At 49.1% G+C, this 122,625-nt stretch overlaps 2 protein-coding genes across 2 annotated transcripts in view; both read left to right on the top strand.

The window, feature by feature from the left end:
- The window catches only part of LOC144509462 (SH3 and multiple ankyrin repeat domains protein 1-like), a 114,323-nt gene extending 105,535 nt beyond the window's left edge, over window positions 1-8,788 (top strand). Inside the window, exon 11 of the mRNA XM_078238372.1 lies at window positions 8,717-8,788. Within this exon, the coding sequence (XP_078094498.1) occupies window positions 8,717-8,788 (72 nt within the window). The remainder of the gene's footprint in view (window positions 1-8,716) is intronic.
- A 20,248-nt stretch (window positions 8,789-29,036) lies between these two features.
- Window positions 29,037-92,991, top strand: syt3 (synaptotagmin III). Its single transcript, XM_078238371.1, has 7 exons — window positions 29,037-29,190; window positions 59,756-60,134; window positions 62,958-63,507; window positions 73,740-73,860; window positions 75,624-75,795; window positions 90,762-90,891; window positions 92,893-92,991. Exons 1-7 carry the CDS (start codon window positions 29,037-29,039, stop codon window positions 92,989-92,991), a joined length of 1,605 nt encoding a protein of 534 aa, XP_078094497.1.
- The last annotated feature ends 29,634 nt before the right edge of the window (window positions 92,992-122,625 follow it).

Below are 122,625 nucleotides of genomic sequence, written 5' to 3'. Positions count from 1 at the left end.
TGCTCGTCTCTATGCTCACTCCGTCCTTCAGCTATCTCCCTTTTCTTCTTACTCTTTCCTTTTCTCTCTCATTTCCCATCCATCCTCTTCTTGCCACCTCTTCCCCCCCCCATCTCTCCCCCGTCTCCATTCTCTATCTCCTCTTCCTTCTCCATTTTCTCCCCCCTCTTTCTTTTCTCTCTTTCTCCAGGATCCCCCCTCTCTCCTGGCTTTATCCCTCTCTCCCCCATTTTGTATCTATCTTCCCTCTTTTCTTCTTCCTTCTCGCTGTTCATTCTCCCCCCGTCCCGCCGTTGGTTTTACCCTCACTATCTCTGTGTCCTACCCTCTGCCTCTCATTATCTCTGTTCTCTCTCCCCCAGCTCTCTCTCCATCATTCTTTCCTCTCCCTCCATCAATTTTCTTGTCATCTTACTGGAGTTTCTCACACCTGTCCAACCACCCTGCTTTGTGCATTCTTGCTCTTTTTAACCCTATCTTGGCTTCGAACCCTTTCCTAATGACTCTGATTCGAAAGCCGGGTCAGGAATAAAAGTGGAGTGAGGTTTGCGATAGGTTCAGGGCAAAGAAAGAAAATTAAATGATAAATATTGAACTCAGCGTTTAGGTCTCTTGCTTTGGGGTTTCCTCATCCTAATTCGCTTTGGGATTCAGTGCCAGGGTCGAACTGAGTAGTTCCTGGATTTCTGCTGGAAGTGATGTCAGGGCGATCCCTGCCCAGAAAGCCACTGAGATCCCAACTGAGCAGAAGGAGGCCATTTGGCCCATTGGTTCTGCACTGACTCTTTTAAAGGGCATCTTACTCATGCCCTCCACTACCCCTTCTGTCTCCTCACCCTCCCTCCCGCCACTTCCCCTCCTTATCCCTCCTCCACCCCTTCCCCTCCCTTCCCCCTCCCTCTCCCTCTCCCTTTCTCTCTCCCTCCTCCCCTCCAACCCTTCCCTCCCTTCCACCCCTCCTCCCCCTCCCCTCTCCCTTTCTCCCTCCTCCCCTCCACCCCTTCCCCTCCCTTTCCCCTCCCTCTCCCCTCTCCCTTTCTCTCTCCCTCCTCCCCTCCAACCCTTCCCTCCCTTCCACCCCTCCTCCCCCTCCCCTCTCCCTTTCTCCCTCCTCCCCTCCACCTCTCCCCCTCCCTCTCCCCTCTCCCTTTCCCTCCTCCCTTCCCACTTTCCCTCCTCCCCTCCCCCTCTCCCTCCTCCCCTCCTCCTCCCTCTCTCCCTCCCTCCTCCCCTCCTCCTCACCCCCTCCCTCTCCCTCCTCCCCCTCCTCTATCCTTCTTCCCTCCCCTCCCCTTTCTCCTCCCCCTCCCCTTCTCCCCTCCCCTTTCTCCCTCCCCCTCCCCTTTCTCCCTCCCCCTCCCCTTTCTCCCTCCCCCTCCCCTTTCTCCCTCCCCCCTCCCCTTTCTCCCTCCCCCCTCCCCCTCCCCTTTTTCCCTCCCCCTCCCCTTTTTCCCTCCCCCTCCCTTTTTCCCTCCCCTCCCCTTTTTCCCTCCCCTTCCCCTTCTCCCCCCTCCTCCCCCCTTTCTCCCTCCCCCTGTCCTCCTCCCCCTGTCCTCCTCCCCTGCCCTCCTCCCCCTGCCCTCTCCCCTGCCCTCCTCCCCCTGCCCTCCTCCCCTGCCCTCCTCCCCCTGCCCTCCTCCCCCTGCCCTCCTCCCCCTGCCCTCCTCCCCCTGCCCTCCTCCCCCTGCCCTCCTCCCCCTGCCCTCCTCCCCCTGCCCTCCTCCCCCTGCCCTCCTCCCCCTGCCCTCCTCCCCCTGCCCTCCTCCCCCTGCCCTCCTCCCCCTGCCCTCCTCCCCCTGCCCTCCTCCCCCTGCCTCCTCCCTGCCCTCCTCCCCTGCCCTCCTCCCCCTGCCCTCCTCCCCCTGCCCTCCTCCCCCTCCCCTCCTCCCCCTGCCCTCCTCCCCCTGCCCTCCTCCCCCTCCCCTCCTCCCCCTCCCTTCTCCAGTACATTACCCTGCATTACTAGCCCAGTAATACAATTGCCTCCCTCCATAATTAAACCAGGGCAACTTCCTTCACTCATCAAACACTCCCACCTCCACCCAGTAACCTGGTCAACCTACTCCTGCCTCTAGTTTCGAAGTTTCTAAAGGAATCAAGGGATATGGGGGGAAGGGGGGGATCAGGATATTGAATTTGATGATCAGCCATGATCAAAATGAATGGCGGAGCAGGCTCGAAGGGCCGAATGGCCTCCTCCTGCTTCTAGTTTCGATGTCAACCCGACCTATCAGTTACCCCACCATTACCCATTAAACCAGCTCAGTGCCTGCCTCTCCCTCTCGCTCAAAGACTCCGTGGCTAAAGAATGCGCTTGAGAAGACTTGCGAGGTGTGGGGAGGGGGGTTGGGGTAGTGGGGGGGAGGGGGGTTTGCAGGTTGTTGGGAGGGGGAGGCAAGCTTCTATTGATGTGTTCCTTAGATGTATGGTCTTCAGGTGAGGAGATGGAATAAAGAGGAGGCTGCTCGGGGCGGCACAGTGGTGAGCACTGCTGCCTCAAAGCGCCAGGACCCGGGTTCAATTCCGGCATTGGGTCTCCGTCTGTGTGGAGTGTGCACATTCTCCCTGTGTCTATATGGATTTCCTGCAGGTGCTCCAGTTTCCTCCCACAGTCTGAAGATGTGTGAGTTAGATGGATTGGCCAGGCTAAATTGCCCCTTAGTGTCCAAAGATATGCAGGAAAGGTGGATTGGCCATGCTAAATTGTCCCTTAGGATCCCAAGGTGTGTAGGTTAGGTGCATTGACCATGCTAAATTGTCCGTTAGTGTCCACAGACGTGTAGGTTAGATGGATTGGCTATGCTAAATTGTCCCTTAGTGTCCAAAGATATGCAGGAAAGGTGGATTGGCCATGCTAAATTGTCCCTTAGGATCCCAAGGTGTGTAGGTTAGGTGCATTGACCATGCTAAATTGTCCGTTAGTGTCCACAGACGTGTAGGTTAGATGGATTGGCTATGCTAAATTGTCCCTTAGTGTCCAAAGATGTGCAGGTTAGGTGGATTGGCCATGCTAAATTGTCCCTTAGTGTCCAAAGATGTGCAGGTTAGGGGGATTGGCCATGCTAAATTGCCCCTTAGTGTCCAAGGATGTACGGGTTAGGTGAATTAGCCATGGTAAATGTCTGGGGTTATGGGGATAGGCCCTGGGTAAGACATTCTGTCAGAGAATTGGTGCAGATGCAATGGGCCGAATGGCCTTTTCTGCACTGTAGGGATTCTATGATCCTACAAAGGCCTAATCCGAGCTTCCCTTCCTCCCGCCTTGGCAGTATCAAGCCAAACATTCTCTCCACCTGGGCAAGCCAGTACGGGGGTGACCGAGAGGGAGAGGGAAGGTCAGCTTGGCTATTCCTGTCAGCTCACTGCCCTTAAATAAAACGGGAGGCTCGAGAAGAGGGGGCAATCAAAAATAAAGAGAATAAAAACCAGCGCGGGGCTGGGAGAGCACCAATCCATTAGTAATCGGTCGCTTCGGGGCATTAAATTTCCCGCTTGAAGAAAACTTTTACACCGGCTCCGAATAACATCCTGCAGACGACGGCTTTTATTGGGGAACTCGGCGAGTGCACTGCATTTCAATTCACTGCTCCAAGCAGAGTGAGCAGGTCATCAGTATTCCACAGGACTGGCCAAGACGCAGAGAGACGAGATGAAGAGACATGAGGACAACGGGAAAGTGATCTCACTGAACCAGCTGAAAATTCTGACAGGATTGGACAGGGGTGATGCTGGGAATATGTGTCCTCCCCCCCCCCCCCCCCCCCCTCCACCCCCCTCCCCCCCCCCCCTCTCTCCCTCCCTCCCGTTTCCAGGCTGGGGGATCCAGAACCACAGCAGTCGCAGTCCCAGGTTATACACCTTCAAAATGGTCAGCCATTTTGAAGTTTATTTATTAGTCACAAGTAAGGCTGACATTAACGCCGCAATGAAGTTTCAGTGAAAATCCCCGCGGCGCCGCTGTCCATTCGGGTCAATGCACCCTGACCAGCGCGTCTTTCGGACTGCGGGAGAAAACCGGAGCACCCGGAGGAAACCCACGCAGACGCGGGGAGAACGTGCAAACTCCACACAGACAGTGACCCAAGCCGGGAATCGAACCCGGGTCCCTGGCGCTGTGCAGTGCTAACCACTGTGTCACCGTGCAGCCCATTTTGGACAGGGATGAGGAGATACTCCCTCTCTCAGATGTCTGTGTAGCTTTGGAGAGGGAGGTTAATGGACCCAGGCTCTGGTAAGCGACGGCAGGAGGGGGTTTTGGGGTCGGGGGTGGAGGGGGGGGGGTAGGTGTCAGGGGGGAGGATGGGCTGGGGTCAGCGGCAAGGGCAGGGGTTTGGCTTACAGCGGGCACCCCCTATGCCCACCCCCCCCCTCCCCTCACTTGGCCTTAGATGTGGTTTACTTTTCAAGCTTTCCTACATGGTGATGTTCCCCACACCCAAACCCCCTCCCCAACCTGCAGCGGCGCAATGAGCTCCTTCAGTGGCAATAATTTTTTAAAAAGTTTATTTATCTGTCACAAGTAAGGCTTACATTAACACTGCAATGAAGTTACTGTGAAATTCCCCTAGTCGCCACGCTCCGGCGCCTGTTCGGGTCACTGCACCCTAACCAGCACGTCTTTCAGAATTGACCAATGAAGGGCTCCAATTGGCATTGGAACCGGGGAATCTTTACCCAAGGATCCGGGTTCAAATCTGGCCTTGGGTCACTGTCTGTGTGGAGTCTGCACGTTCTCCCTGTGTCTGCGTGGGTTTCCTCCAGGTGCTCCGGGTTTCCTCCCATAGTCCAAAGATGTGCAGGTTAGGTGGATTGGCCATGGGAAATGTGTGGGGTCACGGGGATAGGGGCCTGGGTAAGATGCTCAATTGGACAGTCAGTGCAGACCCAATGGGCTGAATGGCCTTCTCCTGTAGGGATTCTATGATTCGATACCCGCAACTCTGCCGTCCCATTAAATGCCCCCTGCTGCCAAACTTGCTGTAGGGGAAGCCATTAAATTTCACCCATAAAATGAAGCTTTTTCCCAAGTGTTTCAATTATGGCCCAGTGGTATTATCGCCAGACTATTCATCCAGAAACTCAGCTAATGTTCTGGGGGGACCTGGGTTCGAATCCCGCCACAGCAGCTGGTGGATTTTGAATTCAATAAAAGTTATCTGGAATTAAGAATCTACTAATGACCACGAAACCATTGTTGATTGTTGGAAAAACCCATCTGGTTCACTAATGTCCCTTTAGGGAAGGAAATCTGCCGTCCTTACCCGGTCTGGCCTACATGTGACTCCAGAGCCACAGCAATGTGGTTGACTCTCAACTGTCCTCAGACAACTAGGGATGGGCAATAAAAGCTGGTCAGCCAGCGACGCCCATATCCCACGAAAAAAAGAAATAACACAGGTATGGGAGTTCCTGCCACTCTCAATCAGGGTGGCGCGGTGGCGCAGTGGTTAGCACTGCTGCCTCACAGCACCAGGGACCCGGGTTCAATTCCCGGTTTGGGTCACTGCCTGTGTGGAGTTTGCACGTTCTCCCTGTGTCTCCAGTTTTCTTCCACAGTCCAAAGATGTGCGGGTTAGGTGGATTGGACAAACTAAATTAAAAATTTATTTATTAGTCACAAGTCAGCTTACATTAACACTGCAATGAAGTTATTGTGAAAATCCCCTAGTCGTCACACTCCGGCGCCTGTTCGGGTACACTGAGGGAGAATTTAGCACGGCCAATAACCAGCACGACTGTGGGAGCACCCGGAGGAAACCCACGCAGACACGGGGGGAATGTGCAAACTCCGCACAGACAGTGACCCAAGTCGGGAATACGAACCCGGGTCCCTGGCGCTGTGAGGCAGCAGTGCCAACCACTGTGCCACCGTGCCGCCCCCTTAGTGTCAGGCAGACTGGCTAGGGTAAATGCATGAGGGGATCAGTCCTGGGTGGGATTGTGGTCGGTGCAGACTCGATGGGCCGAATGGCCTCCTTCTGCACTGTAGGATTCTATGATTCTAACGGCTTCTGGGGAAAGCCAACTTGAGGAGGTGGTGGTGGGTGGGAGGGGTGGGAGGGAAGGCCTCCATAGGCCGAGGTAGAGAGCGGAGGTGGCAGTGAGAGTTGTAGGGGGAGGTTGGCATTGTGCCAATACTTGGAGATGTTACCTGCTCAGGGGAAGCAGGGGTAGGGGGACAGACCATAAATGCGGACATATCCAGCGACACCCACATCAATGAGGAAATAAATTTAAGAAAAGAATATCTAATAACCCAGAGGGCCTGGACTTGAATATTAAATTCTCTGATAGGCACAGTGCTGATCCCGGGTTAGTAAATGTGTCCTCAATTATGAAGGATTCCGGAAACCTCTCTTGGAAAGACTAAATGCAAGCAGCACCTGATCCCACAATATGGCTTGGTGTGAAAAAGACTATAACTGACTTCAGGATGATGCTGAGCAGTCAGTTCATTGATGACGGGTGACGATTAATATACAGGAAATGATACACTTTGCGGGGAGAAAATGAGAAAACTGACATTAGGACGTCAGCAGAAGAAAAGGAACAAATCGATAGTTATAGGGTGGTTGTGGTACGTGAGTGACCATGTTATTGGACCAATCCTCTAACCAATCAGAATTCAAATGCCACTCTCCGAACTTTCATTCAAAATTTCGGCAATGCATTGTTCTTGTTAGTAACTGTGAAAGGACGCAATCCCACCTGCTTCCCTTTAGGGAAGGAAATCTGCCATCCTGACCCGATCTGGCCTCCATGTGATTCTTGGCTGTCTTCAGATGTAGTATCAAATCGCTCACTGGGGTTCGAAAGCAAGGTACATCTCTGACATTACATTGTAAGGAATCGCATTCTCTCTCTGCTGTCTGTATCTAACCCCGTGCTGTACCTGTCCTGGGAGTGTTTGATGGGGGACAGTGTAGAGGGAGCTTTACTCTGTATCTAACCCCGTGCTGTACCTGTCCTGGGAGTGTTTGATGGGGGACAGTGTAGAGGGAGGTTTACTCTGTATCTAACCCCGTGCTGTACCTGTCCTGGGAGTGTTTGATGGGGGACAGTGTCGAGGGAGCTTTACTCTGTATTTAACCCCGTGCTGTACCTGTCCTGGGAGTGTTTGATGGGGGACAGTGTAGAGGGAGCTTTACTCTGTATCTAACCCCGTGCTGTACCTGTTCTGGGAGAGTTTGCTGGGGACAGTGTAGAGGGAGCTTTACTCTGTATCTAACCCCGTGCTGTACCTGTCCTGGGAGTGTTTGATGGGGGACAGTGTCGAGGGAGCTTTACTCTGTATTTAACCCCGTGCTGTACCTGTCCTGGGAGTGTTTGATGGGGGACAGTGTAGAGGGAGCTTTACTCTGTATCTAACCCCGTGCTGTACCTGTTCTGGGAGAGTTTGCTGGGGACAGTGTAGAGGGAGCTTTACTCTGTATCTAACCCCGTGCTGTACCTGTCCTGGGAGTGTTTGATGGGGGACAGTGTAGAGGGAGCTTTACTCTGTATCTAACCCCGTGCTGTACCTGTTCTGGGAGAGTTTGCTGGGGACAGTGTAGAGGGAGCTTTACTCTGTATCTAACCCCGTGCTGTACCTGTCCTGGGAGTGTTTGATGGGGGACAGTGTAGAATCATAGAATCATAGAATCCCTACAGTACAATTGGAGGCCATCAAGTCTGTACTAACCACAATCCCATCCAGGCCCTATTCCCTGAATCCCCCTGATACTAAGGGTCAATTTAGCACGGCCAATCAACCTAACCCGCACATCTTTGGACTGTGGGAGGAAACCGGAGCACCCGGAGGAAACCCACGCAGACACAGGGAGAAAATGCAGGCTCCACACAGACAGTGACCCAAGGCTGGCATTGAACCCAGGTCCCTGGCGCCGTGAGGCAGCAGTGCTAACCACCGTGCCACCGTGGAAGGAAATCTGCCATCCTTACCCGGTCTGGCCTACATGTGATCCTTAGCTGTCTTCAGATATTGTGTCAAATCTCTCTCTGGGATTTGAAAACAAGTGTCACTCACGCATAACTTTAATTGGTTGTTAGCGTAGTTATTAGCGCACTGCTGTGATTGTCTGAAATTTGTCACTCTTGGTGACTGTCCTGACGAGTGCAAGACACAAAACTTCGACAGTGCGTCTCTCTTTTCCGCAACACTTCACCTTAGCGATCTGAGATGGTTTTTCCGCAAGGAATTTGATTGGTGGCCGCTCGACATTGGGAGAGGACGTGTCTGGCGCAATGGATATGATTATTCCTTCATGGTCCATGGACTCTGTGGGAAATAATAGTCATGATGTGGAGATGCCAGCGTTGGACTGGGGTAAACACAGTAAGAAGTTTAACAACACCAGGTTAAAGCCCAACAGGTTTATTTGGTAGCAAAAGCCACACAAGCTTTCGGAGCTCCAAGCCCCTTCTTCAGCTCACCTGAAGAAGGGGCTTGGAGCTCCGAAAGCTTGTGTGGCTTTTGCTACCAAATAAACCTGTTGGACTTTAACCTGGTGTTGTTAAACTTCTTACTGGAAATAATAGTCCCAGGAACCTGCACAGAGTGAGGGGGCGTAATTTGTCCTGTTAGGGTCAGAAGACAAAGAGGCTTGGGAAAATAATTTGATCCCCTTGGATCTGTACGCTGGGATAGGAAGGGAAGGGATTTAATCCATTGGGATACACTGTAATCAATAAATTCAAATTTCCGTTGTAATCCCAGAAGACATTAGGCAGAATTCCCAATATTCCGGAGGAAGTGGCCCTGGAGCTGGTCTGGCCTGCCGTTTACTGACATCAGGTCAGGGCACCGCGTTTTTCCAGCATTTGGAATTTTGTGAGCAATTTTGGGCCCCGTATCTAAGGAAGGATGTGCTGGCCCTTGGAGAGGGTCCAGAGGAGGTTCACAAGAATGATCCCTGGAATGAAAAGCTTGACGTATGAGGAATGTTTGAGGACTCTGGGTGTGTACTCGATGGAGTTTAGAAGGATGAGGGGGAGGGCAGGGGGATCTCATTGAAACTTACAAAAGACTGAGAGGCCTGGATAGAGTGGACGTGGGGAAGATGTTTCCATTAGTGGGAGAGACTGGGATCCGAGGGATCAGGGTAAAGGGACCACCCTTTAGAACCGAGATGAGGAGGAATTTCTTCAGCCAGAGGGTGGTGAATCTGTGAAATTCATTGTCACCAAGGAGTCATTGAGTGTCTTTAAGACAGAGATAGATAGGTTCTTGATTAATAAGAGGATCAGGGGTTATGGGGTAAAGGTGGGAGAATGGGGTTGAGAAACTTATGAGCCATGATTGAATGGCCGAGCAGACTCGATGGGCCGGATGACCTGATTCTGTTCCTATATCTTCTGGTCTTCTGTTCCCATCTCTGGGCTATTTCAGGCTGGGGGATGGCTATCTGTCCATATGAGGCAGGGAGCCAATAAGACTCTCAAGAAGCCTATCACTGATTTGTGTTTTCCAACTGGCTTTCAGACCCTGTAGTGACCGGAATCCGGCATGGGGTGGGGGTGCCGGGAGACAGGGAGGGATAGGGGAACCGAATGCTCCAGGTAGCTTTAGACACAGGGGAGAACATGGACCCAGGTTCGATTGCCGTCTTCAATCACTGCCTGTGTGGAGTGTGCACATTCTCCCTGTGTCTACGTGGGTTTCCTCCGGGTGCTCCGGTTTCCTCACACAGCCCTGGTTAGGGTGCATTGGCCGTGCTAAATTCTCCCTCAGTGTAACCCGAACAGGTGCCGGAGTGTGGCGACTAGGGGATTTTCACAGTAACTTCATTGCAGTGTTAATGTAAGCCGACTTGCGACACTAACAAACTTTAAATGTAGGTTCCTGCCGCGGTCATTTTACAGGCGTTAAGAGAAGAATTTCTGTTCTAACCCAGGCAAATGGCAGAGGGCTGAATAGCCCCAATCTGTTCCTGTTTCTTATGGTTTCATGGTGGCCAGACCCACATCGGGGAGTGGGTGACGGACAGAGAGAGCTAACCCCTACCCTTGCTGCCACTCTCCCTCCTTGCCGACCCCTACTGCCATCAGCCTGGCCTTGAATCCAATGATGGCGCTTGTCCTTGGGTGGATCTCACCCCAGTAGTCGCCTCCCTGGTGAGTCTACTGTTCTATATGGCCGCCAGTCTCTGGGATTGGTAGCCCACTCTTGGTGGGGAGGAGCTCCGCCTATGGCGGCGGGTCCTCGATCATGTCCACAGTTGTCCTGCTGAGTGCCTGAGCGACGTTTGATTCAGGCGAAAATCAGTGAAAATCCAAAAATCAGGCGACGGCGGGGAAGGGGAGGGGGGGTGTGGCTGGGGGGGTGGGGGGTGGTGCTCCATCTGGCTCCCAAATTGACTCCATTAAATTCCATCCTCTGAGTCTATAATTCCGAATGAGTGACTTATTCAGATAAAGAAAGGTTTGTCAAGGTAGCTTACACCAATGGGAATTAATCCCATTGAAAGAGTCAGGCACCACCATTTGATAAAAAATGGTTCTCTGTCACTGTTTGATATCCTTTTGCAGAATGGGTTTAATCAGGCAAATTATACTTTTTTGTTTGCCTGATTGCTTGGTTTGGATGATGTTACCTCAGGCAACGGGAGAAACATACACATTAAAGAAAGATTTACATCCACGTAGATCCGAAAGCAACCAGTCAGGCACTTCTCGAAGCCTAGCCGCTGTCATAGAATCCCTACAGTGCAGAAGGAGGCCATTCGGCCCATCAAGGCTGCACCGACCACAATCCCACACAGGCCCCATCCCCACAACCCCATGCATTTACCCTACTAGCCCCCCTGACATTAAGATGCAATTTAGCATGGCCAATCCACCCAACCCATGTATCTTTTGTTACCAAGGGACAATTTAGCATAGCTTACCCTTGGACACTGAGGGCAATTTAGCATGGCCAATCCACCTAACCTGCATATCTTTGGACACTTAGGGGCAATTTAGCATGGCCAATCCACCTAACCCGCACATCTTTTGGACTGTGTGAGGAAACCAGAGCACCTGGAGGAAACCCACGCAGACACAGGGAGAACATGCAAACTCCACACAGACAGTGACCCAAACCAGGAATGGAACCCAGGTTCTTGGCGCTGTGAGATAGCAGTGCTAACCAGTGTGCACCATGCCACTGCCGTAAAGTAGGAAACCGGGTGGCCATCGCGTGCACAGCAAGATCTCGCAAACGGCAATGAGATGTTGGCGGAGGGGGTGAATGTTGGCTGGGACACCGTGGCAAACACCTTCTTCAAAGCAGTTGCCATGGGGTGGGGGGTGCGGGGGTGGGGGAGTGGTTTGGTTGCCATGGGGGTTGGGATCTGGGACCTCAGCTCTATGTTTCCTCTGACAGCACATCCAATAGCAGCACTCCTTCACCATGGCACTGAAGTGTTGCAACCTCTCATCGAAGGAAGCACAATTTTTTTTATTCATTCATAGGACGTGGGCATCGCTGGCTGGCCCGCATTTATTGCCCATCCTTAGTTGCTCTTGGAGGGCAGTTGAGAGTCAACCACATTGCATCTGGAGTCACATGTCGGCCAGACCAGGTAAGGATGGCAGATTTCCTTCCCTAAAGGGACATTAGTGAACCAGATGGGTTTTCCCGACAATCGACAAAGGTTTCATGGTCATCAGTAGATGCTTAATTCCAGATATTTTTTATTGAATTCAAATTCCACCAGCTGCCGTGGCGGGATTCGAACCCGGGTCCCCAGAACATTAGCTGAGTTTCTAGATTAATAGTCTAGCGATAATACCACTAGGCCATCGCATGGCATGATTTCAGCCAGGGTTCCTGCTGCTTATCTCTGGGTAAATGTACAAGGATGAGAGATGATCCTATTGGAATGCATAAGATTCTGAAGGGGGCCTTGACAGGATGGACAGGATATTTTCCTCTCATGGAGAAAATCTAGAACATAAGAACATAAGAAATAGGAGCAGGAGTAGGCCATCTATCCCCTCGAGCCTGCCCCGCCATTCAATAAGATCATGGCTGATCTGATAGTGGTTTAGTTCCACTTACCCGCCAGCTCCCCATAACCCTTAATTCCCTTATTGATCAGAAATCTATCTACCTGTGACTTAAACATATTTAACGAGGGAGCCTCCACTGCTTCAATGGGCAGAGAATTCCAGAGATTCATTACCCTCTGAGAGACGAAGTTTCTCCTCAACTCTGTCCTAAACTGACTCGCCCTTATTTTGAGGCTGTGTCCTCTAGTTCTTGTTTCCTTTCTAAGTGGAAAGAATCTCTCTGCCTCTACCCTGTCTAGCCCCTTCATTATCTTATATGTCTCTATAAGATCTCCCCTCAGCCTTCTAAACTCCAACGAGTACAGGCCCAATCTACTCAATCTCTCCTCATAAGCTAACCTCCTCATCTCCGGTATCAACCTGGCGAACCTTCTCTGTACTCCCTCCAAGGCCAATACATCCTTCCGCAAATAAGGGGACCAATATTGCACACAGTACTCCAGTTGCGGCCTCACTAGTACCTTGTACAATTGCAGCAAGACCTCCCTGCTTTTATACTCCATCCCCTTCACGATAAAGGCCAACATTCCATTTGCCTTCTTGATCACCTGCTGCACCTGCAGACTGAGTTTTTGCGATTCATGCACAAGGACCCCCAGGTCCCTCTGCACAGTAGCATTCGGTGAACATTTGTAGAACTCGGTGGCACAGTTTAAAATTAAGCGCTGGAAACCTCGCTCGCGGCTGGGATTCTCCAGTCCCACTGCAGTCAACTGGGGCTCTGGCTGAATGCCAAATTCTCCATTCTCGCTGGCACCGGGGGAGGCGGGGAGCGAATGAGATTGGATAATCCTGACCCAAGAGGTTGGAGAAATCTGCTTTGTTCTCACTGGAACGAGAAAGGTTGAGTAGGCGACCCAATAGAAGTCTACAGGATTATGAGGGGCTTGGACATTGCCACTCCTGTTTGTGAATCTGGGACGCAAGAGACAGAGGGCTTTACTCGTTGAGACAACTCATTGGCACGGAGCAAAAGGGAAGGAGGGATTGGCAGAGAGATAATTAAGACAAATTAATATGTTTCTCCCGGGGTTGTGACAGCAAAGCAGAGCTTCCGCGCTAGACACGGAGCGATGGCAAGAGGTTCACTCTCAAATTCCCCAGGGCCTACTGGGGTGGGGATGATGCAATAATTGCAGGGCGGAGGGTGGGGGGGGGAGGGGTTTCCTGGGAATGAACCAATAATTACAGTGGAGGGGGGGTCATAGGAATGAGCCAATAATTACAGCAGCGGCAGGGGGTCCTTGGAATTGACCAATAATTACGGTTGGGGGGGAGGGATTCTAGGAATTAGCCAATAATTACAGAGAAGTCCTAAAAATGAGCAAATAATTACAGGGAGTGAGTATGAAGAAAATCACTAATTTAATTCGAGTGTCATTGAAGAGGCAAAAATATATATCGCTGAAAAGAGACGGGTTGCTGAAGTTTTTCATCTTGCACTCATCAGGACAAACTCCAGAATGCCAAATTTCAAACAATCACTTGTACCACAGGAGGAAGGATGCTGATTGGCTCTTAGGTTGACTCTGATTGGCTGAGGTGTCGTGACGAAGAAAACAGCTGGGAACTATAGGCTCCCCAAGCTCCCCTGGGTATTTCAAACAAAGGTGCAAGCTTTGGACATGTCCCTTTTGTTTGCAGAAAATGGGTCCCTGCGCCTGAACACGTGTCACTTCGAGCAAGTGCAAATGAACTGCATTACGAGAAGGGCTGATTATCTTAAATTGGCTTTTGGCGTAGCCGTTAGCACACTCAGGAGTGTTCAGTAAGTGCTGCCCAATCACAGAATCACATCTAACACTAGTTGGAGTATTCCAGTTGTGCATTGGTAACATTCAATGTGTGACTGGGAGGGAAGGGTGGTGTGTGTGTGTGGGTGAGGCACCCATGGGTGCTGCTATCCATGGGCATCTCCCGCTCCGACTGACTCGGCATGCTTACGATTGGTGCCCTGCGCGCGGGTCCTCTTGTCTAGAGACCTGGAGAAGCTCAAACAGCTGGTGCGTTGCTGGATGAATTGGCGCCACTGCACACATTAAACAGAAGTTGCCCGGGGAGATTACCAGCTGATTCCTGATGGCGTTTCCCGCTTACAGCAACCTCCATCTAACCGACTAACGTTGCTAAGCAACAGTCCTAACAAAGATTTGCGGAATGCCAGTCTTCATAAACATATTTCATCGTTGAATGATTTTTTTTTCTCTGTCTTAACATTTCTCTCAAATGGCCCGACACACTCGCTTTCCCATGAAGCAGTTCTCGTCACCCCCACCACCTCCCCCCATGCGCTTTGCAATCAATGCGGTACTTCCAAAACTGATACTCTGGGGACCCGGGTTCGAATCCCACCACGGCAGATGGTGGAATTTGAATTCAATAAAAAATATCTGCCGACAACACTATCTAATCCACCTAACCTACACATCTTGGGAAACAAAGGGGCAATTTAGCATGGCCAATCCACCTAACCTGCACATCTTTGGACACGACGGGGCAATTTAGCATGGCCAATCCACCTAACCTGCACATCTTTGGACACGACGGGGCAATTTAGCATGGCCAATCCACCTAACCTACATATCTTTGGATACTAAGGGACAATTTAGCATGGCCAATCCACCTAACCCGCACATCTTTGGACATTAAGGGACAATTTAGCATAGCCAATCCACCTAACCCGCACACCTTTGGATACTAAAGGACAATTTAGCATGGCCAATCCACCTAACCCGCACATCTTTAGATACTAAGGGATAAGTTAGCATGGCCAATCCATCTAACCCGCACATCTTTGGACACTAAGGGGGCAATTTAGCATGGCCAATCCATCTAACCCGCACACCTTTGGATACTAAAGGGCAATTTAGCATGGCCAATCCACCTAACCCACACATTCTTTAGATACTAAGGGATAATTTAGCATGGCCAATCCATCTAACCCGCACATCTTTGGACACTAAGGGGCAATTTAGCATGGCCAATCCACCTAACCTCCACATCTCTGGACTCTAATGCGTAATTTGGTATGATGCGAAGATGCTGGCCTTGGACACAGTAAGAAGTCTCACAACACCAGGTTAAAGTCCAACAGGTTTATTTGGTAGCACGAGCTTTCGGAGCGCTGCCCCTTCATCAGATGAGTTCAAGGGCAATGAAAAAAATCTGGAATTAAGAATCTACTGATGATCCATTGTCGATTGTCGGAAAAGCCCATCTGGTTCACTCACCTGATGAAGGGGCAGCGCTCTGAAAGCTCGTGCTACCAGATAAACCTGTTGGACTTTAACTTGGTGTTGTAATTTAGTATGGCCAATCCATCTAACATGCACATCTTTGGAGGGGCAAGGCAGCATGGCCAAAGGCGGAGGCGATGGCCTAGTGATGTTATCACTAAACTACTAATCCAGAAACTCAGCTAATGTTCTGGGGACGCGGATTCAAATCCCGCTACGGTAGATAGTGGAATTTGAATTCAATAAAAAAACATCTGGAATTAAGAGTCTACTGATGACCCATTGTTGGAAAAACCCATCTGGTAAACTAATTATTTTTTAATTAATTTAAATGAGATTTATTAAAAAAAACTAATTATTTCACTAATTTAGGGAAGGAAATCTGCCGTCCTTACCCGGTCTGGCCTACATGTGACTCCATATCCACAGCAATGTGGTTGACTCTCAACTGCCCTCCAAGGGCAACAAATGATGGGCAATAAATGCTGGCCAACCAGCGACACCCGTGTCCCAAGAATGAATTTTTAAAAAGCACCACCGTAATGCAGGGAACATGGCAGCCGCATTGTGCACAGCAAGATCCCACAAACAGCGACGTGATCGACATGTTCTCGTGATGGTTCTGTTTGAGGGGTGAATGTTAGTCCAGGACAGTGGGGAGAATCTCCCCTCCTCTTCCTTGGGCCTCTGCAGCCACTGCCATTCTGCCCCCACCCTCCGGATTTCCATCGCCCCCAGTCCCCCCAGCCCCCCGCCCCCCTCCCCACCTCCAACTGCCTGAGCGCCAAATTCTGGAATTTCGTGCCCAACCTCCTCCCTCCACCCTGAAGGCCTTCCTCCTTCAAGCCTACCTCTGGTCACTTGGCTTAATGCCACCTTACTTGGCTCATCAGTGTCAGATTTGAGCTCCAGGGCACCCCTGTCAGAGCACCATGGGTATTCCCACTATGTTCAAGGTGCTACATCAGTGCACTGTTTGTTTTGAGTTGTTACTGTCACATGTATCGGAATGCAGTGAAAGGTATTGTTTCTTGCGCGCTATGCAAAGCATACCGTTCATCGAGTACACCAGGGAGAAGGGAAGGAGAGGGTGCAGAATGTAATGTTACAGTCATAGCTAGGGTGTAGAGAAAGATCAACTTAGTGCGAGGTAGGTCCATTCAAAGGTCTGACAGCAGCAGGGAAGAAGCTGTTCTTGAGTCGGTTGGTACGTGACCTCAGACTTTTGTATCTTTTTCCCAACGGAAGAAGATGGAAGAGAGAATGTCCGGGGTGCGTGGGGGTCCTTGATTATGCTGGCTGCTTTGCCGAGGCAGCGGGAAGTGTAGGCAGAGTCAATGGATGGGAGGCTGGTTTGCGTGATGGATTGGGCTACATTCACGACCTTTTGTAGTTTCTTGTGGTCTTGGGCAGAGCAGGAGCCATACCAAGCTGTGATACAACCAGAAAGAATGCTTTCTATGGTGCACCTGTAAAAGTTGGTGAGAATCCAGGGTGTAGAGAAAGATCAGCTGAATACAAGGTAGGTCCACCCTCTGGGTGAAGAAATTTCTCCTCATCTCAGTTCTAAAAGGTTTACCCCTTAAAGGTGAAAGTTAAAGTTTATTTATTCGTGTCACAAGTAGGCTTACATTAACACTGCAATGAAGTTACTGTGAAAATCCCCTAGTCGCCACACTCCGGCGCCTGTTCGGGTACACTGAGGGAGAATTTAGCACCTAACCAGCACGTCTTTCAGACTGTGGGAGGAAACCGGAACACCCGGAGGAAACCCACACAGACACGGGGAGAATGTGCAGACTCCACACAGACAGTGACCCAAGCAGGAAATAGAACCCGGGTCGCTGGCGCTGTGAGCAGCACTGTTAACTACTGTGCCACCATGATGCGATATCTTCGGCGTATAAGGTTGGTCCATTCAAAAGTCTGATGGCAGCAGGGAAGAAACTATTTTTTGATTTGATTTGATTTATTATTGTCACATGTATTAACATACGGTGAAAAGTATTGTTTCTTGCGCGCTGTACAGACAAAGCATACCGTTCATAGAGAAGGAAAGGAGAGACTGCAGAATGTAGTGTTACAGTCATAGCTCGGGTGTAAAGAAAGATCATCTTAATATAGGGTAGGTCCATTCAAAGTCTGATGGCAGCAGGGACAAAGCTGTTCTTGAGTCGGTTGGTACGTGACCTCAGACTTTTGTATCTTCTTTCCCGACGGAAGAAGGTGGAAGAGAGAATGTCCGGGGTGCGTGGGGCTCCTTGATTACGCTGGCTGCTTTGCCGAGGCAGCGGGAAGTGTAGACAGAGTCAGTGGACGGGAGGTTAGTTTGCGTGATGGGACTGGGCTGCATTCACGACCCTGCGGTCGTGGGTCGGTTGGAGGGGGCGAGAGGTGGTGGGGGTGGAGGGAATGGGGGGTGGGGGTGGAGGGAATGGGGGGGGGGCGGTTAACGTATCGGGCAGGGGGAGAAAATACCCTCAGCTCTTTTTCGGAGCGGTGGGGCGCACGTCCACTCCAGAGTGGTGGGGGGTCGCGGGGGGAGAGAGCTTGGGCTTAAACAGAAAGGTTCTTTCAGAAAGACGGCACACTGACAGTGCGGCACTCCTTCAGCATGGCACTGTGGGGGGGGGGGGGGGGGGAATGCCTAGGTAACGGCGCCCTCCCCCACCTCCCCCAGCCCTCGATCGGAGATCAAGAGGGGGAACTGGGAGGGGGGGGAGAACAGAGGAGGTGGTGGTTGCGCAGACCTCTTTTCAGGAACTGAGGGAATAATTCCTCCTCTGCACCTATGGCCAGCTTTAAAAATAGATTGCGCTGTGTTGTAAATACTCCCTGCTCCGCTGAGCTGGGGCACATTGGCTGAGCCAAGAAGAAAAGAGCTTAAGGTGTCTGTATAGAGAGGGGGGAGGATCCTCGGGAAATTGAACAGAATCCGAGCATACACTGCGACCAACAGAATCACCCTGCTCGAGTGACTTAAGCCGAAATGGGTTTCTTTTTTTTGAAGAACTGTTCTCTGACGATTGAGGGACATCTGAGCTTAAAGATACTTAAAAGAGAGAGAGAGAGAAAGGCAGCAGCATCATTAAGAGAAATTAGATACTTGCTGCTTCGCTGCTCTGCTGGAAAACAGCTCTCAGTTAAGATTCTGCCCGAGTACGCAATCATTCGGACTGGGAGGCTGCGGGAGATCCTTTAATTGGAAATAAAAACGTCTCCCAGATAAATCACCGTGACGACGTAGGGGCGGGGAGCGAGAGAGAGGGAATAAAGGAATGCTACAGTGCAGCCAGCACCTTTCCCCCAAGCGTATTATAGACTATTAAGCACTTCCACACACACACACACACACGGTGGTTAGCGCCGCTGCCTCACAGCGCCAGGGACCCGGGTTCGATTCCCGGCTTGGGTCACTGTCTGTGCAGAGTCTGCACGTTCTCCCCGTGTCTGCGTGGGTTTCCTCCCACAGTCCCAAAGATGTGCTAGTCAGGTGGATTGGCCGTGCTAGATTCTCCCAATGGACCCGAACAGAATGTGGCGACCAGGGGATTTTCACAGTAATTTCATTGCAGTGTTAATGTAAGCCGACTTGTGACACTCATAAATAAACTAACTTTTTTTAAAAAAAACCTCCTCAAGTGCGGTCACTTTGTGCAGGATACCCAGCGGCCAATTTGTGCACAGCAAGATCCCACAGACAGCGCTGTGTTAATCTGATCATCTTTGCCAGCGATGCCAGTTAGAACATAGAACATAGAAAGCCACAGCACAAACAGGCCCTTCGGCCCACAAGTTGCGCTGATCATATCCCTACCTCTAGGCCTATCTATAGCCCTCAATCCCATTAAATCCCATGTACTCATCCAGAAGTCTCTTAAAAGACCCCAACGAGTTTGCCTCCACCACCACCGACGTCAGCCGATTCCACTCACCCACCACCCTCTGAGTGAAAAACTTACCCCTGACATCTCCTCTGTACCTACCCCCCAGCACCTTAAACCTGTGTCCTCTCGTAGCAACCATTTCAGCCCTTGGAAATAGCCTCTGAGAGTCTACCCTATCCAGACCTCTCAACATCTTGTAAACCTCTATCAGGTCACCTCTCATCCTTCGTCTCTCCAGGGAGAAGAGACCAAGCTCCCTCAAACTATCCTCATAAGGCATGCCCCCCAATCCAGGCAACATCCTTGTAAATCTCCTCTGCACCCTTTCAATGGCTTCAACATCTTTCCTGTAATGAGGTTACCAGAACTGCGCGCAGTACTCCAAGTGGGGTCTAACCAGGGTCCTATAAAGCTGCAGCATTATCTCCCGACTCCTAAACTCAATCCCTCGATTAATGAAGGCTAGTACGCCGTACGCCTTCTTGACCGCATCCTCCACCTGCGAGGCCGATTTAAGAGTCCTATGGACCCGGACCCCAAGGTCCTTCTGATCCTCTACACTGCTAAGAATGGTACCCTTCATATTATACTGCTGCTTCATCCCATTGGATCTGCCAAAATGGATCACTACACACTTATCCGGGTTGAAGTCCATCTGCCACTTCTCCGCCCAGTCTTGCATTCTATCTATGTCTCGCTGCAACTTCTGACATCCCTCCAAACTATCCACAACACCACCTACCTTGGTGTCGTCAGTAAACTTACCAACCCATCCCTCCACTTCCTCATCCAGGTCATTTATGAAAATGACAAACAGCAAGGGTCCCAGAACAGATCCCTGGGGCACTCCACTGGTCACTGACTTCCATGCAGAGAAAGACCCCTCCACAGCCACTCTCTGCCTTCTGCAGGCAAGCCAGTTCTGGATCCACAAGGCAACAGCCCCTTGGATCCCATGCCCTCTCACTTTCTCAAGAAGTCTTGCATGGGGGACCTTATCGAACGCCTTGCTGAAGTCCATATAGACCACATCCACCGCTCTTCCTTCGTCAATGTGTTTGGTCACATTTTCAAAGAACTCAACCAGGCTCGTAAGGCACGACCTGCCCTTGACAAAGCCGTGCTGACTACTTTTGATCATACTAAACTTCTCTAGATGATCATAAATCCTGTCTCTCAGGATCCTCTCCATCAACTTACCAACCACTGAGGTTAGACTCACCGGTCGGTAATTTCCCGGGCTGTCCCTGTTCCCTTTCTTGAATATAGGGACCACATCTGCAATCCTCCAATCCTCCGGAACCTCTCCCATCTCCATCGACGATGCAAAGATCATCGCCAAAGGCTCCGCAATCTCCTCCCTCGCCTCCCACAGTAACCTGGGGTACATCCCATCCGGTCCCGGCGACTTACCAACCTTGATGCCATTCAATAGTTCCAACACATCCTCTTTCTTTATGTCCACATGCTCGATCCTTTCTGTCCACCGCAAACCAGCAGTACAACCACCCAGATCCCTTTCCACCGTGAATACCGAGGTAAAGTATTCATTAAGCACCTCCGCCATTTCTAACGGTTCCGCACAAACTTTTCCCCCTTCATCTTTTAAGGGTCCTATGCCTTCACATCTCATCCTTTTACTCTTGACATATTTGTAGAAAGCCTTGGGATTCTCCTTAATCTTACCCGCCAAGGTCTTCTCATGACCCCTTCTCGCTCTCCTAATTTCCTTCTTAAGCTGGCCAGGACACCAGGGTGTGGGCAAGGATTCTTCTTCTGAACCGTGAAGAGTCATTTTTTTTCTTTATTCCTTCAGGGGATGTGGGCGTCGCTGGCTGGGCCTGCGTTTGTTGCCATCACTAATTGCCCTTTGAACTGAGTGTCTCGCTCGGCCATTTCAGAGGGGCATTTAAGCGTTAACCACATTGCTGTGGGTCTGGAATCACATATAGGCCAGACCGGGTAAGGACGGCAGATTTCCTTCCCTGAAGGGACATTAGTGACCCAGATGGGTTTTTCCGACAATCGACAATGGTTTCATGGTCATCTACTTCTAAATTTTTTTATTGAATTCAAATTCAGCTCCGCCCCCCTCATTCCCTCCACCCCCACCACCATCCGCCGTGGTGGGATTCGAACCCGGGTCCCCAGAGCATCACCCTGGGTCTCTGCATTACAAGTCCAGCAACAATACCACTGTACCACCTCCTCCCCTCATTGAGATATACAGCACAGAAACAGGCCCTTCGGCCCAACTCGTTCACAGAATCATAGAATCATAGAAACCCTACAGTGCAGAAGGAGGCCATTCGGCCCATCGAGTCTGCACCGACCACAATCCCACCCAGGCCCTACCCCCGCTAATCCCTCTAACCTACACATCTCAGGATTCTAAGGGGCAATTTTTAACCTGGCCAATCAACCTAACCAGCACATCTTTGGACTGTGGGAGGAAACCGGAGCACCCGGAGGAAACCCACGCAGACACGAGGAGAATATGCAAACTCCACACAGACAGTGACCCGAGCCGGGAATCGAACCCGGGACCCTGGAGCTGTGAAGCAGCAGTGCTAACCACTGTGCTACCGTGCCGCCCCTGGGAGAGTCCCCCTCCCCACCCCATACCGACCAGGTTTCCGAAACTGAACTAGCCCCATTTGCCTGCGTTTGGCCCATATCCCTCTAAACCTTTCCCTCCATGTTCCTGTCCAAATGTCTTTTAAATGTTGTTATTGTACCCGCCTCTACCACCTCCTCTGCCAGCTCATTCCAAACCCTCTGTGTGAAAAAGTTGCCCCTCAGGTCCCTTTTAAATCTTTCCCCTCTCACCTTAAACTTCTGCCCTCCAGTTTTGGACTCCCCTACCGAGGGAAAAGACCTTGGCTATTCGCTTTATCTACGCTCCTCATGATTTTATAAACCTCTATAAGGTCACCCCTCATCCTCCTATGCTGCAGGGATAAAAGTCTATCCAACCTCTCCTTATGATTCAAACCTCCCAGTCCCGGTAACATCCTTGTAAATCCTTTTTTGCATCCTTTCCAGTTTAATAACATCCTTCCTGCAGCAAGGCGACCAGGATTGTACGCAGTACTCCAAATGTGGCCTGACCAATGCCTTGTTCAGTTGTAACATAAAACCCCAACTCCTTTTTTAACTTTATGAAGTAGGCTGACGTTAACACTGCAATGAAGTTACTGTGAAAGTCCCCTAGTTGCCACACTCCGGCGCCTGTTCGGGTAACACTGAGGGAGAATTTAGCACGGCCAATGCACCCTAACCAGCACATCTTTCAGACTGTGGGAGGAAACCGGAGCACCCGGAGGAAATCCACGCAGACACGGGGAGAACGTGCAGACTCCACACAGACAGTGACCCGAGCCGGGAATCGAACCCGGGTCCCTGGTGCTGTGAGGCAGCAGTGCTAACCACTGTGCCAGCCAATGATAATCGTGGTTCAATAATAAAGCTCAGCATTCCGATTCCTTTCTTGACTACATCTCCATAATGGGTGGGGAATTGGGGATTTGATAGAGATGTTCAAAATTGTGAGCGATCTGCTTGATATGGGATGACCCTGATTCAAAACGTTGGCTCGATTCTCTCTCCACAGATGCTGTCAGACCTGCTGACATTTTCCAGCACTTTCTGTACTTGTGCACAGCAAGATCCCACAGACGGCACTGTGATAATCTGATCTTCCTTGACAGGGATGTCCATTGGGCAATTAATGTTGGCCAGGACTACCGGGGTTGGGGGCTGGGGGAGGGGCGGACTGGTGTGGGGGGGTTAGTGCAGGGGTGAGGTGGTTGGTGCAGGGGGCAGGGGTTGGTGCAGGGGGGTGGGGAGGGGGACTCTCCCAGGGTACTTTTTCCTGAATCCTGCCAGTGGAATCCTTTACCCCCACCCCAAGAGGGCCTTGGTATGAGGTCTTGCCCGATAGACGGCTCCACTGACAACTCAGCTGTCCGCCGGTATGGCGCTCGGAGTGGGGACTGGATTCTGTGGTCAGTTTAGGTTGAAACCATGCCCTGCAGACCCCAACAGAGACCCACCTGAAATTTATCCAAAATTTCTGACAGGGTACTAGGCCACATGTGTCCCTGAGAAACAGGGAGGGAAGGGGTTAATGACTTTCTATGTCCCGTTGGCTGTTCTGCATATCTGGATTCATAGAATCCCTACAGTGCAGAAGGAGGCCATTTGGCCCATCAAGCCTGCACCGACAATGATCCAGGCCCTATTCCCGTAACTCCATGTATTTACCCTGCTAGTCCCCTGACATTAATGGAAAATTTAGCATGGCCAATCATAGAAACCTTACAGTATAGAAGGAGGCCATTCAGCCCATCAATCTGCACCAACAACAATCCCACCCAGGCCCTATCCCCGTCACCCCACATATTTACCCCGCTAATCCCTCTAACCTATGCATCCCGGGACACTAAGGGGCAATTTAACATGGCCAATCCACCTAACCTGCACATCTTTGGACTCTGGAAGGAAACTGGAGCACCCGGAGGAAACCCACGCAGACACGGGGAGAACGTGCAAACTCCAGTCAGTCACCCAAGGCCAGAATTGAACCCAGGTCCCTGGCGCTGTGAGGCAGCAGTGCCAACCACTGTGCCACCATGCTGCCCTTGATGGGTATATGATGGGGATGGGGATATAAGGGTCATGGCACAACGTCTCAGGTCTTTCAATGCCTGAAGGACTAGGCAGGAAGTATGGGCTGGCTATTTGACTTGGGAAGCATCACAGAAGAACATAATCTTGCCTGGTTCAACTCACATTCTTGCCAATACAAGCACAACCTACGATCAGAAGAAATATAGGAAGGGGTAACAAGGTCAGCCCTTCAACATTGCACCTCATTCAATCGGAATACGGCTGATTTGATCCTGGCACCCACTCAGGTTTCCTGCCTGTCCCTGTCCCCCCTCTCCCTCGCTGGCCAACACCGTAACATCTCTCAGCCAAAAGTACCTTGGCATCCATTACGTTTGTTTAGACGGTTGCACCCCAGGGAACACACTATTTGATTGACTTCCAGGCTGTCTGATTTCTGCTGTCAATTTCACAATGCTCATTTACACAAGGTTAAGTGGTTTCAAGGGTTTGTGGATTTTGTTGGCGATACTTCAAAGGTTCTGTATGGTTGACACTTTTGTGGTGAAATGACTATTTTTCAACATAGAAAGTTATGAATGAATTACTTTTTAAAAGGGTTTTCTTGCGACCCTCCCTACGGATGATATTGATTCTAAACAGCGTATCGTGGGTCAATGGACAAGGAAGTTTGGCATAGGGGGCATGAGAGACTATGGGGGTGGGGAAAGGGCAGAGTTTGGCATGGTGAGCATGAGGCCCATCGATGATAGGTGGAAGGACAGAGAGTGGCATTGGGGGAATAAGGGGCATGGCGGGAATGAGGACCATCACGGTAGGGTGTAAGGAAGGAGTTTGCCATAGGGGGAATGAGAAGCTATAGGGGTTAAAGTTTAAGTTTATTTATTCGTGTCACAAGTAGGCTTACATTAACATTGCAATGAAGTTACTGTAAAAATCCCCTTGCTTTCTCCCACAGGGAGTGGGGAGAATGTGGGACTCACTCCCGCGGTGAGTGGGGAGAATGTGTGACTCGCTCCCAAGGGGAGTGGGGAGAATGTGAGACTCGCTCCCAAGGGGAGTGGGGAGAATGTGAGACTCGCTCCCACAGGGAGTGGGGAGAATGTGGGACTCGCTCCCAAGGGGAGTGGGGAGAATGTGAGACTCGCTCCCACAGGGAGTGGGGGAGAATGTGGGACTCGCTCCCAAGGGGAGTGGGGAGAATGTGGGACTCGCTCCCAAGGGGAGTGGGGAGAATGTGGGACTCGCTCCCAAGGGGAGTGGGGGAGAATGTGAGACTCACTCCCGCAGGGAGTGGGGAGAATGTCGGACTCGCTCCCACAGGGAATAGGGAGAATGTGAGACTCACTCCCACAGGGAGTGGGGAGAATGTGGGACTCGCTTCCACAGGGAGTGGGGAGAATATGGGACTCGTTCCCACAGGGAGTGGGGAGAATGTGAGACTCGCTCCCACAGGGAGTGGGGAGAATGTGGGACTCGTTCCCACAGGGAGTGGGGGAGAATGTGAGACTCGCTCCCACAGGGAGTGGGGAGAATGTGGGACTCGCTCCCACAGGGAGTGGGGAGAATGTGGGACTCGTTCCCACAGGGAGTGGGGAGAATGTGGGACTCGCTCCCACAGGGAGTGGGGGAGAATGTGGGACTCGTTCCCACAGGGAGTGGGGAGAATGTGGGACTCGCTCCCACAGGGAGTGGGGAGAATGTGGGACTCGCCCCCACTGGGTGTGGGGAGAATGTGGGACTCGCTCCCACTGGGTGTGGGGAGAATGTGGGACTCGTTCCCACTGGGTGTGGGGAGAATGTGGGACTCGTTCCCACAGGGAGTGGCGAGAATGTTGAACTCACTCCCTAGGGGAGTGGGGAGAATGTGGGATTTGCTCCCTTGGAGAGTGGGGAGAATGTGGGACTCGCTCCCTCAGGAAATGGGGAGAATGTAGAACTTGCTCCCACTGGGAGTGAGGATGGGACTCGCTCCCACAGGGAGTGGCGAGAATGTTGAACTCGCTCCCACAGGGAGTGGGGGGAATGTGGGACTCGCTCCCAAGGGGAGTGGGGAGAATGTGGGACTCACTCTCACAAGGAGTGGGGAGAGTGTGGAACTCGCTCCTACATGGAGTGGGGAAAATGTGGATCTCGCTCCCACAGGGAGTGGGGAGAGTGTGGAACCCGCTCCCACATGGAGTGGGGAAAATGTGGAACTCGCTCCCACAGGGAGTGGAGCGGATGTGGGACTCGCTCCCACAGGAAGTGGGGAGAATGTGGGACTTGTTCCCATAGGGAGTGGGGAGAATTCATAGAATTCATAGAAACCCTACAGTGCAGAAAGAGGCCATTTGGCCCATCGAGTCTGCACCGACCACAATCCCACCCAGGCCCTACCCCCATATCCCTACATATTTACCCACTAATCCCTCTAACCTACACATCATCTCAGGACTCTAAGGGGCAATTTTTAGCATGGCCAATCAACCTAACCTGCACATCTTTGGACTGTGGGAGGAAACCGGAGCACCCGGAGGAAACCCACGCAGACACGAGGAGAATGTGCAGACTCCACACAGACAGTGACCCAAGCCGGGAATCGAACCCAGGTCCCTGGAGCTGTGAAGCAGCAGTGCTAACCACTGTGCTACCGTGCCGCCCCCATGTGGGACTCACTCCCATGGGGAGTGGGAAGAATGTGGGACTCGCTCCCATGGGGAGTCGTCGAAGCGAGTAGCTTAGCTGTGTTTAATGGAAGCTGGAAAACAGGAAGGAGAAAGGAATGGACAGGAATTACGCTGGATTGGGACAATAGAGATGGGTGGAGGCTTGTAGGAATACATGGATAATTTGGGCCGAATGGCCTGTGTCTGTACTGTAAATTCAATAAAATTCTGCGCATTCCCATGTTATATTGGAACAGGAGGCAATCGATGTGGGGAAAGGGTGAATGGGAGAGAGTGAAAGGATTAATTATTCTATAGAGGGATACGGATAAGGGAGCGGGGAGAGATGAAACTGCTTCTCATTCGGTTTTCACCATATCTCTCGGGCGAATTGCCATCCCAGTGCGTCAGGGTCTCGAGAATGTTCGTTATTCATATTGACGGAGGAGTTTTTCCTTCATTCCAAGAGGAAATAAATTAAAATGAGATTAAAGATTCATTAATTTAAATGAATGCGCTTGAAACTCTTGACGCAGAGAGAATGGATTAATCACAAAAAAACTGTCCTCGCCACAGAGTTAAACAAAGGGTTAATAGTGCGCGCGTGAGGAGAATTAGGGGAAAAGTTAATGTGTAAACAGCATGAAGTGAGAGGGTTGCAGGGAAACAATGCAGGAAAGGAATTAAGATGGAGAAGCTGACAGGGAGACAGAGAGAGGAGGAGGGGATGGGAAAGTCTGGGGGGGGGCTGGGATTTTCCAGCCACGCCCACCCCAAAACTGGAAAAACCCATCTGAGGTCAATGGACCCCTCCTTGCCCACTACGATTCCCATGACAGGCGGGACAGGAAAATTCCCCCCAGAGTGTGAGAGAAAGAGGAGGGGAAAGTTAAGGATGTGAGAGGGAAGATAGATAGATAGAGGGATAGAAAGAGAGAGAGAGCAGGAGAGGAGAGATAAAGCAGAGAGTGAGGGAAAGAAGGGAGAGAAAAGGCAATGTGGGAAAGGGAGAGAAGGCGGGGAAGACAGAGAGGGGGAGAGGAAAAATAAAAGGACAGAGAGGGGAAGAGTGTGTGTGAGAGAGAGAAAGAGAGAGGGAAAGGAGGAAAGACAGAGAGAGGAGGGAAAGGCAGAGTGGGAGAGAGAGAAAAAGGGGGAAAAAGAGAGAGGAGGGAAGACAGACAGAGAGAGACGAGGGAAGGGAGAGAGGAGGGGGAGAAGCAGAGAGGGAGCGAAGATAGAGAGAGTGTGAGGACAGGAAAGCAAAGATGAAGCAGAGGAAGATTCGGAGCAGGTGTAGGCCATTCAGCCCCTCATCCTGATCCTCACTCGGATGCAGTCACAGCCAATGCCAGGCACAATTTCCCCGTTCACATTGAGGCTTGGAGTTTGCCTTTTGCCCACGCTCTCCCAGGGTTCACCTGTACGTAGCCGGGGAGGGGGTGGGTGGGGGCGATGTGGGTCCCCGTGGGTAGCTAATTACACTCAGCGCACCCGCTGTGATTCCTGGCCCTTGATGCTGAATCTACCTTTCACCGTCCCACATCAAGGCTGTGTGTAGGTGGGCGCAGTTATATTTGGGAGCAGAGTGTTGTGTGATAATGAGGGAAGCAATGAGAAGGAACGCATTCTCCTTTCTCTTTGTGTGCGCCGTTCATTACCAAATGCATTTTCCTTTCGCAGGCCGGGCTCGCTTCACCATGACCAACAACTGCCTTCCAGCATCTTGAACGTTCTTCCCCGGGACCGGGATTTAATGGCCATCTCGCTCTGAGGAATCGTCACCGTGTTTCGCCCGAGTGGGGCCGGGGCGGGATTCGGTTCCGCCATTTTGAACTCCGACAGTCCAAGAGGCCTTCCAAGCCCCCTCAGTGAGAGGGGGGGGGAACGCGGACCGCGAGAGATGGACCTCTGCCGGGCCTGTGCTGAGGTAAAGCGGGCCAGGGGGGAGGTAACCGGGGAGTCCCGGTCTCCGCAATAAAGCCTCACCGTCCACCAAGACACGGGAAGACCCCGCGACCTCTGATCCAGGAAGTAGTAAGGGTCGGCTGCTTCCCCCACCCCCCCCTCAGCCCAGCGGTGAAGCAGGAAGTTGAGGCTTGTTTCCCCACCCCCGGCAACCAAGGCCTCAATTCAGACCATGCACAACTGGGGCCTGTATTTTGAACGATTTCAGACAATTTGTTCTTCCTCGCCACTGAGAATGGAGTTGGCTTTCCTCGCACTGTGACCCACGGACTTCACTTGAGGATTGAAATATTCAAGAAGCTTCCACCCCCCACCTCCCCTTGCACCCCCCCCCCCCCCCCCCCCCCCCCCACCACCACCCCACCACTACTCAGTCAAACCCCTTTCCAAGAAGGGCCATAGATTGTTCTAGATTTCCCCTCCCACAGGATCTGGGAGAGTTACCCAGCTGAAACCCGACTCAAGATCTTCCCCACCCGACCGACCAACTCCCCATCGCTCAGGGCGCCGCCATCCAGGTCGGGAAGTTAGGGGCGTGGTTTCTTTTTGTCGTTTATTTATTTCCCCCCTCCTCCCCTTCTTCCTCGCGCCGAAGGCAATGCTGTGGCGAGATGTCGGGCGACGGGGAGGAAGAGCTTTGCCGTAGCGCCTTGGCGTTGGTCAGCGAGCTGTGCCTCAGTGTCCGGGAGAATCGCATCAAGGAGAAATGCATCGAGTTCTCTTACCTCATGCGTGACCGGGACCGCACACGCCACATCGAGACAGGTAACCAACGGGGTTGGTGGCGGGGGGGGGGGGGGGGGGGGGGGGGGGGCGTGGGGAGGGCTCTTCCGGTCTCCAACCAGATGGAATCGCGAATCCGACAGCCCAAAAGGAGGCCATTTGGCCCATTGTGACTGTACTAACTTAGTTCCACTCCCCACAACCCACATTTGTTGCCCGTCCCTAATTGCCCCTTTGGAGTGTCTCGCTCGGCCATTTCAGAGGGCAGTTGAGAGTCAACCACATTGCTGTGGCTCTGGAGTCACACGTAGGCCAGACCAGGGTAAGGACGGCGGATTTCCTTCCCTCAGGGGCATGACTGAACCAGATGGGTTTTTTACGACAATCGACAATGGTTTCACGGTCATCACAGTGGTTTAGCACTGCTGCCTCTCGGCGTCAGGGATCCGGGTTCGATTCCCGGCTCGGGTCACTGTCTGTGCGGAGTCTGCACGTTATCCCCGTGTCTGCATGGGTTTCCTCCGGGTGCTCCGGTTTCCTCCCACACTCCGAAATACGTGCTGGTTAGGGTGCATTGGTTAAATTCTCCCGCCAGTGTACCCGAACAGGCACGGGAATGTGGCGGGTAGGGGGATTTTCACAGTAACTTATTGCGGTGTTAATGTAAGCCTTGCTTGTGACTAATAAATTAATTAATTAATCCCACTCTACACAATCTGGAATATTGTCCCCATTTTGGTCTGTACATACTCGTTTTATCCTTTCCTGGGATGTGGGCATCGCTGGTTGGCCAGTAATTATTGCCCATCCCTAATTGCCCTTGGGGTGTCCCGCTCGGCCATTTCACAGGGCAGTTAAGAGTCAACCACATTGCTGTGGGACTGGAGTCACATGTAGGCCAGACCGGGTAAAGTTGGCAGATTTCCTTCCCTAAAGGGAACCAGTTGGGTTTGGTGAAAGTTGTCATGGTTACCATCATTGAGAAAAGCTTTCAATTCCAAATTTTATTCATTAATTGCACTGGAATCCCTCTGGCTGCTGTGGTTTGCTAATGCTTTAGGTGTATATAATATAATATTTATATATACGTGCATACATATATATACATGGGTGTGTATGTATATCTTTGTGCATATGTGTCATATATACGGTGGCACAGTGGTTAGCACTACTGTCTCACAGCGCCAGGGACCCAGGTTTGATTCTAGGCTTGGGTCACTGTCTGTGTGGAGTCTGCACATTCTCCCCATGTCTGGGTGGGTTTCCTCCGTGTGCTCCGGTTTCCCCCCACAGTCCAAAAATGTGTGGGTTAGGTGGGTTGGCCATGCTAAATTGTCCCTTTGGGCTAGGGTAAATGCACGGGGTGATGGGAAGAGGGCCTGGGTGGAATTGTGGCCGGTGCAGACTCGATGGGCCGAAAATATATACATTGTTAGTTTCATATATATTTTTTATTTATTCATCCATGCGACATGGGCGTCATTGGCTGGGCCAGCATTTATTGCCCATCCCTAGTTGCCCGAGGGTAGTTAAGAGTCAACCACATTGCTGTGGCTCTGGAGTCACATGTAGGCCAGACCGGGTAAGGACGGCAGATTTCCTTCCCTAAAGGACATTAGTGACCCAGATGGGTTTTTCCAACAATCAACAATGGTTTCATGGTCATCAGTTGGTTCTTAATTCCAGATTTTCTTTTTATTGAATTCAAATCCCACCATCTGGCGTGCCGGGATTCGAACCCGGGTCCCCAGAACATTAGCTGAGTTTCTGGATTAATAGTCTGGCAATAATACCATGAGGCCATCACCTCCCCCTCAGTGTCCAAAGATGTGCAGGTTAGGTGGGTTGGCCATGCTAAATTGCCCCTTAGTGTCAGGGGAATTAACAGGGTAAAAATGTGGGGTTATAGGGATAGGGCCTGGGTGGGATTGTTGCCGGTGAAGGCACGATGGGCCGAGTGGCCTCTTCCTGCACTGTAAGAATCCTACGATTCTATGATATTCTATGTGTGTGAGAGTGTGTGAGAGTGTGTGAGAGTGTGTGAGAGTGTGTGAGAGTGTGTGAGTGTGTGAGCGTATGTGTGACGTGTGTGTGAGCGTGAGTGTGCGTGAGTGTGTGAGTGTGTGAGTGTGTGAGTGTGTGAGTGTGTGAGTATGTGAGTGTGTGAGTGTGAGTGTGTGAGTATGTGAGTGTGTGAGTGTGAGTGTGTGTGTGTGTGTGTGTGTTTGAGTGTGTGTGTGAGTGTGTGTGTTTGAGTGCGTGAGTGTGTGTGTTTGAGTGTATGTGTGAGTGTATGTGTGTGTGTGTGTGCGCGTGTGTGTGTGTCTTTTGTATATATTATATGTTTATTTTAGATATATATAAAACATATTTATTCACACTGGTGACAGTGTGACCAGTTCTGGGTCATCTCCCATCTCCCCTGAAAGTTGCTATCGATTTTGCATCTGCCATGCTTTCAGCAAGATTATTCAGGATACTCTGGTTCAGTTGGCTATTTTTAATTCATTCCCGGATACGGAAGGTGCTGGCAAGTCCGGCATGCTTAATCCTGTTGTCCCTGGTGAAATATGGAGGATCTGTGGCTTATGAATCATATCAGCGTTGATTGAATGGCGGAGCAGACGCAATGGGCCGAATGGCCTAATTCTGCTCCTATATCTGATGGTCTATTGGATCAGCCAGGAGGTTGAACAGCTCCTGGTTCCCCACCAGTAAGTCATTCTTGCCCGTCTCATCCCTCCTCACAGCCGCGTTGAAAAGGGTGAAATACGGCAAGTTCCTCGGGTCCACCCCCCGGTGTCAGTTGGCAGCTCGCTTACCTCGGAGTCCAAGGTTCCGTATTCGAGCCCCAACTCCCTGAACGTGAGCGACAAAAAAAAAAAAAAGTTTCTTTTCATTCATTCGTGGGACACGGGCGTCGCTGGCTGGGCCAGCATTTATTGCCCATCCCTAGTTGTCCTTGGAGGGCAGTTGATAGTCAACCACATTGCTGTGGCTCTGGAGTCACATGTAGACACATAGGGGGCGCTTCTCCCACCCTGCCACACTAATGTTCTCACACAGCAAGGTGGGAGAATCTCGCGGTTGGTCAGATTTGCGCTGGAAACAGGCGGGAATACAGTTAAGTTTTTCACACATTTATTTAAATGCCATTAGCGGGCACAAGACTGATGTCTCTCACCTCGACAGAGTGTCTCAGTCCAGTGGGGTTTACAGTAGGTCCCCACTTTCAGGCAACTAATGGGATGATTCTGCTGGAGTGAAGGGAGGGCAATCAGGCCCCCCTGCAGGGGGTCAGGCGGCGGGGGGATTGGTGCCCCCTGAGCATGGACCCGCTGGCTGTGCCAGCCTGTGCCCCCGGCACTGCCCAAGGGGCAACGTGCCAAAGCCCAGGGAGCACCTTGCCACTGCCCAATGGGCATGGGGCAGTGCCAAGGGGGCAGGGCCTGATGGGGGCAGGGCCTATGGGCGATCAGTGGGGGGGGCTCCTGCTGCCACTCTGCCATTTCATAATCGGTGGGGGAAACAGGGAGGCCAGCGATCGGGGCAGGCTGAGGGGGGCGCGGGGGATCTGCAGGGGGGAGGGGGCCTGTACTGTCGGGGAAGGATCAGCACTGCTGAGGAGGGGGGTAAATATCGGTAGGGGGTTAGAGATCAGGGTGAGCTGGAACTGAGGGGTGGGGATCTCGGGGTTGGCCCCAGAATGGTCAGGGGGGAGGGCCACGAACAAGCCGTGGGGGGGCTCGGATGTGGCCTCTGCATTGCACAGAGTACGGGACATTCTCGTCTGAGCTCCCACTGAAAAAAACAGCGTGAATTACTCCAGCTTTCCTGTGAATTCAACACTTAGAATTCCACCCATACAGTCAAAAAATGTGCAGATTAGGTGGATTGGCCACGTGGAATTGCCCCTTAGTGTCCAAAGATGTGCAGGTTAGATGGATTGGCTGTGCTAAATTGTCCCTTAGTATCAGGGAGATTGGCAGGGTAAATATGCGGAGGTACAAGGATAGGGCCTGGTTGGGACTGTTGTCAGTGTGGGCTCAATGGGTCGAATGGCACGATAGTGATTCTATGAGGCCAGATCGGGTAAGGATGGCAGATTTCCTCCCCTAAAGGATATTAGTGAACCAGATGGGTTTTTCCGACAATGGTTTCATGGTCATCAGTAGATTCTTCATTCCAGATATTTTTTATTGAATTTAAACCATCTGCTGTGGCGGGATTCGAACCCAGATCCCCAGAGCATTAGTTGAGTTTCTGGATTAATAGTCCAGCGATAATGCCACTAGGCCATCGCCTAGTGTAGTACTGAAAGGATGCAGCACTGTCAGAGGTGATGTCCATTGGCTGAGATGCTAAACCAACGTCCCATCTGCCTGTTTGGGGGGATGTGAAGGATCAAATGGCACAATTTCGAAGAGGGGCAGTGTCCTGGCCAACATTTATCCCTCATTCAACATCACAACAGGAGTGGCACAGTGGTTAGCACTGCTGCCTCACAGTGCCAGGAACCCGGGTTCGATTCCCGTCTTGGGTCAGTGTCTGTGTGGAGTCTGCACGTTCTCCCCGTGTCTGCGTGGATTTCCTCCAGGTGCTCCGGTTTCCTCCCACAGTCTGAAAGATGTGCTGGTTAGGGTGCATTGACCTGAACAGGCGCCGGACTGTGGCGACTAGGGGAATTTCATAGTTACTTCATTGCAGTGTTAATGTAAGCCTTACTTGTGACTAATAAATAAATAATAAATACAATCATAGCTAGCTAAGGTGTAGAGAAACTTAATGCAAGGTAGGTCCATTCAAAAGTCTGATGGCAGCAGGGAAGAAGCTGTTCTTGCGTCGGTTGGTACGTGATCTCACACTTTTGCCCACAGTTCTAGTCTCCTTAGCCCAAGGACTGATACACTTGCTGTCGAGGGAGTGCAACGAAGGGTCATCAGAATGATTCCTGGGATGACGAAATCAAAACATAGGAAATTGGAGCAGGAGGAGGCCATTCGGCCCTTCAAGCCTGCTCTGCCATTCATTATGATCATGGCTGATCATCAAATTCAATAGCACGATTCCGCCTTCTCTTCCATATCCTTTGATCCCCTTTGCCCCAAGTGCTATATCTAAATGCCTCTTGAAACATGCAGTGTTTTGGCTTCAACAAATTTCTGTGGTGGCGAATTCCATAGGGTGACCACTCTCTGGACAGCCTATGGAAAGCGCAGCATAAGCAGCATACCGCAAGACTCAAGAACAGCTTCTTCCCTGCAGCCATCAGACTTTTGAATGGACCTACTTTATATTAAGTTGATCTTTCTCTACACCCTGGCTATGACTGTAGATAAATGCGAGGTGATGCATTTTGGCAGATTGAACCAGGGCAGGACTTACTCAGTTAATGGTAGGGCGTTGGGGAGAGTTACAGAACAAAGAGATCGAGAGGTACAGGTTCATAGCTCCTTGAAAGTGGAGTCACAGGTGGACAGAGTGGTGAAGAAGTCATTCGGCATGCTTGGTTTCATTGGTCAGAACATTGAATACAGGAATTGGGATGTCTTGTTGAAGTTGTACAAGACATTGGTAAGGCCACACTTGGAATACTGTGTACAGTTCTGGTCACCCTATTATAGAAAGGATATTATTAAACTAGAAAGAATGCAGAAGAGATTTACTAGGATGCTACCAGGACTTGATGGATTGAGTTACAAAGAGAGGCTGGATAGACTAGGACTTTTTCCTCTGGAGCGTAGAAGACTGAGGGGTGATCTTATAGAGGTCTATAAAATAATGAGGGGCATAGATCAGATAGATAGTCAATATCTTTTCCCAAAGGTAGGGAAGTCTAAAACTAGAGGGCATAGGTTTAAGGTGAGAGGGGAGAGATACAAAAGTGTCCAGAGGGGCAATTTTTTCACACAGAGGGTGGTGAGTGTCTGGAACGAGCTGCCAGAGGTAGTAGTAGAGGCGGGTACAATTTTGTCTTCTAAAAAGCACTTAGACAGTTACATGGGTACGATGGGTATAGAGGGATCTGGGCTAAACGTGGGCAATTGGGACTAGCTTAGGGGCTTAAAAAAAGGGTGGCATGGACAAGTTGGGCCGAAGGGCCTATTTCCATGCTTTAAACCTCTATGACTCTGTGACTACAGTTGCGAAGTTGAGTTGATGAGGTGCTGTCCCTTTAAAAGCTGGTTTTGTGTCAGTGCGTGGACGTTTAATACACAGGGTACACAGATCGCAACATTTTTAATGAAGACCAAGCATCAGGTTTGCCTTGGTAACAGGCTTTGCAGGCTTTTGCATTTTGATAGCCTATCAGTTTAAAGAAGAAACCTATCAAATTTCAATTTGCTGTTGTTAGCAACAGCAGACCAATCTTGGGGTCGGAAAATTGATAGGTCATCAGAGATATAAAAGTGGGACCTAAACTGCCTGCCTTCAGTTCAGTTCGTCAGTTCAGTTGAGTGGAACTGAAAAGCTGCCACCTCTCAACACATAGAGAGGACAAGAGTGGCTCTCCACCAGTTTAAAATCTCTCTTTAGAGAACTCTCCATCTATCGACGAGAAAGCGACCAAATTAGAAAGAGTTTATCGACAGCGACATTGACAAACAAACTCCAAAGGTTTTTTTTCCAAAGCCGCAACATCTGTTTGTATGCATTTTTTTTTAGAGTGTTTCAGTTAGTGTAATTTTTTGCTAATGAATGGTCCTTATCTTTATTTGAACAGCATTCCAGTTGAATCTTACTTTAATTGATATGTGACTTGTTTAGCTAAAGTTGCCGGTTGGATAAATAAACAACTTGTTAATTATTCACTTAAAGTGAGTGTCAGATCTTTATGTTAATGACCCTCAAAACATTGTTGAAAAACAGTTAAAGCCTTCACAAACAAATTGAACAGATTACGAACCGAGGTAAAGGGGATTAACTTTGTGCCATAACAATGCTGCACTCTCTCCTCTCCTTCTCTATGAACGGTATGCTTTGTCTGTATAACGCGCAAGAAACAATACTTTTCACTGTATGTTAATACATGTGACAATAATAAATCAAATCAAATTGAGTTAGAGGATGTGTCCACTTACCTCCTGGGCAATTAGAGATGGGGAATAAAAATGGTGGCCCAGCCCATCGAAGGGTACAAAATCACCAATAGAGAATTCCGGAAACATTTGTGCTAAAAATAGGCTATTTCTTTGATTTGATTTGATTTATTATTGTCCCATGTATTAGCATACAGTGAAAAGCATTGATTCTTGCGCGCTATACAGACAAAGCATACCGTACATAGAGAAGGAAAGGAGAGAGTGCAGAATGTAGTGTTACAGTCATAGCTAGGGTGTAGAGAAAGATCAACTTAATGCAGGGTAGGTCCAGTCAAAAGTCTGACAGCCCAGCAGGGAAGAAGCTGTTCTTGAGTCGGTCGGTACGTGACCTCAGACTTTTGTATCTTTTTCCCGACGGAAGAAGGTGGAAGAGAGAATGTCCGGGGTGCGTGGGGTCCTTAATTATGCTGGCTGCTTTGCCGAGGCAGCGGGAAGTGTAGACAGAGTCAATGGGTGGGAGGCTGGTTTGCGTGATGGATTGGGCTGCATTCACGGCCTATTGCAGTTCCTTGCAGTCTTGGGCAGAGCAGGAACCATGCCAAGCTGTGATACAACCAGAAAGAATGCTTTCTATGGTGCATCTGTAAAAGTTGATGAGAGTCGTAGCTGACATGCCAAATTTCCTCAGTCTTCTGAGAAAGTAGAGGCGTTGATGGGCTTTCTTAACTATAGTGTCGACATGGGGGAACCAGGACAGGTTGTTGGTGATCTTGGACACCTAAAAACCTGAAGCTCTTGGCCCTTTTAACTTCCTCCCCATTGATGTAGACAGGGGCATGTTCTCCTTTACGCTTCCTGAAGTCAATGACAGTCTCCTTCGTTTTGTTGACATTGAGGGAGAGATTATTGTTGCCGCACCAGTTCACCAGATTCTCTATCTCCTTCCTGTACTCTGTCTCGTCATTGTTTGAGATCCGACCTTCTACGGTGGTGTCGTCAGCAAACTTGAAAATCGAATTGGAGTGATGCAGAGAGTCACTCGAGGTCTTATGAGCCCTTATGAGGGAGGGTTGGCTGATGATTTGATTGGGAAATGCATTGGAGTTGGAACCATCAATATCCAAAAGCGAGTGCATTTGTCCCGCTTAATGTGAGCCAGACATTGGGAATTGGGAGCAAGGAGAAAGCCATTCAGCCCATCGGGTTCATACTAGCTCTCTGTAGAGCAACACCATTCCCCTGCTCTATCATTAAAAAAAAGTGTATTTATTCGTCACAAGTAAGGCTTACATTAACACTGCAATGAAGTTACTGTCAATGCCTCAGCTATCCATCCTTTTGAAAGGCATTTTGTCCACTTCCAGCACCCAGACAGGGACCGAGTTTCAGCTCATCACCACTTGCTGCGTCCCCCCGTCTCCCCACCCTCTGTCTCTTGCTTTAGATTTGTGTCCATTAGTTGGGTCAGCACGGTGGCACAGTGCTTAGCACTGCTGCGTCACAGTACCAGGGACCTGGGTTCGATTCCAGCTCGGGTGACTGTCCTTGTAGAGTCTGCACGTTCTCCCTGTGTCTGTGTGGGTTTCCTCAAGGTGCTCCAGTTTCCTGCCACAGTCCAGGTTAGGTGGATTGGCCATGCTAAATTGGCCCTGAGTGTCCCAAATGTGCAGGTTAGATGGTTAAGTGGGATAAATTCATGGGATTACGTGGCAAGGGCCTGGGTGGAATACTTTGTTTAAGTTTACAGTTTATTTATTAGTGTCACAAGTATGGCTTACATTAACACTGCAATGAAGTTACTGTGAAAATCCCCTAGCCGCCACACTCCGGCGCCTGTTCGGGTACACTGAGGGAGAATTTAGCACGGCCAATGCACCCTAACCAGCACGTCTTTCGGACTGTGGGAGGAAACCGGAGCACCCGGAGGAAACCCACGCTGACACGGGGAGAACACGCAGACTCCGTACAGACAGTGACCCAAACTGGGAATCGAACCCGGGTCTCTGACGCTGTGAGGCAGCAGTGCTGACCACTGTGCCAGCTGGTACGTGATGTCAGACTTTTGTACCTTTTTGTTTCTGATTCCAGCCTCCGCATGTGGAGTTTTTTCAAGGAGCAGCTACTGCGAGTCTGTGATAGGTATGTCCCTGTCAGGCAAGGAGGAATTGGTAGGGCTAGGGAACCGTGGTGCACCAAAAAAGTTTCTTTGTTGGTTAAAAAGAAAAAGGAGGCTTATGTTCGGATGAGACGTGAGCACTCGGGTAGTGCACTAGAAAGCTTTAGATTGGCTAAGAGGGAGTTGAAGAGCGAGCTTAGAAGGGCTAAAAGGGGACATGAGAAGACTTTGGCGGATAGGGTTAAAGAGAATCCTAAGGCGTTCTATAGGTATGTCAAGAACAGAAGGTTGGTTAGGGCAAGTTTAGGGCCAGTTATAGATGGCAGAGGGAAGTTATGTGTGGAACCGGAGGAGATTGGTGAAGCATTGAACCAATATTTCTCTTCGGTGTTCACGCAAGGGGACATGAATATAGCTGAGGAGGACACTGGGTTGCAGGGGAGTAGAATAGACAGTATTACAGTTGATAAGGAGGATGTGCAGGATATTCTGGAGGGTCTGAAAATAGATAAATCCCCTGGTCCGGATGGGGTTTATCCAAGGATTCTCTGGGAGGCAAGAGAAGTGATTGCAGAGCCTCTGGCTCTGATCTTCAGGTCGTCGTTGGCCTCTGGTATAGTACCAGAAGATTGGAGGTTAGCGAATGTTGTCCCATTGTTTAAGAAGGGGAACAGAGACTTCCCCGGGAATTATAGACCGGTGAGTCTCACTTCTGTTGTCGGCAAGATGTTGGAAAAAATTATAAGGGATAGGATTTATAGTTATTTGGAGAGTAATGAATTGATAGGTGATAGTCAGCATGGTTTTGTGGCAGGTAGGTCGTGCCTTACTAACCTTATTGAGTTTTTTGAGAAAGTGACCAAGGAGGTGGATGGGGGCAAGGCAGTGGACGTGGTATATATGGATTTTAGTAAGGCGTTTGATAAGGTTCACCATGGTAGGCTTCTGCAGAAAATGCAGATGTATGGGATTGGGGGTGATCTAGGAAATTGGATCAGGAATTGGCTAGCGGATAGGAAACAGAGGGTGGTGGTTGATAGTAAATATTCATCATGGAGTGCGGTTACAAGTGGTGTACCTCAGGGATCTGTTTTGGGGCCACTGCTGTTTGTAATATTTATTAATGATCTGGATGAGGGTATAGTTGGGTGGATTAGCAAATTTGCTGATGACACCAAAGTCGGTGGTGTGGTAGACAGTGAGGAAGGGTGTCGTAGTTTGCAGGAAGACTTAGACAGGTTGCAAAGTTGGGCCGAGAGGTGGCGGATGGAGTTTAATGCGGAGAAGTGTGAGGTAATTCACTTTGGTAGGAATAACAGATGTGTTGAGTATAGGGCTAACGGGAGGACTTTGAATAGTGTGGAGGAGCAGAGGGATCTAGGTGTATGTGTGCATAGATCCCTGAAAGTTGGGAATCAAGTAGATAAGGTTGTTAAGAAGGCATATGGTGTCTTGGCGTTTATTGGTAGGGGGATTGAATTTAGGAGTCGTAGCGTTATGTTGCAACTGTACACAACTCTGGTGCGGCCGCACTTGGAGTACTGTGTGCAGTTCTGGTCCCCACATTACAGGAAGGATGTGGAGGCTTTGGAGAGGGTGCAGAGGAGGTTTACCAGGATGTTGCCTGGTATGGAGGGGAGATCCTATGAGGAGAGGCTGAGGGATTTGGGATTGTTTTCGCTGGAAAGGCGGCGGCTAAGAGGGGATCTTATTGAAACATATAAGATGATTAGAGGTTTAGATAGGGTGGATAGTGATAGCCTTTTTCCTCTGATGGAGAAATCCAGCACGAGGGGGCATGGCTTTAAATTGAGGGGGGGTAGTTATAGAACCGATGTCAGGGGTAGGTTCTTTACCCAGAGGGTGGTGAGGGATTGGAATGCCCTGCCAGCATCAGTTGTAAATGCGCCTAGTTTGGGGGCGTTTAAGAGATCCGTAGATAGGTTCATGGACGAAAAGAAATTGGTTTAGGTTGGAGGGTCACAGTTTTTTTTTTTAACTGGTCGGTGCAACATCGTGGGCCGAAGGGCCTGTTCTGCGCTGTAATGTTCTATGTTCTATGTTCCGCAGGATATTGCTTTTGTCGAAACAGACAGTTTGGATTTTGTTCGTGAATCCGGCTGGTTAAGTTTAAAGTTCATGAATTTTATTTATCTATTGGTATCACAAGTAGGCTTAATTAACACGGCAATGACGTTACTGTGAAAATCCCCCCAGTTGTCACACTCCGGCGCCTGTTCGGGTACACTGAGGGAGAATTTAGCACGGCCAATGCACCCTAACCAGCACATCTTTTGGACTGTGGGAGGAAAGTTAGCCTTAGGGAGGGAGGGGTCATGGTTCTCTGCTGGGCACCCAGTGCATACTTATCCAGTAATAATGTGTGTTTGATAATGCATTTAAATATCCACCTAATCCTTCATTAAACAGTATTCTACAGGGTAATCAATTGAGTGAGACAGTGCAGCCTTTTAATTGTTATTCTGTCGTTTGGCAGAGACTTAATTAAAGGAAAAAGTTATCTAGATAAATCCAGGTGTTAAAAAGAGAGGTTTTCACGTCGGATTGTTAGTCTCCCACTTGTTTAAACGCCTCGCAGAGATTTACAGCACAGAAAGACGCCCTTCAGTCCATTGTGTCTGTCCTGGCATCTATCGCCCACTCACCTGATGAAGGAGCAGCGCTCAGAAAGCTCATGATACCAAATGAACCTGTTGGACTTTAACCTTGGACTTTACGGGCGGCACGGTGGTTAGCACTGCTGCCTCACAGCGCCAGGGACCCGGGTTCGATTCCAGCCTTGGGTCACTGTCTGTGCGGAGTTTGCACTTTCTCCCCGTGTCTGCGTGGGTTTCCTCCGGTTTCCTCCCACAGTCCGAAAGATGTTCTGATTAGGTGCATTGGCCGTGCTAAATTCTCTCTCAGTGTTACCCGAACAGGCGCCGGGGTGTGGCAAGCAGGGGATTTTCACAGTAACTTCATTGCAGTGTTAATGTAAGCCTTACTTGTGACAATAAATAAACCTTTAAACTTTGGTGCTGTGAGACTTCTTACTGTGCCCGCCCCGGTCCAATGCCGGCATTGCCGTATCATCATCTATTGCCTACCATCTGTGAATGCCAGAAGCGGCCCCACTGTCTCCCCAGGCCGCGGTTTCCACAGCGTTGGCGATTACCCCTCTGCAAGTCCGCTCCGTGATCAAGTCATGTGATGGAGCCTCGACAGGCCAACGCTTTTCGATTGGCTATTCTCTGCGATGTGCAGCGTCCACCCCCTACCCTCCCACCCCTTGCAATTCACCATGAACTCACAGGAATTCTGGTGAGAGAGGCAGTGACCTGGTGGCATTTTCACTGGACTAGTAATCCAGAGACTCAGAGTAAATTCTCTGGGGGATCCGGGTTCGAATCCCACCATGCCAGATGGTGAAATCCGAATTCAATAAAAATCTGGAATTAAATTGACCAATTGGGCCAGTGGGCTGACGAATGGCAGGTGGAGTTTAATTTAGACAAATGCGAGGTGATGCATTTTGGTAGATTGAACCAGGGCAGGACTTACTCAGTTAACGGTAGGACGTAGGGGAGAGTTACAGAACAAAGAGATCTAGGGGTACAGGTTCACAGCTCCTTGAAAGTGGAGTCACAGGTGGACAGAGTGGTGAAGGAGGCATTCGGCATGCTTGGTTTCATTGGTCAGAACATTGAATACAGGAGTTGGGACGTCTTGTTGAAATTGTACAAGACATTGGTAAGGCCACACTTGGAATACTGTGTACAGTCCTGGTCACCCTATTATAGAAAGGATATTATTAAACTAGAAAGAGTGCAGAAGAGATTTACTGGGATGCTACCGGGACTTGATGGTTTGAGTTATAAGGAGAGGCTGGATATACTGGGAATTTTTTCTCTGGCGTGTAGAAGGCTGAGGGGTGATCTTTTAGATGTCTATAAAATAATGAGGGGTATAGACAAGGTAGATAGTCAATATCTTTTCCCAAAGGTAGGGGAGTCTAAAACTAGAGAGCTTAGGTTTAAGGTGAGAGGGGAGAGATACAAAAGTGTCCAGAGGGGCAATTTTTTCACACAGAGGGTGGTGAGTGTCTGGAACAAGCTGCCAGAGGTAGTAGTAGAGGCGGGTTCAATTTTGTCTTTTAAAAAGCGTTTAGACAGTTACATGGGTAAGATGGGTATAGAGGGATCTGGGCTAAACGTGGGCAATTGGGACTAGCTTAGGGGTTTTAAAAAAAAGGGCAGCATGGACAAGTTGGGCCAAAGGGCCTGTTTCCATGCTGTAAACCTCTATGACTCTGTGACTCAGCCTAATGGTGATCGCGAAACCATTGTCAAAACCTAAGGATCTTGGCGTACTGGTACACAGTCCCCTGAAAGTGGCACCACACATGGATAAGGTGGTCAAGAAGGCGTATGGAATGCTTGCCTCCATCAGTTGGGGGCGTAGATTATAAAAATTGGCACGTCTTGTTTCAACTGCCTAGGACTTTAGTTAGGCCATGTTTGGAATACTGTGTACAGTTCTGGTCACCACACTACCAGAAGGATGTGGAGGCTTTGGAGAGGGTACAGAAAAGGTTTACCGGGATGTTGCCTGGTTTGGAGGGTATTAGCTATGAGGAGAGATTGGAGAAACTTGGTTTGTTTTCACTTGAACGACGGAGGCTGAGGGGAGACCTGATGGAAGTTTATAAAATGATGGGAGTCACGGATAGGATGGACAGTTGGAGACCTTTTCCCTGGATAGAAATGTCTGTTACTAGGGGACAGAGGCTGAAGGTAAAAGGGGGAAAGTTTAAAGGAGATGTGAGAGGCAGGGTTTTTGCACAAAGGGTGGTAAGTGCCTGGAATGCGCTGTCAGAGGGGGTGGTAGAAACAGATACAACAGCAACGTTTAAGAGGCATCTTGACAGATACATGGATAGGCAGGGAGTAGAAGATTGTGAATGTAGCCCAGTCCATCACACAAACCAACCTCCTATCCATTGACTCTGTCTACACTTCCCGCTGCCTCGGCAAAGCAGCCAGTATAATCAAGGACCCCACGCATCCCGGACATTCTCTCTTCCAACCAATACTGCTCACTGAATGCTAATACATGTGACAATAATAAATCAGATCAAATCAAAAAGGGATACAGACTTCGTAGAGGCAAAGGGTCCATAGTTTAGAAAGGTGTCATGTGTTGGCGCAGGCTTGATGGGCCGAAGGGCCTGTTCCTGTGCTGTACCATTCTTTGTTCTTCTTCATTCTATTCTATTTCAATTTTTCAGCACTTGGTCTGTATCCTTGTGTGCTCAAGCACTCATCTAAATGCTTCTTAAACATTGCGAGGGTTCCCGTCTTCACCACCCTTTCAGGCGGTGAACAGTTTCATTAATCCTTGCCTCTCCATCTGAATACTGAAACAGCACTGGGCAGCATCAGACACTCCTCTCCACCCAGCCTGCCACCCACACAACTTGTAATTGCTTCAACAACACCTTCCAAACCCACCACCTCGACCATCTAGAAAGATAAGAGCAGCAGACACAGGGGAACATCACCACCTGGACGGTCCCCTTCCAAGCCAATCGCCATCCTGATTCGGAAACATATTAGTCGTTCCTTCACTGCCAGTGAGTGACGGGGTGGCACGGTGGCACAGTGGTTAGCATGGCGCCAGGGATCCGGGTTCAATTCCCATCTTGGTGACTGTCTGTGTGGAGTTTGCACATTCTCTCCATATCTTCGTGGGTTTCCTCCCACCCTCCAAAGATGTGCAAGTTAGGTGGATTGGCCATGCTAAATTGTCCCTTAGTGTCCAATGATGTGCAGGTTAGGTGGATTGGCCATGCTAAATTGCCCCTTAGTATCCAAAGATGTGCAAGTTAGATGGCTTGGCCATGCTAAACTGCCCCGAGTGTCCAAAGGTGTGCAGGTTAGGTGAATTGGCCATGCTAAATTGCCCCTCAATGTCCAAAGATGTGCAGGTTAGGTGGATTGGCCATGCTAAATTGCCCCTTAGTGTGCAAAAATGTGCAGATTAGGTGGATTGGCCAAGCTAAATTGGCTAATGTCCAAAGATATATATGTAGATTAGTGGGATAAATGCACAAGATTACGGGGATAGGGCCTGAGTGGGATTGTTGTCGGTAGCGTTGGTGCAGGCTTGGTGGACCGAATGGCTTCCTTCTGCACTCTAACCTGCAAAAAAAAAATTAAAGGGCGTGTCTCACAATGCCACACTGGCGGGACAGGCTATAATTGAGCGAGGGCAGTGCCAGAGAGCAGTGTCATGGGGGGCTGCTGGGGGGACAGAGCCAAGGTGCAGGGTCAGCGCCAGGGGTCAGTACCTGGGGCAGTCTTGGGGGGGAAGTGCCGGGGGGGCAGTGTGGGGATACTTGTCTGGGCATGACCCTGAAACCCCCTCTTCCCCTCAGGGGCTATGTACAGCTGTGTTCCCCGCTGGTCTGTATAGCCCCTGGGGAGGAGGTGGGTGGGGGGGGGGGTGGGGGGGGGGGCGATGTGAAAACAGGATCATGCCCAGACAAATCCTGACGGCGTAGAAGTAGTCTTGGACAGGTCTCCAGCGGGATTCTCTGCCTCCGCCCCCCCCCCCCGAAAACCCTCCTCCCCATCCTCCACCCTCGAAACCAGGAGCAGGAAATCCCTCCCTCCCTCCCGGTGGAAACCCATGCCAATGTGGGAAGGTTTTCTGTTCTGCCCTCAGCCCAGGGACTCACTCCAGCCCCCACCCCTTGCCCCATGTGATCCCCTTCCCACCAGAAGGAGCAAACTTGCTCAGCTCTCCCCTCGCCCAGTGTCTCTGGGCCAATATTTAACACCCCCCTCCCTCCCGACTCCGGCAGGGAACTGGTCACATCGCTGTTTGTGGGATCTTGCTGTGCGTGACCGGGCTGCCGCCCCCCCGCCGGTTCAGACAGCGGGGGGGGGGGGTGGGGGTGGGGGGGGGGGGGGGGGTGGGGGGGGGGGGGGGGGTGGGGGGGGGGGGTGGGGTGGGGGGGTGGGGGGGGGGTGGGGGGGGGGTGGGGGGGGGGTGGGGGGGGGGTGGTGGGGGGGGGGGGTGGTGATGCCTCAGAGAGCGTTCAGTGGCTGGGAGGCATCCGGGAACGGTGCTATCGAAATGCAGAGTCTCTCTCTCTCTCTCCATCTTCTTATCAGCATTAACTAGATGGGCTGAATTTCACGGCCTGGCTCATCCCGCAACCGTAACATCCCGCCTGAGGTCAGCGGGCCTTCCCATGCTCCGGCCCTCGCCCGCTCCGATTTCCGTGGCGGGCGGGGCGGTAAAATTCCAGCGGGATGTGTCCCTCCGGCACTCTCGGAGACTGACATCCATCATCCTGAATCCCAGTCTCCGTACCGACCGACAGTAACCCTGGTTTATTTTTAGCACGGCATGATTGTATTGGCAAATAGATTTAGCAGAATATCGATGCTGTGTAATGCAGTGTGGAGCTTGCACACACTCAGCCTCACATCGATATGGAGCCAGCTCGCTCTGCCACTGACAGCCAAAACACTCCGTTGCCTCGCGGTTCTCAAGGTCCCCCAAGGCAGTCAGCTAATCCCTCTCGGAAACCGCATGTGAGCGCCAGGCTGTCAAATCGATGAGGCTGGGAGGTCCCCTGTGGCTTCCTCCGCTGTTAATCAAGGCGCCATTACACCCTGTGCAAACAAGCAGGTTATGCCTGCATGGACCACTCACTGTAATTACGACACAAGACATTTCCATAAGATATCGGAACAGAATGAGGCCACTCGGCCCATCGAGTCTGCTCCGCCATTCAATCATAGCTGATATTTTTAGAACCATAGAACCATAGAAAATTACAGCTCAGAAACAGGCCTTTTGGCCCTTCTTGTCTGTGCCGAACCATTTTATGCCTAGTCCCACTGACCTGCACTTGGACCATATCCCTCCACACCCCTCTCATCCATGAACCCGTCCAAGTTTTTCTTAAATGTTAAAAGTGACCCCGCATTTACCACTTTATCCGGCAGCTCATTCCACACTCCCACCACTCTCTGCGTGAAGAAGCCCCCCCTAATATTCCCTTTAAACTTTTCTCCTTTCACCCTTAACCCATGCCCTCTGGTTTTTTTCTCCCCTAGCCTCAGCGGAAAAAGCCTGCTTGCATTCACTCTATCTATACCCATCAAAATCTTATACACCTCTATCAAATCTCCCCTCAATCTTCTACGCTCCAGGGAATAAAGTCCCAACCTATTCAATCTCTCTCTGTAACTCAGCTTCTCAAGTCCCGGCAACATCCTTGTGAACCTTCTCTGCACGCTTTCAATCTTATTTACGTCCTTCCTGTAACTAGGTGACCAAAACTGTACACAGTACTCCAAATTCGACCTCACCAATGCCTTATATAACCTTACCATAACACTCCAACTTTTATACTCGATACTCCGATTTATAAAGGCCAATGTACCAAAGGCACTCTTTACGACCCTATCCACCTGTGACGTCACTTTTAGGGAACTCTGTACCTGTATTCCCAGATCCCTCTGTTCAACTGCACTCTTCAGAGTCCTACCATTTACCCTGTACGTTCTTCTTTGGTTTGTCCTTCCAAAGTGCAATATCTCACACTTGTCTGCGTTAAATTCCATTTGCTATTTTTCAGCCCATTATTCTAGTTGGTCCAAATCCCTCTGCAAGCTTTGAAAACCTTCCTCACTGTCCACTACACCTCCAATCTTTGTATCATCAGCAAACTTGCTGATCCAATTGACCACATTATCATCCAGATCATTGATATAGATGACAAACAACAATGGACCCAACACCGATCCCTGCGGCACACCACTAGTCACAGGCCTCCACTCAGAGAAGCAATCCTCCACAACCACTCTCTGGCTTCTTCCATTGAGCCAGTGTCTTATCCAATTTACTACCTCCCCATGTATACCCAGCGACTGAACCTTCCTAACTAACCTCCCATGAGGGACCTTGTCAAAGGCCTTGCTGAAATCCAGGTAGACAACATCCACCGCCTTCCCTTCATCCACTTTCCTGGTAACCTCCTCGAAAAACTCTAATAGATTGGTCAAACATGACCTACCACGCACAAAGCCATGTTGACTCTCCCTAATAAGTCCCTGTCTATCCAAATATTTGTAGATCCTATCCCCATTGTCCTGCCTTTTCCCCATAACCCCATATCCCCTTATTAATCAAGAACCTATCTATCTCTGTCTTAAAGACACTCAATGACCCGGCCTCCACAGCCTTCTGCGGCAAAGAGTTCCACAGATTCACCACTCTCTGGCTGAAGAAATTCCTCCTCATCTCTGTTTTAAAGGATCGTCCCTTTAACCTGAGGTTGTGCCCTCTCGTTCTAGTTTTTCCGACCAGTGGAAACATCCTCTCCACGTCCACTCTATCCAGACCTCGCAGTATCCTCTAAGTTTCAATAAGATCCCACCTCATCCTTCTAAACTCCAACGAGTACACACCCAGAATCCTCAACCGTTCGTCATGTGGACAATTTCCCCTCGACCTGAGCCTCTTAACCTCTCGGCCCGGGTACAGAGACGGTCAGTCACCGTTCACTGTCTCCAGTTCCACCTCAGTGAGCTCAGGAATAAAAAAAGACCCGGGGAAAACCATCTCCACTTCCCCCAACCCACCAACTCCCACCCGCACCCCCCTCAACCCCCGCACATCCCAATGCCTGATTTTCTCCACCCCGGAACCTGTTTCCTTTGGGTGTTCTGGATTTCTCCCACAGTGTGAAAGACGTGCTGGTTAGATGCATTGGCCGTGCTAAATTCTCCCTCAGTGTACCCGAACAGGTGCCGGAGTGTGGCGACTAGGGGAATTTCACAGTGACTTCATTGCAGTGTTAATGTAAGCCTACTTGTGACATTAGTAAATAAACTTTAACTTTAAAACTGAACAGGAACTTGTGCTCAATGGGTGCTGGGAAGGGGAATCAAACCTCGCTCGGAGGCAAGTTCACTGCCTATTAACTTTAAACATTGACGCCGTCTCCGGTCTCGAGACGAAGAGTTTGGGGCTTGGGATGGTAAGGGTTAAGAGCAGGAACAGGCCATTCAGCCCCTCCACCATTTGATAATGTCATGGCTGATCTGATTGTCACTTAACACTGGGCAGCACAGTGGCACAGTGGTTAGCATTGCTGTCTCACAGCGCTAGGGCCCCAGGTTCGATCCCCGGCTTGAGTCACTGTCTGTGTGGAGTTTGCAAATTCTCCCCAGGTCTGCGTGGGTTTCCTTCCAAAGTCCAAAGATGTGTGAGTTACGTTGATTGGCCATGCTATATTGCCCCTTAGTGTTAGGGGGACTAGCTAGGGTAAATACGTGGCAAAGAGGGTTGGGTAGGGTTGTGGCCGGTGCAGACTCGATGGGCCGAATGGCCTCCTTCTGCACTGTCGGGATTCTGGCGATAATACCACTCGGCCATCCCCTCTTATGGTAAGGGGATCAAAGGTTATGGGGAAAAGGCGGGAGAATGGGGTTGAGAAATGTATCAGCCGTGATAGAATGGCGGAGCAGACTCGATGGGCTGAATGGCCTAATTCTGCTCCTATATCTTATGGTCTTATGATACAATTCTTGGGTTTACTGACCACCAGCTCCTATATTGGACAGTACTAACCACAGCAACAACTCAGATTGCTGCTGCACTGAAGGTGTGTGCTCCAATGTATTATTCATTAGCTCAATCGCGATGCAAATGCATTATTTAGCAGCGAGCCTGCTCAGGAAACCAAACGAACGTTTCAATTACTGAATTAGGCTTCATTACACGGCCTAGCAGCTTATGAAGATTATTTATCAGTTTATAGGTTATTTATTATTGAGCAAATACTGTAACCACTTTGCAAACAGAAGGCCTCCCCGCCACTTGTAGTGGCCAATCGCTCAGCGACTCTGTCTGAGTCTGTACAACATAAAGGGCTACATAAAGTCCAGAACTAGCTGGTTCCGAGCAGTAAGTTACTGATTGTGGTGGACCTCAGTTGTGCCTTTGTCCTATATGGACCACCGTTGTGTGTGTTTGTCATACCTGGACACATCCCCTTCCAGTTTGGTTCCTCCCCTCAGCACCTAGTATAAAGGTGGCTGTCTCCTCCCCCTTGTTCAGTCCAGGTCGGTTAATTGTTGGGATCTGCTCCTGATTCTGTTGTGAATAAAAGCCTACACTTATATTGGCATATCGGTAGTCTTTCGCCTTATTGATAGCGCATCACTGATGCCTGTCTTATTTGCTTGGGGAAGGATTAGAGAAAGTTGGAAGGGCCTTCAAAGGCTCGGATTGGACCCATTGACTCTGTCTACACTTCTCGCAATTTAGCATGGCCAATCCTCCTAACCTACACATCTTGGGACATTAAGGGGCAATTTAGCATGGCCAATCCTCCTAACCTACACATCTTGGGACATTAAGGGGCAATTTAGCATGGCCAATCCACCTACCTGCACATCTTTGGACACCACCCATTGACCCTGTCTACACTTTCCACACCAACTCTTCAACAGGGCATTCCACTATGATGACTTCAGCCAGGCCAATGAGGTTGGCTTGCCAGAGTATGAACTACCTGATGAGTCCTCCCTAAGTTAATTTGAGTTAGTTTATTTGGTTGGTATGCAAAAGAGATACCTGATAAGTCCTAAGTTAATTTGAGTTAGTTTAATTTGTTGCTACCTTAAAAGAGATACCTGATGAGTCCTATTTGATGGTTAAATCAGGGAGCCTCATGCTCCCTATTTAAAGCAGGTGTGTCAGACTCTCAGCCTGCATTCAGCAGGGAGAAACTGGAGAGCTGGCTGTGTACAGATGTATGGTGTAAATAAAGTAACTTGGTGACGGGACTTTCGCCTCCGTGGAGTTATTACACTCACCCAGGCCCTATCCCCGTAACCTCACATATTCACCCTGCTAGTCCTCCTAATCTACACATCTTCGGACATTAAGAGGCAATTAAGCATGGCCAATCCACCTACACATCTACACATCTTTGGACGCCACCCTTTGGTGCTGTCTACACTTCCTGCTGTCTCAGGAAAAGCACAGTAAGGAGTCTAACAACACCAGGTTAAAGTCCAACAGGTTTATTTGGTAGCAAACGCCACTAGCTTTTGGAACGCTGCTCCTTCGTCAGATGGATCCTCTTGGAGATCCTCTCCACTTGCAGCCGGCAGTTTGCAGTGTCGATGGTAGTCATGTTGTGGAGATGCCGGCGTTGGACTGGGGTAAACACAGTAAGAAGTTTAACAACACCAGGTTAAAGTCTAACAGGTTTATTTGGTAGCTTTAACCTGGTGTTGTTAGACTCCTTACTGTGTTTACCCCAGTCCAACGCTGGCATTCCCACATCAGGAAAAGCAGCCAGCATAGTTCAAGACCCCGCGCACCCTAGACATTCTCTCTTCCACCTTCTTCCGTTGGGAAAAAGATACAAAAGAGGACTGGGTGGTTAAAAAATAATAATTACCGAGCAATTGAACAAATCTATCTGAAGCGACGCAACCCTCTTGAACTTGTTTGTTTGTTTATTTATTAGTCACAAGTAGTCTTACATTAACACTGCAATGAATTTACTGTGAAAATCCCCTTGCTTCTCAAGTGTGAGTGTCACCGTAACACTACATATGGAACCTGACAGCCCTGAAGAAGGTGACCTACCTCACAGAGTTCAGGATACGGGTTCTGAGCAGGCAAACATGACTCCCTCTCTGTGCCTGGTTCCTGTACTGTAGCCGAGAGCCTGAGAATCCACCTCTGTTACTGGTCGAGCTTCAGAAGTGCAGAATGAGTCGTTGACTCTGCCTACACTTCCCGCTGCCTCGGCAAAGCAGCCAGCATAATCAAGGACCCCACGCACCCCGGACATTCTCTCTTCCACCTTCTTCCATCAGGAAAAAGATACAAAAGTCTGAGATCACATATCAACCAACTCAAGGACAGCTTCTTCCCTGCTGCTGTCAGACTTTTGAATGGACTTACCTTGCACTAAGTTGATCTTTCTCTACACCCTAGCTATGACTGTAACGCTACATTCTGCACCCTCTCCTTTCCTTCTCTATGAACGGTATGCTTTGCCTGTATAGCTCGCAAGAAACAATACTTTGCATCGTAAACTAATATATGTGACAATAATAACTCAAATCAAATTATTCTGAGTGCTACCCAGCAATGGAAGATCTCGGCCACGTGTGAAGGAGCTGGGATCGTTCTGGAATGGTTGTAGCACAGGAGGAGGCTCTTCGGCCCATCACATCTGTGATGGCTCCCCGCAAGAGCAACTCGCCTCTTCTCACTCCCCCCCAAGCCTTTTTGCCCAGAGCCCTGCGGTCTTCAGATAATGCTCTTGTGAAAACTCGAATTGGACCGTACTCCCAGGGGCACTGTCTGAATACCAGCCGCTGCACTGTGTGAAGGACAAGGTGGGGAACAAGCCTCACATCAAACATCTCAATCAGACCACCATCAGCTTCCTAAAGGCAAGGGGAGGCATCTTGGCTCGGTACAATAACAACAGAAAGTGCTGCAAGACCTCAGCAGGTTTGACTGAATCTGTGGAGAGAGAAATAAAATGCGAAGAGGATTAGACAGGGTGGATTCAGAAAGAATGTGTGGGGAGTCCAGAACTAGGGGTCATAGTTTGAGGATAAGGGGTAAAACTCTTAGAACTGAGGTGAGGAGAAATTTCTTCACCCAGAGAGTGGGAATTCACTACCACAGAAAGTAGTTGAGGCCAAAACATTTTGTGATTTCGAGAAGGAATTAGATATAGCTCTTGGGGCAAAAGGGATCAAGGGATATGGGGGGGAAGGGGGGGATCAGGATAATGAAATTGATGATCAGCCATGATCAAAATGAATGGTTGAGCAGGCTCGAAGGGCCGAATGGCCTACTCCTGCTTCTAGTTTCTATGTTTCTAAACAGAGTTAACAGCCAGAATTTTGCTGGCACGCCCGTCCCGATTCCGGGGGCGGGCGAGGCTCGGAGAACGCCATTATTTGTTGGTCTTGGGCAGGATCGTACAAACCTCAGGCGAATGTGCCGGTAAAATTCCACCCAACCTTTCATAAAATCATAGAATCTATGGCACGGAGATAGGTCTTTCAGCCCAAGCTGGTCCATGACGACCAATCTAAAACTAGAGGGCATAGGTTTAAGGTGAGAGGGGAGAGACACAAAAGGGTCCAGAGGAGCAATTTTTTCACACAGAGGGTGGCGAGTGTCTGGAACAAGCTGCCAGAGGTAGTAGTAGAGGCGGGTACAATTTTGTCTTTTCAAAAGCGTTTAGACAGTTACCTGGGTACGATGGGTATAGAGGGATATGGGCCAAAGGCGGGCAATTGGGACTAGCTTAGCGGTTTGAAAAAAAGGGCCGGCATGGACAAGTTGGGCCGAAGAGCCTGTTTCCATGCTGTAAACCTCTATTTGCCTGCATTTGTCCCATATCCCTCGAAACCTTCCCATCCATGAATCTGTCCAAATGCCTTTTAAATCGGGGCGGCACGGTGGTTAGCACTGCTGCCTCACAGCATCAGGGACCTGGATTCAATTCTTGGCTTGGGTCACTGTCTGTGTGGAGTCTGCATGTTCTCCTCATGTCTGCATGGGTTTCCTCCGGGTGCTCCGGTTTCCTCCTACCATCCAAAGATGTGCAGGTTAGGTGGATTGGCCATGCTAAATTGCCCCTTGGTGTCCAAAGATGTGCAGGTTAGGTGGATTGGGGCTAAATTGCCTCTTGGTGTCCAAAGATGTGCAGGTTAGATGGATTGGCCATGCTAAATTGCCCCTTAGTGTCAGGGGGACTAGCTAGGGTAAATGCATGGGGTCACAGGGATAGGGCCCGCGTGGGATTGTTGTCGGTGCAGATTCGATGGGCTGAATGGCCTCCTTCTGCACTGTACTGATCCTAAGGCGTCTATGAGATACAGTCCGTCTGATTCTTCTTCAAAACTGAAGAGAGGTGAAATGTGATGCTTTTCATTGTTTGAAAAATAGTGGGCCGGTAGAAAGAAAAGGAAGAGTTAAGGGTAGGGTAGAGGGTGAGAAAGATTAAACAACAAAGATGTCATGGAACTGAAAGCAAAGGGAGTGGGAATGGTTGTCGAAGGTGGTTGGGCCTGGAACACCACTCTGAGGATCACTGCAGGAGTCCCTCAGGGTAGTGTCCGAGGCCTAGCCATCTTCAGCTGCTTTTGTCAAGCACCTCCCTTCCACCATTGGGTCAGAAGGTTAGGTTGGCCATGTTAAATTTCCCCTTAGTGTCGGGGGATTAGCGGGGTAAATACAGGGTTTATGGGGATAGGGCCTGGGTGGGATTGTTGTGAGAATCATTGAATCATAGAATCCCTACAGTGCAGAAGGAGGCCATTCAGCCCATCGAGTCAGCACTGACAATAATCCCACCCCAGCCCTATCCTTGTAACCCCGCGTAATCCCCTTGACACTGAGGGGAAATCACACCCAGACCTGTTCCCCGTAACCCCAAGTATTTACTCCACTAATCCCCCCAGCCTACACATCTTGGAGCACAAAAGGGCAATTTTGCACGGCCAATGCACCCTAACCAGCACGTCTTTCAGAATGTGGGAGGAAACCCACGCGGACACGGGGAGAATGTGCAGACTCCACACAGACAGTGACCCAAGCCGGGAATCGAACCCGGGTCCCTGACGCTGTGAGGCAGCAGTGCTAACCCACTGTGGAGGCTCGATGGGCCGGATGGCCTCCTCCTGCACTGTAGGGATTCCATGATTCTAAGTGTTCGCTGATGATTGCACAAAGTTCAGCACCGTTGGTGACTCCTCAGACACTGAAGTGTCCAAATGCAGCAGGACCTGTAAGAAGTCTCACAACACCAGGTTAAAGTCCCAACAGTCCTTCAGGAGCAGCGCTCCGAAAGCTCGTGCTACCAAATAAACCTGTTGGACTTTAATCTGGTGTTGTGAAACTCCTTACTGTGCCCACCCCAGTCCAACGCCGGCATCTCCACAGCAGGACCTGGACAATGTCCAAGCTCACTGTCGAATCCAGGAGGTTTTGAAAGTGCCAAATTGGAAGGTGAGATTGCTGTACCTCCTTGGAGCTGGGCTTCACTGCAGCTGTGCGAAAGGCTGAGATCAGAAATACGAGCTCTCCGTTATTCTGCCGAGTATTCCCAACACTTTCCGATGTTATTTGAGATTTCCAATGGGCGCAGTACGTTTGCTGTTATCTGAGTTTTTCCCATCTCCCCTCATAATTAGCCCCTCGGATGCCAGTTACCATTCCAGTTAATCTGCAGACCCTCACCCACACCCCAAGTCCAATATAAGGTTCCTCAGTAGCAGCAGTGTATACTATCTACAAGATTCACTGCAGCAATTCACCAAAGATCCTTAGACAGCACCTTCCAAACCCACGGTCACTTCCATCTAGAAGGACAAGGAGCAGCAGATACATGGGAACACCACCACTTGCAAGTTCCCCTCCAAGCCACTCACCATCCTGACCCAGCTGTTCCTTTGCAGTCGCTGGGTCAAAATCCTGGAATACCCTCCCTAACGGCATTGTGGGTCAACCCACAGAACATGGACTGCAGCGATTCAAGATGGCAGCTCACCACCACCTTCTCAAGGGGCAACTAGGGATGGGCAATAAATGCAGGGCAGCCATGTTGAATTTGAATTCAAACAAAATGTGGAATTAAGAATCTACTGATGACCATTGATTTGTTTTATTATTGTCACATGTATTAACATACAGTGAAAAGTATTGTTTCTTGCGCGCTATACAGACAGAGCATACCGTTCATAGAGAAGGAAACAAGAGAATGCAGAATGTAGTGTTACTGTCATAGCGAGGGTGTAGAGAAAGATCAACTTAAAGTGAGGGAGGTCCATTCAAAAGGCAGCAGGGAAGAAGTTGTTCTTGATTCGGTTGGTACGTGACCTCAGACTTTTGTATCATTTTCCCGATGGAAGAAGGTGGAAGAGAGAATGTCCGGGGTGCGTGGGGTCTTTAATTATGCTGGCTGCTTTGCCGAGGCAACAGGAAGTGTAGACAGAGTCGACGGATGGGAGGCTGGTTTGCGTGATGGACTGGGCTACATTCATGATCTTTTGTAGTTTCTTGAGGTCTTGGACAGAGCAGGAGCCATACCAAGCTGTGATACAACCAGAAAGAATGCTTTCTATGGTGCATCTGTAAAGGTTGGTGAGAGTCGTAGCTAACATGCCGAATTTCCTTAGTCTTCTGAGCAAATAGAGGCGTTGATGGGCTTTCTTAACTATAATGTCGGCATGGGGAGGATCAGGACAGGTTGTAGGTGATCTGGACACCTAAAAACTTGAAGCTCTCGACCCTTTCCACTTCGTCCCCGTTGATGTAGACAGGGGAATGTTCTCCTTTATTCTTCCTGAAGTCGATGACAATCTCTTTCGTTTTGTTGACATTGAGGGAGAGATTATTGTAAACTGTCAGAAAAACCCATCTGGTTCACCTTACCTGGTCTGGCCTACATGTGACTCCAAACCCACAGAGATGTGGATGACTCTTAAATGACCTCTGAAATCGGGATTCTCAGTTCAGGGGGTAACTAGGGATAGGCAGCAAATGCTGGCCTTTCCAGCAACATCCCATGAAAAAATTTTTTTTTAAATCCCTCTGCCTTAAAAATATTCAAAGATTTCCATCACCTTTTGAGGAAGAGAGTTCCAGTGATTCACCACCCTCTGAGAGAAACTAATCTCCGTCTCTGGGGTGGCACGGTGGCACAGTGGTTAGCACTGCTGCCTCACAGCCCCAGAAACCCGGGTTCAATTCCTGGCTCGGGTCAATGTCTGTGTGGAGTCTGCACATTCTCCCCGTGTCTGCATGGGTTTCCTCTGGGTGCTCCGGTTTCCTCCCACAGTCCGAAACACATGCCGGTTAGGATGCATTGGCCGTGCTAAATTCTCCCTTAATGTACCCGAACAGGCGCCGGAGTGTGGTGACTAGGAGATTTTCACAGTAACTTCATTGCGGTGTTAATGTAAGCCTTACTTGTGACACTAATAAATAAACTTAAATTATTGGCAAACCCCCTATTTTTAAATCGTGACTCCTAGTTTTAGATATCTACAAACAACGGGTTTTGACAAAGGGTCATCTGGGACTCGAAACGTCAGCTCTTTTCTCTCTCAACAGATGCTGCCAGACCTGCTGAGATTTTCCAGCATTTTCTGTTTTGGTTTCAGATTCCAGCACCCGCAGTAATTTGCTTTCATCTTATGTAGATATCTCCTTATGCGCCTCCGTTTTTTTCTCAACCCCATTCCTGTGAAGTACCTTGCGAAGCTTTATTACATTATTGATGCTATATAAATGCAAATTTCTTTTGGTTTTGTTGCTGTTAAGCTGGTTGGAAAAGTCCCAAGGAGGTAGTTGAGGAGAATGTTTTTCAGTTTTGATGATCTGGAATGACTCGGAAGTGCAGTGGAAGCAGATTTAATCATAACCTTCAAAATGATGCTCAACTTATCAAATGAAAACATTACAGCGCTGTGGGGAAAGATCAAGGAGTCATGGAACAATTTGGATAGAATTTCAAAGGGCCAGCACAGCAAGATAGCCTGAATGGACTCTGTTGTTATTTTCACTATCCCAGGGCAATCCCAGAGATCGCTCGACTAAGCGTTCAACAGGTTTCTTTGCAAGAGTTTTAAAATATCTCTGTTGTCACAAAAGGTTGGCACCCATGTTTACAGCTCAGCTCCCAGTAACTTCAATAGTCTTGCTATATTTTGCTCTGAATCCACACCTAGGCCTAACCAATCAAGCACAGTGAGCATAGATCAGTTGCCAGACTCTCATAATCAAACACAGAGGTGTTGAACCCTCACCTCCTTCGATGATGGATCAAAAGCTGGTTCGCAGATAGGAAGCAAATACTTTTTAAAATTCATTTCTGGGACATAGGCGTCTCTGGCTGGGCCAGAATTTATTGCCCATTCCTAGTTACCGGATGGAGTCGAGAGTCAACCACATTGCTGTGGCTCTGGAGTCACATGTAGGCCAGATCGGGTAAGGACGGCAGATTTCCTTCCCTAAAGGGAGATTAGTGAACCAGATGGGTTTTTATGACAATCAACAATGGTTTCATGGTCATCAGTAGATTCTTAATTCCAGATTTTTTTATTATTGAATTCAAATTCCACCAGCAGTCGTGGTGGGATTCGAACCCGGGTCCCCAGAACATTCGCTGAGATTCTGGATTAATAGTCTAGGTGATAAAACCACTAGGCCAGTGCATTCCCAAGAGTTGGCATAAATGGGTATTGGCAGGCAGGCAGTGACTAGTGGGGTACCGCAAGGATCCGTGCTAGGATCGGGCGGCACGCTGGCAGACGGTGCTGCCTCACAGCTCCACGGACCTGGGTTCGATTCCCGGCTCGGGTCACTGTCTGTGTGGAGTTTGCACATTCTCCCCGTGTCTGCGTGGGTTTCCTCCGGGTGCTCCGGTTTCCTCCCACAGTCCGAAAGATCTGCGGGTTAGGTTGATTGGCCGTGCTAAATTGACCCTTAGTATCCTGGGATGTGTAGGTTAGAGGGATTAGTGGGGTAAATGTGTGGGGTAGTGGGAGTAGGATTGTTGTCGGTACAGACTCGATGGGCTGAATGGCCTCCTTCTGCACTGTAGACCCCAACTGTTCATATTATATATTAATGATTTGCAAGAGAGAACTAAATTTTCAAATCTGCAGATGATACAAAGTTGGGTGGGAGGGTGTGTGAGGAGGATGCAGAGATGATTCAGCGTGATTTGGACAGGCTGAGTGTGTGGGCATCTGCATGGCAGATGCAGAATAATGTGGATAAATGTGAGGTTATCCACTTTGGTAGCAAAAATAGGAAGGTGGATTATTATTTGCATGGATGTAAATTGAGAGAGGTGGATACTCAGCGAGACCTTGGTATCCTCGTGCATCAGTCGCTGAAAGTAAGCGCGCAGGTACAGCAGGCAGTAAAGAAGGTGAATGGTATGTTGGCCTTCATAGCGAGAGGATTTGAGAAACAGGGATGTTTTATTGCAATTGTACAGGGTGTTGGTAAGGCCACATATTGTGTGCAGTTTTGGTGTCCTTATCTGAGGAAGGATGTCCTTGCCATAGAGGGAGTGCAGCGAAGGTTTACCAGGCTGATTCCTGGGATGGCAGGTCTGTCATATGAGGAGAGATTAAGTCGGTTAGGATTATATTCACTGGAGTTTAGAAGAGAGAGAGGGGATCTCATAGAAATGTATAAAATTCTAACAGGATTAGACAGGGTAGATTCAGAATGAATGTTCCCGATGGTGGGGGGAGTCCAGAACTAGGGGTCACAGTTTGAGGATAAGGGGTAAACCTTTTAGGACTGAGGAGAAATTTCTTCACCCAGAGGGTGGTGAATGTGTGGAATTCACTACCACAGAAAGTAGTTGAGGCCAAAATATTGTGTGATTTCAAGAAGATATAGCTCTTGGGGCTAAAGATATTCAGGGATATGGGTAAGATGGGACCAGAATATTGAATTTGATGATCAGCCATGATCAGAATGAATGGCGGAGCAGGCTCGAAGGGCCGAATGGCCTCCTCCTGCTTCTAGTTTCCAAGTTTCAATGATCATTGAATCTCTCCAGTGCAGAAGGAGGCCATTCAGCCCATCGACTCTGCACCGACTCTCTGACAGAGCATTTCACCCAGGCCCACATACCCCACTTTATCCCCATAATCCTCACTCATTTACCCCGCTAATCCCCCTCGCCTACGACACTTGGGATACTAAGGTGCAATTTAGCATGGCCAATCCACCACTTGGGACACTAAGGGGCAACTTAGCATGGCCAATCCATGAAACCTGCACATCTTTGGACTGTGGGAGGAAACCGGAGCACCCGGAGAAAACCCACGCAGACACGGGGAGAACGTGCAGACTCCACACAGACAGTGACCCGAGCCGGGAGTCGAACACTGGGTCCCTGGCGCTGTGAGGCAGCAGTGTTAACCACTGTGCTGTCCTCTGGGCTTTTGGTTGGGCTGCTGACTCTCCCAGGAAAGGCCGTGTAGCCTACTCCTGTGTCTATTTTCTCTCTCTTTCGCTGATTCCATTATCTTTCTTTTGGTCGGAATTCTCCGGTCTCGCCCGCCGTGCCAGCGAGGATGGAGAATTTGGCCGCCCGGACACATCTCCGGTCACTGCGGCGGGACTGGAGAATCCCAGTCCAGGATGAGGTTGGAGAATTCTGGCCACAAAGTCTGGTGATTCTGTACGCATAATGATGCACTGATTGAATTGGCTGATTGCTGCAGTATTGATTGCCGTGGTCAGTGCTTTCGAGTTTAGTGCTTTGACAAAGTCGCGGCGTCCTTCAAGGGGGTTTGATGTTTGTAGCTAACAGCTGTTTCCTCCTGTTGTCTCCCCGCCGCAGATATATCGGTCAGCCTGCTCTCGGTCATCGTGACGTTCTGCGGCATCGTCCTCCTGGGCGTCTCGCTATTCGTCTCGTGGAAGCTGTGCTGGATCCCATGGAGGGACAAAGGTCTGACCCCCCAGCGCAAGGACTCGCATCACCTACACCACCTGCACCACCACTCGCACTTCACCGACCTGGCCGTCGAGCGGGTCGACTGCGGCCTCGAGATGCCGGAGCGCTCGTACCTGGACCTGGAGTCGTACCCCGAGACCAGCATCAAGCTGAGCCAGACCTCCCCCGACATCCCCGTCGACACAAGCTCCGGGAGTAAAGAAAACAGCATCCCGAATGCGCACTCCCACCAACAGGTCTCTGCCCCACCACCAGCCACAAGGTGGGAAATGTAACGGGGTGTTATGGGAGAGGGGAGGGTGGGGTTAATATTGGTGTTACTTACTCCTTTAAGGCCATGGAATCCCAACAGTGCATTTGGCCCATCAAGTCCGCACCGACTCTCTGACAGAGCATTTCACCCAGGCCCTCTCCCCATCATCCCATGTATTTACCCTACTAATCCCCCTACTCGACACATCTTTGGACACTAAGGGGCAATTTAGCATGGCCAATCCACCTAACCTGCACGTCTTTGGACACTAAGGGGCAATTTAGCATGGCCAATCCACCTAACCTGCACATCTTTGGACAATAAGGGGCAATTTAGCATGGCCAATCCACCTAACCTGCACGTCTTTGGACACTAAGGGGCAATTTAGCATGGCCAATCCACCTAACCTGCACGTCTTTGGACACTAAGGGGCAATTTAGCATGGCCAATCCACCTAACCTGCACGTCTTTGGACACTAAGGGGCAATTTAGCATGGCCAATCCACCTAACCTGCACATCTTTGGACACTAAGGGGCAATTTAGCATGGCCAATCCACCTAACCTGCACATGTTTTGACACCATGGGCTAATTCAGCATGGCCAATCCACCTAACCTGCACACCTTGGGACACTAAGGGGCAACTTAGCATGGCCAATCCACCTAACCTACACATCTTTGGACACTAAGGGGCAATTTAGCATGGCCAATCCACCTAACCTACACATCTTTGGACATTAAGGGGCAATTTAGCATGGCCAATCCACCTAACCTACACATCTTTGGACATTAAGGGGCAATTTAGCATGGCCAATCCACCTAACCTACACATCTTTGGACACTAAGGGGCAATTTAGCATGGCCAATCCACCTAACCCGCACATCTTTGGACTGTGGGAGGAAACCGGAGCACCCGGAGGAAACCCACACAGACACGGGGAGAATGTGCAGACTCCACACAGAGGCTGGAATTGAATTCCACCCAAGGCTGGAATTGAACCAGGTCCCTAGCACTGTGAGGCAGCAGTGCTAACCACTGTGCTGCCCAACAGGTGGTGGGAATCTTGAATGCGCTGCCTGGGAAGGTAGCAGAGGCGGATAGCTTACAACCTTTAAAAATAATTGGATGAGCACTTGAAATATCATAACATTCAAGGATATGGGACAAGCGCAGGAAAATGGGATTAGCGCGACTTCAGTGGTAGAAATTGTCAGTGTAGATTCAATGGACCGAAGGGCCTTTGCTGGGCTGAATGATTCTATGACTATGACTCTTGAGGGGAGGGGGGGATGGTCTTTGATAAGGGGCTGTGCAATTTGGGCCAATATTGTCTGGCGTTTCAAAGAACAATGGGCAATCTCATTGAAATGTACAAGATTCTGAAGGGGGTTTGTGAGAGTAGACACTACCTCCACCATCACCCCAAGCAACGTGTTCCAGACACCTACTACTCTCTGTGTAAGAAAACGTGCCCCTCACATCTCCTTTGAACTTTCCCCCTTTCACCTTAAGTGCTTGCCCCCTAGTATTAGACATTTCAACTCTGGGGAAATAGATTCTGAACCTTTGCAGTCTGTCTGGCAGTAGGTACACCTGCAGTGCTGTTAGGGAGGGACTTCTGGCAGTTTGACCCAATGACAATAAAAGGAACAGCGATATTGTTCTGTAATTCCCCCGTGACTGGGGCTTCCTCGTTTCTGCTTAGAAGCCCCCACTGTGGGAGTTACTAAAAGTGAATCAAATACTGGGGAAACACGATTGGAAGGATGTGGTTGCACTGGAGGGGGTGCAGAGGAGATTCACCAGGATGTGCCTGGGATGGAACATTTAAGTTACGAATAGAGGTTGGGTAGGCTTGGGTTGTTTCCATTGGAGCAGAGAAGATTGAGGGGCGACCTCATTGAGGTGTTCAAGATTATGAAGGGCATGGAGAGGGTGGATAGGGATCAGCTGTTCCCCTCAGTTGAAGGGTCAGTCACAAGGGGACATACTTGATTTGATTTATTATTAACATACAGTGAAAAGTATTGTTTCTCGCGTGATATACGGACAAAACATACCGTTCATAGAGAAGGAAACGAGAGACTGCAGAATGTAGTGTTACAGTCATAGCTAGGGTGCAGAGAAAGATCAACTTAATGCAAGGTAGGTCCATTCAAAAGTCTGACAGCAGCAGGGAAGAAGCTGTTCTTGAGTCGGTTGGTACGTGACCTCAGACTTTTGTATCTTTTTCCTGAAGGAAGAAGGTGGAAGAGAGAATGTCCGGGGTGCGTGGGGTCTTTAATTATGCTGGCTGCTTTGCCGGGGCAACGGGAAGTGTAGACAGAGTCAATGGATGGGAGGCTGATTTGTGTGATTGATTGGGCTACATTCACGACGTTTTGTAGTTCCTTGCGGTCTTGGGCAGAGCAGGAGCCATACCAAGCTGTGATACAACCAGAAAGAATGCTTTCTCTGGTGCATCTGTAGAAGTTGGTGAGAGTCATAGCTGACATGCCAAATTTCCTTCCTCTTCTGAGAAAGTAAGGTTCAAGGTGAGGGGTGGGAGAGGTTTAAGGGGGTATGTGAGGAAAAGCTTTTTTACCCAGAGGGTGGTGAGGGTCTGGAATGCGCTGCCTGGGAGGGTGGTGGGGGCGGGATGCCTCACATCCTTTAAAAAGTACCTGGATGAGCACTTGGCACGTCATAACATTCAGGGCTATGGGCCAAGTAAAGGAGATTATGTAGGAGGTCAGGGGTATTTCTAATGTGGCGGTGCAGACTCGATGGGCTGAAGGGCCTCTTCTGCGCTGTTTGGTTCTATGATTCTAAGAAGTCTCAATTACCTTCCAGGTTCAACTCACTCCCGAGGCCAATCCCGCAGCAGTTGTCCAGTCCGGACTTTGGGAGCCAAAGCGATGAGAAGGTGGAGCAAGTAACCAGCATTGGCCAGATCAAACCGGAACTCTACAAACAGCGCTCCATCGACGCTGAGGCAAAGAAGCACCAGAAAGTGAACTGTGGGCGGATAAACTTCCTGCTGAGGTACACATACGCCACAGAGCAACTGGTGGTCAAAATCCTGAAGGCCCTCGACCTGCCGGCTAAAGACGCCAACGGGTTCTCCGACCCTTACGTGAAGATTTACCTCCTCCCCGACCGCAAGAAGAAGTTCCAGACCAAGGTTCATCGCAAGACGCTGAACCCGGTCTTTAACGAGACCTTCCAGTTCAACGTGCCCTTCAATGAGCTTCAGAACCGCAAGCTCCATTTCAGCATCTATGACTTTGATCGCTTCTCCCGCCACGACCTGATCGGGCAGGTGGTGCTGGACAACCTGCTGGAATTCTCCGACCTGTCCGAGGGCACGCCCATGTGGCGAGACATCTTGGAAGCGACATCGGTACGTTGTGTTGATTCTTCCCCCAACAACACCGAGCGAGTCCGGTCGGACCCATCGGAACAAATCTCCCCACCCCCACCTCATACCCAACATACAATCGCTACGGTGCAGGAGGCCATTCGGCCTTCTGAGCCTACACTGACAACAATCTATCCCCGTAACACCACGTATTCACCCTGCTAATCCTAAGGGGCAATTTAGCATGGCCAATCCACCTAACCCACACATCTCTGGACTGTGGGAGGAAACCGGAGCATCCAGAGGAAACCCACGCAGACACGGGGAGAACGTGCAGACTCCACACAGACAGTGACCCAAGCCGGGAATCAAACCCGGATCCCTGGAGCTGTGAGGCAGCAGTGCTAACCCACTGTGCCGCAGTGCCACCCCAATGTTTCAGGCACAGGAATGGAGGGGATGGGGATGGCAGAATTGGGGGGATGGGGGAATGTGGGGCCAGGTCAGGGTGTATAGGGAGAGCGGGAGGGAGGGGGGGTGGGGAGGGGGTGGTTTAGCAACAAAGCCAGTGTTCAGTGGGGCTCCCCATCTCAATGCTGGATGCCCTGATCAGTGAGATGCTGAGGTGGGGTGCATCGCGAGGGAGGGGAAATTATGGACATTGACTGGGCAAGTACCTGACTGTGGAATCGTAAGGTGCGGGCGTCTCAGCAGGAAGGGCATCTTTCAGTGAACTCACCCCTCCGGATGGGCGGCACGGTGGCACAGTGCTGAGCACTGCTGCCTCACAGCGCCAGGGACCCGGCTTCAATTCCAGTCTCGGGTCACTGTCTGTGTGGAATTTGCAAATTCTCCCCGTGTCTGCGTGGGTTTCCTCCGGGTGGTCCAGTTCCCTCCCACAGTCTGAAAGACGTGCTGATTAGGTGCATTTGCCGTGATAAATTGCCCTTTAGATTTGACTTATTATTGTCACATGTATTGGGATACAATGAAAAGTATTGTTTCTTGCGCTATGCAAACAAAGCATACTGTTCATAGAGTACATAGGAAAGAAAGAAAGGAGAGAGTGCAGAATATAGTATTACAGTCATAGCTAGGGTGTAGAGAATGATCAGCTTAATATAAGGTTGGTCTATTCAAAAGTCTGACAGCAGCAGGGAAGAAGCTGTTCTTGAGTCGGTTGGTGCGTGATCTTCGACTTTTGTATCGTTTTCCCAACGGCAGAAGGTGGAAGAGAGAATGGCCGGGGTGCGTGGGGTCCTTGATTATGCTGCCTGCTTTGCCGAGGCAGTAAAATGGTCAATGGTGGTGTCCAAAGATGTGCAGGTTAGGTGGGTTGGCCATGCTAAATTGCCCCTTAATGTCCAAAGATGTGTAGGTTAGGAGGATTAGAGGGGTAAATATGTAGGGTTAAGTGGATAGGGCCTGGGTGGGATGCTCTGTTGGAGAGTCAGTGCAGACCCGATGGGCCGAATGGACTCCTTCAGCACTGTAGGGATTCTATGGCGCTGCGTCCCCCAATCAGACTTAATGTGATCACAAAACCCACCCCGTAGGAGGGCACAACTCTCTGCCGCATGACTTGTGGACACTGGAGAGCTTCCAGTGCACAGGGCTTTTGCCGCGAATGTACTTATTTCACTGAAATCAAATCCCGCAGAGGCTGTGGTGGGATTTGAACTTGGATCTCACTCAGCCCAGCCTTGGATTAGCAGTCCAATAGTGCCTTGGGGCTGGATTCCCCCCCCCCACCGCCGTGGTACCCTGCTCAATGCATCGAATTGGTAACCTCGGTGATTGTCACGTGAGCGATCTGTAGAAGCCATTAGTCATCGTGATTGTGAAGTTGACAAAAGGAGTGGGAGTCGGTGACTCAACAATAAATCTGCTCTCCTCCTCTCAGGTATCTCTCGATCCCATTTTCCGTATCCTGCGCCGCCTCGGCTAACTGCTCGGCCTGCAGGAATACACATTGTAAGAAGTCTCACAACACCAGGTTAAAGTCCAACAGGTTTATTTGGCAGCACGAGCTTTTGGAGTCTCGCTCCTTCATCAGGTGAGTGGGAGTTGTGTTCATAAACAGGGCATACATAGACACAGACTCAATTTACAAGATAATGGTTAGAATGCGAGTTTTTACAAGTAATCAAGTCTTAAAGGTACAGACAATGTGAGTGGAGAGAGCATTAAGCACAGGTTAAAGAGATGTGTATTGTCTCCAGCCAGGACAGTTAGTGAGATTTTGCAAGCCCAGGCAAGTTGTGAGGGTTACAGATAGTGTGACATGAACCCAAGATCCCGGTTGGGGCCATCCTCATGTGTGCGGAACCTGGCTATTAGTCTCTGCAAAGCGATTCTGTGTTGTCGTACGTCGTGAAGGCGCCTTGGAGAACGCTTACCCGAAGATCAGAGGCTGAATGCCCGTGACTGCTGAAGTGTTCCCCGACAGGAAGGGAAAACCTGTCTACCTGATACGCTGCAGGAAAGGATGTCCTGAGGCATGGTACATTGGCAAAACCATGCAGACGCTCCGACAATGGATGAATGAACACCACTCGACAATCACCAGGCAGGAGTGTTCCCTTCCTGTCGGGGAACACTTCAGCAGTCACGGGCATTCAGCCTCTGATCTTCGGGTAAGCATTCTCCAAGGTGGCCTTCACGACACACGACAACGCAGAATCGCTGAGCAGAGACTGATAGCCAAGTTCCGCACACATGAGGACGGCCTCAACCGGGATCTTGGGTTCATGTCACACTATCTGTAACCCCCACGACTTGCCTGGGCTTGCAAAATCTCACTAACTGTCCAGGCTGGAGACAATACACATCTCTTTAACCTGTGCTTAACCCTCTCTCCACTCACATTGTCTGTACCTTTAAGACTTGATTACCTGTAAAGACTCGCATTCCAACCATTATCTTGTAAATTGAGTTTGTGTCTATGTATGCCCTGTTTGTGAACCCAAGTCTTCACTCACCTGATGAAGGAGCAGTGCTCCGAAAGCTTGTGCTACCAAATAAACCTGTTGGACTTTAACCTGGTGTTGTGAGACTTCTGACTGTGCCCACCCCAGTCCAACGCCGGCGTCTCCACATCAGGAATACACATTACCACAGCCTGTGCGGTGGGAAGCTGCTGAGAATACATGAGGGAGGGTCGGGAGGGGAGAACAGAGACTGAGGGGGTTAAAGATTGCTGCTCGCAACATCGTGGAGAAGAAAAACCTCCCAAGCTATTTAGCAGTGCTCAAATTAAGAAGGAAAGTTTATCAAAGTCAACTGGAATTCTCCAAGGCAGAACGGCGTTGAGTAGGCCTCAATTTAAGAAGTGGTCTCGCATCATATCACACAGGCCTTTGACTAGGGCAGAAGAAATACCCATCTGAGGTAACTTGGAAAGAGTTTTTCAAGCCCGAACCATGGGGCGGGGGACGGGGGACATTAGGATTTTTAGTTTTTGGCCTCTCCCGGAAAGATGTGGACGAATAGGGTTGCCAACTGCAATTTTCTGGGACATTGGCGTCACTGGCTGGCCAGCATTTATTGCCCGTCCTTCGTTGGCCTTGTTCAGAGTGCAGTTGAGAGTCAACCACATTGCTGTGGCCCTCTGGAGTCACATGTAGGCCAGACCGGGTAAGGACGGCAGATTTCCTTCCCTAAAGGGACATTAATGAACCAGATGGGTTTTTCCAACAATGGTTTCACGGTCTTCAGTAGATTCTTAATTCCAGATATTTTTAAATCGAATTCCACCATCTGCCGTGGCGGGATTCGAACCTGGGTCCCCAAAACATTAGCTGAGTTTCTGGACTAATAATCTAGCGATAATACCACCAGGCCATCACCTCTCCACTAGCCTGGTCTGGTAGGCACAGTATTTATGTGGCTGGTCCATTCAGTCAATGGTAACTTCTAGAAGGTTGACTGTGCATGCAAATGGTTTTCAAGATTTCCCTGATCTTTAACCTTTGGATAGACTTCCATTAATGGTTTGGACAGTGATGAGTTGCAAGTGTATACACACTGAGATATGTGTAAGCGATTGGTTTGGCACAATACATAGCCGAATCCTGAAAAAGATCATCTATTGTGCAGAGATAAGTAGAGATGTTTTACCTACACTTTCTCCAGTGCTATTAGACAATAAAGTCTATCAATCACCTCCCTCCAATGCAACAATTAATTATATTGAAACCTAATTGAAATGGCAGTGTGCACTTAGTCACAATACAGGACAGAGGCTACTCTTCAAATTGCAAAAAGCCATTATGTAAATATGTTAAAGTTTATTTATTAGTCACAAGTAAGGCTTACATTAACACTGCAATGAAGTTACTGTGAAATTTCCCTACTCGCCACATTCCAGCACCTGTTCAGGTCAATGCATCGCACCAGCCTCTCAATGTCCAAAGATGTGCAGGTTAGGTGGATTGGCCATGCTGAATTGCCCCTTAGTGTCAGGTGGAATTACAGGATTAAGGGCTGAGGGCCTGGGTGGGTTTATTGTCGGCGCAGGCTCCGATGGGCTGAATGGCCTCCTTCTGCATTGTAGGGATTCTATGATTCAGGTTTGGCTCACGACATCTGACCTTTTGCCTGATTTTAATCACCCCACCATCGGACCTCACGATCTTTCGGACCTTTTGGTCTTTAAGCAGGAGCCGCGGCTTTGACGGTCTGCACTCTCACCGAAAATGCCTTCCGGTCTTGAGGCTCCAAACTCTGGAATACCCTCCCCACACTTCTTGACCTCACTTTCCTCCTCTCAGACAATCCTCTTTGACCGAGCTTTAGGTTTTCTGAGCTAATGGACCCAATTTTATCATTGCATTGCGCCCGTTTTCGGGTGCAAAAACTTGGTAAAGTCGGGCGTGAGGCGAATAGTGTGATCCGCGCCCGCCTCCACGCCGGTTCCTGCTTTACCAAGGGCCGAAAATGGCCGCGATCGGGACCACGCCCGAAACGGGCGCAACGGCCATTTAAATGCATTTGCATGTATTTAAATTGACTTAATGGGCTGCACGCCCAACCTTACCGGCACTTCCCCCTTTACCACCGCGTTCGCCCGTCCAGAATCGGCGCAAAACAGACATGCTCCGTATAAGCCCGATTCGGGCGCTCCAGTGAGTGAGGGTTAGTGAGGAGGTAAGTGCTGAGCGTCTGACGGTTCTCTGCTTGAGATCAGTGGAGGGGGGCGGGGTGGTACCGTTGCCACTCTGCCTGTGATCAGTGGGGGGGGAAGGGGATCCGCTGCCCCTTTGCCTGTGATTAGTGTAGGGGGGAAGAGGGGATCCGCTGCCACTCTGCCTGTGATGATGTGGAGATGCCGGTGTTGGACTGGGGTAAACACAGTAAGAGGTTTAACAACACCAGGTTAAAGTCCAACAGGTTTATTTGGTAGCAAAAGCCACACAAGCTTTCGGAGCTGCAAGCCCCTTCTTCAGGTGAGTGGGGCTTGCAGCTCCGAAAGCTTGTGTGGCTTTTGCTACCAAATAAACCTGTTGGACTTTAACCTGGTGTTGTTAAACTTCTTACTCTGCCTGTGATCAGTGTAGGGGGAAGGAGATCCGCTGCCCCTTTGCCTACGGGCGGCACGGTAGCACAGTGGTTAGCACTGCTGCTTCACAGCTCCAGGGATCTGGGTTCGATTCCCGGCTTGGGTCACTGTCTGTGTGGAGTTTGCACATTCTCCTCGTGTCTGCGTGGGTTTCCTCCGGGTGCTCCGGTTTCCTCCCACAGTCCAAAGATGTGCGGGTTAGGTTGATTGGCCATGCTAAAATTGCCCCTTAGTGTCCTGGGATGCGTAGGTTAGAGGGATTAGTGGGTAAATATGTAGGGATATGGGGGTAGGGCCTGGGTGGGATTGTGGTCGGTGCAGACTCGATGGGCCGAATGGCCTCCTTCTGTACTGTAGGGTTTCTATGATTCTATGATCAGTGTAGGAAGGAAGGGGATCCGCTGCCACTCTGCCTGTGATCAGTGTAGGGGAAAGGTGGGTCCGCTGCCACTCTGCCTGAGGTCAGTGGGGTGAAGGGGGCAGGGGCCCGTGATCGGTCTGGGTGGCGGGGGGGGGGGGGATAAGGGGGTCAGTAATGTTGTGGGGTAGGGCAATGTCTGTGGGGGCCAGGGGGAGGCATTATCCGGCCCGGGAGCGATGTGGCAGGGGAGCCGCATTCTATCATTTTGTTTCTGCGCGTGCGCAGTTGGGGGCTCCGATCGGAGCTGCAGGGTTTCGGGCGCGCTAAGCCCCGCCCACAGGCTTCTGCAGTGCGATTCGGAATCGCTGATATTTTTTCAGGTAGAGTGCATGTGGGGGCGCCTGAGAACGGATCTAAAAGTCGGATCTGAAACACTCCCAGATTCAAGTCCATCCAGCACTTGGAATCAAAATGGTAAAATAGGGCCCACTATTGCACTCAGTTTTTTCCAGCTCCGCCCTGTGCAATTTTCATTCCATTTCTTTGAGGGGAGGTAGTGGAGTAGTGGTATTGTCACTGAACTGGAGATTCAGAGACCCAGGGGGACCTGGGTTCGAATCCCACCACGGCAGATGGTGGAATTAGAATCTGATAATAACTCGGAATTCAGAGTCTACTGATGATCGTGAATCAATTGTGGGAGAAACCCATCCGGTTCGCTGAAAGCTTTTCGGGAAGGAAATCCGCTGTCCTTACCTGGTCATGGTTTTCACAAGAGCATTATCTGAAGACCGCAGGGCTCTGGGCAAAAGGGAGGGGGCGGAGGGAATTGGGAGGCATGAGTTGCTCTTGCAGGGAGACATCGCAGACGTGACGGGCTAAAGGGCCTCCTTCTGCGCTACAACCATTTGAGAATGATCCTAGTTTCTCCACATGTGGCCGAGATCTTCCATTGTTGGATAGCACTCATAATAATTTGATTTATTATTGTCACATGTATTAACATACAGTGAAAGGTATTGTTTCTTGTGCGCTATACAGACAAAACATACCGTTCATAGAGAAGGAAAGGAGAGGGTGCAGAATGTAGTGTTACAGTCATAGCTAGGGTGTAGAGAAAGATCAATTTAATATTTGATTTATTATTGTCACATGTATTGGGATACAGTATAAAGTATTATTTCTTGCGCGCTATACAGACAAAGCATACGATTCATAGAGAAGGAAAGGAGAGAGTGCAGAATGTAGTGTCACGGTCATAGCTAGGGTGTAGAGAAAGATCAACTTAATACGCGGTAGGTCCATTCAAAAGTCTGACAACAGCAGGGAAGAAGCTGTTCTTGAGTCGGTTGGTACGTGACCTCAGACTTTTGTATCTTTTTCCTGAAGGAAGAAGGTGGAAGAGAGAATGTCCGGGGTACGTGGGGTCCTTGATTATGCTGGCTGCTTTGCCGAGGCAGCGGGAAGTGCGAACAGAGTCAATGACTCGTTCTGCACTTCTGAAGCTCGACCAGTAACAGAGGTGGATTCTCAGGCTCTCGGCTACAGTACAGGAACCAGGCACAGAGAGGGAGTCATGTTTGCCTGCTCAGAACCTGTATCCTGAACTCTGTAAGACAGGTCACCTTCTTCAGGGCTGTCAGGTTCCGTATAGTGTTACGGTGACACTCACACTTGAGAAGCAAGGGGATTTTCACAGTAACTTCATTGCAGTGTTAATGTAAGACTACTTGTAGAAATCATAGAAACCCTACAGTGCAGAAGGAGGCCATTCGGCCCATCGAGTCTGCACCGACCACAATCCGACCCAGGCCCTACCCCCAAAATATATACCCACTAATCCCTCTAACCTACGCATCTTAGGACTCTAAGGGGCAATTTTTAACCTGGCCAATCAACCTAACCCGCACATCTTTGGACTGTGGAAGGAAACCGGAGCACCCGGAGGAAACCCACGTTTCTAACCCATTGTGACTAATAAATAAACAAACAAACAAGTTCAAGAGGAGTGCGTCGCTTCAGATAGATTTGTTCTACTGCACGGTAATTATTCTTTTTACCACACGGTCCTCCACTAGTTCGTCCCTCAGCCTCCAGTGCCCTGTCTGAGCGACCACTCCTTGTGCATGATCCGAGAACCTTAACGTGCCAGCGAGGCTGCTCAGCCATGAGAGGAAGCGTGAGGGGGAGTGACAATGGCGTATCGGTCATATCACAGGACCAGCAATCCAGAGGCCCCAGGTTAATGCTCTTGGGGGACACAGGGTTCGAATCCCACCACGGCAGCCGGGGAAATTTAAATTCAATTCAAAGAACCTGCAATTGAAAGGTTAGTGACGGTTACCATGGCAACCATCATCAATTTGGAGTATTGTGAGCAGCTTTGGGCCTAGTATCTAAGTAAGGAAGTGCTGGCCTTGGAAATGGTCCAGAGGAGGTTCACAAGAATGATCCCTGGAATGAAGAGCTTGTCGTATGAGGAACGCTTGAGGACTCTGGGTCTGTACTCGTTGGAGTTTGGAAGGATGAGGGGAGATCTTATTGAAACTTACAGGATACTGAGAGGCCTGGATAGAGTGGACGTGGAGAGGATGTTTCCACCAGTAGGAAAAACTAGAACCAGAGGGCACAAACTCAGGCTGAAGGGACAATCCTTTGAAACAGAGATGAGGAGGAATTTCTTCAGCCAGAGAGTGGTGAATCTGTGGAACTCTTTGCCGCAGAAGGCTGTGGAGGCCGGGTCATTGAGTGTCTTTAAGACAGAGATAGATAAGTTCTTGATTAATAAGGGGATCAGGGGTTATGGGGAAAAGGCAGGAGAATGGGGATGAGAAAAATATCAGCCATTATTGAATGGCGGAGCAGACTCGATGGGCCGAGTGGCCTAATTCTGCTCCTGTGTCTTTTGGTCTTAATTGTTGTCAAAATCCCATCGGGCTCTCCAATCTGCCGTCCTCACCCGGTCTGGCCTACATGTGACTCCAGAGCCACAGCAATGTGGTTGATTTTTAACAGCCGCTCTGAAATCGACAAGCGAGACACTCAGTTCAATGGCAATTTAGTAATGGCCCACCGAGGTGTCTACTTTCTCAGGAGGCTAAGGAAATTCGACATGTCTGCTACGGCTCTCACCAATTTTTACAGATGCCCCATAGAAAGCTTCCTTACCGGATTTATCACAGCTTGGTATGTCTCCTGCTCTGACCAAGATCGCAAAAAACTACAAAGGATTATGAACGTAGCCCAGTCCATCACGCAAACCAGCCTCCCATCCATTGACTCTACAATCCACCTAACCTACACACCACAGTGGTTAGCACTGGTCAGTGGTTAGGTGCATTGATCCGAACAAGCGCCGAACTGTGGCGACTAGGGGAATTTCACAGTAACTTCATTGCAGTGTTAATGTAAGCCTTACTTGTGCCACTAATAAATAAACTTTACTTACTTCACTGCTGCCTCACAGCACCAGGGACATGGGTTCGATTCCCGACTTGGATCACTGTCTGTGCGGAGTCTGCACATTCTCCCCGTGTTGGCGTGGGTTTCCTCCGGGTGCTCCGGTTTCCTCACACAGTCTGAATATCGTGCTGGTTAGGGTGCATTGGCCGTGCTAAATTCTCCCTCAGTGTACCCGAACAGGCGCCGGAGTGTGGCGACTCGGGGATTTTCATAGAATCCCTACAGTGCAGAAGGAGGCTGTTCGGCCCATCGAGTTTGCACGAACCACAATCCCACCCAGGCTCTGTCCCCATGCAATTACCCAAGCTAGTCCCCCTGACACTAAGGGGCAATTTAGCACGGCCAATCCACCTAACCTGCACATGTCTGGACTGTGGGAGGAAACCGGAGCACCCGGAGGAAACCCACGCAGACACGGGGAGAATGTGCAAACTCCACACAGACAGTGATCCAAGCCAGGTATCGAACCCGGGTCCCTGGCGCTGTGAGGCAGCAATGCTAACCACTGTGCCGCCCTAATTGTGACGGAAATCAAAGGCTTTCAGGGTAGGCAGGGTTATTGGCATTGCGGTCTCTGTCACACTAGCTGTTGAATGAAGGAGCGAGCTTGAGGGGCCGAATGGCCTCCTCCTGCTCCTGATCCTTTTGATCGTATGGACATTCCTATGAAAGGTGAAACAGGTTTGGGATAATTGGCCGAGAGTACAATTCAATCATTATCTCCCACTGCTCCAGATGCCTTTTGGTCTTGATTGCAGGTGAGTTGTCTCAGGAAGAAATCCAGATGAGGAATATTTGAATCGCTTTGCTGGACTGCCATGTAACAGCGCCCAGGGTCGGGGTGGTCTGGGATCTTCCTTTGCCGTACTAATGTTTCCCTCTATCCCCCAGGAGAAGGCTGATCTGGGCGAGATAAACTTCTCCTTGTGCTACCTCCCAACAGCGGGGAGACTAACCATCACCATCATCAAAGCCACCAACCTGAAGGCGATGGATTTAACCGGATTCTCAGGTACCTTCACCACCGTGCGCACCAGAGGGAGGCAGAGGCCTCCCTCCTTCTGTTCCCCTCAAACCCTGCAGCGAAGGAAGAGGCCATTCGGCCGATCGAGTCTGCACTGTCTCCCCTCCGCCCTGACCCCGTAATCCCATGCATTTACCATGGCTAATCCACCAAGGCGCCGGAGTGTGGCCACCAGGGGAATTTCAGAGTAACTTCATTGCAATGTAAGCCTTATTTGTGACTAATAAATAAACTAATAAATAAACTTTAACTTTAAACTACACATCTTTGGACACTAAGGGGCAATACAGCATGGCCAATCCACCTTAACCCGCACATCTTTGAAGTGTGGGAGGAAACCGGAGCACCCGGAGGAAACCCACGCAGACACAGGGAGAACGTGCAAACTCCACACAGACAGACAGTGACCCATGGCTGGAATTGAACCCGGGTCCCTGGCACCATGATGCATCACTCTCCCCTCCCCCCACCTCTGCTCTCTCTCCCAGGGCATGGCACCTACAGTTACTATCTGCTCCTCCGATCCCTTGGCCAAAGTGACCGCACATGAGCTCAGACAGCGAGTGTCCGTTGGCCGTTGCTGACCAACCCCTGACCCCTGAACCCTGCACATGCTCCCATTCTCGAACATCAGGGCCTATTTCAGGAACGATGCAAAACTCCCCCAGTGGATGCTGGGTAGACAATGACAATTTTCAATGGGAGCGAAAATGGGGTGAAGGGGTAAGGGATAGGAAGTAAATGGTGTCCAGTGACCTGAGGTACAGATAGTCAATAACCTAAATTAATGATGGGACAGACTAGAGGGGCTGAACAGCCTGTTCCCTTTGGATAATCATGTCATAATAGGATTCCTGGCCTGACTCATTCTGCCCTTCACATTCTGAGGGTGCTGAGGTCAAGTCTGGCAAGGCCACTGCTACCTGTGCATGGGGGTAGGAGAGGCGATGGCCTAGTGGTATTATCACTGGACAATTAATCCAGAAACTCAGCTAAGGTCCTGGGGACTCGGGTTCGAATCCCACCACAGCAGAAGGAATTTGAATTCAATAAAAAAAATCTGGAATTAAGAATCTACTGATAACCTATTGCCGATTGTCAGAAAAACCCGTCTGGTTCACTGATGTCCTTTCGGGAAGGAAATCTGCCGTCCTTACCCGGTCTGGCCTACATGTGACTCCAGAGCCACAGCAATGTGGTTGACTCTTGGGGCAGCATGGTGGCACACTGCTGCCTCACAGTGCCAGGAACCCGGGTTCAATTCCGGCCTCGGGTCCCTGCCTATGTGGAGCTTTCACATTCTCCCCCGTGTCTGCGTGGGTTTCCTCCGGGTGCTCCGGTTTCCTCCCACAGTCCAAAAATATGCAAGTTAGGTGGATTGGCAATGCTAAATTGCGCCTTAGTGTCAGGGGTACTAGCTAGGGTAAATACATGGGGATAGGGCCTGGGTGGGATGGTGGTCGGTGCAGACTCGATCGGCCGAATGGCCTCCTTCTGCACTGTATTCTATGATTCAACTGCCCTCCAAGGACAACAAGGGATGGGCAATAAATGCTGGCCAGCCAGTGACGCCCATGTCCCACAATGAATTTTTAAAAAGGTCAGAGGTTGTACTTGAGGTCGGCTGGGACAGGCCCAGGTTTGGGGCAGTGCCGTTATTCCGGCAGAGGTTGTGGGGGAAATGGAGAATCGAGGCCCCGGAGGGCCCCAGCCCGAGTCTCAACTGATCCATTCATTCCGTCTCTCCGCAGATCCCTATGTGAAGGCCTCGCTGATCTGCGAGGGGAGGCGCCTGAAGAAACGGAAGACCTCGATAAAGAAGAACACCCTCAACCCGGTGTACAACGAGGCGTTGGTCTTTGACATTCCCAACGAGAACATGGATCATGTCAACGTCATCATCGCTGTCATGGACTACGACTGGTGAGAAACGCTTGAACCAAAGAGGGGGTCATCCCCAGGGTGGGCGAGAGGGCATGGGGGGATGGAGGTGTTGATGGGCGCCTATGACTGGATTCACCACCAGCATCTATCTATACCTTGGCTGGCATCTGGGTTTTATATTCGTTCAGGGAATGAGTGTTGCTGGTTACGTAGAAAATCAAATCAGGAGGAGGCCATTCGGCCCTCCGAGCCTGCTCCACCATTCATTGTGACCATGACTGGTCATCCAACTCAATATCCTGAAGCCCTCTTTCCCCCCCCCAGTATCCTTTGATCCCTTTAGCCCTCGAGAGCTACATCTAATTCCTTCTTGAAATCACACAACGTTTTGGCCTCAACTATTTCCTGTGGTAGTGAGATCCACACATTCACCACAGGTATGAAGGAAGAGTTTGATCTCCTCTCTGAGAACCAGCACGCAACCACTCAGAGTGAGGTACTCCCCTTCATAATCTGTTAAAGTGAGTGTGAGAAGGGCTAATATCTGCTTCAGAAACTTTGAGTGCTTAAATCAAAATAACTCCCTGAGTTTCTCTCTCTCTGTTCAAGCAACAAGTCATACTTTATCTAACTAAAGTAAACAGGTTAACTAAACTATTAACAAACTGAATAAAACATTATTCTAATGGAATGCTGTTTAGATAAATTCAATTCCACGTATTAACAAAAAAATATAACTTTTAGTCACTCTCAAAATACAACCAGGTTTTATCTTCTGGAATCTTCGCTGATTGCTTCTGTCTTCATTATCAAGATGAGGCTTTCTCTTAAGACATAAATGTGTTGCTGTCTGACTCTCTGGAGCTGGGAGCTGGCTCTTACACCCCCAATGACAGACCAAAATCCCTACAATAGGATTAGTTTACAGGTTACCAAAACATCATAGAATCATAGAGTCCTCGAGGTTTACAGCATGGAAACAGATCCTTCGGCCCAACTTGTCGATGCCACCCCTTTTTTAAAAAAATCCTAAGCTCGTCCCAATTGCCCATATCCCTCTAGACCCATCTTACCCATGTAACTGTCGAAAGGCTTTTTAAAAGCAAAATTGTATCCGCCTCTACTACTACCTGTATAATGGCACAGTATAACTCTGCCATTATACAATAAATGGCAGAGCCATCAAGAGTATAGAAACACAAGGGACCTAGGTGTGCAAGTCCACAAATCCTTGAAGGTGGCAGCACAGGTGGAGAAGGTGGTGAAGAAGGCATATGGTATGCTTGCCTTTATAGGACGGGGTATAGAGTATAAAAGCTGGAGACTGATGTTGCAGCTGTATAGAATGCTGGTTAGGCCACATTTGGAGTACTGTGTCCAGTTCTGGTCGCCGCACTACCAGAAGGAACGGGGAGGCTTTAGAGAGAGTGCAGAGAAGGTTTACCAGGATGTTGCCTGGTATGGAGGGTCTTAGCTATGAGGAGAGATTGGGTAAACTGGGCTTGTTCTCCCTGGAAAGACAGAGAATGAGGGGAGACCTAATAGAGGTGTACAAAATTATGAAGCGTATAGATAGGGTGAACAGTGGGAAGCTTTTTCCCAGGTCTGAAGTGACGATCACAAGGGGTCACGGGCTCAAGCTGAGAGGGGCAAGGCATAACTCAGATATCAGAGGGACGTTTTTTACACAGAGGGTGGTGTGGGCCTGGAATGAGCTGCCAAGTAGGGTGGTGGAGGCAGACACGCTGGCATCGTTTAAGACTTACCTGGATAGTCACATGAGCAGTCTGGGAATGGAGGGGTACAAACGAATGATCTAGTTGGACCAATGAGCGGCACAGGCTTGGAGGGCCGAAGGGCCTGTTTCCTGTGCTGTACTGTTCTTTGTTCTTTGTTGTTTGTACCTCTGGCAGCTTGTTCCAGACACTCACCACCCTCTGTGTGAAACAATTGCCCCTCTGGACCCTTTTGTTTCTCTCCCCTCTCACCTTAAACCTATGCCCTCTAGTTTTAGACTCTCCTACCTTTGGGAAAAGATATTGACTATCTAGCTGATCTGTGCCCCTCATTATTTTATAGACCTCTCTAAGATCACCCCTCAGCCCTCTACGCTCCAGAGAAAAAAGTCCCAGTCTATCCAGCCTCTCCTTATAATTCTAACCATCAAGTCCCGGTAGCATCCTAGTAAATCACTTCTGCACTCTTTCTAGTTTAATAATATCCTTTCTATAATAGGGTGACCAGAACTGTACACAGTATTCAAAGTGTGGCCTTACCAATGTCTTGTACAACTTCAACAATTCGTCCCAAGTCCTGTATTCAATGTTCTGACCAATGAAACCAAGCATGCCGAATGCCTTCTTCATCACCCTGTCCACCTGTGACTCCACTTTCAAGGAGCTATGAAATTGTACCCCTAGATCTCTTTGTTCTATAACTCTCCCCAATGCCTATATTCTCATCTGAATCATTAATATAAGTGACAAATAACAGTGGACCCAGCACCAATCCCTGAGGCACATCGCTGGTCACAGGTCTCCAGTTTGAAAAACCACCCTCTACAACCACCCTCTGTCTTCTGCCATCAAGCCAATTTTGTATCCATTTGGCTACCTCACCCTGAACCCCGTGAGATTGTCCTAATGCAACCACCTACCATGCGGTACCTTGTCAAGGGCCTTGCTAAAGTCCATGTAGACAACATCAACCGCACTGCCCTCATCTACCTTCTTGGTTACCCCTTTAAATTCAACTCTAATAGGCTGCTACTATTCAAATGCCGAGTTTAAACTGATTGGTTAAAATTCAAAAACAATGTGTTGTCTTGGCAACACTACTGCCTCGCCTCGCGATACGATGTTTCACTCTGTGTACTGCATGCACCTGCACCTCTTTTAACTATCTAAGCCGAGCCAAAAAAAACAACCTTTTTTTAACAGACCATTCAATTTTATAACTGAGTATTTTATAAATTAATTTTTTAAAAATTAGTTTTTTATAATTTTGCAAACACTAATTTCACAACGCCACCCTCCGGGTGAAGAAATTTCTCCTCACCTCAGTTCTAAAAGGTTTACCCCTTATCCTCAAACTATGACCCATAGTTCTGGACTCCCCCACCATCGGGAACATTCTTTCCAGCATATGTTATCCATCCCTAATTGCACTTGAACTGAGTTTAAAGTTTTTAAAGTTTAAAAGTTTATTTATTCGTGTCACAAGTAGGCTTGCATTAATACTGCAATGAAGTTACTATGAAATCCCCCTAGTTGCCACACACGTCAGCACCTGTTCGGGTACACTGAGGGAGAATTTTTGCTGCCTCACAGCACCAGGGAGCCGGGTTCGATTCCCGGCTTGGGTCACTGTCAGTATGGAAACTGCACATTCTCCCCGTGTCTGTGTGGGTTTCCTCCGGGTGCTCCGGTTTCCTCCCACAGTCCAAGAGATGTGCTGGTTAGGGTACATTGGCCATGCTAAATTCTCCCTCAGTGTACCCGAACAGGCGCCGGAGTGTGGCGACTAGGGAAATTTCTCAGTAACTTCATTGCAGTGTTAATGTAAACCTTACTTGTGACTAATAAACTAAACTTTAAATCTTTAACTTTAACTTTTTCCCGACGGAAGAAGGTGGAAGAGAGAATGTCCGGGGTGCGTGAGGTCCTTAATTATGCTGGCTGCTTTGCCGAGGCAGCGGGAAGTGTAGACAGAGTCAGTGGATGGGAGGCTGGTTTGCGTGATGAATTGGGTTACATTCACCACCTTTCATTGCCCGTCCCTAATTCCTTTCGAGAAGGTGGTGGTGAGCTGCCTTCTTTCACCACGTGGTGTCGGTAAGCCCTCAGTTTAGTTTAGTTTATTCATTTATTTTATTAGTGTCGCTGTGGGAGGAAACCGGAGCACCCGGAGGAAACCCACGCAGACACGGGGAGAATGTGCACACTCCACACAGACAGTGACCCAAGCCGGGAATCGAACCCGGGTCCCTGACGCTGCGAGGCAGCAGCGCTAACCACTGTGCTCATGCTCTGAGGTCACGTATCAACCGACTGAAGAACAGCTTCTTCCCTGCTGCTGTCAGACTTTTGAATGGACCTACCTCGCATTAAGTTGATTTTTCTCTACACCCTAGCTATGACTGTAACACTACATTCTGCACTCTCTCTTTTCCTTCTCTATGAAAGGTATGCTTTGTCTGTATGGCGCGCAAGAAATAATACTCTTCACTGTAAGTTAATACATGTGACAATAACAAATCAAATCAAAATCAAATCTAAATGCTAGCCTAGCCAGCGACGCCCAAATATCATGACCTAATATAAAGAAATCTGATTCATTCATGAGCGGGAGGTCTAAACATCATAATGGAACAACACGGTAGAAGCAATTCGATTATCACAGGAGGTTTTTATTTTCATATACACTGGCAATACTGAATAGCTCAAGTCATAAAGGCAGAAACATTAAACAAAATGTGCGTGGCTGAATCTCTGGAACACCATATTCCAGAACTGATCCGGAAGCCGAGCCTTCTAAATTTAGTCATGAATAATGAGCCGTAACTCGTGAACGGTCAGGGGGTAAGGACACACTTTGCAAATGAGTGAGGTAAAAGTCCCGAAGGAGGCGAGGAACAAATTGTCCACGTCCTGTGATAAGATGGTGGTAGGTGAACTATAGGCTAACAGAGGAAAGCGTTCAAAGGTGTTTTTGGATTCAACGCAGAGCTTCACACAACCCTGCAAGCCACAAGTTTCACTGGTGCAGTTCGCATGCATGGCCAACAAATGAGGGAACAGAAGTAGTCCATGTTCAAATGCAACAACGTCTGGACAATATCCAGGCTTCGGCTGACAAGTGGCCAGTAACATTCGCGCCACACAAATGCCAGGCAGTGACCATCACCAATCAGAGACACTCCAACCACTGCTCCCTGACATTCAATGGTGTACACAGTAAGAGTTTTAACAACACCTGGTTAAAGTCCAACAGGTTTATTTGGTAGCAAACACCATTAGCTTTCGCTACCAAATACACCTGTTGGACTTTAACCTGGTGTTGTTAAAACTCTTACTGTGTTCACCCCAGTCCAACGCCAGCATCTCCACATCATTCAGTGGTGTAACCATCATTGAATCCCTCACTGTCAACATTCTTGAGGTTACCATTGATGAGAAACTTAACTGGACTCACCACATAAACACAGTGGCAACAAGAGCAGATCAGAGGTTAGGATTACTGCAGTGAGTAACTCACCTCCTGACTCCCCAAAGCCTGTCCACCATCTACAAAGGCACACTCAGGAGTGTGATGGAATACTCTCCACTTGCCTGGATGGGTGCAGCTCCAACAACACTCAAGAAGTTTGACTCCATCCAGGACAAAGCAGCCCCACTTGATTGGTACCACATCCACAAACATCCACTCCCTCCACCACCGACGGTCAGTAGCAGCAGTGTGTACTATCTACAAGATGCACTGCAGCAATTCACCAAAGATCCTTAGACAGCACCTTCCAAACCCACGACCACTTCCATCTAGAAGAACAAGGACGGCAGATACATGGGAACACCACCACCTGCAAGTTCCCCTCCAAGCGGCTCACCATCCTGACTTGGAAATATATCGGCCGTTCCTTCGCAGTCGCTGGGTCAAAATCCTGGAATTCCCTTCCTAACGGCATTGTGGGTCAACCCAACAGCACGTGGACTGCAGCGATTCAAGAAGGCAGCTCACCACCACCTTCTCAAGGGGCAACTAGGGATGGGCAATAAGTACTGGCTAGCAGAGACGCCCATGTCCCAGGAATGAATTTTTTAAAAAGCAGCATCAAATGAAAAGATGTGCACAAAAATACAAGGAATGGCAAGATGCCAACAAACTGGAGTAGCAACAAAGAGAGACAAAGAAAGCACAAAGAGGGGATATGATTAAATAAATCTCCTTCTGGAATATCAAAGCACAAGTTTCTAAAAATATGTTAAGAGAAATTATCCCTCCAATCCATAGTATTGTCAGCCGGACTGATTCCTGGCATGACAAGATTGTCACACGAGGAGAGATTAGGTTGACTGGGGCCTGTGTTCACTCCTGTTTAGAGGAATGAGAAGGGATCTCATTGAAATGTATAAAATTCTGACAGGGCTGGACAGACTGGATACAGTGATGTTGTTTCTTCTGGCTGGGGAGGGGGGGCGGGATAGTGTCCAGAGCAAGGGGGTCACGGTCTCAGATTGCAGAGTAGGCCATTTGGGACTGAAAACAATATGTTGGCTGCGAACTGTGGCTTGTTGGTCTAGGGGCATGATTCTCGCTTTGGGTGTTAAAATCAGAGAATTTGTGAGAGGTCTCGGATTCAAATCCCGGACGAGCCCTTTGCTATAGGGGTGGAACGGTGGCACAGTGGTTAGCAGTGCTACCTCACAGCGCCAGGGACCCGATTTCAATTACTGGCTTGGGTGACTGTGCGGGGTCTGCACGTTCTCCCCATGTCTGCATGGGTTTCCTCCGGGTGCTCCGATTTCCTCCGAAAGACGTGCCGGTTAGGGTGCATTGGCCATGCTAAGTTCTCCCTCAGTGTTACCCGAACAGGTGCCGGAGAGTGGCGACTAGGGGATTTTCACAATGACTTCATTCCAGTGTTAATGTAAGCCTTACTTGCGACGAATGAATAAACTTTACTTCTTAAAAATTTAAATTACTTTAAATTTAATTTAAATAAATTTAATTTAAATAAATAATTTAAATAAACTTTACTTCTTAAAAATTCAACTGACCGCTAATTATTTGGTAGCACAGAGCTTGAATATTGCTGAAAAGAGATATTCTGTCGAAGCTTTTTGTCTTGCACCCATCAGGACAATTGCAAGAATACCGATGTCAGGCTTTGAAATGTGTGAGAAAAAAGTGCAGGTTGGTTGGCAAGTGGACTCTGATTGGTAGAGGCATTGCCATGGGGGGGTGCACCACTTGATGGTGACTGACAGTTAACTGCCAAGCATTGTTTGAAACTTAAACCAGATAGTTTTACTATGATTGCTGAGGGCACTGCCCTGTGGACTGGACCAGCGAATGGCTGTCACTTACTTTTTTATCTGAAACAGGCACAATGTGTTCTTTCTGTCTTCAAAGAACAGGGCCCTGTGCCTTAATATATGTAGCTTCCAAAAAATCACCACACTGCGTGACTGACTGATGATCTTAAATTGGTTGTCAGTGTAATTTTTAGCAGACTGAGGATTATTTAGCAAATGTTGTCCAATCACAGAATCACATGGAATGTTGGACAGCGTGTTAATGAATGGACAAACAGATAGACACATACACACACACTCACACTTACACGTACAGATACACACACACATACACACACAGACATTCACACGTACACACATTCACACACAAACAGACACACACAAACACAGTCACACGTGCACACACACACAGACACAGGCACACAGATATACACACACACATGCGGGCAGCATGGTGGCACAGTGGTTAGCACTGCTGCCTTACGATGTCAGGGACCCGGGTTCGATTCCTGGCTTGGGTCACTGTCTGTGCGGAGTCTGCACGTTCTCCCCGTGTCTGTGTGGGTTTCCTCCGGGTGCTCCGGTTTCCTCCCACAGTCTGAAAGACGTGCTGGTTAGGGTGCATTGACCCGAACAGGCATCAGACTGTGGTGACTCGGGGAATTTCACAGTAACTTTATTGCAGTGTTAATGTAAGTCTACTTGTGACTAATAAATAAACTTTACTTTAAAATTGTCCTTTGCTGTCCAAAGTTGTATCGATTAGGTTGATTGGCCATGCTAAATTGCCCCTTAGTGTTAGGGAGACTAGCAGGGTAAATGGGGTTATGGGGATAGGGTGGGATTGCGGTCAGTGCAGACTTGATGGGCCAAATGGCCTCCTTCTGCACTGTAGAGATTCTATAGATTCTATGCACTCACCCACACCCACCTACACAGGCACATACTCACAGAGACACACTCGCAAATATACACATATGCATTCATACACACACACACACAGTCACACACACTCACACGCACACACATACAGTCACACACACACACGTTCACACACACACACTCACACTCTTTCACACACACACACTCACACTCTTTCACACACACACACTCACATATACTTTCACACACACAAACAAGCACACACATTCACACACACACACACACACACACACAGTCACACACACACACACAGTCACACACACACAGTCACACACACACACGCACACACACAGTCACACACACACAGTCACACACACAGTCACATATGCACACACACACACACTCACAGGTACACACACACACACACACAGTCACACACACACAGTCACACACACAGTCACACACACACAGTCACACACACACACAGTCACACACACACACAGTCACATATGCACACACACACACACATGCATTCCCATACACAGGAACAAATCAACAAAGCATCAGAAATCAGATGTTAGGTAATCAATGTGAAAGAAAAACTTGGAGAGAAGAGTGTGTCTGAAATGTGAATTTTGGAATAACACACAGACAATCTCGCTCCAATCCTTTGTTTGTGTCAAACGCTTGCGGATCTATTAAAGATTAAATACTGCAGCTTGTCGCGACCAATACCTGAGATTACAAAGGATGTTTTACAATGATGCATTAAGACCTCTCCCAATGTCGATTTCTTTATTCACACGTTAGATCGGCCTTGTTTTTTTTCCAGTTGAAAAGCCGGTTACATCAGCTCCTCCATGACTTTCGCTTTTACAGAAGGTATTATTAACTCGGCATACTGAATACTCTGCAGCACAACCTGGGAACGTTATATAAGCTACCTTACCTATTCTCTAGCACGGGAAATTTATATGGATAGATTCACGAGGAGATTTCAAGCCTGCAGTCTGACAGATTTATCATCAGTGCGGGGTTTGTGAGAACCTTGAAAGAATTTGTTTTTAGAAGTTTATTTGTTAGTGTCACAAGTCGGCTTACATTAACACTGCAATGAAGTTACTGCGAAAATCCCCTAGTCGCCACACTCCGGTGTTCGGGTACACTGAGGGAGAATTTAGCACGGCCAATGCACCTAACCGGCATGTCTTTCGGACTGCGTGGGAAACCGGAGCACCCGGAGGAAACCCACGCAGACACGGGGAGAATGTGCAGACTCCACACAGACAGTGGCCCAGGGCTGGAATTGAACCCGGGTCCCTGGCACTGTGAGGCAGCAGTGCTAACCACTGTGCCACCCCGAAACAGAATGTTACGCAGGTGAAGATTAGCCTGTTCATGCTGTATAGCTGTGGTGGGATTCGAACCTGGGTCCCTAGAGTATTACCCTGGATCACTAGTCCAGTGACCATACCACTATGCCACTGCCTCACCTAAGTGATTCTAAGTTCTCGGCGGACTTGAAACTGGGAGTGTTTCAGACCCGATTTTTCGACCCGTTCTCCGGCGCCCCCATACGCACTCTGCCTGAAAAAATATCAGCGATTCCGAATCGCGCTGCACAAGCCTGTGGGCGGGGCTTAGCGCGCCCGAAACCCTGCAGCTCCGATCGGAGCCCCCCACTGCGCACGCACGGAAACAAAATGATAGAATGCGGCTCCCCTGCCACATCCCTCCCGGGCCGAACAATGCCTCCCCCTGACCCCCACAGACATTGCCCCACCCCCCACAACATTACTGACCCCCTTATCCCCCCCAACCCCCACCATCCAGACCGATCGAGGGCCCCCTCCCCCCTCCCTCCTTTTCCCCCACCACCGATCTCAAGCAGAGTGGCAGCGGACACTCCCTGTCCCTACACAACTCACCCCCGCCACCAATCTCAAGCAGAGAGCTCAGTGGGGGGGAGACGCTCAGCACTTACCTCCTCACTAACTGGAGCGCCCGAATCGGACTTTTGTGGAGCATGTCTGTTTCGTGCCGATTCTGGATGGGCGAACGCGGTGGTAAAGGGGGAAGTGCCGGTAACGTTGGGTGTGCAGCCCATTAAGTCAATTTAAAGACAAGCAAATGCATTTAAATGGCCGTCGCGCCTGTTTCGGGTATGGTCCCGGTCACGGCCATTTTTTGGCCTTCGTAAAGGGGGAACCGGCGCGGAGGCGGATATGGACCGCGCCTCACGCCCAACTTTACCAAGTTTTCGTGCCCAAAAACGGGCACAAAGTGACAGTAACATTGTGCCCTTGGTGCGGATTGCCAACTGAAAATGCTCTGTCTGCTGTTGTCGGACTTGTAAATAAAGGGATTTGGATGAAGGGACTTCAGCCTCCGAGGACTTATTACAGAGGGTAAAAGGGGGGGGTGGGGGAAGTCGTTGGGGCTGGGTGAGGCGCAGGGAGGGAGGTTGAGGCACAAAGTCGGAAAGAGTGGAATGGAAGACATTTTAATAATGATTGCAGTGATCTGTCAGTGGGAGTTGCCCTGGAGGAGAGAATGGCAGTTCATCGCAACTAAAGCTTCTTCGCTCCTCAAGGACATTTTATTTCATAGCATTCAAAATTCTGCTGACAGATGTTTGGAATAAGGCAGAATGGTAAATGGGAGAGCTCAGAGTGCAATAAAGTGGGATTTGTCTGTGAGCTTGTCTGCAGAGAAGTGTTTCTGTGTATTAATAACCCTTCCCTAACACGTCCTTCAGCCAATGTCACTGCGAATATTGTCCTCAGTGTTGTTTGGGGCTTGCTTTGCGCAATCTCTCCCACATTACATCAGGGGAGCACACTTCTAAGAAGCGCTTTAAAGTTTAAAGTTTATTTATTATTGCCACAGGTAGGCTTGCATTAACACTGTAGTGAAGTTATCGTGAAAATCCTCCAGTCGCCACACTCCGGCGCCTGTTCGGATACACTGAGGGAGAATTTAGCACCTAACCAGCACGACTTTCAGACTCTGGGAGGAAACCGGAGCACCCGGAGGAAACCCATGCAGACACGGGGAAGAACGTGCAAATTCCACAAAGACAACCCTTGGGCTGTAGCGTGAGACGGATATGGAGCAGAGACAGCACAAAGAGGACAAACTTCTCACTGAAGGAGAAGGATGTTAGAATGTAACCAAGTTAAAAAAGAAAATTATTTATTAGTCACAAGTAAGCTGACGTTAACACTGCGATGAAGTTATTGTGGAGATCCCCTAGTTGCCACACTCTGGCGCCTGCTCGGGTAACACTGAGGGAGAATTTAGCATGGCCAATCCACCTAACCTGCACATCTTTGGACTGTGGGAGGAAACCGGAGCACCCGGAGGAAACCCACGCAGACACGGGGAGAATGTGCAAACTCCTCACAGACAGTGACCCAAGCTGGAAATCGAACCCGGGTCCCTGGCGCTGTGAGGCAGCAGCGCTAACCACTGTGCCACTGTGCTGCCCCCTTAGTTAGCTCCAGTGCCCTCTGGGATGGTCCTCAGAGCAAAGGTGCTATCGAAATGCAAACTGGAACCCGGCCAAAAGAAGGAGCACTTCTTCCCTCACGTCTGTCTGGCTGAGGACACCCAGCTTACAGAATCACTCATGGGAACGAGTCCCAATTGCTTTTGATACAATAGCCCTAAAGTATAGGGTCTGCAGTTGACCAGATGGTGGGAGGGCTGGTGGCGCAGTGGGGTTAGCGTCCCTGCCTCTGAGCTAGAAGCTCCGCGTTCGAATCCTACCCCAGGACTTGGCAGCCGAGGAAGGTGCGTTCATAACACGGCCAAACAGGTGGAGTGTCAACCTGCAAAACCCTTCCAAACACGCCAATGGCTGGCGGTAAGAATGGGAGAGACTCCTGGTCAGCCACGCTTGATGTGGAGTGGCGCCCCCTCAAGCTATAAGCCCCTGGCGACAAATTAGCGACCTGTTCCGGGAATTACTAGCTATGGAAACAGACAGTCTCCACAATGCACCAGGATTGGGAAGAGAATTGGAATTGGAATTGGACCAGTGTCTGAGATACCGAGGCCAGCTCCACAGGGATCAGGGCACCATCTTCAAAGGGCACCCTGATCTGCCTTAAAAAAAGTCCCCATGGACACAGGAGACCCTCCTAACCACACAAGCATCAGGGTAAACCCACCCCACCACACAGGTATTGTGGCACCACCACCTACCATCCCCACAGGCAGAGAGTCTACACCGTCCCAATAGGGCTTCCCAGAATACCCAACCCAGGTACTTCCAGGGTGCCATGGGGCAGTGCCAGGGGACCGTACCAGAGTCTACCTGATTGGCATTGCCAGGGTGCCAGGTGGGCAGTGCCAGGGGGCAGTACTAGGGCACTGCTTGGTTGTCATTGACAGGGTGCTAGAGGGCAGTGTCAGAGCACTGCCTGGTTGGCACTGCCAGGGGACAGTACCAGAACACTGCCTGGGTGGAACTGCCAGGGTGCTATCAGGACAATGCCAGGGGACAGTACCAGGGCACTGGCTGGTTGGCATTTCCAGGGGTCAATGCCAGGGGACAGTTACAGGGTGCTGCCTGGTTGACATTGCCAGGGTGCCGGAGGGCAGTGCCAGGGGACAATACCAGGGCACTGCCTGGTTGGCACTGGCAGGCTGCCAGGGGTGCAGTACCAGGGACAGTACCAGGATATTGCCTGGTTGGCATTGGCAGGGTGCCGGGGGGCAGCGCCACGGACAGTACCAGGATACTGCCTGGTTGGTATTGGTAGGGTGCTAGGGGGCAGTGCCAGGGGCCAGTACCAGGACACTGCCTTGTTGGCACTGCCAGAGTGCCAGGGAGGCTGTGCCAGGGTGCAGTGCCGGAGTTCCAGAGGGAAATACTGGGGCACTAACTGGGCATGTCCCTCACCATCCAGGGCCTATATTCACCTGCCCCCCTCCCCACCCGGAATGGCTATCGCGATTGGTCTTTGAAAAGCCGCAGTGACGCAATGCCGGTTGGACGGGGCGAGAGGTTGACGGTGGAGGTAGCAGTGTCAAGCTACTGAAGATGTCATACTGTATGCAAATCAAGGTGCTGTTCCTTGAGCTTCACTGGAACATCTCAGCAGGCCAAGGGCAGAGAGGTCAGAGTGGGAACTCGGTGGAGCGTTACAGTTACAAACACTTGGAAGCTCAGGATCATGGACTGAATGGGTTTCAGATCTCCAGCATTGCGGCATGCTGCTGTGCAGAGAGACCTGGTTGTCCTAGATTCATAGAATCATAGAATCCCTACAGTGCAGAAGGAGACCATTCGGCCCATCGAGTCAGCACCGACAACAATCCCACCCAGGCCCTATACCCGTAACCCCACATATTTACCCCACTAATCCCTCTAACCTCTGCATCCATGGACACTAGGGGGCAATTTAGCATGGCAAATGCACGTAACCCACATATCTTTGGATAGTGGGAGGAAACCGGAGCACCCGGAGGGCACCCACGCAGACACAGACAGAATGTGCAAATTCCACACAGTCAGTGACCCAAGCCGGGAATCGAACCCAGGTCCCTGGAGCTCTGAGGCAGCAGTGCTAACCACTGTGCCACCATGCCATCCTTGTGCATGAATCACAAAAAATTGGTTTGCAGATGCAGCAGGTAATTAAGAAGGCAAATGGAATTTTGTCCTTCATTGCTAGAGGGATGGAGTTTAAAAACAGCGAGGTTATGTTGCAGCTGTATAAGGTGCTGGTGAGGCCACACCTGGAGTACTGTGTACAGTTTTGGTCTCCTTACTTGAGAAACAATGTACTGGCACTGGAGGAGGTGCAGAGGAGATTCACTGGGTTGATTCCGGAGTTGAGAGGGTTGGCTTATGAGGAGAGATTGAGTAGACTGGGGCTATACTCATTGGAATTCAGAAGAATGAGGGGAGATCTTAGAGAAACATGTAAGGTTATGAAGGGAATAGATAAGATAGAAGCAGGGAAGTTGTTTCCACTGGCAGGTGGAAACTGGCAGGGGGCATGGTCTCAAAATAAGGGAAAGCAGATTGAGGACTGAGTTGAGGAGAAACTTCATCACCCAAAGGGTTGTGAATCTGGGGAATTCCCTGCCCAGTGAAGCAGTTGAGGCTACCTCATTGAATGTTTTTAAGGCAAGGGTAGATAAATTTTTGAACAGTAAAGGAATTAAGGGTTATGGTGAGCGGGCGGGTAAGTGGAGCTGAGTCCACCAAAAGATCAGCCATAATCTTATTGAATAGCGGAGCAGGCTCGAGGGGCCAGATGGCCTACTCCTGCTCCTAGTTCTTCCGTTCTTTTGCATCTGAGTTCGACCGATATTGCCTTGTAGTCTCACTCCCACAGCTTTAAGTTCAGGCTAGCTTTTTGATTTGATTTATTATTGTCACATGTATTAGCATACAGTGAAAAGTATTATTTCTTGCACGCTGTATGGACAAAGCATACTGTTCATAGAGAAGGAAACGAGAGAGTGCAGGATGTAGTAACAGCCAGGGTGCAGAGAAAGATCAACTTAATGCGAGGTAGGCCCATTCAAAAGTCTGACAGCAGCAGGGAAGAAGCTGTTCTTGAGTCGGTTGGTAGGTGACTTCAGACTTTTGTATCTTTTTCCCATCGGAAGAAGGTGGAAGAGACAATGTCTGGGGTGCGTGGGGTCCTTAATTATGCTGGCTGCTTTGCTGAGGCAGCGGGAAGTGTCGACAGAGTCAATGGATGGGAGGCTGGTTTGCGTGATGGATTGGGCTACATTCACAACCTTTTGTAGTTCCTTGCGATCTTGGGCAGAGCAGGAGCCATACCAAGCTGTGATAGAACCAGAAAGAATGCTTTCTATGGTGCATCTGTAAAAGTTGGTGCGAGTGGACATGCCAAATTTCCTTAGTCTCCTGAGAAAGTAGAGGCGTTGGTGGGGCTTTCTTAACTATAGTGTCAGCATGGGGGGAACAGGACAGGTGATCTGGACACCTAAAAACCTGAAGCTCTCGACACTTTCTACTTCATCCCCGTTGATGTAGACAAGGGCACGTTCTCCACGGTCGTACGTTTCCTGCTGACCACCTCTCTCTCTCTCTCTCCATAGCATCGGTCACAACGAGGTCATCGGGATGTGTTGCGTGGGCAATGATGCTGATGGGCCAGGTCGAGAGCACTGGACCGAAATGTTGGCCAACCCACGCAAGCCTATTGAGCAATGGCATCAGCTGATTGAGGTGAGCATCCAGCTGTCCCCATAACTCTTCCGGGGCGGGGGAACGGTTGAGAAATTGGTAGCGTTTAATGAGCCAGGCCAGGAACTCCAAGATGTTTGATGAAGATAACCTCGATCGTGTAACGTGTTTCGCTCCAGGTGTGATTCAAGTGACCCACGAGGGAGCTTTTTATCAAACAAAGTTTATTTAAGAGTTAAAATATAATAAGAAAAATGAGCACAACTTTTACCAATTGCAAAAAAACCCCCCAGAAAATGTATAAACCATAACAGCTAAATTTACCATTCCAAGTCAAACAACCTCCACAAGTGCAGAAAAGATTTACTAGGATGCTACTGGGACTTGATGGTTTGAGTTATAAGGAGAGGCTGGATAGACTGGGACTTTTTTCTCTGGAGCGTAGAAGGCTGAGGGGTGATCTTACAGAGGTCTATAAAATAATGAGGGGCACAGATCAGCTAGATAGTCAATATCTTTTCCCAAAGGTAGGGGAGTCTAAAACTAGAGGGCATAGGTTTAAGGTGAGAGGGGAGAGATACAGAAGTATTCAGAGGGGCAATTTTTTCACACAGAGGGTGGTGACAGTGTCTGGAACGAGCTGCCAGAGGTAGTAGTAGAGGCGGGTACAATTTTGTCTTTTAAAAAGCATTTCGACAGTTACATGGGTGAGATGGATACAGAGGGATATGGGCCAAACGTGGGCAATTGGGATTAGTTTAGGGGTTAAAAAAACAAGGGTGGCATGGACAAGTTGGGCCGTAGGGCCTGTTTTCACGCTGTGAACCTCTATGACTCTATGACTCCTCTAAACATGCACCCTTTTCTTAGCACAAAAGCAAGTATGCTCATGTGATGCTAGATTTTGTAGCTTTTTAACACCTGCGGTGAATTGAAAATGTTGGATTAAAACTCTGAGCTTTCCTAGTCCTGGAACGTTCAGCGTTGCTCTGGAGAGAGACAGAGAGATACGACCTTCCTCCCAGTATCCAACAGCAACTTCCAGACAGCAGAATTTTCATCTCCAGAGAGACAGAGAGGCAGGAAATATTGCTTTCTGTCTACAGTCCAAATAGCTTCTGAACCGAAACTAAAGCCTTGGGCCTTGCTCTAGGGAAAAACAACTGACCATCCTGGCATCACTTGACCTGTCAATCGTCCCCAAATCAAGCTCCGCCTAGCAATCCCCAAAGGATCATAAAATCCCAGGACATTGCATTAGGCCAGATTAAAATCGTTTCAGACATCAGGGCAACAAAAATAAAATACCAGGGCCTGTTTTGAAAAGACTGCAGAGAGGGCATCACACTGACACAATGGTTAGCATTCCTGCCTCACAGCGCTAGGGATGCGGTTCAATTCCAGTCTCGGGTCATTGTCTGTGTGGAGTTTGCACGTTCTCCCCGTGTCTGCGTGGGTTTCCTCCGGGTGCTCCGGTTTCCTCTCATAGTCCAAAGATGTGCGGGTTAGGTGAATTGGCCATGCTAAATTGCCCCTTAGTGTCCAAAGATGTGCAGGTTGGGTGGATTGGCCATGCTAAATTGTCCCTTAATGTCCAAAGATGTGCAGGTTAGGGGGATTGGCCATGCTAAATTGCCCCTTAGTGTCCAAAGATGTGCAGGTTGGGTGGATTGGCCATGCTAAATTGCCCCTTAGTGTCCAAAGATGTGCAGGTTGGGTGGATTGGCCATGCTAAGTTGTCGCTTAGCATCAGGGGCACGAACAGGGTAAAAATGTGGTGTTACAGGGATAGGGTCTGGGTGGGATTGTTGTCGGTGCAGACTTGATGGGCCAAATGGCCTCCTTCTGCACTGCAGGGATTCTGTGATTCTAGAAACATGAATAAACTACATTCCCTAAAAGCACAGTATCGTCACTGGTGTTTGATGTGGAGGGTGGGGGTCGGGGGGGAGGGGGGGAGAGTCTTAATGATCTGCTGTCTCTCGCTTTGAACTCATTGCAATTTTCCATCTCCGCCCTTCCCCCATTTTATTTCTCCCTCAGGAAAAATTAATGAACAGTTACCTGACGAAGAGTTATACCACCAGCACTGGTGCCAACAAACCAGTCAGCATTGTGGTAGAGAGCCCTCATTCAGACTGAGCGTCTAACCCTGCATCTTTAAAGGTGAGTGCTTCCTTCCGTCTTGTGTTCATTAGTTTTAATGTTTTGGTGTCCTTATCTGAGGAAGGGTGCCCTTGCTATAGAGTGAGCGCAGCAAAGGTTTACCAGACTGATTCCTGGGATGGCAGGTCTGTCATATGAGGAGAGACCAAGTTGGTGAGGATTATATTCACTGGAGTTTAGAAGCGTGAGTGGGGATCTCATCGAAACTTATAAAATTGGCACAGTGGTTAGCACTGCTGCCTCGCAGCGCAAGGGACCCGGGTTCGATTCCCAGCTTGGGTCACTGCCCGTACGGAGTCTGCACGTTCTCCCCGTGTCTCCATGGGTTTCCTCCAGGTGCCCCGGTTTCCTCCCACAGTCTAAAAGACGTGCTGGTTGGATGCATTGGCCATGCTAAATTTTCCCTCGGTGTACCCTAACAGGCGCCAGAATGTGGCGACTCAGAGATTTTCACAGTAACTTCATTGCATTGTTAATATGAGCCTACTTGTGACACTAATAAATAAACTTTAAACTTAAACTTAAACCATTGTCAATTGTCGGAAAAACCCATCTGGTTCACTAATGCCTCACAACACCAGGTTAAAGTCCAACAGGTTTATTTGGTATCACGAGCTTTCGGAGCACTGCCCCTTCATTAGATGATTGGGGCAATGTCCTTTAGGGAAGGAAATCTGCCATCCTTAACCGGTCTGGCCTACATGTGACTCCAGAGCCACAGCACAGTGGTTGACTCTCAACTGCCCTCAGGCAACTAGGGATGGGCAATAAATGCTGGCCCAGCCAGCGACGCCCATGTCCCACAAATGAATTGAAAAAACTTCAACTTAAAGTTCTTGCTTTAGAGGGAGTGCAGCAAAGGTTTATCAGGCTGATTCTTGGGATGGCAGGTCTGTCATACAAGGAGAGATTGAGTCGGTTAGGATTATATTCATTGGAGTTTAGAAGAGTGAGAGGGGATCTCATAGAAACTTATAAAATTCTAACAGGGTTAGACAGGGTAGATTCAGAAAGAATGTTCCCGATGGTGGGGGGGAATCCAGAACTAGGGGTCATAGTTTGAGGATAAGGGGTAAACCTTTTAGAATTGAGGTGAGGAGAAATTTCTTCACCCAGAGGGTGGTGAATGTGTGGAATTCACTACCACAGAAAGTAGTTGAGGCCGAAACGTCGTGTGATTTCAAGAAGAAATTAGATATAGCTCTTGGGGCTAAAGGGATCAAGGGATATGGGGGGGGGGAGGGGGATCAGGATATTGAATTCGATGATCAGCCATGATCAAAATGAATGGCGGAGCAGGCTCGATGGGCCGAATGGCCTACTCCTGCTTCTAGATTCTGTGTTTCTATGTTACAAAAAATATGCAAGGGTACAGAGGAGTTTCATGGGGACAGGAGTATTAGATTGAAATCTGGAATGAGTGGGTTGTCTTATGTGGGGAGGTTGGACAGACTTGGCTTGTTTCCACTGGAGTTCAGAAGAGTGAAGGGGGAGACTTGATTGAGGTTTATGAGATGCTGAACCATCTCGGCAAGGTGGACGTGGAAAGGATGTTTCTCTGGTGGGTGACTACGGGGAGCTAGTTTGCCTCAGTGATGGTGACCAATGTTATTGATTATTGTAAGAATCTATCTCTATCTCACTAATATCCTTTAGAGAAGGAAATCTGGCGTTCTTAACCCGGCCTGGCCTACATGCGACTCCAGATCCCAAAGCAACGTGGTTGACTCTTAACTGCTCCTCTGAAGTAGGAACATGGAAAATCGGAGCAGGAGGAGGCCATTCGGCCCTTCGAGCCTGCTCCACCATTCATTATGATCATGTCTTATCAACTCAATAGCCTGATCCCACCTTCCCCTCATATCCTTTGACCCCCTTTGCCTCAAGTGCTATATCTACCTGCCTCTTGAAAACATTCAATGTTTTGGCCTCAACTACCTTCTGTGGTAGTGAATTCCACAGGCTGACCACTCTCTGGGTGACGAAATTTCTCCTCACCTCTGTCCAAAATGATCTACCCTCTATGCTCAGACTGTGACCCCTGGTTCTGGAAACCCCCACTATCAGGAACATTGCATTTACCCTGTCTCGTCCTGTTAGAATTTTATAGGTTTCTATGAGATCCCCCCTCATTCTTCTGAACTCCAGCGAATACAATCCTATCCGACTCAATCTCTCCTCATACGTCAGTCCCGCCATCCCAGGAATCAGCCTGGTTAAACCTTCTTTGCATTCTCTCGAGAGCAAGAACTTCCTCCCTCAGAGAAGGAGACCAAAACCAAAACAGGACGAGAGTACAAGAACAGGGATGTACTGCTGAGACTTTATAAGGCTCTGATCAGACCATATTTGGAATATTGTGAGCAATTTTGGGCCCCGTATCTAAGGAAGGATGTGCTGCCCTTGGAGAGGGTCCAGAGGAGGTTCACGGGAATGAAAGGCTTGAAGTATGAAGAGCATTTGAGGATCTGAGTCTGTACTCGATGGAGTTTAGAAGGATGAGGGGGGATCTCATTGAAACTTACAGAATACTGAAAGGCCTGGATAGAGTGGACGTGGGGAAGATGTTTCCATTAGTCGGAGAGACTCGGATCGGAGGGCACAGCCTCAGAGTAAAGGGACGGCCCTTTAGAACCGAGATGAGGAGGAATTTCTTCAGCCAGAGAGTGGTGAATCTGTGGAATTCATTGCCACAGAGGAGGCCAGGTCATTGAGCGTCTTTAAGACAGAGATAGATAGGTTCTTGATTGGTAAGGGGATCAAAGGTTACGGGGAAAAGGGGTTGAGAAACTTATCAGCTATGATTGAATGGCGGAGCAGTCCCGATGGGCCGAATGGCCTATTTCTGCTCCTATATCTTATAGCCTTATAAAACTGCACATAATATTCCAGTTGTGAATGAGAAGGCCACTCAGTTCAAGGGCATTTAAGGATGAGCAATAAATGTTGCCCTTGCCAGCAACCCCTACATCCCATGAATAAATAAAGAGTTAAGTAAGGCAGCAGAGACTCAGGGAGACGAAAAGCAGAAATTTGGAGAAAGTAGAGGTGAACACAGAAAGAGAGACTGATTTGATTTGATTTATTATTGTCACATATATTGGGATACAGTGAAAAGTATTGTATCTTGTGCGCTATACAGACAAAGCATACCGTTCATAGAATACATAGGGGAGAAGGAAACGAGAGAGCGCAGAATGTAGTGTTATAGTCCATAACTAGGGTGTAGAGAAAGATCAGCTTAATATATGATAGGTCCATTCAAAAGTTTGATGGCAGCAGGGAAGAAGCTGTTCTTGAGTTAGTTGGTACGTGACTTCAGACTTTTGTATCTTTCTCCCGATGGAAGAAGTTGGAAGCGAGAGGCTGGAGTTTTACCATCTCGCCTGCCACGGGAATCGGAGCAGGCGAGGGGTGGACTATGGAAAGGCCCGCTGACCTTGGGTGGGATTTTACGGTTCGGGACAAGTGACGCTGTAAAACCCTGCCCAGTGTCTGGGGGGTCCTTAATTATGTTGGCTGCTTTTCCAAGGAAGTGGGAAGTGTAGAGAGAGTTGATGGATGGACGGCACGGTGGCCCAGTGGTTAGCACTGCTGCCTCACAGCACCAGGGACTCGGGTTCAATTCCGGTCTCAGGTCACTGTCTGTGTGAAGTCTGCACATTCTCCCCGTGTCTGCATGGGTTTCCTCTGGGTGCTCCGGTTTCCTCCCACACTCCAAAGATGTGCGGGGTTAGGTTGATTGGCCATGCTAAATTGCCTCTTAGTGTCAGGGGGGATAGCAGGGTAAATATGTGTGTGTAAATAACAGGCGGGGGCGGGGGGGGGGGGGGGGATGATCTAATCCCACTCATTACCAATAGGGCCTGGGTGGTTTTGTGGTCGGTGTAGACTCGATGGGCCAAATGGCCTCCTTCTGCACTGTCGGGCTTCTATGATGGGAGGTTGGTTTGCATGATGGATTGGGTTGATTCTTGACATTATACTGACACAACATACCATTCATAGAGGACATAGGGGAGAAGGAAAGGAGAGGGTGCAGAATGTAGTGTTACAGTCATAGCTCGGGTGTAGGGAAAGATCAGCTTAATATAAGGCGGGACCATTCAACAGTCTGATGGCAGCAGGGTAGAAGCTGTTCTTGAGACGGTTGGTACGTGACCTCAGATTTTTGTATCTTTTTCCCGACAGGAGAAGGTGGAAGAGAGAATGTCCGGAGGGTGTGGGAGTCCTTGATTATGTTGGCTGCTTTTTCAAGGCAGCAAGAAGTGTAGACAGAGTCAATGGGTTCTGTCCAAAGATGTACAGGTTAGGTGGATTGGCCGTGCTAAATTGCCCCTTGATGTCCCAAGATGTACAAGAACAAAGAACAAAGAACAATACAGCACAGGAACAGGCCCTTCGGCCCTCCAAGCCCGCGCCGCTCCCTGGTCCAAACTAGACCATTCTTTTGTATCCCTCCATTCCCACTCCATTCATGTGGCTATCTAGATAAGTCTTAAACGTTCCCAGTGTGTCCGCCTCCACCACCTTGCCTGGCAGCGCATTCCAGGCCCCCACCACCCTCTGTGTAAAATACGTCCTTCTGATATCCGTGTTATACCTCCCCCCCCCTCACCTTGAACCTATGACCCCTCGTGAACGTCACCACCGACCTGGGAAAAAGCTTCCCACCGTTCACCCTATCTTTGCCTTTCATAATTTTATACACCTCTATTAGGTCACCCCTCATCCTCTGTCTTTCCAGTGAGAACAACCCCAGTTTACCCAATCTCTCCTCAAAACTAAGCCCTTCCATACCAGGCAACATCCTGGTAAACCTCCTCTGTGTAGGTTAGGAGGATTAGCAGGATAAATATGAGGGGTTACGGGGATAGGGCCTGGGTGGGATGCTCTGTCGGAGAGTCAGTGCAGACCCGATGGGCCGAATGGCCTCCTTCAGCACTGCAGGGATTCTATGATGCTGTGTCCCCCCCACTGGCACTATACAGACACAACATACCATTCATAGAGTAGATAGGGGAGAAGGAAAGGAGAGGGTGCGGAATGTAGTGTTGCAGTCATAGCTAGGGGGGAGAGAAAGATCATCTTAATGCGAGGTAGGTCCATTCAAAAGTCTGATAGCAGCAGGGAAGAAGCTGTTCTTGAGTCTTGTGGTCTTGGTCAGAGCAGAAGCCATACCGAGCTGTGATATATCCGGAATGGATGCTTTCTATGGCGCATCTGTAAATGTTGGTGAGAGACTGAGAGATAGCAATCGGTTTCTGTGTTAAATTGGGACAGTCATGATCTAATTGCCTTCAATTTTATCAATCCCCTTTCCCTCTCTCTCTCTCCCGCAGGGAACACAAGAAGCCAGCAGTGCTCTTTCACTTATCTTCAGTTTAAAACAAAATCCTTTCTTCATCGCGACGGAGAGAGAGAAAGGGGGGAAACGTGCAACTTCTGCATCCTGGTCGGAGGAGAGCGAGCGAGAGGGCAGTGGGCATTGAAGGAAGCGGGTAGACTCATAGATTAACTCCTGGTTCATTCAGAAACCGCATTCGATCGGCACGGGACAGACGTTTTTGCGAGGGGGGAGGGGGGGGGCGTCCGGGAGCCCACGTCGGGACCAACTCCCCGTGCCGAAAACCGAGGTGAAGGTTCCGAGAGGGATGCGACTACGAAACCGAATTTTCGGAGCAAAAAAAAGACTTCATTTCGAATGCATGTCTCACCATGTACATCGTGGATGTGTGTGTGTGTGTGTGTGTGTGTGTGGCTTGAATGTGACATATGTGAGTGGGGAATCGTTGCCACCAACAACCTCCCCCCCACCTTCCTCCCCACAGTAACTCTCCTCCTTCCATCATCCATGCCCTCCCCCCCCAACCCCACAATTTGGGGCTACTTCAAGTCAAGACTCCATCCATTCTCTGCAACCGGGCAAACGGATGAAGACTCTCGAAGCGCAAGTTTCAGAAGATCTGCTTCCTTTACTTGTTGACCTGATTGGCGTGCTTTCCAAGGCGCTGGGCGCCAAGGGGTGGAATTTTCCCATCCCGCCGGCCGCGGGAGTTGTAGTGGGCAGGACACGGACTTCGCCAAGGTCCGTTGACATCGGGTGGGGGATTTTCTGGTCTTGCGGGCGAAATCCCGCCCCGAGAGTTGGCGAGACTTGTTGGGCCTCTGGTCAAGTTGTGACGGCCTTTGCTCAATCTAGGTTCCACCTAGATTCAGTTTCCCAGGCCTCGGGGGTTCAAGGTTGGTGTGGGGAAAGAGGGGTTGTTGGTGGGGCGGGGCTGGGGGGCACGATTCCTACCCTAAACTGCCCATCAGAAAGCAGCAAGGATTGAGTAGCAGCACTGCCCAGTTTCACTCTCTGATCCACGGAAAACAACCTGGGGGATATAAAGGTCCAGTCAATTCCTCACCCATCCAGGCAGGGTAAGGTGACCGCTATCTCCCCAGGCAGCAGTGACGGGGAGGAGGGGGGGGAATCTAATCCCACTCATCATCAACCCAACCCTTCCATGACCAACTCACACCCAGTCCTAACTAGCCAGCACCTGCTCTTTGTGAATGTTCCCCAGATGTTCATGGGACACTAACCAGAAAGCCAGCTCGAATAAGATTCCAAGATGCTTCGTTAAGATTTTCAATGAACCGTCACCAAAAGTAGGGAAAGTATCAAGGTCCCGCCCCAGGCTAACCCCATCCTGATCCCTCGCTGGAGGATATCTTGATGCCTTTCCATGCAGCAAGGGGGCATCTACTTAATAACCCAGGTGGGCTTGGAGTTCCCGCTAGCCTTTGGCTGCTTGTGTTCAATAACACACATCATTTCCTCCAATCCAACTCGCACATTCATAGCTGCCTGGCTGCATGAAGAGGCCATTCAGCCCCTCGATTCCATTCCATCATTCGATGAAATTATGGTCGATAATGCGGGGAGAGACCGAGGGGGGCAGTCCCATGCGAAGGTTTGTTCTCAGGCAAGCCAGAACAGCATTCTCCACCACTCCAAACAGTTAGACAGTGAATGATCCTTACCCTGCTGAATTCACCCCGACTCCACACAGTTACACAGTGAATGATCCTTACCCTGCTGAATTCACCCCCACTCCGCACAGTTACACAGTGAATGATCCTTACCCTGCTGAATTCTCCATCACTCCACAAAGTTACACAGTGAATGATCCTTACCCTGCTGAATTCTCCACCACTCCGCAAAGTTACACAGTGAATGATCCTTACCCTGCTGAATTCTCCATCACTCCACAAAGTTACACAGTGAATGATCCTTACCCTGCTGGATTCTCCACCACTCCACACAGCTAAACAGTGAATGATTCTTACCCTGCTGAATTCACCCCCACTCCACACAGTTACACAGTGAATGATCCTTACCCTGCTGAATTCTCCATCACTCCACAAAGTTACACAGTGAATGATCCTTACCCTGCTGAATTCTTCACCACTCCGCACAGTTACACAGTGAATGATCCTTACCCTGCTGAATTCTCCATCACTCCACAAAGTTACACAGTGAATGATCCTTACCCTGCTGAATTCTCCATCACTCCACAAAGTTACACAGTGAATGATCCTTACCCTGCTGAATTCTCCACCACTTCACACAGTTACATGGTGAATGATTCTTATCCTGCTGAATTCACCCCCACTCCACACAGTTACACAGTGAATGATCCTTACCCTGCTGAATTCTCCATCACTCCACAAAGTTACACAGTGAATGATCCTTACCCTGCTGAATTCTCCCCCACTCCGCACAGTTACACAGTGAATGATCCTGAGCCTGCTGAATTCACCCCCAATCCACACAGTTACACAGTGAATGTTCCTTACCCTGCTGAATTCTCCATCACTCCACAAAGTTACACAGTGAATGATCCTTACCCTGCTGAATTCTCCATCACTCCACAAAGTTACACAGTGAATGATCCTTACCCTGCTGAATTCTCCACCACTCCGCACAGTTACACAGTGAATGATCCTTACCCTGCTGAATTCTCCACCACTCCACACAGTTACATGGTGAATGATTCTTATCCTGCTGAATTCACCCCCACTCCACACAGTTACACAGTGAATGATCCTTACCCTGCTGAATTCACTCCCACTCCACACAGTTGCACAGTGAATGTTCCTTACCCTGCTGAATTCTCCACCACTCCGCACAGTTACACAGTGAATGATCCTTACCCTGCTGAATTCTCCACCACTCCACACAGTTACATGGTGAATGATTCTTATCCTGCTGAATTCACCCCCACTCCACACAGTTACACAGTGAATGATCCTTACCCTGCTGAATTTTCCATCACTCCACAAAGTTACACAGTGAATGATCCTTACCCTGCTGAATTCTCCACCACTCCACACAGTTACATGGTGAATGATTCTTATCCTGCTGAATTCACCCCCACTCCACACAATTACACAGTGAATGATCCTTACCCTGCTGAATTCACTCCCACTCCACACAGTTGCACAGTGAATGTTCCTTACCCTGCTGAATTCTCCATCACTCCACAAAGTTACACAGTGAATGATCCTTACCCTGCTGAATTCTCCACCACTCCACACAGTTACACGCTGAATGATCCTTACCCTGCTGAATTCTCCACCACTCCACACAGTTACACGCTGAATGATCCTTACCCTGCTGAATTCTCCACCACTCCACACAGTTACACAGTGAATGATCCTTACCCTGCGGAATTCACCCCCACTCCACACAGTTACACGGTGAATGATCCTTATCCTGCTGAATTCTCCACCACTGCTTTTCTACGGAAATAGGGCAAACTGGTAGGGAGGCCATGGAACCTTTACAGATTAAAGGGGAGGAGGTGCTTGCTGTCTTGAGGCAAATCAGAGTGGATAAATCCCCAGGGCCGGACAGGGTATTCCCACGGACCTTGAGGGAAGCTAGTGTTGAACTTGCAGGGGCCCTGGCAGACATATTTAAAATGTCAGTATTCACGGGGGAGGTGCCGGATGATTGGAGGGTGGCTCATGTTGTTCCGTTGTTTAAAAAAGGTTCCAAAAGAAATCCGGGAAATTATCGGCCAGTAAGTTTGACGTCGGTGGTGGGCAAGTTATTGGAAGGTGTGATAAGGGATAGGATCTACAAATATTTGGATAGACAGGGACTTATTAGGGAGAGTCAACATGGCTTTGTGCGTGGTAGGTCATGTTTGACCAATCTATTAGAGTTTTTCGAGGAGGTTACCAGGAAAGTGGATGAAGGGAAGGCGGTGGATGTTGTCTACCTGGATTTCAGCAAGGCCTTTGACAAGGTCCCTCATGGGAGGTTAGTTAGGAAGGTTCAGTCGCTGGGTATACATGGGGAGGTAGTAAATTGGATAAGACACTGGCTCAATGGAAGAAGCCAAAGAGTGGTTGTGGAGGATTGCTTCTCTGAGTGGAGGCCTGTGACTAGTGGTGTGCCGCAGGGATCGGTGTTGGGTCCATTGTTGTTTGTCATCTATATCAATGATCTGGATGATAATGTGGTCAATTGGATCAGCAAGTTTGCTGATGATACAAAGATTGGAGGTGTAGTGGACAGTGAGGAAGGTTTTCAAAGCTTGCAGAGGGATTTGGACCAACTAGAAAAATGGGCTGAAAAATAGCAAATGGAATTTAACGCAGACAAGTGTGAGATATTGCACTTTGGAAGGACAAACCAAAGAAGAACGTACAGGGTAAATGGTAGGACTCTAAAGAGTGCAGTTAAACAGAGGGATCTGGGAATACAGGTACAGAGTTCCCGAAAAGTGACGTCACAGGTGGATAGGGTCGTAAAGAGTGCCTTTGGTACATTGGCCTTTATAAATCGGAGTATCGAGTATAAAAGTTGGAGTGTTATGGTAAGGTTATATAAGGCATTGGTGAGGCCGAATTTGGAGTATTGTGTACAGTTTTAGTCACCTAGTTACAGGAAGGATGTAAATAAGATTGAAAGAGTGCAGAAAAGGTTCACAAGGATGTTGCCGGGACTTGAGAAGCTGAGTTACAGAGAGAGATTGAATAGGTTGGGACTTTATTCCCTGGAGCGTAGAAGATTGAGGGGAGATTTGATAGAGGTGTATAAGATTTTGATGGGTATAGATAGAGTGAATGCAAGCAGGCTTTTTCCGCTGAGGCTAGGGGAGAAAAAAACCAGAGGGCATGGGTTAAGGGTGAAAGGAGAAAAGTTTAAAGGGAATATTAGGGGGGGCTTCTTCACGCAGAGAGTGGTGGGAGTGTGGAATGAGCTGCCGGATAAAGTGGAAAATGCGGGGTCACTTTTAAGATTTAAGAAAAACTTGGACGGGTTCATGGATGAGAGGGGTGTGGAGGGATATGGTCCAAGTGCAGGTCAGTGGGACTAGGCATAAAATGGTTCGGCACAGACAAGAAGGGCCAAAAGGCCTGTTTCTGAGCTGTAATTTTCTATGGTTCTATGGTTCTATGCACACAGCGAAACAGTGAATGATTCTTACCCTGCTGAATTCTCCCCCACTCCGCACAGTTACACAGTGAATGATCCTTACCCTGCTGAATTCTCCATCACTCCACAAAGTTACACAGTGAATGATCCTTACCCTGCTGAATTCTCCCCCACTCCGCACAGTTACACAGTGAATGATCCTTACCCTGCTGAATTCTCCCCCACTCCGCACAGTTACACAGTGAATGATCATTACCCTGCTGAATTCACCCCCACTCCACACAGTTACACAGTGAATGTTCTTTACCCTGCTGAATTCTCCATCACTCCACAAAGTTACACAGTGAATGATCCTTACCCTGCTGAATTCACTCCCACTCCACACAGTTACACAGTGAATGATCCTCACCCTGCTGAATTCTCCACCACTCCACACAGTTACACAGTGAATGATCCTTACCCTGCTGAATTCTCCACCACTGCACACAGCTAAACAGTGAATGATTCTTACCCTGCTGAATTCACTCCCACTCCACACAGTTACACAATGAATGATTCTTACCCTGCTGAATTCACCCCCACTCCACACAGTTACACGGTGAATGATTCTTATCCTGCTGAATTCTCCACCACTCCACACAGTTACACGGTGAATGATCCTTACCCTGCTGAATTCTCCACCACTCCACACAGTTACACAGTGAATGATCCTTACCCTGTGGAATTCAACCCCACTCCACACAATTACACAGTGAATGATCCTTAACGTGATGAAGTCTCCACCACTCCACACAGTTACATGGTGAATGATCCTTACCCTGCTGAATTCTCCACCACTCCACATCGTTAAATAGTGAACGATCCTTACACAGCTGAATTCACCCCCACTCCACACAGTTACACAGTGAGTGATCCTTGCCCTGCTGAATTCACCTCCACTCCGTACAGGTACACAATGAGTGATCCTTACCCTGTGGAATTCACCCCCACTCCACACAATTACACAGTGAATGATCTTTACCCTGCTGAATTTACCCCCACTCCACACAGTTACACGGTGAATGATTCTTATCCTGCTGAATTCACTCCCACTCCACACAGTTACACAGTGAATGATTCTTACCCTGCTGAATTCTCCATCACTCCACACAGTTACACAGTGAATGATCCTCACCCTGCTGAATTCTCCACCACTCCACACAGCTAAACAGTGAATGATTCTTACCCTGCTGAATTCTCCCCCACTCTGCACAGTTACACGGTGAATGATCCTCACCCTGCTGAATTCTCCACCACTCCACACAGTTGCAAAGTGAATGATCCTTACCCTGCTGAATTCACCCCCATTCCACACAGTTACACAGTGAGTGATCGTTACCGTGCCGAATTCACCTCCACTCCATATAGTTACACAATGAGTGATCCTTACCCTGCTGAATTCACCCCCACTCCACACAATTACACGGTGAATGATCCTTACCCTGCTGAATTCTCCACCACTCCACACAGTTACATGGTGAATGATCCTTACCCTGCTGAATTCTCCACCACTCCACACAGTTACATGGTGAATGATCCTTACCCTGCTGAATTCTTCACCACTCCACACAGTTACACAGTGAATGATCCTTACCCTGCTGAATTCACCCCCACTCCACACAATTACACAGTGAATGATCCTTACCCTGCTGAATTCACCCCCACTCCACACCGTTACATGGTGAATGATCCTTACCCTGCTGAATTCGCCATCACTCCACATAGTTACACAGTGAATGATCCTTACCCTGCTGAATTCTCCACCACTCCACACAGTTACATGGTGAACGATCGTTACCCTGCTCAATTCACCCCCACTCCACACAGTTACACAGTGAATGATCCTTACCCTGCTGAATTCACCCCCACTCCACACAATTACACAGTGAATGATCCTTACCCTGCTGAATTCTCCACCACTCTGCACAGTAACACGGTGAATGATTCTTACCCTGCTGAATTCTCCACCACTCCACACAGTTACACAGTGAATGATCCTCACCCTGCTGAATTCTCCATCACTCCACACAGTTACACAGTGAATGATCCTTACCCTGCTGAATTCTCCACCACTCCACACAGTTACACAGTGAATAATCCTTACTCTGCTGAATTCTCCACCACTCCACATAGTTAAATAGTGAATGATCCTTACACTGCTGAATTCACCCCACTCCACACAGTTACACAGTGCGTGATCCTTACCCTGCTGAATTCACCTCCACTCCATACAGGTACACAATGAGTGATCCTTACCCTGTGGAATTCACCCCCACTCCACACAATTACACAGTGAATGATCCTTACCCTGCTGAATTTACCCCCACTCCACACAGTTACACAGTGAATGATCCTTACCCTGCTGAATTCGCAGCAACTCCACACAGTTACACAGTGAATGATCCTTAGCCTGCTGAATTCACAGCAACTCCACACAGATACACAGTGAGTGATCCTTACCCTACTGAATTCACCCCCACTCCACACAGTTACACAGAGAATGTCCTTACCCTGCTGAATTCTTCCCCACTCCACTGAACGCACCCCTATTCCACACGGTTACACAGTGAATGATCCTTACCCTGCTGAATTCTCTACCACTCCATACATTTACATAGTGAATGATCCTTATCCTGCTGAATTCACAGCAACTCCACACAATTACACAGTGAATGATCCTTACCCTGCTGAACTCTCCCCCACTCCACACAGTTACATAGTGAATGATCCTTACCCTGCTGAATTCACAGCAACTCCACACAATTACACAGTGAATGATCCTTACCCTGCTGAACTCTCCCCCACTCCACACAATTACATATTGAGCGATTCTTACCTGCTGAACTCTTCCCGCACTCCACACAGTTACTTAGTGAGTGATCCTTACCCTGCTGAATTCACAGCAACTCCACACAGTTGCACAGTGAATGATCCTTACCCTGCTGAATTCACAGCAACTCTACACAGTTACACAGTGAATGATCCTTACCCTGCTGAATTCACAGCAACTCCACACAGTGACACAGTGAGTGATCATTACCCTGCTGAATTCAAAGCATCTCCACACAATTACACAGTGAATGATTCTTATCCTGCTGAATTCTCCCCCACTCCACACAGTTACACAGTGAATGACCCTTACCCTGCTGAATTCTCCACCACTCCACACAGATACACAGTGAATGATCCTTAACGTGCTGAATTCTATGCAACTCCACACGTTACATAGTGAATGATCCTTCCCCTGCTGAATTATTTAAAACTACAGACAATTACACAGCTTGTGATTCATATTTTGCTGAATTCTGAGCAACTCCAGACAGTTATACAATGAACTATCCTTACCCTTGATGTTGTCTACATTGACCGTAGCAAGACCTTTGACAAGGTGCCACATGGTAGGATGTTGCATAAGGTTAATCTCACGGGGTTCAGGGTGAGGTAGCCAAATGGATACAAAATTGGCTTGATGGCAGAAGACAGAGGGTGGTTGTAGAGGATAGTTTTTCAAACTGGAGACCTGTGACCAGCGATGTGCCTCAGGGATCAGTGCTGGGTCCACTGTTATTTGTCATTTGTATTAATGATTTGGGTGAGAATATAGGAGGCATGGTTAGTAAGTTTGCAGATGACACCAAGATTGGTGGCATAGTGGACAGTGAAGGTTATCTAGGATTGCAATGGGATCTTGATCAATTGGGCTGATGAATGGCAGATGGAGTTTAATTTAGATAAATATGAGGTGATGCATTTTGAACCAGGGCAGGACTTATTCAGTTAATGGTAGGACGTTGGGGAGAGTTATAGAACAAAGTGATCTAGGGGTACAGGTTCACAGTTCCTTGAAAGTGGAGTCACAGATGGACAGAGTGGTGAAGAAGGTATTCGGCATGTATGGTTTCATTGGTCAGAATATTGAATACAGGAGTTGGGACGTCTTGTCGAAGTTGTACAAGACATTGGTAAGGCCACATTTGGAATACTGTGTACAGTCCTGGTCACCCTATTATAGAAAGGATATTATTAAACTAGAAAGAATGCAGAAGGGATTTACTAGGATGCTACTGAGACTTGATGGTTTGAGTTATAAGGAGAAGCTGGATAGACTGGGACTTTTTTCTCTGGAGTGTACAAGGCTGAGGGGGTGATCTTATAGAGATCTATAAAATTATGAGGAACATAGATGAGCTAGATAGTCAACATCTTTTTCCAAAGCTAGAGGAGTCTAAAATTAAAGGGCATAGGTTTAAGGTGAGAGAGGAGAGATACAAAAGGGTCCAGAGGGGCAGCTTTTTCACACAGAGGGTGGTGAGTGTCTGGAACAAGCTGCCAGAGGCAGTAGTAGAGGCGGGTACAATTTTGTATTTTAAGAACATAGAATATAGAACAGTACAGCACAGAACAGGCCCTTCGGCCCATGATGTTGTGCCGAGCTTTATCTGAAACCAAGATCAAGCTATCCCACTTCCTATCATCCTGGTCTGCTCCATGTGCCTATCCAATAACCGCTTAAATGTTCCTAAAGTTTTAAAAAGCATTTACACAGTTACATGAGTAAGATGGGTATAGAGGGACATGGGCCAAATGTGGGCAATTGGGACCAGCTTAGTGGTAACAAAAATGGGCAGCATGGACAAGTTGGGCCGAAAGGCCTGTTTCCGTGCTGTAAAGTCTATGACTCTATGACTCTACCCTGCTGAATTCTCTGCAACTCCAGACAGTTACACAGTGAATGATCCTTAAGCTACAGACTTCTCTACAACTCTGTGCAATTACAGTGAATGATATTTACCCTGCTGAATTCAGAGCAACTCCACACAGTTACACAGTGAATGATCCTTACCCTGTTGAATTCTGAGCAACTCCAGACAGTTACAGTGAATGATCCTTACCCTGCTGAATTCACAGCAACTCCATACAGTTACACGGTGAATGATCTTTACCCTGCTGATTTCTCTGAAATCCCACACGCACTGAATGATCCTTACCCTGTTGAATTCTCCACCACACCATACGGTTACACAATGAGCCATCCTTACCCTGCTGAATTGATAGTACGTTTTTGCAGTTACACAGTAGAGTATCCTTACCTTGCTGAATAAATGTTGGGATCTTGAAATCCATGGATCGGAAAGGATTCTGCAGCAAGAGAAGTGAGCTTGGCAGCATAGGCATCCGGAGGACTGAATTCTGGATTGAATCCCCTTCAACACATGCCCCATTGTCAGAGCATCCGTTATTAGAAGTGAAGTTGGATTGTTGGGGTGAAATCACCCACCTGTTACTTTTACAGCCTCTCCCAACAGCTCCGGTATAACTCACTGCATAACTCCAGAGTTACTATTGATTCAGCAGGGTAAGGGACACTCACTGTGCATCTGTACAAAGTTACGAGTTATTTAGCAGGGTAAGGATTGTTCACTGTGTAACTGTACAAAGTTACAAGTTATTCAGCAAGCTAAGGTTTGTTCACTGTGTAACTGTACAAAGTTATTAGTTATTCAGCAGGGTGAGGATCGCTCACTGTGTAAATGTACAAAGTTACTGTTTATTCAGCAGGGTAAGGATCGCTCACTGTGTAAATGTACAAAGTTACTGTTTATTCAGCAGGGTAAGGATTACTTACTGTGTAACTGTAAAAGTTACTGTTTATTCAGCAGGGTAAGGATGGTTGACTGTGTAAATGTACAAAGCTACTGTTTATTCAGCAGGGTAAGGATTCTGTGTAACTGTACAAAGTTACTAGTTATTCAGCAGGGTAAGGATCCCTCACTGTCTAACTGTATGGAAGGATATTCCCAATGGTGGGGGAGTCCAGAACCAGGGGTCACAGTCTGAGGATTCAGGGTAGACCATTTAGGATGGAGGTGAGGAGACATTTCTTCACGCATGAAGTGGTGAGCCTGTGGAATTCATTACCACAGGAAGTAGTTGATGCCAAAACAATGAATGTATTCAAGAGGCGGCTGGATATAGCACTTGGGGTGAATGGGATCAAAGGTTATGGATAAAAGCAGGATTAGGCTATTGAGTTGGATGACCAGCTATGATTGTGATGAATGGCGGAGCAGGCTCGAAGGGCCAAATGGCCTCTTCCTACTCCTATCTTCTTTGTACAGAGTCACTGTTTATTCAGCAGAGTAAGTTTGTCTGCAGGGAATTTCACAGCTGGGCCCAATCCAGTGACAATGTGGAGATTTAAAGTTAACTTGGGCAGAGAATTGGTTCGAAGGCAAGAAAAAAAGAGTAGGAATATTAGCTGAGCCCTCCAAATGGCAGTGTTTAACTAGTAAAATCCCTGAGCAATAGGGCCTGGGCCTCAGCTTTACTTTGTATTTATAAATTAATTTGATAAAGAAATGGCGAGGAGGTCTAGTGGCGCAGTGGGGTTAGCGTCCCTGCCTCTGAGCCAGACGCTCCGGGTTCGAGTCCCACCCCAGGACTTGATGGCCAAGGAAGGTGGTGATTGACAGGATGGATCGGATTGGTGCCAACAGAATGGGGTTAGAACCATAGAATCCCAAGAGTGCAGAAGAGACCATTCGGCCCATTGAGTCTGCATCACTTCTCCAAAAGAGCACCTCACTCAGGCCCAACCCCCGCTGCCCAATTCCCATAACCCAGCACATTTACCATGGCCAGTCCACATCACCTGCACATCTTAGGACACAAAGGAGCAATTTAGCATGGCCAGTCCACTTAACCCACACATCTTTGGACACTAAGAGACAATTTAGCATGGCCAATCCACCTAACCTGCACATCTTGGGACACTAAGGGGCAGTTTAGCATGGCCAATCCATCTAACCTACACATCTTTGGATACTAAGGGGCAGTTTAGCATGGCCAATCCCCCTAACTTGCACACCTTTCAACACTTAAGGGGCAATTTAGCATGGTCAATCCAACCAACCTGCACATCTTTTGGACTGTTGAAGGAAACCAGAGCACCTGGAGGAAACCCACGCAGACACGGGGGCGAACATGCAGACTCCTTACAGACAGTCATCCAAAGCCGGAATCGAACCCAGGACCCTGGCGCTGCGAGGCAGCAGTGCTAACCATTGTGAGACCTTCCTGACCATTCTGACTGAGATAGATTTGGGATCCATCTCTTTGCCCTTCCATGGTGGAAGTTGTGGGGCTTAAAACTGAGAGTTTTGTTAAGGTGAGGAGACTGAGGGTCATGGACGCAAATCTGACAACTGATAGTCACGTACAGACCAGCCATGGTCTCATCGAATGGCAGTGTAGGTTTGAGGGGCCGAATGGCCTCTTCCTATACTTATGTCGATATGAATAGGAACACTGTGAGTGCTTTGCGAATAGGTTTGCAGTAACGTATCGTGACTGTTCCTGCAACCAAGGGTGATGCGGGAGAAGAAAGACTAAGCTCATGTCACAATCAGATCAGCCATGATCCTATTGAATGGAGGGACAGGCTGGAGGGACCGAGTGGCCTTACTCCTGCACATACTCCTGACATTCGTACCATACCCAGAAAGTGAGAACGATTCCCGAGAGAGGGCACCCGCAATCTGAGTCAAAACGGTAACCTTGCTGCAGTAATAAGCACCAAGCACTAAATGTCCGTCCCCTGCTTCACAGTCATTTCCAATCAAAGGGATTTGATTTGATTTATTATTGTCACATGTATTGGCTCACAGTGAAAAGTATTGTTTCTTGCGCGCTATACAGACAAAGCATACCGTTCATAGAGTACAGAGGGGAGAAAGAAGGGAGAGAGTGCAGAATGTAGTGTTACAGTCATAGCTTGGGTGTAGAGAAAGATCAACTTAATGCGAGGTAGGTCCATTCAAAAGTCTGACAGCAGCAGGGAAGAAGCTGTTCTTGAGTCAGTTGGCATGTGCTTCCAGATGTTTGTATCTTTTTCCCGACGGAGGAAGGTGGAAGAGAGAATGTCCGGGGTGCGTGGGGTCCTTGATTATGCTGGCTGCTTTTCCGAGGCAGCGGGAATTGTAGACAGAGTCAATGGACGGGAGGCTGGTTTGCGCGATGGACTGGGCTACATTCACAACCTTTTGTAGTTTCTTGCGGTCTTGGGCCGAGCAGGAGCCATACCAAGCTGTGATACAACCAGAAAGAATGCTTTCCATGGTGCATCTGTAAAAGTTGGCGTGAGTCATAGCTGACATGCCAAATTTCCTTGCATTGCCACGTCGGAAATAGGGCATGAGGTGAACTGAGGAGGTGCCGTGATTTGGTGACTGGTTTGCAGGTTAGGAGTCTTACGAAGGAACAAGATTGAAGACTGGTGGATGTCAGGGGTAAACACAGGAATGAAATCCCGGTGGCGATGGAAAGGAGAGGTGATGGCCTAATGGTATTATCGATGAACTATTAATCCAGAAACTCAGCTAATGATCTGGGGACCCGGGTTCGAATCCCGCCACGGCAGATGGTGGAATTTGAATTCAATAAAAAAATATCTGGAATTAAGAATCTACTGATGACCATGAAACCATTGTCGATTGACAGGCAGAGGGTGGTGACAGACGGCTGCTTTAGTGACTGGAGGCCAGTGACTAGTGGCGCACCACAGGGATCCGTGCTGGGCCCCCTATTGTTTGTCATTTGTATGAAGGACATAGATGACTATGTGGGGGTGGGATCAGTAAGTTTGCCGATGACACAAAGATTAGCCGGGTGGTTAACAATGAGGTTGAGTGTTGTGGGTTACAGGAAGATATAGATGAGGTCAAATAGGTGGATAAGTGGCAGATGGAATTTAACTCTGAAAAGTGTGAGGTGATGCACTTTGGAAGGAGTAATTTGACAAGGAAGTATACTACGAAAGGTCTGACACCGGGAAGTTCCGAAGAACAAAGGGACCTTGGTGTGTTTGTCTATAGATCTCTGAAGGCGGAAAGGTAGGTTAATAGGGTGGTGAAAAAGGCATATAGCACACTCGCCTTTATCAATCGGGGTATAGATTACAAAAGCAGAGAGGTCATGATGGAGTTGTATAGAACTTTGGTGAGGCCACAGCTGGAGCACTGTGTGCAGCTCTGGTCGACACATTATAGGAAGGACGTGATTGCATTGGAGGGGGTGCAGAGGAGATTCACCAGGATGCTGCCTGGGATGGAGCATTTAAGTTATGAAGAGAGGTTGGATAGGCTTGGGTTGTTTTCCCTGGAGCAGAGAAGACTGAGGGGGGCGACCTAATCGAGGTGTTCAAGATTATGAGGGGCATGGACAGGGTGGATAGGGAGCAGCTGTTGCCCTTAGTTGAAGGGTCAGTTACAAGTTAAAAGTGAGGGGTGGAAGGTTTGGGGGGATTTGAGGCAAAGCTTTTTTACCCAGAGGGTGGTGACGGTCTGGAATGCGCTGCCTGGGAGGGTGGTGGAGGCCTCACATCCTTTAAAAAGTACCTGGATGTACACTTGGCACGCCATAACATTCAGGGCTATGGGCCAAGTGCTGGCAAGTGGGATTAGGTGGGCAGGTCAGGGCATTTTGTGCATCGATGCAGACTCGATGGGCCGAAGGGCCTCTTCTGCACTGCAGTATTCTGCGATTCTGTGATTGTCATAAAAACCCATCTGGTTCACTGATGTCCCTTTAGGGAAGGAAATCTGCCATCCTTACCCGGTCTGGCCTACATGTGACTCCAGAGCCACAGCAATGTGGTTGACTCCCAACTGCCCTCCAAGGGCAACTAGGGATGGGCAATAAATGCTGGCCCAGCCAGCGACACCCGTGTCCCACGAATGAATTTTAAAAAAAGAGTGGGAGGCAGGACATTTCTGAATTTTAACGCAGTCGGGGGATAGAGAGGATGTGAGATGGCAACTCCAACCAATGGAGGAGGAGAGAATGAGAGAGAGAAAGAGAGTGAGGAGAAAGATCCTGAGAGGAAATGGAGGCCCCCATCATCTAGGGACCATCTTGCGTCATCTCCGACAGAGGACCATTGGACATTTAGTGGGAGGCTTTGATCTGCGGCGGATAGATTACCTGGAACGTGCTGCCTGGGAGAGTGGTGGAGGCGGGTTGCCTCACACATCCTTTAAAGAGTAACCTGGGATGGGCACTTGGCATGCAAGGCTACGGACCAAGTGCTGGTAAATGGGATCAGGTGGGAGGTCGGGAATTTCTCGCGTGTCGGTGCAGACTCGATGGGCTGAAGGGCCTCTTTTTCATCGTATGACAGGAAACAAACTCGAGCAATAGAATTCCAAACGATCCATCCATTTTCTATCTGTTTGTCCGTGTACGAGTTGCAGCTTGTTATCAGCGGCAAGACTCAGAAAAAGTTGTCCCATTTCCTCCATTTTATTTTGCATGTGGTGTTTTGTCAAAATGGCATGCGGAGACAAAGAATAATTTACTCTTTTAAAGACTACACAAAACGTAGAGGGGTGGGGAAAACATGTTGAAGCCAAACTTGTAAATCAAATCCATCCATTGTGAATGTTGTAGGATGTTTTTTTTCCAAACGTGCGTCGACTGTGTTTGTCCAAAGGAAACATGCACTCAGAACCATGAACAAAGACAAATAAATGTGATTATTTTCTCTGAACTGGTTGTGTTAACTCCGCTCACACTCTGGCTGAACTGCTGAATAAAACATTCATGACTTATGGTGACCTCTCTTGCTCTCGAGTAAGTTATTTCAGGGAAGGTGGGACTGTGAGGCGGCGCGGTGGCACAGTGGTTAGCACTGCTGCCTCACAGCACCAGGGACCCGGGTTCGATTCCCGGTTTGGGTCACTGTCAGTGTGGAGTCTGCACGTTCTCCCCGTGTCTGCGTGGGTTTCCTCTGGGTGCTCCGGTTTCCTCTCACAGTCTGAAAGACATGTTGCATTGGCCGTGCTAAATTCTCCCACAGTGTACCCAAACAGCTGCTAAGGTTTATTTATTAGTTACAAGTAAGGATTATATTAACACTGCAATAACGTTACTGTGAAATTCCCCTAGTCGCCACACTCTGGCGCCTGTTTGGGTCAATGCACCTAACCAGCACGTCTTTCAGACTGTGGGAGGAAATCGGAGCATCCGGAAGAAATGGGTGGCACAGTGGTTAGCACTGCTGCCTTTGCTACCAAATAAACCTGTTGGACTTTAACCTGGTGTTGTTAAACGCCTCACAGCACCAGGGACCCGGGTTCAATTCCTGGCTTGGGTCACTGTCTGTGGAGTTTGCATGTTCTTCCCGTGTCTGCGTGGGTTTCCTCCGGGTGCTCTGGTTTCCTCCCACAGTCCAAAGATGTGCAGGTTAGGTGGATTGGCCGTGCTAAATTGCCCCTTAGTGTCCAAAGATGTGTAGGTTAGGTGGATTGGACATGCTAAGTTGTTCCTTAGTGTCAGAGGGATTGGCAGGGTAAATGTGTAGGGTTAAGGGGATAGGACCTGGTTGGGATTGTTGTCAGTACAGGCTTGATGGGCTGAATGGCCTCCTTCTGCACGGTAGGTATTCTATGATTCTCCTATGATTCTAAACCCATGCAGACACAGGTGTGGCGACGAGGGGATTTTCACACTAACTTCATTGCAGTGTTAATATAGGCCAACTCTGAGTAAAAACTAAATCTTATTTATTACAAGTCAGCTTATATTAACACTGCAATGACAGACAGTGACCCAAGCTGGGAATCGAACCCGGGTCCCTGACGCTGTGAGGCAGCAGTGCTAACCACTGTGCCATCAGGTGACTAATAAATGAAAAAATAGGAATGACATCCTGACCTTCGCCTCTCCGACCTTCAGCAACCCCACAAAAATCAGCACAATTTAAAGTTTCTTTATGGAGCACAGACCTCCTGCTGGAGCGAACTCCATCTGCACAGTAGGGATTCTCTGGGACTATGAGAAGGGCAAGGGCAGTAGATATCTGGGAACACCACCTTCTGGAGGTTCCCCTTCGAGCCACCCACCAGTCTGACTTGGAAATATATCGGCCGTTCCTTCGCAGTCGCTGGGTCAAAATCCTGGAACTCCCTCCGTAACAGCACTGTGGATGTACCTACACCACATGGACTGCAGTGGGTTCGAGAAGGCGCCACCTTCACCACCTTCTCCTTTGGGGTGGCATGGTGGCACAGTGGTTAGCACTGCTGCCTCAACAGCGCCAGGGACCCAGGTTCAAATCTGGCCTCGGGCCATTGTCTGTGTGGAGTCTGCACGTTCTCCCCGTGTCTGCGTGGGTTCCCGTGGGGTGCTCCGGTTTCCTCCCACAGTCCAAAGATGTGTGGGTTAGGTGCATTGGCCGTGCTGAATTGCCCCTTACTATCAGGGGGACTAGCAGGGTAAATACATGGGGTTATGGGAAGAGGGCCTGGGTGGGATTGTTGTCAATGCAGACTCGATGGCCAAATGGGCTCCTCCTGCACTGTAAGGAGTTGGGACGTCTTTTTGAAGGAGTTGGGACGTCATGTTGAAGGAGTTGGGACATCTTGTTGAAGCTGTATAAGACATTAGTAAGGCCACACTTGGAATACTGTGTACAGTTCTGGTCACCCTATTATAGTAAGGATATTATTAAACTAGATAGAGTGCAGAAAAGATTTACTAGGATGCTACCGGGACTTGATGGTTTGAGTTATAAGGAGAGGCTGGATAGAGTGGGACTTTTTTCTCTGGAGTGTAGGAGGCTGAGGGGTGACCTTATAGAGGTCTATAAAATAATGAGGGGCACAGATGAGCTAGATAGTCAATATCTTTTCCCAAAGGTAGGGGAGTCTAAAACTAGAGGGCATAGGTTTAAGGTGAGAGGGGAGAGATACAAAAGTGTCCAGAGGGGCAATTTTTTCACACAGAGGGTGGTGAGTGTCTGGAACAAGCTGCGAGAGGTAGTAGTAGAGGCGGGTACAATTTTGTCTTTTAAAAAGCGTTTGGATAGTTACGTGGGTAAGATGGGTATAGAGGGATATGGGCCAAATGCGGGCAATTGGGATTAGCTTAGGGGTTTAAAAAAAAGGGCAGCATGGACAAGTTGGGCCGAAGGGCCTGTTTCCCTGCTGTAAACCTCTATGACTATGATTCAATGGGCTCTTTGATTCTCAAGGGACAATTATGGATGGGCAATAAATGCTGGCCCAGCAATGCTCACATCCGGTAAATGAATTGTCAACACGGTGCGAGAGCGGGGGGCGGGGGGATGGGGGGTGAAATAGAACCTCCCCATGCAATGGTACATCAGGCACTCTGCCATCTTGGGAACTGTGGTGGCCTGCCCTTTTAATTGGCGAGCTCTCAGTGGCTCATGGGACCCATTTGGCCAATCAGGTCGCAATGCATGAATCCCTGTGCTGAGTGTGGGCTTTTCCTTGCCAGTTCGGGAGTTGTGGAGCTTGATGGCCTTTATCTCACTCTCTCTTCACACTTACTCAGCTTAACAAACGTTTCATTCAATAATCAATTTAATGGTTGTTTGTCTTTGAAGGTTGTTACAGAAATGTTTCTGGGCGATATGTCTGGGACACGGAGGTTAAAAACAACTCCATGGGGAAACACATAAAGCAAAGAGTGTCAAGATCTAAATGAGATGGAAATGGGAATAATGTGGAGTTCTTAATCCAGATCAGACAGGATCAGTAACTGATGCATCGATGCTGAGCCAAGAAATCTGCGTGCAATTCTCACTTGACAAATTCATCGAATCATAGAATCCCTACGGTGTGGAAAAGGCCATTTGGCCCATTGAGTTTCTGATAGATTATCTTACCCAGGCCCTCTCCCCCACCCTATCAATGTACCCAACACATTTACCATGGCCAATCCACCTAATCTGAACATCTTTGGACACTAAAGAGCAATTTAGCATGACTAATCCACCTAACCCGCACATTTTGGGACACTAAGGGGCAATTTAGTATGGCCAGTCCACCTAGCCTACACATCTTGGGACAGTAAGGGGCAATTTAGCATGGCCAATCCACCTAACCTGCACATCTTTGGACACCAAGGAGCAATTTAGCATGGCCAACCCACCTAACCCACATACCTTTGGACACTAAGTGGCAATTTAGTATGGCCAATCCACCTAACCTACAGATCTTTGGACATTCAGAGACAATTTAACATGGCCAATTCATCTAACCTGCTCATCTTTAGACTCTGAGGGGCAATTTAGCATGGCCAATCCATCTAACCTGTACATCTTGGGACACTAAGCGGCAATTTAGCATGGCCAATCCACCTAACCCGCACATCTTTGGACTGTGGGAGGAAACCGGAGATCCGGAGGAAACCCATGCAGACACGAGAAGATCGTTGGCGCTGTGACATGCCATGTTCACCTCCCTGGCTACACCATTCCAAAACAGAATAAGGATGTCAGACAAAGTCAAAGGGGACAGAATAGAGATTGGGCTGACGCTACTGGAACATTCTTCCGAGTGGAGAATGACGCAAATAAAAAATGAACGTCTTGTCGTTACCGACAGCCTTTCATGACCCAATTGTAGTTGCTTTTGTCAGAGTCGCGACCGATAACTTGCAAACAGCAAGCTTCCAAGAACAGCATTGTGATAATCCCCAAATCATCCAATTCACTGTCTCTGATTGTGGATGATGTGGAGTTGCCGGCGTTGGACTGGGGTGGGCACAGTAAGAAGTCTCACAACACCAGGTTAAAGTCCAACAGGTTTATTTGGAATCATGAGCTTTCGGAGCTCTGCCGCTTCATCAGGTGAGTGGAGTGATTGAAGGATAATCCAAAGATTATCCTTCAATCCAAAGATGTGCGGGCTAGGTTGATTGGCCATTCTAAATTGTCCCTTAGTGCCCCGGGGTGCAAAGGTTAGAGGGATTAGTGGGTAAATATATGGGGATAGGGCCTGGGTGGGATTGTGGTTGGTGCAGACTCGATGGGCCGAATGGCCTCTTTCTGCATTGTAGGATTATATGATAAGTATTGGCCAGAAAAATCTCAGCAATATACTGGAATAAAAATCCAAAATGCTGGAAAAACTCAGCAGGTCTGGCAGTTTCTGTGGAGAGAGAGAAAATAGAATTAACGCTTCAATTCCATGTTCCTCCTCTATGGATTTATAGAGGTTACAAAGTCTGAAGAAGGGTCAGTTTTTCAAGTTTAAAGTTTATTTTATTAGTGTCACAAGTCGACTCACACTGCAATGAAGTTACTGTGAAAATCCCCTAGTCGCCACACTCCGGCACCTGTTCGGGTAACAGTGAGGGAGAATTTAGCATCTAATCAGCACATCTTTCGGACTGTGAGAGGAAACTGGAGCACCGGGAGGAATCCCATGCAGACACGGGGAGAATGTGCAAACTCCACACAGACAGTGACCCAAGCCGGGAATCGAACCCGGGTCCCTGGCGTCGTGAGGCAGCAGTGTTAACCACTGTGCCACCATGTCAGTAAACCTTTTAGAATTGAGGTGAGGAGAAATTTCTTCACCCAGAGGGTGGTGAATGTGTGGAATTCACTGCCACAGAAAGTAGTTGAGGCCAAAACGTTGTGTGATTTCAGGAAGAAATTAGAAATAGCTCTTGGGGCTAAAGGGATCAAGGGATATGGGCGGGGGGCGGGGGGCGGGGGGCGGGGGGGGGGGGGGGAGGTGGGATCAGGATATTGAATCTGATGATCAGCCATGATCAAAATGAATGGCGGAGCAGGATCGAAGGGCCGAATGGCCTTCTCCTGCTTCTATATTTCTGTGTAACTGTGGCGCAGTGGGTTTTACCCTTGCCTGTGGCTCAGATGGTTATGAGTTCAAGTCCCATTCCAGACATTCAAGTGTAAAATCAAGATGGATACCTATAACCTCCCCACCACCCCTTGCTTGTGCTACCAAATAAACCTGTTGGACTTTAACCTGGGTGTTGTGAGACTATTTACTGTGCCCACCCCAATCCAACGCCGGCAACTTCAAATCAGTGTTAATGTAAGCCTCCTTGTGACAAGACTAAACTTAAACTTTATCCTCAAACTATGACCCCTAGTTCTGGGCTCCCCCACCATTGGGAACATTCTTTCTGAATCTATCCTGTCTAACCCGGTTAGAATTTTATAAGTTTCTATGAGATCCCCTCTCACTCTTCTAAACTCCAGTGAATACAATCCAACTTAATCTCTTCTCATATGACGGACCTGCCATCCCAGGAATCAGCCTGTTAGGCAGATGTTTGTAAAACCATTGCAGAATCTGTCACTGAACCTCTGCTGTGCCCCTCATGCCCCAAGCTACCCACCACCTCTCCGCCCGTACCCCCTTGGAGAGCTGAAGAGCCCGCCTGAATTAAAGGCAATGTGATTACGCCCGGGACAGTTAATTAACTGCAATGCCAAGGCTTGACAGACAGATCTGGGCACTGATGGTGACATCTGCCTGCAGGGTGACAGCTCGAGAGACCCTGAGCGACGGTCGATGATTAAAGGTGCTTGGGCAATGTAATTGGACAGTCGATTTCAATAATGACTTGTAATGAGACACTGATAGATTGGCACCGTTGTCAGGCTGTGCTTCTGTCTCTGTTCCTCATGTTGCCAAGGGACTTGAAAACTCTCCACCCCTCAGTTGTCCAGCCCAGTATGGGCTGGGCGCAAAAATCCTCTGCCCATTTCTCAGATTAAAGGAGACCCCAAGGAATAGGTAGCAACATTAGGTCACGGGAGATGTGAGACTAAAGGATATGTGTTGCATCCTTTACATGATTTCCCCAGAGAAGTGACTGATTTCTAAGTGTTCAACAGGTTTATTTGCCAGATATATTGCTGCATTCGCAAATTGTCTGTACTCATGCTCACTGCTCAACTCCTTGCGACTTCTGTGCTGTCTGTTTGCTTTGCTCAGAGACCACATCCAGGCTGAACCAATCAAACACTGTGAGCATAGATCAGTTACCAGACCCACATAATCAATCACAGAGCAATTGAACAAGACACTATTTTGCGCTGCTGTTGGGGGTGTGGAAGTTGGTGCTTCTTCCAGTGAGCAAGTGGTCTTCCTGGACTTGAGAGGGAAAATGGAACCTCAGTTGGTGATGTCTCATGCCTCGGAAGAAATAATTTTAGGTTTGGCTTTTTCTTGTAACTATGGCCAGAATTTTACTGGCACGCCCGTCCCAATTCCGGGGGCGGGCGAGGCTCGGAGAACGGCCTTCTCCAATCGCCTCAGATGGGATCGTACGAACCTCAGGCGGACATGCTGGTAAAATTCCGTCCTAAATTTCATTTCCAATCTCTTCTAGATTTACTTGCTTCATACCAGCACAGGTGATTTGATTTATTATTGTCACATGCATTAATATACAGCAAAAAGCATTGTTTCTTGCACTCCTTGCAGACAAAGCATACCGTTCATAGAGTACATAGGGGAGAAGGAAAGGAGAGGGCGCAGAATATCGTGTTACAGTCATAGCTAGGGTGTGGAGACAGATCGACGTGTTTCTCCCTTTGGGACAAGCAGGGGAGAGTTGGAAGAATTAGTAGGTTAATCAGCAACCTGTGGAACCACGTCACGAGAGATGACCATGGTGGCACAGTAGTTGGTACTGCTGCCTCATAGCGCCAGGGATAAGGGTTCGATTCGGGCCTTGGGTCACGATCTGTATAGAGTTTGCACATTCTTCCCGCAACTGCGTGGGTTTCCTCTGGGTGATCCAATTTCCTCCCACAGTCCAAAGATGTGCAGGTTAGGTGGATTGGCCATGCTAAATTGCCCCTTAGTGTCCTAAGATGTGTGGGTTAAGTGGATTGGCCATGCTAAACTGCCCCTTAGTGTCCAAAGATGTGCGGGTTAGGTGGATTGGCCATGCTAAACTGCCCTTTAGTGTCCAAAGATGTGCAGGTTAGGTGGATTGGCCATGCTAAACTGCCCTTTAGTGTCCAAAGATGTGCAGGTTAGGTGGATTGGCCATGCTAAATTGCCCCTTAGTGTCCAAAGATGTGCAGGTTAGAGTCATAGAGGTGAATTAGCCATGCTAAACTGCCCCTACTGTCCAAAGATGTGTAGGTTAGGTCGACTGGCCATGCTAAGTTGCGCCTTAGTGTCCAAAGATGGGCAGGCTAAGAGAATTGGCCATGCTAAATATCCCCTTAATGTCCAAGGATGTGCAGGTTCAATGGATTGGCCATGCTAAATTGCCCCTTGGTGTCCAAAGATGTGCAGGTTAGGTGGACTGGCCATGATTATTGTTTGGGGTCACATGGAAGGTGGGTGGCGGGGGAGGGGGGTGCTGGGTGGGATGCTATTTCAGAGAGTCAGTCCAGACTCGATGGGCCAAATGGCCTCCCTCTTCACTGCAGTGATTGTATTGTTGTAGCGCAGTCAGTATCAATAGCGGGCGGCAGGGGGTGTGGCGGTTCCCGTGGGTCCAGTGGGTAGTGTCCCACGCCTCAGAAGCTCCGGGATGGAGCCCCACTCCAGGATTTGTTTGCCAGTGGAGGCAAGGTTCACACAGATTGGGAATCACCCTGCTCATCCAGCCATCCCGCACTCGCTCCCCAAAGAGGGGGGGACACATGCGTGCCTGAAGATGCAAGGCAGGCGAACATCTGCATTCGCAGTGGCTGGAGAATGTGATTGGGAGATGTTCCCTTCACTATCTGTGTCTGATGCTGGATCAGATGAACAATTGGTTTGAGACAGATGGTTTGGCCCAGAGAAGGCCTTTTATTAATGGTTGTACCGACCGACATCACTGTATCATCTTTTAAACCTTATGTTATCCCTTTTTTGTGCTGGATCACGAAGGAGAAATGTGAGCGGGTGCATCAGTTAAAGTCCCTCTTTAACTGAACTTTGATTCAATTCCATGGGTTTAAAATTCACCGTGTGTGTTGTTCCCAATAAAAATCCAAATGGAACATGTTGAATAGGCCCCAGAAATTGCAAACTGTCCCTTTGTGTTTTCCATTGGCGACAGATTGGATTTAATCAGGTATCCCCTGGCTGGGATCAATGCAGTACGTGTGGTACACTGATCTTGCAGCTGCGATTGACGTCAATTTGATTGTACCAGTTTTTCTGGGTTTGTAACAAGAGGCACAGCTGCAGAATTGCTGCTTTGCTGACTGATGGGAGAAAGAGAGGGAGGACGTGCCTGAACACAATGAGGCCAGACGCAGGAGCGGGGAACACAACAGGACAGGAGGCAGACAGACACAGATCAACAGAGCGAGAGAAAGAGGGACACAG

Source organism: Mustelus asterias, chromosome 21 (genome assembly GCF_964213995.1).
Source record: "Mustelus asterias chromosome 21, sMusAst1.hap1.1, whole genome shotgun sequence".
In the NCBI taxonomy this organism is placed as follows: domain Eukaryota; kingdom Metazoa; phylum Chordata; class Chondrichthyes; order Carcharhiniformes; family Triakidae; genus Mustelus; species Mustelus asterias.
The sequence above is the reverse complement of the archived record's forward strand: the minus strand, read 5'-3'. Positions and strand labels throughout refer to the sequence as shown.

Coding starts and splice junctions, on each gene's coding strand:
- syt3 (XM_078238371.1), top strand. CDS start 29,037: ATGTCGGGCGACGGGGAGGAAGAGCTTTGCCGTAGCGCCTTGGCGTTG. Junction 73,861..75,623: donor GGATTTAACCGGATTCTCAG/GTACCTTCACCA, acceptor GTCTCTCCGCAG/ATCCCTATGTGAAGGCCTCG. Junction 75,796..90,761: donor GCTGTCATGGACTACGACTG/GTGAGAAACGCT, acceptor CTCTCTCCATAG/CATCGGTCACAACGAGGTCA.